This window comes from Diabrotica undecimpunctata, chromosome 1 (assembly GCF_040954645.1).
Source record: "Diabrotica undecimpunctata isolate CICGRU chromosome 1, icDiaUnde3, whole genome shotgun sequence".
Taxonomy (NCBI): domain Eukaryota; kingdom Metazoa; phylum Arthropoda; class Insecta; order Coleoptera; family Chrysomelidae; genus Diabrotica; species Diabrotica undecimpunctata.
The window spans coordinates 40,619,755-40,763,933 of NC_092803.1; the positions used below are offsets into that span (position 1 = coordinate 40,619,755).

The 144,179-nt window shown below is 33.0% G+C and overlaps 3 protein-coding genes and 1 non-coding gene across 4 annotated transcripts; 2 read left to right on the top strand and 2 right to left on the bottom strand.

The window, feature by feature from the left end:
• The first annotated feature begins 635 nt into the window (after positions 1-635).
• On the top strand, positions 636-1,007 carry LOC140441387 (uncharacterized). The gene is made up of 2 exons (XM_072532122.1): positions 636-717; positions 769-1,007. The coding sequence occupies exons 1-2, from the start codon at positions 636-638 to the stop codon at positions 1,005-1,007; spliced, it is 321 nt and encodes a 106-aa protein (XP_072388223.1).
• A 13,982-nt stretch (positions 1,008-14,989) lies between these two features.
• Positions 14,990-16,097, top strand: Bug22 (cilia- and flagella-associated protein 20). Its single transcript, XM_072528364.1, has 2 exons — positions 14,990-15,346; positions 15,563-16,097. Exons 1-2 carry the CDS (start codon positions 15,071-15,073, stop codon positions 15,884-15,886), a joined length of 600 nt encoding a protein of 199 aa, XP_072384465.1. The 5' UTR covers positions 14,990-15,070; the 3' UTR covers positions 15,887-16,097.
• A 10,433-nt stretch (positions 16,098-26,530) lies between these two features.
• LOC140448368 (lysosome membrane protein 2-like) lies at positions 26,531-111,691 on the bottom strand. Its single transcript, XM_072541458.1, has 6 exons — positions 111,533-111,691; positions 34,620-34,711; positions 34,397-34,557; positions 34,147-34,294; positions 31,086-31,286; positions 26,531-29,686 (listed from the first exon to the last, which is right to left on the bottom strand). Exons 1-6 carry the CDS (start codon positions 111,561-111,563, stop codon positions 28,715-28,717), a joined length of 1,605 nt encoding a protein of 534 aa, XP_072397559.1. The 5' UTR covers positions 111,564-111,691; the 3' UTR covers positions 26,531-28,714.
• LOC140432947 (U6 spliceosomal RNA) lies at positions 75,657-75,760 on the bottom strand. The gene has a single exon (XR_011949853.1). It is a non-coding gene; the product is annotated as a U6 spliceosomal RNA (small nuclear RNA).
• Positions 111,692-144,179: the final 32,488 nt, after the last annotated feature.

Sequence of the window (144,179 nt, forward strand, 5' to 3'; positions counted from 1 at the left end):
TCTAAGCCTAAGCAATATTTTTTTGCAGGTGTTCTAAATACTCGATTTGTTGTAAATCAAAACCAGCCCTTTATCATTTTTGACCAAAAAGTTCTTCTTCCTGGACTTCTACCTTTTTTTTAATTTTCGTTATGCTTTGTTGCAGCGAAATGAGCCTTTCTGGTAGCGATGCCCCTTCTAAAACCCAGCTCATTGTTATTTATTTTAGATCCAACTTTGGCAAATATTTTATTAAAAAAAATACGAGTAACTTAATAGAAACTTTTCGAAAATGGCTTACTAAAGCAATAGGTTGATAATCTGAATACTTACACATTTGGTTTTGGGTAATGTTACGAATATACAGAGAGCAACTTTTTTTGGGCGTATTTCCTAATGATTCTCATAAAAAAATGGTTTTTTGATGTATTTCTGTTTTAACAGCGAATTAGCTGTGGTTTAACTTCCTAATTTCAGAGTAGTGATATTATCCTTGATTATTGTAAATTACTTTTGAGTTTTTACTTCAATGAATTTTTTTGTTAGTATTTAGTATTAGCATTTAGTATTATTTGTCCAATGCTACAAAAACTATAAATCTGCACGGTGCTACCAATAAGATACATATCAGGAGAGGTATTCGACAGGGAGATACTATGTCGCCTAAGTTGTTCATTACTGTACTTGAACATGCTTTGAAGTCACTGGAATGGGAAAGTAAAGGAATAAATATTGATGGTGAGATGCTTAGTCATCTACAATTCGCAGATGACATTGTTCTGATTTCAGATGACCTAAAGGCTGCCAGTGATATGTTGAATGAACTCGGCGATGCAGCACGTAAAGTAGGTCTATATATTAACTACCAAAAGACAAAAATGATGACTAATTTAGTTCCGAGCCATCCTTTAAGGGTAGAAGACGTCGAAATTGAAATTGTTGACAGCTACATATACCTTGGACATACGGTAAAAATTAGCAGAGATAATCAAACTGCTGAGCTGCTAAGAAGAATAACACTGGAATGAGCAGTATATGGAAGACTGCGTGACATTTTTAAAGGTGATATATCCATCAGCTTAAAAAGAAGAGCCTTTAATCAGTGTGTCCTGCCTGTCCTTACATATGGCATAGAGACACTTACTCTAACAAGGACATCTACACGAAAACTACAAGTGACGCAACGTAGAATGGAAAGATCATTGTTAGGCATAACGTTGCGAGATAGGGTAAGAAACGAAGAAATCCGTAGAAAAAGTGGTGTAGAAGACATTATAAAACACATAGCCAACATTAAATGGAGGTGGGCAGGACACGTCGCTAGAATGAAGGATAATAGGTGGACCAAAAAATCTTGAAGTGGAGACCGAAAGCGGATAGACGAAACCCGGGAAGACCACCCACAAGATGGACTGACGACATAAAGAGGATTTGTACCAACTGGATTGCAGCAACGCAAGATCTGAATGGAGGTTTTTCGAGAAGGCCTATGTTCAGCAGTGGACGACTATGAGCTGATGATGATGATTATTTGTCCAATACCTTATTCGTAAATTAACTGGTCAATTTAATCTTTCCACCCCCTTTTTTGTACATAATATCCTTATAAATTGATATAAGGTTGAATGCTCGAATAAATGAACTTTGATCAAATGAAAGGCAGATATCGAGCACAGTTTATTTATTAAATCTTGCCCAAGTACTTTCGCTTCCTAGAGCATCTTCAGGGGCATCTGAAATAAGCCAAGAAACGTTTTTTTAACTGAAGAAAATTAATTAATTTCGATAAAAACCTCGAAGTTAATGGTTGATAAAAGTTTTTTATGTGATATATCGTTTTAGACTTACTTCGTCAATTTTGGCCTATCCAACAATCTGTTGAGAATGACACAAAGACAAACAGTTTAAAATTTAAAAAAAATTTTAAAACGGCGAAGCTACATAATGGTTGGCATCAGGAAAGAGAATGATTCTGAAAAAAACATCTTTTCTACGTACGTCGTAGAAAAAAATGTTTTAAATTAAAAATGTAGCTAAGATAATTTTAAACAAAAATGTCTTTTATCACCTTTTATGTAGAATGAACCGTTCTCTCAGAAACAACGCTTGAAGCGACCGTCGATTTTGAATGTCAGATACGCGCGCGAAATCAATGTTCAATAAAATATAAAATATCTTTTGATCCAAGTATCTTATCGAAAAAAATCAAGATACGTTTTAAAGGTAAAGAGTTTAGCTTTCATATGCAATTTTTGTATTTTGCCGCAAGTAAACTTAGATTTTACAAAGGTGTTAAATAAATAAACGTGGCGCGATTTTTACCATTTTTTATTTTTCTCATGAGATCAAACAATATATCTTTTATTGACTGGCCACTATAAATTTTAGATTACTAGAGCCTAATCCTCAAAACCTATACCATGAAATTTTAGTTTTGAGTTTTGGCAACAAATGTGACGCTCTTGAAATATGCATAAAAAACGCTGAATTTAAACTTTTACATAACAAACAATCTAAAACGTTTAAAACTTTTTTTCTTTAATAAAACTAGTACGATTTTCAAAGGAACCAAACTACTGCTATAAACTAAACTCAAAATCGTTTTCTTACAGGCATTTCCCGTGACGTGCGATCGATTGAAATGTTAAACATTAAATTCTGCGTTTTTTATTCATATTACAAATGTCTCATATTTGTTGCCACAACATATTATTGAATTTTCATGTCATAGGTTTTAAAGATTAATCTCTAAAAATAGTAATTTTACTATGACTGGTCAATGAAAGTGATCAATTTTATTGATCTTACGAGAATCTTAAAAAATGGCAAAAATCGCGCCACGTTTATTTATTTAATACCTTTATAAAAACTGAGTTCATTCGCGGCAAAATACAAAAACTGCATACGAAAGCTGCACCCTTTGATTTTAAATTGCATCTTGATTTTTTGGATAGGACACTGAGCAAAAGATATCGAATTTTTACCGTAAAGCTGATATAAATTTTATTGAACATTGATTTCACAGACGTAACTGACATTCAAAATCGACGGTCGCTTCAAGCGTTGTTTCTGAAAGAACGGTTCATTCTACATAAAAAGTGATAATAAACATTTTTGTTTAAAATTATTTCAGCTAAATTTTTTATTTAAAATATTTTTTTCAACGGCGTACAGATTCTTGGTATATCGATGTTTTTTCGCTTTTACCCCCCTACGAGGGGGGTTTTAGGGATAAGCACAGGCGTAAAAGTGGTAAATTTTTTTGTATCTATTTTGGGTTCCCAAAATTAACTTTTTGACGACTGGGCTATATGTAGAGTAAAAAAGATGGTGTTTTTAAAAGTGAACTGTAGATGCATGTGGGAATAAAAGTTTATTCCGAGTATCGTTCAAAAGCCTCTAGTAAGAAGCTTTGAATTTGTGGTTCACCTAATTCGCTATCGAAGAGAGGTCTCCCGATTTCTTGCTGCTTTGTATAGATGTCGCTGCTAGCGTACCAGGCATGTTAGTTTTATTATAAGGGCCAAATATTAGACTGCATTTCATTTCAATTTGAACTTCCATAAGTGTTCCTGATGAGGGTTGATATAAGTCGAAACACGTGTAGAACAATGGTGGAATTTGCGTCTACCTCGTGTTCTTCTTCTAGTGGGCGGAGTCCAAGTTTATCTTTTTAGGCATCCATTTTCAGGCATTCTTTGAGGGTATCCATACCAATTTAGTTTTTTGGCTTCTATAGTGTCTATTACGTCTAGGTCAATTTCCATTTCTCTCCTAATATCTACGTTTCTCACCCTATCAAGTCTAGTGAGTCGGCAACATCGTCTCCAATAGTCCATTTTAATGGCCTTAATTTTTTATTTGTTTCTTTGATTTATTTCGCAGAGTTCGGCGTCGTACAACCCAATACTTTCTATTATTGTTATATAAATAAATTATTTATTTATTTTCTTTTGTTATTTTATTATTCCACAATAGTCCGTGTAGCTGTCCAGTGGCTAATCTTGCGTGGCCAATCCTGGAATGTATTTTTTCGTTGCCCCCTGCTTTTGATATTATTTGGGCTCCCAAGTATTTGAAGGTTTCAGTTGGTTTCAAAAGGTTTAGTTGCAGAAAAAAAAACCAATATCGAAAAAGTCTAGGTATATTAATTTATAGAGAGAGAGGCGTAGTTTTTTCTTTAATTGTTTTGGATAAATAATATTCGATTTGTAGTGATTAGTAGTGTTTAACATACAACAAAATTTGTTGAAATGCCAAAAATAACGACAATATCTTTAAGTACAATTAAAAAAAATTAGGTTATCACAAAATACGCTAGTAATAAGAAAAAACAAAATAAATACAAAGTATGGCGTCCACCCTAGTTTTTACGGGTCTACATCTGTCGTTCATATACAAAATAAGAATATCGATATCGAAACGAAACGGCGTATATATGTTACCCATATGTGAAATAATTCTTCATTGAAGCATATCCCATACATTTTTGATGAGATTTAGGTGGAAGGATGTGCTGGTCAAGGCAACACGTATCAATACCTTAGTTAGCAAGTAAGTATGACCCTAGGCGTGCGACATGTAGACGAGCATTATCATCCATGTGGTGGAAGTTTTGACTAACAGCTCCAAGAAACGGATGAACGACACGCTCAAAAATGGTGTCGAGGTATAGCTGAGCTGTAGGGAAGCTGACTGGAAAAACAAAGTCCGTTCTGTCACCGATTATTATTCCACGTCATACCATTACTGTACCACCTCTGTATGTGTAAGCTTTCTGGACATGTCTTAAGCGTTCTACATTTTCAGATCGTCTCCACACTTTAACTCGACGAAAATCTGGATGAAGTCCAAATCTAGATTCGTCGGGGAATAAAACCGTAGCCAAATTATTTGCATTCCAGTTTTGATATTTCTAACACCACTCTAATCTTCCAGCGTGATTGCCACTGGCGATAGGTGGTGGACATATTAATGGTTTTATACTGTGGAGATTGTCTTTATAGAGATGATTTCTTACAGTATCATGGCCTATGGTTACCTATCGAGCCCTCTATTTAATTCAGGTGCTGTGATTGTGGGTTGTCTTCTAGCAGTTAACAGTAAAAATCGGTCTTTGTAGCAGCAGTTGTAACACTCTCACGTCCTAGATGACGCTCGGCTGGACTTTTATTGTCACAAAAACGCCGCCACAATCGAGTTGTAACAATTTGGGAGACTCCCACGCGCTCATTTACATAGGTTTGCAGCATGCCATCTTTATGGTAACACCGCACTTCGCTATGTGTTATTCGTTATGCGCCATATTCGACCCCTTAAGCAAATACCCGAATAGCAAATACGTATATCCGTCCAGTTGTCGGTTTTTTGACATACTTCAAAGTTCAGGAATAAGCTGAATATATGTGTCGACTGTCCACACTTCGCTCTCACCAGTGGCTGTCTCGCTGTTTAACTTAACCTAAATTTATTGTAATTGTGGATATTCTTAAACCATTATATCGACAAATGTTTATATACAACTATCGCATCTATTACGCTTTGATTTGTGCTGTACCTACTGTGAAATGGAGTGGACAAATGAACAGGAAATGAAATTTCTAGATTTAAATAAAAATAAGTTACAGCGACCATCAATATGTCCACGTCCATTTTGGTTCTGCCAAACACACATAACGCAAATGTTTGGCATGTTTGGTCTGCCGGTACAAGTGTGGAGCAGCATATGTCATATTTGCTGACTAATAACAAATATTTAGGCGAATACAACGAAGCCGCAAAACAAATATTAGGTAGCGAAGTGTGATGCCGCCATAGAGAAGGCATATATCTCAATTTATCTCATCCAAAGTTAAATGACGTCGTTCCGTGTTAAAAAACGATATTTTCAATGCATTAAATAAACAAGAACTTATTTTATAGTATTGTATAATATTGTGTTAAAATGAAAAATCAAAATATTTAAACCGAACCGAGATATCTAAAGTTAAACTATAAACTTTTTTCTTCTTTATTTACCTGTTCGTTCCCTCTAATCAAAAAATTTTATTTGGAGAAGTTGTACAGATTTCTGTTACAAATATTTTCGTAGCACATTTGCCCGGTTGCCAGCGAGTTATGGGGTTATCTAAAATTTAAAACTAATGTACAGTTTATCTGAACAAAGCTGAACATTTTATCGCAAATTCAGATCGGCTTTTTATCTAATAAATGTACCAGCGATGCTATGTTTTCTGTACTGCATTAGGTCTATTAAGTACTAAACAATAATCTTTATACTGCTCCTGTTTTTTGTGACTACGCTAAAGCTTTTGATTGTGTAAATCACGATATTTTGATAAAAAACTACATTTCTACGAAATTCGAGATATTTCTTTGAATTGGTTTCAATCTTACTCGCGGAATAGGAAACATTTTTCTTTTTGCTGAGGATACGTCTTACCTGGAGGAACTCTAATATTGCAACTCTTCATGCAATTATAACATCTGATGTACTTAAAATAAAAACCTGGTCCGACTCTAATTTAATCTCTTTTAACGTGGATAAGACAGTAGCATTATCCTACAAAGGAGCTCTTCAACCCTTGCTTCTTAATAACAGCCAGATCAGTATCGTTGATTCTGTAAAATTTCTTGGTATTTTTATAGACAGCAACCTTAAATGGTCCCTTCATATCGATTTTGTTAAGTAATAAACTAGCCTCAGCCTGCTATGCAATGAGATCTGTTTCGAAGGAAATCAATTGAGCATCCTCCAAAGGAACATATTTTTCTTTTTTCGAGTTTTATCTTCGATATGGCCTTCCTTTTTGGGGTTCTAGTACAGTTGTCTAATCTGATGTTATTTTTAAATTACAAAAAAGGACAATACGGTATCTTTTTGGTCTCAGTAGAATAACACATTGCAGAAGCTACTTCAAAAATCACGGAATTTTAACTCTTCCCTCTTCATATATTCTAGAAACTGTTTGCTAGAAGGTGTGCGTAAACACCTACACGTTTTTCAGCAAGACCTAATCATGACTACTCCACCAGAAATTCAAGTTTTGATGTGTATTTACGGATCCCGTCCACTGAATTTGTAAAGAAATCCATATTATATTCGGTAAAAAAATTATACAACCATCTCCCTTTGCAACTTAAATCTACAACTTCTTTCCTTAAGTTCCGCAAATTGACTAAAGCCTATCTATCTGAAAGACCATATTATTCAGTGGAAGAGTTTCTTAATGAATATCTAAGAAACTATAGTACGTTTGGGTACAAGCAACTAAAGTATTTTTGTATATATTTGGGTATCATATGCAGCAACTTAAGCTTATGGCGCGTTTACACGTATCCAGTAACTGGCGCCAGTGGCACTGGAACGACAGTGCTGGCATAGTAGTGGCATGGTGTAAACACTTTTTTGTTCCAGTCCAGCGCTGTCTGCCAGCGCTGTCTCGAATAGAAGGCTGGTCTATTTTTCATGCCAGTGGCCCTCGTCCGCGTCCCCTCTAGCCCCGTGCCAGTGGATATAGACACGTGTAAACACAGTGTTCTAGTCGCTGTCGTCTCTTTGTTCAGTGGCAGTGTTTGTATTTTTTAAATACTTAATATGACCCGAAAACTAAGCGAAGCAGATACGTTAAAGTTTGTGCAACTTTATCGAGAACAACAATGTTTATGGGATATTCGATGTGAAACATATAAAAACAAACAAATACGCTCATCAGCAATACAAGAAATTCAAGAAGGAATGGATATCGAAGGATTGACTATGGAAGAAGTGAAGGCTAAAATTAAGAGCATTAGAAGTACATATTACTTGGAGGTAAATAAGATTAAGAAATCAACAAGGTCTGGTGCTGGAGGAAACGTATATGTCCCCAAGGTGAAATGGTTTGACGAATTAAATTCATTCATCAGGAATGTGGTAAGGCGAATAACTACGGTAAGTATTTATGATATTTACAACAATTAACCTTTTCTATATCTGGTGATTTACGAAATGGATTTTAATCTTTTTTAATTTGTATATAATTTTTGTGTAAACTACAAGTATGCAATATGTGTAGACATTTATTGATTAATAAATTATAGTCTAATTTGTTTAAACAATTTTTAAAAAAATCATTTTTTCCCAAAAATCCATGTTTTAATCATACTGTCATTACTAATCGTAGAAAAAGTTAAGGAATACTTTAATAAATAAATTATCTTCAATAAATAATTATCTAATAAAAATATAATTGATTTATTAAAGTGTCCTTTAACTTTTTCTATGCCCATTAATGATACTATGATTTAAAAAAAAATATTTTAAGTGGCCGTTGTTGACAAGTGTTACTGTAAATAACAACTTTTAAAATCCATTCCGTAAAAAATTATATAAGTTATAGTATCTAGTAAGTAGCTACTTTTATTATTTCTTTTTCATTTATTGCAAACAGTAAATCAAAATCAAAATAGTCCGCTCTAATATTTATTTTTTACCAAAAATTAACAATAACTATTCATATTATGACGTTAACCTTAATGTATGCTTCTAATTTGCCAAGGAACCCTTCCGGAATTTACAAAAAAATTCTTGTAACTTTCCCTGCGTTCTCTGGCAGTATTGGATGAATGGTTGCTACCTTGATTTTCAATACCATGTAAGGACTGAATTTCGTTTCTCCATGAACCTGCCAGAAAATTTCCATCTTCATCTTCCCTATCTACACAAGTTGGAGTGAGATAAGACTTTGATTTCTTGCGTAGCCAATTATGGAGTGCACAAGCAGCACAAACGATAGCATCTACTGTGTCCAATTTAGTAGGTATGGGCTTCTTAATTATCCGGAATCTGCTGAATGTTTAAAAAATTACGACACTTAGACCTTGTTGGAAATTAATACAAGGTACGAATTGTTAAACAAGTGAGAAGAATTGAGCTGACTAAGTAGTTTTACATAGCGTGATCCAGTTTAACACATGGAATACGTGACAAAAAGAATCTAAGGTAGGAGTTGGGATACATAAAAAAAAACAAGCAGAAGTTGGTCAAACAGTCAGTAAGAACTCGGCGCCTGAGGGTGGCCCACGCGAGAGGCGCGGCGAGTGAGCGCGCTGCTGTAACTCGACGGGACAGTGTGACGTACAAGTGTCGGCAACTGGAGATTCGAAGGTTCGCAATCTCAAATCCCGGTAGACTGGAGGCGTATTCCCTAGCTAGAGCCTAGATACGCGGAGGTAACTAAGATCTATATACTAACCCCAGGTATATCTAATGATAAGGTAATTGTCTGACCTTTAATTCCTTGCTTGTCTCTTCTCGTCTCCCTTCGCGCCTGATCGAACATTTTTGGTCTTAACCGATATTCTGTAGTGTACAGTCTAGTTAATACATTGTAAACCCGAAATTTGTTTTTGTTATTCCTAGCCGTTACAGGTCAAGACTAGAAGAGATACACATTTCGCTTATGCAGTGCTCCGGCTTCTAACGTAAGCCGATAGCCTCTCACTCTTTGCAGGACCTGAGACCGAGAAGTCCTTAATTCTCTTCCTTTCCAAAAAATTTCTCTACCCTCTTGTAAATCCGCGAGGGCGAAACCAGTCAGTCCAGACTAGTGGAGCCAGTAAGCCTTGCCCCGCTCGCAGGGATAAGTATCCCCTAAGAATTGTAGAGGCCTTGATAAGGATATTGAGACAGACGTCGTCTACCATGGTGATAGCCTTTATCAGAGGGAGACAATTCATTAGAGGGGTTTATTAGATTTAATTACAGCTTCAATCCTAAATTATCACGCTTAACCCCCCCCCCCCCCCCCAATCTATTAGAATGGTGTCTTCACCCCCAATATATTTATAAATATTATTACAATAGTAAATTATTTATTATTACAATATACGAGCGAAGAAGTTAAATGCTAATTAAAATTCGCAGTTTTCTGAATGTATGCAACAATATCCAAAATCGATGCAGCAACTTCCAAATACTTAATTTGAATGGGATCCTATATCTTTGAGAAATTATCCACCACGCTTCCCGCCAGTTGCAAGTTGTGCACTGCCAGAAGGTAGTCCATCCAGTACTCCAACTTCATCGACTTTTACTTCCCACTGCAAGGATGACTGCTGCAGTGTTCCATCACCTATTGAAAGCTTTGACCAAGCAGAAGACGCTAGTGGTCTCATTAAAATAGCTTATAATATTGCCAATTGTAAATAAAATTAATCAATACTTTACCTTAATATATTGTTTTAATGCTGCATAAATTCCCCTGCACACTTTGGGTATAAATTTTGAGATAGTAGGTTTGGGCACACGGTATAAGTGACTCAGGCTTCGGTGACATTCCAGTAGCTAAATAAGTCAATGTTACTTCAAGTTTTATTTTTGCAGGTAATGCCTCTCTCATCACGGTATCTTGATACTGAATAGAACTTTCTATTAGAGAAAGTAGTTGGTCAAAATTTTCTGACGTAAGTTGTAACGCCAACCTGTACTCAGTGGGATCCTCTACTCTTAGTTGTTTTAACAAGAAAGACTAAGCTCCTATTATAGATCTATCACTGATCCATTTTCTTACCCACAATCGTTTTTCCTTTACCACTTCTTCTTCCAACATATTAATCAGCTCCTCCCTTAATAGGACGAACATTTTCTTAACACATTTTCTTTTCAACAACTGCTTTTGCTGTAGCTCCATTTTTACAAAAGTAACACGACACGACACTGGCAAATGATAACAAACGACTGACTTCACATAGTAGGAACAGACGTGACAGTGAGACTGGCGCCAGCTACTGGATACGTGTAAACTTACCTGTCCAGCGCTGTCCTAGTCAAGCACTGGAATGCCAGTGAGACTGGCGCCAGTTACTGGATACGTGTAAACCTGCCTTTATTCGTAAACTAGTTCGTAAGGTTTTATTATGCAATTTGCAATTTAGTTAAATTTTACAATGGATTGTATATTTCAATACCTTTTATTTTGTGATATTGACGATTTATATACTTTTAGTAAATTTTAATAGTTATTGTTATTTTTTTTACTTTTTGTAAGCTTTGTCCATAAAAAATTGTACAATTTCAAATCAGTGGCAATAAAGCATATTTCTATTCAATTCTATTATACATTTGGGGCGTTTGCCGCTTGTCTATAATACATATATATATACCTATATATATATATATATATATATATATATATATATATATATATATATATATATATATATATATATATATATATATATAATATTATAATTATAATATTTTGAATATGTTGATATTAGTAAACATAAGTATATATATATATATATATATATATATATATATATATATATATATATACTTATGTTTACTAATATCAACATATTCAAAATATTTATATTACCCCAAATTAATATCTAAAACTTTCCTTATCTAAACTTCAAATCTACGAAATCTTTCATTAAACTTTAAAGGCTTGATAGGATTAGGTTAGTCAAAAATAAATCAAAAATATTACTACCTTAACTTACGTAATGAAGTATAATTAGTTTTCAAACTGTCTCACACACGAAAACTCAGAGATCTGGGGGAAAGTCTAAGACAGCTGACGTCAAATACAAGAAATTAAGTTAAATATTTTAATCCAAGAAGAAGTTTGCTGTTTTAGGATCATTGATTCGACGAATAAGATTATACCTAAAAATTAATTATAATGTATTTCTAAATGTTTCACATAATATAAAAAGGGGTCAAAACTACTAATCATGTAGTAAATCATAGGCGAGGAGCACTAAAATTTTACTTATTACTAGGCGGGTTTAAACGTGAGTTATTTTTTAAACTTGCAACTATACGGGATAAATATGTATTGCAGGAATTAAATAATAGGACTGTTGGTGCTGCCAGAAAACAGCAAGCATTCCAAGGCAGATTTGAATAGAAGTATTGTAGCATTTTCATTTCACCCCGTATATAAAAACACCGAAAAAGATTTTTAATCTTTTTGTGGGTCTAAGATTGATTTTAATCTTTTTGCGGGTCTAAGCAAGAAGAACTTCCAGATCCTGATCAAAATCAAATACCAAAAGTTCAAAATGTAGGCTCAGAAGACATCCCAGATACCACAACAGAGGAATTAAAAGCAGCTCTCTCGGAGATGAAAAACAATAAATCACCTGGAGAAGATGGGATAGTCATTGAACAAATCAAAGAAGGAGGAGAAACGTTAGTAAATGTGTTGAAAAAGATGTTTAATACTTGTTTGACGAGAGTCGTAACCCCCTCCCAGTGGCATAATGCAATAATAACCATAATGCACAAAAAAGGTGACATTTCAGACCTAAAGAACTACAGATCTATTAGTTCTCTCCCATATATACAAACTGTTCATGAAGGTAATAACAAAACGGCTTGTGAACAAACTGGATTTGTCACCAGTCACCCACCTTCTGAACAGGCTGGGTTTCGCTCCAGATACGGAACAAATGATCATCTACAAGTTATAAAAACGCTAATAGAAAAGTGTACAGAGTATAACAAGCCTATCTTTCTTATATTTGTAGATTATGAAAAGGCGTTTGATACTATAGATCATCATAAAATGCTTCGAGCATTGACTACCGAGCAACTGCCGCATTGACTACCGATATATCGCATTGATTAAAAGTATTTACGAAACTGGTACAGCTTGTGTCCGCCTTCATGAAGATACCAAGAAATTTCGAATAGAACGGGGAATTAGACATGGTGATACTATCTCCCCTAAATTGTTTACAGCTGTTCTTGAATATATGTTCAAGCAAATGGAACGAGGGGATAACATGGGAATTAATATAAATGGGGAAGATCTGAACCACCTAAGATTTGCCGATGACATCGTTTTAATATCTCATAGTTGATAAATCTGATAGTTGAATATCTGATAGTTGAATATCTGATAGTTGAGAGTTGATAAAGCTACAAAAATGCTGCACACGCTCTATAAAGTGTCAAAAACAATTGGTCTTAAAATTAACACCTCAAAGACAAAATTTAGTCATAGCATCAATCAAGTAATAGCTTACAAGTATCTAGGGCATGAGATTCGCTTAGGCCGAGATAATCAGATAACTGAAATACAAAGAAGGATAGGTCTCACATGGGCTGCCTTTGGTAGATTGAATAACATTTTCAAGTCTGTTATCCCAGTTTGTTTAAAAAGAAAGGTTTTTAACCAGTGCGTTTTACCGGTTCTTACATATGGTGCAGAAACACTGACTCTGACAAAAAGAACAATAGAAAAAATAAGAGTTACACAACGCGCTATGGAAAGATCAATATTAGGTATTACCATCAGAGATAAAGTACCAAACCTAGAAATAAGAAGAAGAACAGGAGTCACAGATGCAGTGGAAAAAATAGCCATGGCTAAATGGGCTTGGGCCGGACATGTTGCCAGATTAACGGATGATAGATGGACCAGAAAGATTCTGGAATGGCGACCAAGGCAAGAGGCATATCGAAGCAGAGGACGACCGCCGACTAGATGGACGGATGATATCAAACACATCACCACGAACTGGATGCAAGAAGCACAAGATAGGAATAGGTGGAAAATTTTACGGGAGGCCTACGTTCAGCAGTGGACAAATATAGGCTAATTGATGATGAAGATTGATAATATAAACATTTTTGGTCTGTTTATAATAACACAAATTGTTTTTTATTTTGATCTTGGTTGCGCTAGATATTTACACTGGAAGTTTATGAATCTTTCCACTTAGGTTGGTGGGAAAGTGTATGTTGACAAGAGAATGATTTTGGGTGATGAGATCACTGCTCGATAGATCTCCTAGCAGAGCAGTCGATTTCATTGTTTGAGTCCGGAGTTTTTGTCATCTAAAATTCGTTAGTGTAGCAGTTAGCTAGAACGAATTGATTATTAATTATTGTTACTAATACTTTATAATTATGTACTGCTAATAAAATTGGTGTTGATATTGGACTTACCATTACTTTGTGTGGTTCTTTACATATTTTATTGTTTAAATTCTGGATTACGGATCATTCTAGTAGTATATTGTTAAGATTAGCTCCTCTTCCGCATTTCAATAAGGATTATCTGGTATATCTATCTATTTTGTTTAGGTGTTGAAAGCTAGGCGTATCCTGGTCTCATTGTAATTAAAGTTGCAGTATGTGTTCTATTTATTAATAGGTATTTTCTAGAACCATAGTTTTCTTTTAAAATCTTGTAGTTTTGCATAGCACCCTTCTTATTGTTGATGTACGTTTCTAAATGTTTAAAAATTTTCATTTTTCGATTTTTGTTATATTGTTTGTATATATTCCTGATATCAACTACTATCTAGGATACGTCCCATAGTTGCTATAGAGTATAGTTATAGTGCATCTACCGCTTCAGTTCCTATTATGCACATGTCATTGTCTTCATGCCAGGGTATTATCATGATTATTGTCTTTTACTTCTATGATGAATCTTTTTGTCAATTTGCAAGTTTTATTACTCCATTATAATATTTTAGATTGAATACCCAAGAATACCTACTGCAAGAATATTATATGCATCAAATTTTGAACCAAATACCCAATTCAATTTACCCAATCTTACCTTTACTAAGATACAAATGATTAACGTAAAGTCTCTTAATACATATTAAATGGTTTTCTAGTATAATGTTATTAAATATTAGCTCTATTCGCCATTTAAATTTATAAAAGAAAAATTAAAATTTATACATAAAATATACATACATTTATATTACAATAATTAAACACAAAACCTTTAAGTTCGGCAACCAGAACTTCATAATCATTGGTTAAAATCGATCATATAGGTATATCGAAATTTGTGGAACTAATCGAAAACATTTTTATTTTAAAATTAAAATTGGATGATAATTTATCGCAATGTTTTTAAAATTATTAGTTTTAATAATACTGTATTTTATACATTTTGTGTAAATTACAATTATTGTCTCAAAGTAAATTCTTAGTTTTCTACTAAAAATTAATCGAAATACTTCTGTCAAATGTAGGCAACACATCAAACACATACTTTGTTTGAACGTATCTAACCTCAAATATCGTTTGTTGACATGTTGTACAAGATGATTTAAATCTTTCGTAAAAATGTTCAAAAACACTTTTCAAAGTGGGTTCCTCTCCATTCTATACAGCATAGGAAGCAAACCGCTCCAGATCTGGGACAAGAAATATAAAAATGGTCACATTAAACGAATCACGGACGAAGATATACAGTCTTTGGTACTAGAATTAATAGGATGCAATGTTAGTACCACGTACATTACGTGCCCTGCAGATCCTAAGAAGACTTTAGGTATAAAGTTGCCTTATCTAGTAATGATAGTGAAAAATTTGAAAAAGTATTTTACTTTTGAAGTCCAGGTAAGTAGAGTTTATTGATTAAACTAAATGTATTGATCAAACAAATTAAGTACGATAATGCAATAATAATTGAGTGCAAACACGCAAACGATGTTTAACACTGTGAAATACTAGATATGGTTGTTAAACTTCTATAAGTGATTTATGTCCATTGTTAAACAAACACTCTTGTTTGTATTTCAAGACCTGTGATCTACATCATTCTTTTTGTTTTAGATATTAGATGATAAAAATGTAAGGAGAAGGTTCAGAGCCAGTAACTACCAATCAACTACAAGAGTAAAACCTTTCATATGCACTATGCCTATGAGGCTAGATGAAGGATGGAATCAAATCCAGTTTAATGTGGCTGACTTCACAAGAAGAGCTTACGGAACAAACTATGTGGAGACTCTCAGAGTACAAGTCCATGCAAACTGTAGGATAAGACGGGTATACTTTTCTGATAGACTGTATTCAGAAGATGAGTTGCCTGCTGAGTTCAAGCTGTTTTTACCTATACAGAATAAACCTAAAGCACCTCAAACTATTAGAGCTTAAATGGTCTCCTGGAAATTAAGAAGTTTTTCTTAATGATCTCATGTTTCAATGATCCAAACAAAATATATTTGTGTTTTTTTTTTGGTTATTTTTATTTTTTAAGTGGGGAGAAGATGTAAATTTTGTTTTCTATCCTGTTGATGATAGGATTAAAAATGAACATGTACAAGTTCATATTCATAATAAAGGAGATGTCATTGTATGGATGCAACATTTTGCTGTTTTTTTTTTTTAATTTTAAGGGCTTTTGTTTTAGTTTTACTCATAATTTAACTTAATTGAGATCATTAACCCGTCTCAGTTTTTATTACATCTGATAGCAGGAGATTTAGTATTTTTTATTGACTATTACTATATCTGACTTAAACCTTTTTTTAATTACTGTTATTCTCGTAAACACCATTATTTTCTCATATTGTTAAGTGATTTTTGTTCCTTTAACAAAACTTGAGATCATATATATATAGGGGGCTAAACACTTATTTACATAAAATAATATCAAAAGCATTGATTGTCACATGAATTTTGTATTTTGCACAGGTCAATTGATTTTTGTGGTATGATTCATTGCTGTTACATTTTATAGCAATTCAATAAATTATTAATAAAACTGCTTTTAATTTATTAGTTATTTGGTAAACTATACAGCATGATAATTAAGATAACTTTGGGAAGAAGTAAAAAACTGTAACCAATTTTTGGACAGATACTTTTATTATCCTATCTTTTAGCTTTTGTTCTATCACTAAATGGGCAGAATCCACTTTCATTTGTTTATGGCCAGACTCAAGAAATTTCTGTTCTATTGTTATATTATGATTTATTGCTAAATTCAGTAGGGCATTGGCCATAACACAATTGCGATTTTGATATAGTCGGTTCGCTATTCAGTAATTTTTTTTTAAGTTTGTTACTTTTTTACAGACTAGAAGTGGCTGGAAATTACTACAACCAAGCACACGAAGTGTACTAATTCTTCTTTTTTCAATGAAAGAAGTCTGTAATAAAAGTTTATTTAAGCTGTTAATACTGTGAGCTAGGAACTTTTGTGTTGTAGGTTTCCAGCTATGAATCTGTCAAAATATGCCAGAGTTGAGCGAATGGACCTTAGCTACAGCCATCAGTAAAAATTGTAATGGTCTCCCCATCCTCATTCCCTTTCTTAGCAATTTGGGGAAGAATGTGGGTTTCCAAAAACGATACCCAAATACTCACAAATTCTTCGGCATTTAGACAACCTGCGGCTTCATTCCAAAGATAACAAAATACATTACTATTTATTAGATTGTAGAAGCACAGACTGTGCACTTGTAGTTTTGTTCTATAATAAAGTGTTCTGTCGTTTGATTTTGGAGCCATCAACACTGCTTGTAAATCAACTGTAAACACATACTTTCCCATCTTTTTGTCCTTTTCTTCTGTGGCTTTTGTTTTTCTTTGAATGTGTGCTTTATATTCATCTTCCGAAATACTTCCATTCTTGAAACAGATACATTTTTCACAATCATCCTTTTTTGGTTGGTACAAGGCCAAATTCTCGTTTTCAAAGGCATTGGAAAAAGTGGCTATTGACATCGGTTCACTTTTTTTTTTTAATTTGCACCACTCGTTAACATAGAACTTGTAGAGAGATTGTTTTGATTTCCATTCTGCTTATAGGTATTTCCTTTGGGTGCTCTACTCTGCAGTAGTGTGATGAACTATCCATCTCCCGATTCCCAGTATATTCAAAAACATGGTTCTAGACATTCTAAGATTCTGGTCGTTGACCTTTAAAAAATATTGCAGCGTTTGTCCCCTTTTTGCCTCCTCAGATTTTTTTCGATTTCTTGCCCTTTTGAGAGCTAGAGAAACAACATGACTGTTTATAAATGTCTTTTTTTTTCAGGCCATTTTCCAAAATGCTTCAAATATCGTTTGTCTTGTTCTGTCAAGAACAGTCATTTTATAGTACCTGTCTCTTTTTTGCATTGACATCTCGGTTTCATAGCACGAGGTTCCCTTGGTTCTTTATAGTTCAATTTTCCTTCTTTTTTTTTCTCTTGCCTAAATATCCTTTGCCTGTTTTCTGTAATCGTTTATTTTTTTGTGCAAATCAAGTTGATTCCTGCACTTGAAAATGTTTTTTTTTTTTTCTTTTCTTACTCTTTGGTGGGTATTCAATTTGACTTGAATTTGACTACTTGAATCTGTATCAGAGTAATTGACAATCTTGTAGCTCCTGCTGGTGTCACTTTCAGAGATATCGGAATAAGGGATTTCAACACTGTGTGGCAGCTGGACATTGCTATCATCAATATCATTGTAATTATTATTATAAGAGGTGCTACAAATTTGGTTATCATCGTGAGTTTTTGGTTCAATGGGCAATGGCTGTAATTCATAATAAAGCGTACCCTGATTCTCACCTAGATCATTGGATGTATTTAGATCAAGAAAAAGAGGTTTTTCAGTATCAGATAACATATCAATAACCTCAAGTTGAACATTCTCAACTGTTACTAAACTGTTTTTTTTTATGTGTGTCTGTGTGTGTGTTTGGTGAGTTGGCTTGGAAACTAGTCCTTTAGCCACAGAATTGTAATGTAAGATATTAGTTTTTAAATAATGTAACCAACTTTAAATGAAAAGTTACATATTAGTTCGTATACTTCTCTACTATCTAAGGAGAGTAAATGGGTGATGTTTATGGGAGTCTGAATTTTAAGTTCTGATAGTTTTGAATACAGCTGATCTGTTTCATACCTATGTTTATCGCACTTAAAAAGAATATGGTTGATGTCACATTGTGATATATTATCGCATGAGCATACCCCAGAAGGGATAATATTTAACTTAGCCAAGTGAGCTGGGAATGCACCGTGATTAGTTTTCAGTCGAGTAATTGTGGCTGTCAACTTCTTTGGCATTGCATATTTAAAAATATAGTCATTATCTTGTGGTAGGGTAGGGTGGATAGTATAATATTGATTATTTGAATTCGTTGCTATGTTTTTCCATTTTTCTTTCCAATTTATAAAAATTTTGTTATAATAATGTTGTAAGTCCTCCAATGTAAATATGGGAATATAGAGTCCAACATGGGTCGCATCTTTAGCAAGCTGATCAACCAGTTCATTTCCCTCGATACCTATATGACTTTTAACCCAAATAACTGTAATATCTTTACTATATATTTTATTTTTAATAGCACAAATAATATTATTTCTTTTATGTTGAGTCATATCTGAGTTTAATCCTTTAATGACCGATAATGAATCTGATAATATTATTGCTTTATTTAAATTGTGAATCTAGCCAATCTAATGCTTTTTCGATAGCTACCGCTTCAGCAGTATATATTGAACAATGTGATGGAAGTTTAATTTTCAAAGATTCGCTTTTATGTGGAATGTAAACTGCGCAACCTGTGGCACCATCCTCTTTTTTGGAACCATCGGTATACATTATTACGTGATCATTATAGTCACTCAATATGGATCTAAGTAAGACAAAGTTTATTTGTGGGAATTCTGTGTACTTTGGTATAATGACTTTTGGTTTATTTAATGTTATCTGAAAATTAGCTTTATATAGGTATTGGTAATCTTTTTTCTTTGCCATAGATATTAGGATACTCATTAGTTTCTAAGAAAGCATCAGCAAGTGGAGGAGAATTTTTTATGCGCCAGTATTTATTTGAGAGGTTTTCAATAGATAACTCATACAGTTGACTAAGTAGATTATTATTATTTAATCTTAGCTTCAGGATATGTTTAATTGCCATAATTTCTCGACGATTTTGAAGAGGTATTTCATTACTTTCAGCAAGTAGTACAGGGCAAGGAGTAGACTTCATGGTACCCAAGCATATTCTTAGACATTTAAACTGAATGCGGTCTACAGTTAATAAGTGTGTGTTACTGGCGGCACCATACAGAATGCAACCATAGTCTACAATAGATCGCACGTAGGCTCTGTAAAACATCAATGCAACTTTGGGGTCAGCACCCCATCTTCGATTAGTAACACATTTAAGAATATTAATACCTTTTTCACACCTACTTTTTATATATTCCACATGTTTTGACCATAAGAGTTTGGGATCAAGAAGAATGCCAAGATATTTGTATTCTTTGACAATAGGTTCTACCAATAATTATTAATGATGGCAGCTCTTGTTTCACAACTTCCGATTGATCATTCAAATTTTTTTGTTCGTTGATTTTTTCACGCTCTGCCAATATATCAAACATTTTTTGAACTCGCCGCATCTGCAATTAAAAATAAACAGGTATTAGGGACTCATTGAAATAAGGGAACCGAGTAATAAGGCATACTCTTAGACAAGGGCATACCATATAAAAGTTGGGTTGAAAAATTGATGCTTGAAATTAAAGTTGCATAATTGGTCTGAACACTGTATTTTATTGACGTTTGTATGCAAAACTTTAGCTCTACAAATCAACAAATTAAGCGTAATTGACATGCTTTATTTATTTTTAAATATACAATGATATATAATTAACCTTTTAAACAATGTTTTGGATGTGTTAAAAATAGTACTTTATAATAATTTTCAAGCATTTGAGCAGAACTTAACCCAACTTTTAGGTCTTCCAAAGTAATATTAACAAAATACCTGACAGATTTTATGAGAATTAATTTCAATCCACAATAATATCACACTATTAAAATTTATTAGTATAAAAATAACTTACCTGGTAAGTATTACTTTACTAAGTGTAACTTTCAAAAATAATAAATATCACTGGATACTCTCGACAAAAATTTGCGCAGTAGCAAGTCTAGACATGAAAAATGGTGTGACGCCGAGGACTTAGCAGTATTTACCTTTATAGGTAAATGGTTTTCGTATCCGGTAATAGATGGTATTTCTGGCATAATTAGGAGTTGGGTGGTTAAGCAGCTCATCGAAAAAGGCAAAATAGCTTTCTAACCATGCAAAAATATTATTTTACATTAAAAGTGGACTTAGCAGGTTAACACTTTATTGTGACGATATTCTAATTATAGTAATAATATTAATAAAAGCTTTATTGTTCAACAGGTATTAATTTATACGACAATTTTGCATTAATTTTAAACTTAATTTAAATTCCATTTACATTAATTAAAGAAAAGCTTTACCAGTCATCAAATATCTAAATGAATCTTAGCCATTGTGATGAGCTGATTTAGACTACAGTTGAATATATCACAATAATTTACCAAATAATTATAATTTTCACATATAACATATCATCATCATTCTCTTTGCCTTTATCCCTATCAGGGGTCGGCTTCCCTAAATTCATTTTTATAAGTTTCTGTCCTGGGTCATATCAATTTTAATACCCTTTACCGACATGTTGTGCCTAAGCATCTCCCTCCAGGTCTTTTTTGGTCTTCCTCTCCTACTACGTCCAGGAACCTGCATCTCAGCAATTCTTCTCAACGTTGAACTTGATCAAAGTATCCTAACCTGTGCTCTCTCATCTTGGCAACAACTGAAGCCATCCTTAGACTTCCCTAATATCATCATCAACCTGTATGCGTCCACTGGTGGACATAGATCTCCCTCAGCTCTTTTCATCTGTCTTGTGCGGCTTGCATCCAGTTATGCTAACACGTTTCAGTTCGTCAGTCCATCTAGTTAGTGGGCGTCCTTTGCTCCGTATTGGTTCTTGCCTTGGTCTCCACTCTAATATACGTTTTGTCCATAGGTTGTCTGATAATCTGGCGACATGTCCTACACAATTCAATTTTAACGACGCATTTTTTTCGATTCAGAGAGCCACTAAACATCTGGTGCTCCATAGCCATCTGAGTCACGCGAATCTTATTAACTACCTTTTTTGTGAGTGTTAATGTTTCTGCTCCATAAGTGAGTACAGGTAACACACATTGGTCAAAAATTTTCCTTTTGAGGCATATGGGTAGATCCGATTTAAATACATAGTTTAATTTACCAAACGCTGCCCAGGCTAATCTTTTGCCATGTGGGGGCTCACATGTCTGGTTATCTCTGCCCAACCGAATTTCATGTCCTAAGTACTTATAAGATGTAGTCTGCACAATATCCCTTCCATCAACAGCAATATTTCGATTTAGCACAAGATTAGTTATTACTTGCGTCTTGTTCATATTAATCTTAAGTCCGACCTCCAAAGAAGCATGATATAATTTTTCAAACATTATTATTGCATCATCCATACGATCGGCTATAAGGACGATGCCATCTGCAAATCTCAAATGACTGAGCTTCTCTCCATTTATGTTAATATCATGCTCGTTAAGATGTGCCTTCTTACAATTGTGTTCTAAAAGCGTCGTGAGTAGCTTTGAGAGACTGTGTCAGATAGTCTTACGCTAGCTGTGGCATTTTGGTAGATATATTTAATTATATTAGTGTAGCGATGGTCTATTCGTCATTCTGTCAATGCTTTTAACATTTTCTGATGGCTTATAGTATCGAATGCTTTCTCGTAGTCGACAAATATCAGTGCCAATAGTTTGTTGTATTCTGCAGACTTCTCTATTAGGTTCTTTATCACTTTAGTCTAGTAATGGTCGTTAGTGCTGTATCCCGATCTAAGTCCAGCTTGTTCTCTAGGCTGATAGAAGTCTAATTTAGCGTCCAGTCTTTTTTGATAATTTTTGTGAAAAGTTTATATGTGTGAAAGCAAACTGATAGGAAGGTAGTTTTTTAAATCTGTTGCTGTCTCCTTGCTTGTGTAATAAAGTAGTGACTTCATTACTCCATTGCGAAGGAGTTTTTCCTTGGTAGATGCATTCGGTAAAAAGCTTGGCCAAAGCCTGGATAATTTCATTTTCTCCTAGTTTGATCGCTTCGATCACTACTCCGTCATCGCCAGAGGTTTTGTTATTTTTCATTTCTAAAAGTGCCGTTTTCATTTCGTATGGAGTTATTTCTGGCATTAATTCTGATTCCTGGTTTGTGATTTTGGGCAGGGGCTGAACCTTCCTTTCGTCGATGCTTTCATACATTTTGAGATAAAGGATTCGAAAACCTCAAGGATTTTGGTTCCATCAGTAGTAATGTTTCCATCTTTGTTGTTTATTTTGTACATCTTTTTCTTGCCCCTGTTGTTCGTATTCCGCCTGAAACTTTTGTTTTCTTGAATTATTTTAGTTATTTCTCTTGTATTGTTTTCTTTTACGTCTTTTCGGATTGACAGGTGGATATCTTTATTTAATTTCTTCATTGTTGTGTAGTTGGAGCCGTATTTTTTGTCAGCTGTCTTCTTTTACTTATTACCTCTATATTTTGGCTAAATTTTTCTTTACTGGTCACAACGTTCGTGCAGCACTCCTTTTCCGTATATTTTAGAGCTCTCATTATGCCATCATTTGCTTGATCTACATCTTTTTTTCGTCTTGCAAGTCTTGTATATGTCTGGTTAGTGTATCTTCATACATGTCGTTGTTTTCTGGAGGAATCCATTTCTTTTTTCTTGTTTTTAGGATCATCTTTTTTCTTTCCAATTTGACATTTAATAGTATCTTAGCTCGGATTAATTTGTGGACACTTCCTATTGAAAATTTGTTAAGTACTTCGATTAAATATATGGCCCTATCTCCGCAATGTTATTTTCTTAACGTGGGACGCTCTATAGGCCAGGAACCCTACTGTACCTAAGGATCCCTATGGGCCAATATATTGTTGCCTATATCCCGCCGCTAGGAAGCACGTACTTTATTCGGGATACTCACAGATAATACATATGGGGGAGTTTAACATCAGATTTGTTCTGGCTTGTGTAGTTCTGAACGTGGAAACATTTCTAACGGGATAAGCAGGTATATTAAAATGTATTTCACATAATGACGGTATTAGATTTTTGTTTTGATGCAGGGCAGCGACAACCGCTTTTTTTTAATGTATTTGTTTAAGAATATCGGGGCAGTCAATTGAATTATGTAACAATTTAAATAAAAATGTTAGTGAAGCAGAATTTCGACTCCTTTCTAATAAAACCATGTCTAAACTAGTAGATAACTCTGTATTTCTGACACCTCTTTCTGGGCATATACCGTTAATCTTAAATTACAAGTATTTTAAAAAATTACGGTGCACCTTTTTAATCAACTAAATATGAGCTATATAAAAAGGAGACCAAATTATAGGGGCATATTCTAGCTTATAACGTACATAAGAGAAATATAGCAATTTGATAGTTTTTATGTAAGTAATATTTCTAACTATTAAGCTTCAGAAAATGTTGCATATATATGTTCAATAAATGAAAGTTTACAGTCAAAAATTATCTTTAATTTTATTTACATGTTCCAGTTCGCTATCATTAATAGGATAAACCTCGTTTGTAGTATGTATTATGTTTCCTAGAGTAACTTACAACTAAATAATATAGATGCATATATGCACCTATATTCCTTGTTTAAACTTTATATTTATTTGCATTAAGACTTAAATAGTTTTCCTTACACCATTCAGATCATTCTGTGTAGTGTAACATCATCAGTTAATATCATTGATATTAATTACTGAGTAAATTTTTGTATCATCTGCAAATTATGCAAAGACAATGAGATGTTCTTCATTTTGAGTCTTCTCTACAACTGTTAACTCGTCAGATTCGTTTTCTGATGCAACATTGGATATTGTGTTTCGTTTTTGAAAGTATGGTATTAAAAAATTTAGCTCATCTTCGTATTTCCATTTTTCTTTCTTCGAAGACTTCTTCTTAGTTAAAAAAAAATATTTAAAATCCTTTATAAAAGGTATATAATTAAAACACTCAATCGGGCTATGTCACAAAACGTTTTCGGAATCTATATTCCATCGTCAGTGTGTCTAGGTGTACCTACATGTTTTGAGCCACTAAATATTTGGGTAAAAACCCGTTAAATGTTATTAGTTTAAGGTTACATTTTTCGATCTTATATGTTAATATGTTAAAGTTACCAGTGGAATTGATAACATGGCAACCTAAGACTCTAAATGAGATTGCTGGTCCTGAGACAAAGTGTCTACGAGGACTTGTTGATAGCAACTGATAGTTAATGGAGATTATGTTATCGCCGATGTTGTTTCTTAGTTTTATCTGAAGCTCGTGGATATTTAGGGGTTGGAATGTGTTGAGGAGTACTGTTTTGTCTGATGAATAGTCTTTTAAGTGGCCTGTTCGTTTAATTTTAAAATTTTATTTAGATGTTTTTGTTGTCAAATATTTGGTGGGTGTTCTATAATGTATTTGTAAGGGTTATATTGGGTCTTGTTGGGTTGTTTTGTGTGTTTGTGTTTCGTTTTTTGTGTTTTGGTTGTAAGGTTAGAGGTGAAAATTCAGTAGGTATTGTTTCTGTCGCAGGTTCATGTCTATTAAGTTTATGTAAAGCCAATTTGATACCAGCAATGTACCATGAGTTTTATAACTCCCTGCGGCCTGCTAGTGAAGACATTCTACCAGAGTGCTCTACAGATCAAGAAACTTGTTCCGAATATGAATAATAGCAGTGTATTGTACTGGGCAATTTGTCGTTAATTATTATTATAATTAGTGTCACAATGTCATATATAACAAAAATTTTTATTAAAAATCCTTTACAAAAGGTATATAATTAAAAAAAAACCAATCGGGCTTCGGAATCCATATTCCATCATCAGTGCACTAGGTGGGTATACATGTATTGAGCCACTAAATATCTGGGTAAAAACCCGTTAAAAGTTGTTTTTTAAATTTAGTTTAAATTAAATTAAAATATTATGATGTTAAAGTTACCAGTGGATTTGGTAACATGGCGACGTATGACTCCACGTGAAGTTGCTGGTCCTGAGACGATGTATCTACGAGGACTTGATGAAAGCAACTGAGTTTTCGTTGGGAGGGTCGATTACATCTCGAATTGTAATACCAGTAGGTACTTTTAGAATAGTCTGTCTATGATTTTATGATCTAAATTAACTCTGAAATATTTGAAGATTATGCTAAGAGTATTTCAAAGAGCTTATTAGGTCTGTATGAATTATCATTAGTGTTTAAACTTTCAAATCCATTTATCTCAAAAGTTACAATTTTGACTTAGTGTCTTTTGGTCGTAAGCCCACGATATAGAACTTCTTTATATTTTGAAAGATTTCTGTAGATTTCCGCCAGAAGTGGAGATTTTTTCTTAAACCAATACTTTTAGTCAAATCTAAGATAGATAAATTGTGTATACCTTTGATAAAAAATAATGTGGTTTTCTGCTAATGATGAAGAGCTACATATATCTGTTGGTATAGGTACTGACTCCGCAAATTAAATGGACGTTCAACTGCTTCAATTTCCATTACGTCAATTGGTGTAGATTTAAGATAGGTACCCAAGGCACAGTAGTAGACATTTATTTTCCTGTACTTCAATTTTTTTTAAAGTGTGTTTCCGTACAAGTGACGGCTACAATAAAAAATTGGTCGTATCATAGATCGATAAAACATTAAACTAATGTTGGGATCTGCACCACAGTTTGTTTTAGAGAAAGCTCTAAGGATATTCATAGAATTTTCGTTTTTTTAATCCTTCTGGAATTTTATGTATTCTAAACCTTACTTGTTCAATACTGTTACTTATTGGTCATTTCAGGTCATCCTGTATTTAAAAAACTACCATTGCTTTTTGGTTTGTGTGGAAAAAAATCAAGTATATTATTAACATTTATTCGTAATCCACAACATTTTTACAAATGACACATATAAAACCATAAATATAATTACATTCTATTTCTATCACATTTTTGTACAAAATATGTCCAGTCAAACTCAGCTGACACTCACAAAACAAAATTGTGAGTCTAATTTTCCATTGAACGAAGAAGCATAATTGAAACATTGAAAAATGCTGGATCTAAAATATTTAAATATAGTAATGTAATTTATTTCGTTTTTATTTATAACTAACAATGTCTAAATTATAATACTGCTTCTTCTGTGCATACATATTGTACAACATTCAATAGTTTCGTCAATTGGGCTTGCCTTGAATACCTTAAGTACTTGATACATCACAAGATAGAACAAAAATTAAAAGTATTTCCTTATTGTTAAAAATACACCTTTTTGGTCTAGTCTATGTACAAAAGCTAATACTAATGGACGTAGTGACACGAAGGCAATTTTAGGCTTTCCTAATTGTTCTAAATACGTTAATATAAAAGGACAAACATTTTACCTGTTACCATAGACACTGAATAAATAAAAATCAGAATGCCTACTCTCACATGCTGCCTTTGAAGTGTGTAAGCCCGCGATCGCCATATTTTAAACGGAAGCATAGACTCGGATTGAGAAATTCATGACAAGCTACGACAAAACTGTAATTTAAATTTTTAGAGATTAATAATTTAGTAAATTTGAAATAATTTAATCTATACTTCAACTAAAAGTACGAATAAAATAGTGTTTATGTCTATGGTTGCCGTAAATAAATTAAACCGGGTTAATTTTTCTATGCACACAAAATAAAATTTCACTGAACAGCATCGGTTCCGTTTAAAACATGGCTGATTCCGTCTACGCGAACGAGATGCGCGTACTTATCTTGACAAGTAGAGTAGGCATTCTGATTGTTTATTATTCTGTGCCATAGACATGTTTATAATTCAAAATTCAAGATAGACTGACTGCTGCAATACAGTCACGTCCCCTCAGTTCGGGGGAGAAAACTGACGAAAATCATTCCTTGTATCTCTGTCGAATGGGCGGGGTTTATCGACCACATGACCTTCTCATTGGTTATTTAGATCACGTGGTCGATAAACCTGACAAATTAGAAAGAGATGCAGGAACTGCTTTGCGTTAGTTTTCTCTGTCGCACTGGGAGAACGGACACTGAGATTTTTAGGTTATGAACTTGTAACTGTCAATTCAATATCCAGCAATATTCCAACCGTGGCTTAACAAATCAAAATTGAATGTCCTTTTTATTAAGTATGTATCAGTCAGTCTCTGGTGCGTTTTTAACGTTTAGATTTTGGTAAAGAACATTTTATGAAAATATTGATTGTTTACTGGATGGAAACCTTATGAGTTTATTTCTAGTAATTATACAATTGTAATTGTTTTTATAGGATAACTTATTATAAAAAATCTTTGGTAACAATTGGTTTAAAAAATGAATTTTATTTTACATTTTGGTTAATTTTTATAGAAATCAATTAATATACCAAAATCTCTAAGATGTCGCCTCTGATTGATTCAAGATCAATTAAGAAGCAGTTACTGGATGATGCTATAGAAGAGGATGAATCTTATTATATTCTCATTATTCATTACAGCACTATCCGAGTAACGTAATAATGATTGTCCGAGTTCCAACTTTGGATTTCAACAGATAGTTTAAAAATTTCTGAAATATATGCAATATCAACACAACAGGTATATATAAAACGTTCTGTTCAAATTTAATATGGTAGCTATTTTCCTTGCGATTATTCATAGCGTGATACTAGATCTTTGACAGTTTAGTATATATGTTTTGTTGTGGTTCAATAAAACCACCACCGCAATTTAAAAGGTGTAAAAAGATCATAAATATCCATGCGGGAAAGGAACATGGTGTTTTTTAAGTAATCTAGATCTAATGCTACTATATGCAACAATATTAGGTCGCATTTACATTCCGTTTAACAATATATTGAAGCTCAAGGACAATTTTATATTTTACTTTTTGCACTAATAAGTAGGTACCAAAGAGCAAAAGTGTTCCGAGTCTTGCCATTATTTCGTACCTTCTATCCACGGCAGCGGTACTATTTTCACTTAAATTCTATACTGCACTGGCATTGTACTTTTCAGGTCCGAATTTTAAACAATATCACAAAATATGATCATTTACTTATCCGAAAATCTTTTTCTTTAAAATACTGAGCAGGAATAGTGATAAGAGGTATTGGCGAGTACTCAGAGGCGATGCTTAATGATCTGGGAATTGTAGTCTTCGTGAAGAATAATGTAAGAAGAGCTGCTCCAGAAATGAATGCTAGTCCTAATATCCCCAATAGATAAACAACTACCTTTTGAAATATGGGTACTACGTCTACTACTACTCTTAGCAGAAAGTCCACTAGGGGCGGTAGTGAATCACAGGAGAGTTCGACCCACAGTATAGGAAGTGTAAGGCCGTTAAAAGGTCTAGTCTTGCTGTTAAACTTTGTTTCTCTAACTCCCAGGTTGATTTGGATTCTCAAAGCTGATTCATCCAGAGGAATGCCAAGTTCAGGCTGCATTTTAGCTATACTGCTGTGTTTTTCATCGGAGGGGTTCATACCATTAACACTTTCCACTATCTCTCTAGGAGAATTGAGAAAGTGGGGCTGTGAAAGCACTATAGGAATGTCGTAGTAACAAGGACCTATATTTTGCAACCCTTTTCCAGGACAATCCCCTTTAAAGCAAAAACATTCATTATCCTTATTTTCTTCTGGGCTAGCAAACATATTATTCGGCATTTTATAGTTGAAAGATCTAAATCCTTGCTTCGTGTATCCTTCTTCGACAAACTGCAATGATACAGGTCTGCAGAAAGCTTTTCTGAACAGAGTGATGCTTTTTTTTGTCATCGGTCTAGGATAAAAGGTTCCATCGAAAGCACCTTCGACTAATTGACAACGCTTGGTCGATGAAATTGCTTCGTCACTACCATCGTATCCCCACTCTGGCAAGCCCTGTTTCCCGTTCCAGTTGATGATGTGGTAGTCCGCAAGAGTTTCGTTTTGAGTAAGTATATTGGGGTAGCGTGTTTTCCTTCTATCCGGATACAGAGCGATAGTGACGTTATTGCCGTTATCTCTGGATAGAAGCTAGAAAAGATAAAAGAACATTAAAACTTAGTGCAATGAATTACATTAAAATTTGTTGATTTTTAAATATTATATTAAAGCATTAAATATAAAATAATTTTAAGCAACAACGTTTACGTCATATCATGCCATGATACGCCAGAACGCTAAGTTAGTGATCGTCGGTCCAATTTCGAAAGTGCAGAAATAGTGAAGAAGTAAAGAAAAAACATAAAGATCAATTCTTAATTTTACGGTACCTACATCAGATTAATTAAAAAAAAATTTATTGATATAATATACTGCGAAAGGATAGGAGTAGAGACGAGTGGTAGAGGAGTAGGCTGCTCGGCGGCAACCTGTTAAACGTGCGAGGTCGGGACCTTATTCCTACCTGAGTTCACTTGTTCGCCCGTATTTGGGAGGCACTACGGGTCGGGTGTTCGTGTACCAACACAGGCATTACGGGGAGGGTGGAACCTCACGCCGCGCAGCCAGCGTGCCACCCTCAAATGGTGTTCACGTAGGAGCAATGAATTCGCTTACGGTCATTTGCCGAAAGGCCAAGAGTACCATGGTCACGCTGTTCTCTCTTCGTGAAAGAGGGTTGACACGAAATGTACTTCATGGCTCTTCAGCAAGTGAAAGATTTCCGCAAATGGGAAAAGGAATTAACCTTAAAAGGTTTAAGTTCCCAAGTGTTCCCTGTTTACAACTGCTAAGGAAAACTGTAAAACAATACGATTTAAAGACAAAAACAAAACAAAAAAAGTAAACAGTAATTATTTACTATTCAAACAACACTATTGGAGCCTATTCCACGTGTAATTCAATATGAATATCACTAATCTATAGTGTTCCAAAATAGACCATTTCTATGTATACCGAAGATTGAAATTCTTACAAATAAAAGAAATAGATAGTTACATAAATTAGTTAAAAGGTCTCACCACGAGTACTGCTATATTCCTTTCTTACAAATATGGATAACTTCCTTGACCACCTTCCATTCTTTCATTCATTTCCATATTTAAATTGTTCAACATTATCAACTGTTATTAACTGTCAATACATAGAACTAAATATGTATGTTCATTAGTGAAGCCTCAAACAGGTCTAATAGCTATTCAACTATTTATACATAGCCGTACAGACATTTAACATATTTAATCGTTAATCCTTTTAGAATGTAACACAAACTCTTTGTAATCTACAAATATGCATAAACAAACTTCTAAGAGATAAACAATAAAAAACAGGATAAGGTATAGAAACATATTTAAAAGTAGGCACCCTACATAAAGGAACAAATGAATAAAAGATGGAAGTTAAGTAGCAAATGGAAATAGGTTTAAGGACTAGAGATTTGATAAAAAAATACTAAAGAAAAATAAAGTAATTAATGATTGTGTATACATACCCTTTCGAAAATTCCAAATGTTCCAAAATCGATCCAACTTGGCACGAACTGATTTGCTATGGAAACCAGCTTGTCAGAATATCCCCAAAGATATTCGTGGATGGTTAGATTAATGAAAGATTCAGCGCCTAATGTTGCACTCAGTGTTGAGAAGCCAATGTTCGTAATGACTGAAGAATCGGCAAGAAAGCTCTGAATACCCTAAAAATATATTTATAGTTAGTAATACAAAATAAATATATAATACAAATTACTAATAACAATTTACTAGGTTTACTTCTTAAGTTATTACAAAAAGTGAAAAATAAACGAACAATTTCGAAACGAAATATTTTATTGATTTGAGAAACATATAGTCATAATGGATGTATAGTATAAACCATATTTGAATATATGAACAATAAAAAAGCTGCAGAGATATGCTGGCACTTTCTGCCACTTACGACTCCTCTACCTTTTTAATATGTGCTTAAAGAGATAAGAAATTCCAAACCCATGGCTAGCAGTGAAGGTTATCTATTTATTTATTAGAAGTGCAGCATAAGAAACACTTTTGTGTCTCTTATGCTGCACTCTTATTTCCAGAGTATGGAAAGAATACTTGGAGAAACTTTGCCACGACCTTAGAACAATACAAGAACCCACCATTCAAAAAAATTCAGGTCCCGAAATCCTATCAGAAGAAATAATGAAGGATGGAAAGGTACCGGGACTTGATGAAATTCCTGCAGAACTGCTGAAGCTATTAGATGAAGAACAAATAAAAATAATAACTGAAATATTTAATGAAATATACAAGGCGGGAAAAATACCAGTAGAAGAGGTTTGGACAGAAAGAAGAAATCTTAGCTGAGAAATTCGAGAGAATGGTTTCAAATACCAGAAGCTGCGAACATAATACATGCGGCACAAAACAGAGAAACCTATCGTTTGATGGTCGCCAACCTTCGGTAGAAGACGGCACATAAAGAAGAAGAGTTCGTACTATTGTCCAAAATACCAGGAGCAAAGGTTTGTGAAGACTATAGGACCATAACCCTAATGAGCCATCTGCTGAAGCTGTTTTTAAAAGTCATCCACAAAAGAATTTACCGGAAATGCGAGGAACAAATTGCGCCCAATCAGTTTGGATTTGTGAACGCCGTTGGTACAAGGGAAGCTTTATTTAGCGTGCAGGTATTACAGGACTACAAGAAGGCTTTCGATAGAGTCAGGCGTGAATAAATGATGGAAGTGCTGAAGAGGACAGGGATTGACGGAAGAGACCTAAAAATAATTGCTAACCTGTATTCGAATCAATCAGCGGTGCTCCGAATAGATGGAGAGTATACAGATCAGGTCAAAATCTTAAGAGGTGAAACACAGGGGTACATAATTTCACCACTGATATTTAATCTGTACTCGGAGCACATTTTTAAAGAGGCTCTAAAAGATATTGATGAAGGCATCTGAATAAATGGAGTCAAGCTCAATAACCTGCGGTATACAGATGGTACAATAGTATTTTCCAATACCATAGAAGGGCTGTAAAACCTAATGAACAAAATAAAGAAAACAAGTAAAACGTATGGACTGGATATAAACACGAACAAAACCAAGCTAATGATAATCAGCAAGCAAAACATAACTGGAGCAAATCTGTATGTGAGCCAAATGAGAATTGAGCGTGTCTTACAATACAACTACTTAGGAACTATTATCAATGAGTCGTGGGACAATACCCAAGAGATTAAATGTCGCATCGGAAAGACAAAAAGTGCATTATTTACTATGAGCTCTGTGTTTAAGAGCCATGACCTCACCCTAGAAACAAAAGGCTCCTTAAATGTTACTTGTAATCAGTGCTTTTGTACGGAGTAGAAACGTTGACATTAAAGGCGGAAACTCTATCAAAACTTCAGGCTTTTGAACTATGTTTCAGAACCATGTTTCATGTGACAGGCACCCTAAGCAGAATAAGAGATACAAGAAACTAACTGCATTTGGAATATACACAAAGATTTCAAACAGATTAAACTTTCTGGTCGAAGTTCTTAAACAAGAAGAAAAAAATGGATTTAGAAACCCCCATGCAGTAATAATATTTTTGTCTAAACGACTCATCGATAAATACGAGGAATTTCACCTAGACAACAAAATAAGTAAATATGTTTTTTGGACAACTAATCATAATACACAAAGAAAATGAAAAATGTAAAAATTTAAATAACACCCAGGCTTTTTTGGGTAGTATTTAGTAAATTATGTTATATTCTTAAAAACAAGAAATTTATGTAGAAGTAAAACGGAAAAAGAGGTCGGCCCCCAACGAGATGGACAGATGACATAAAAAGAGTGACTACAAATTGAAGTCAGATGGCGCAAAATCGGACTAAGTGGAAAAGCATGCGAGAGGCCTATGTTCAGCAGTGGACATTAGAGGCTAGTTGATGATGATGATGATGAAGACGGAAAGATAAAGAGCTATTGGAATTAGCGTCAGGAAACACAACGGGCAAAACAGGCGGTATTGGATTCCTAATCAACAAGAAATGGATAAGAAGAGTAGTAGAAATAACTATTATCTCGGATAGAGTAACTAGCTTAACCTTACAACTATCAAAGAGATAGTTGTAAGGAGAGATACAAATATACGTTTCAACGATTACTCATATTGACGATGAAATAGAGGAACAGCTAAAGCATTAAATAACAATAAAAGTCACTTCAAGTGTTTAATTGGAGACTTTAATTCCAAAATGGGAAAGAGAAATGGTAAGAAACAAGTCATGGGAAACTATGGAGTCGGTGAGAGAAATGAAAGGGGAGAACGACTGGTTCGGTTTGCACACTACCAAAACATGCCTATTGTAACCATTGTAGCCAGTGTAACAAATAAATTTCAAACAGGCAGCGACCACAGATTAATTAGAGTAAAAATTATCCTATATATTTATATATATATATATATATATATATATATATATATATATATATATATATATATGTATATATACGGAAATGTGGAAGGGTGACTACAATGAGCTAATTTTTACATAAATAATAATATATTTTTACTTACAATCAACGGAATATTAGGAACCAAAAGTGTATCCACTGAGGCATTTCCTATAGAACATTCTGAATAAGAAGTCATCTTTCTTAATGGATTAAAAGTTATCGTTCCATCTTCTTCATTAAAAGAAGCATTTTCGTGAGTAAGGTGTTCTCTAAAAGAAAATAAAATGTATTGGAAAATGCCTCGCATTTATTGGGTTATAAATAAATGTGAATGGATTTATTTAGGAAAATAAATGTTCATAATTTGTTACCTATAACAGTAAGGTCCAACTTGTGTAAGATTCAGTTTCTCTTCGCCTCGCAGAAATTGCTCTGGGTTAGTTACGTTGAAAATGTAGAATTTTAGAGTTGGCGCGTATGGGGGTGCCTGCCATAAACCATATAAAAAGTTTCCTGGTTCTATCTTTGACATCTGAAAGGGAAGGTACATATTTTAATATAAAAAAAGTCAATCTGGCGTTATAGTTTCCTTACCTTGTTAACGATTAGTTGTAGAGGATTGTATAAATATATGAGACATGAACTGCAAACCATTATAACACCCACCAACGCCAGGGTTAATATTTCTGAAACAAAAAACAACTAGTAAGTGTCTGTAAAATCAGGCAGAACTGCTGAATAAATTTGATCTTTGGTAATACATGCAACATTTTATTACCAAATACATAATTAGTTAATTGAACTCGAACCCAAAAATTTTGTCTTGTCTCGAAATTCTCGATATGTTATATGTTTGCCACAAATTCCATATTACATTAGGATTTAATTAAAAAATATACAGGGTGAATATTAATGACTGCTCACTACTTTTCATACCTCTTAGCATGAATGGTAAATATCTACTGGACCTGTAAAGATTAATCGATCTATTAGATCAGGCCTGCCAAGGTCATGTACGTTTCGGCTCGATTTTGGAGGCAATGCTTATCGCTGTGCCACTACTGCTGAACGCTTAGCGGCCGAGCCGACGATCGTGCGGTCTCATTTCAAAGAAGACAAATGTCCAACTGATGAAAATGTGCTCTTGGCTTTTCAAGCAGCAAGGGATACTTAATTAAATATTATAACAAAACCAATTGAATTTATTGTGTTGTTTTGCTGTTAGATAGTAGACCTAAATTAGAAACATTTAATTGGATTAATTGGGGAAAAGTGGCTTTGCCAATCATTGGAAAAAGTAAAAAAAAATTATAAAGGAAATTACTTTGAATTATCTAATGAAGACAGATCAGCACATTTGAATAATGTTACTTCTAATTCCGATCCACATACTATGGATATAAACTCATTATATGAGAATAATTCGGATAATAACAATGGGCGTAAAGAACTTATTGAATATTTGAATTCTAAGAAAGCAAATAAAGGTGAGAATATTTTAGAACATCTCGTCTCGTCTTGACACTTAATACAAAAGACTTGTCTCGATCTTGTCCCGAATTCGAGTCGAGACGAGACGGGATTCTAAAAGAGATCTGGAAACGATAATAATTAATAAATTGTTTTCGTTTATGGCTATGGCACCCTTGTACGCTTACTACTGAGTTGGAAAACATTCTGGGGACGTTTGTTAGCTTGGTGTTGGAATTCATATTTAGCTATCCGTTACCTGAAGAGACCAAAACGAGTTCTAAATAAATTAATAGTCTGTTACCAAATAAATAGGTGCTGTTACCAAATTAAAACACAAAATCTGGCAAATTGCGGTTACATAAACGGTCCCCTACCACATGTACAGTCATATTTGAGTTATTTTATTATTTATTATTTATTTTTGGCTGAAAAAAAAACAACAAAAAAATTTCCATCGTCAGATCTTAGGGTTGCTTATTGGGAAGAGTACCAGCATTATCTAGTAGAAAAGGTGCCTTTTGTGTCAACTTTTTTTCTGCGTATAAGACTTTACTTACAAGAAGATGTAACTTACATTGTGACATAATTTATCCCAGTATTATAATAGTAAACTGGAAGATTATGAAGTTTATGTTTTTCAAAATGTGAGGATTTTTTGGATTGTCAGTCACAATCAGTTTAAGTCTATGACTGCTAGACGCTAGACGAAAACGCTGTTTCGTCAGAGTTATAAATTTGAGACAGTTGTAGATTATTTTCTGTATTTTTAGTCTCCAGTTCATAGAAATATTTCACCATTGCTTCTTCGTTGGCACTGAGCAGTTAACCTTGAATGGTAAGCTCACTAATCCCGTGACATTTTTTAAATCGGTGTAACAAACCACTAAATATATTGAAAGGTTCTTTGATTTGCAAGTGTTTGTGAAAAATCTCCGCTTGCTTACATACATTGGCTCAGAACTTTGTAGCCTCTCTGACCTTTTTGCTGAAACCACTTGGAACAGACATTGGGCGAGAAGAAACAATGCCAGATGAATGGAAAGAAGGGGTTATTGTACCAATACACAAAAAAGGAAACAAAAAACAATGTACTAACTACCGGAGAATAACACTCCTAAACACCACCTACAAAATCCTTGCAAACATCCTGCTAGAAAGAACCAAAACATACACAGAAGGAATCGTTGGAGATTATCAATGCGGATTTAGACCGGGCCGCTCTACCATTGACCAGATATTCACAATAAAACAGATAATGGAAAAATGCTGGGAGTTTGATCGTGAGCTTCATCAGATGTTCATAGATTTTGAACAAGCATTTGATAGAGTATGCAGGGCCAGACTGTGGACAGCGATGCAGGAACTTGGCTTTCCAAAAAAACTAGTCAGGTTGATACGGATGTGTATGGAACGGTTACGATGTAAGGTGAGAGTTGGACAACAATACTCGGAGACATTTGAAATAAACAATGGACTAAAACAGGGAGATGCACTTTCACCACAACTCTTCAACTTAGCTTTGGAACACATAATCAGAAGTGCAAGAATTGAAAAACCGAACTCCAAACTTACTACTGGCATTTGCAGACGATATCGATCTAATAGGAAAGACACGATTAAGGATGAAGGAGACTTTCGTGAGGTTCGAGAAGCAAGCAGAGAAAATGGGGCTCCAAATCAACGAAAATAAGACGAAATATATGTATATAAGCCGCAATAATCAAAGCAGAGACAGAATCGGTCAGAACATCACCATCGATGACTTTAACTTTGAGCGCGTTAGAGAATTCAAGTATCTTGGAACAACAATAACTAAAGACAATAACGGATCGCAAGAAATAAACAACAGGATCCAGGCCGGCAACAGATGTCTTTTGCCCTCCAAAACCTTATAAAATCGAAACAATTAATAAGACGTACGAAGATACAGGTCTATAAAACAATCATACGACCCGTTGTGATGTAAGGAAGCGAAACGGGGACGATAACAAAGGCAAACGAAGAGAGACTATGTGTTTGGGAAAGAAAAATCCTAAGGAAGATCTTTGGCCCTGTGCTGGATAAAGCATCAGGACAATATAGGATAAGAACTAACAAAGAGCTCGAAGAACTTTACCCAGACGCCAACATCATAAAAGAAATAAAGTCCAGAAGACTCCAAAACAGGACACCTCAGAAGACAGAAGACTCTGACGAACGAACAGTAAGACTGGTGTGGGAGGAAGTCCCAACTGGAAGGAGACCACGTGGACGCCCTCGTCTCCGGTGGCGAGATAATATAGCAGGAGACCTAAGCACTATGGGCGTGGAGAATTGGATGGAGGTTGCTCAAGACAGAAAACAGTGGATGCAGTCGAGTCGGCTAAAACTCACGAAGGGTTGTAACGCCACGGAGTAAAGTAAACTTGGAAAGTGCTTCATCGAGTTTTTGAAAGAATGTAAACGACATATTGCAGAAAATCATCAATAATCATATCATTGATAACAGATGAGAGAACAGTGATTATTAATTCAACAACTGATTTGTTGTTTGACTGTATCTAAATACTTAGTTTTTTAAATATAACTAATTTTTACATTTAATTTTTAAATTTAGACTTAATGCAGAAAATACTTTTAAATGTAATAAAGTATGCCACCAAAATGTTGAATTAAATCTACATATTTGTTAATTTTTCAATAAAAGAAGCTAAACATTTTAGCGATGGGTACATTCCTATTGTAAACATTGTCCTCCTTACAACGACTCTGGTGAAGAGTCGTAAATAATATTAATTGAATTTATACTATAAATTATGAAATGTTTCGTTTGATTCATTTCTAAGAAGTAGTATTTTATTCCAAAGGCTACAAGAACATTAGTATATAATTGACCTACAACAAATATTTGTTTTCCTTGAAGAATTTTCACCGTCAACTGACGTGAAATAAACAATCCTTATCGTTCTTCGGAAATTTATTAGTTAAATGTACAATGTCACTGTAATATGTTCACTTGAGTACAATTACAAAGTCCAAGAACTAAAAAATTTAACACGAATACAATTAATAAAATTAGAGGAGATTTAACTGAATAAATACTTCTATTACAACTTGTATATATACCAAATTAAGACGATATTAATTTCAAACAAATACCTCTGTTACTTCGAATAAGTTAAGCTATTACTAAAATGATTTTTTATCCAAATAATGTTTAAAATATATCGTGCAGAATACTTTAAAATTCGCTTCTGCTAATGAACATGTTATATTTCTATTCTTATTTATCCTTTGTATACAAAAAACAATAGATTGGAACGAAAAGGGCATCAATGTAGATGGAAAATTTTTAAATAACCTTAAATTTGCAGATGATATCGTTCTTATTGCAGACAGCTTTGATCAAGTCTTAAAATAAATTTTTCAAAAACATAATTTATGACAAATTTAGTCCACAACAAAAACATCTCAATAGAAGACAAAGATATTAAGCCAGTTGACTCCTATAAATATTTGGGCCATGAGATCAGAATAAGCCTGTGTTTTTTTCACATACATATCCAAATAAGATAAATATGTCTTAACATAACACAGCCTATAATATGATACAACATAAAATTATCAATAAAGTTAGTTTAAAAAAACATAAAAAAAGTAAACATTTTATTTATATTTAAAATTATTCTAAAAATAGCTAAGAAATATGATCTACTGATTTTGAGCATTTTTTATTTCAACTAACGCTCGAAACCGTATTTAAATGAATTTTAATTAAATTGCTAATTAATATTTTTACTAAAAATTACAAGAAGTATTTGCATTTTTAAACTTAAATAAAAAAGTATCCATATATTAAACAACCGCGACATCTAATAATAAAACTATATAAATCACGATGATTTGTTGACATATGTATTGGTAAAAAATACACGATTTTTTAATTATAATAAATATATCAATACTGTTTCTAAAAATATAAAATTTTAAAAGGGTAATTTTATAATTTTGTAATAACTCTTACAGAAAAAAAAATTACTAGAATGAGGAAGTGTTAAATCTTTTAGTATCTTAAAACAATATTTTGCTATAAATCTCATGATGGTCGTATCTGGTACACCGAAGATGAGCAAGAGATAAAATATTCGTATTTGATTGTCTATGTTATCTTTTGCCGAAATATTTTCAGTTGTCTAACAAAAAAATTACTCTTTTAAATTTTTGTATAAGGTATATTTATATCTATATCTAATGGTTCTTTCATATTGTAAGATAAGTGTTATGGATTATAGTATTCTTTAAATAACAATTTAATTAAATTCAACGTTTTATTTATTTTTTTTTTTCGGTCGCATCCAAGTCGAAGACGTCTTACACCTACAGTATGAAAGAAACATACCAATCAATACACACAAAGAAACATCTACTTCCATAATCCAATACAGGCAAAGATAAATGGAAAACTAACTATACCAGTACAAGGCGGAGTCAGAAAGGGTGACTCGTTAAATCCACTTCTCTTTAATATAATAATGGGCGAAATAATACAAGCAGTACGTAAAGATCGTGGTTACAAAATGTGAAACAAATAAATCCAATTGATATGCTCTGCAGACGACTCCGCATTAATCGCCAAGACAGAAGACGAGCTCCAAAGATTAACACACATCTTCAATACAACAGCCAAGAAATACAATATGATAATATCAGCAGAAAAAAACCAATGAATGACAACATCTAAATACTTATTATGATGTAAAATCGAAATTGATGGGAAAATAATAAAGCAGGAAGCAAGGTTTATATATCTGGGAATAGATATAACTAGTTACGAAGATGTTGAAAGAGAAGTGCGACAACAAAGCTTAAAAGCGAGTAAAGCTCTTAATGGGATCTCTTAGTGACACAGTCTGGAAGAACAAACACCTAAGACAAGGCACAAAAACGAGAATCTATAAAGCAGCAATTACACCTATATTAATATACACGGTGGAGATAAGACCTGACACATCTAAATCGAGGTGACTACTAGAAATAACAGAGATGAAAATACTCCGACGAATATCAGGGAAAAGTCTGTTGGATAGAGAGAGAAGCGAAAACATAAGAAGAGCATGCAATATAGAAGACATAAATGGATGGGTAACAAAACGGAAACAGGAGTGGGAACAAGTCACCAAAAAAGAAAGAGGAAGAAAAAGATTTTAAAAGATCTCATTTTAATTTTTAATCTAGGATAATAGCATAATCTAGGTATATAAGTAAAACATAGGATCTTATAGGCATTTATAGGTTATTTGTGTATTAGCCAATAACATTTAATGTCATTTGTCAAAATAAATGATTTCTTTAACTTAATAACAAAAACTCTCAAAAAATGTTTATATTTTTGAAATTGTATACTAATTTGAAATATAAAATCACAAAACAGTGTGGCTCGATTGTAAGTAAATAATGAAATTCATTTAGAATCATTAGTTTGAATTTAAGATGTTAATATTAAATAATATTGAATTTTATTCGTTAAGTTAAGGAAATATTAAGTGAAAGGATACTTCAGCTCTCCGCATTGCTGAACAACTGTAAATTGCGTACATTTGGTGCAACTCAAAGATTGTAAATTATTATAAATTTTTTTATTAAAATATACTTATTTCCTCGAGTTTAAGCAAAACGAAAAAAGTAAATAGACATAAGTTTGTTAAACGTCACTTTATGTTTAAATGAACTACCACTGTAACAGTAATTCGTATAAAACATTTTGTATAAGAGTATAATGTATATGGAAAAATAAAACCGTTGCTTCAACTATTTCCCTTATAATTTCATCATATTTTCTCACCTAGTATATCCTCTTAGGACTTTAAATAATTATTTCACAACTAAAATTAGCCAAATCAATTCAGTCGTTCTTGATTTATTTTAATATATTTGCAACTCCCCTTGTACAACACGCCATCTCAACTAAACACAGTATCGATTTCACTAATGCCAAAATACTTTGTAAACAACAAAGTTATCATAAGCGATCCCTCCTTGAATGGGCCAAATTCTAAAAGATCCAACTTTCCTAAATAAAAGAACCGAGATCGACAACTTGGGCCAGATATATCACTCTCTCATCCTACAGAACAAAAATAAGAACCACCATACAGGACAAATAAGAACCATCATATCCCTTATTCTTTTTTTAAAGTACGAGACATGTTTTTTAAGTAAGTACCGTTTTGCGATTCCGCCGCCGCAGCGCTACGGTCGGCGTTCCGCGCATGAGCGCTGGTTACCTACATCTCTTGTCTACGCACTGACGCCATTACAGTCTGATTCTTCATTGTATACTTATTTACTCCAGTGTTTAAGATGCCTCCAACAATTGTGAGTCACGCTGATTGTGAAGTACGGGCTGTTATACGATTTCTTAGTGCTAAAGTGCGTAACACCGATATTCATCTTGAGATCGTTGAAGTTTACGGACAAAACATTATGAGTGATGGAATGGTAAGGAAATGGGTGAGAGCATTTAAAGATGGCCGCACAAATGTGCATGATGAAGAACGGAGTGGGCGTCCTTCGGTCGTTAATGAAAATTTGGTGCAGAAAGTGGACGAAAAGGTGAGAGAAAACAGACGCTTTACAATTTCATCATTGTCCGACTGCTTTCCTCAGTATTCTCGTAGTGTTTTGTATCGCATTGTTACCGAGAACTTGAATTACCGGAAATTGTGTTCACGTTGGGTTCCAAAAATGTTGACGGATTTGCACAAAACCCAACGTTTAGGCAGTGCATTGACTTTCCTTGAGCGGTACCACAGTGAAGGTGAAGATTTTTTAGACCAAATTGTTACTGGTGACGAAACGTGAGTGGCCTACGTCACAGCAGAATCGAAACAACAATCCATGGAATGGCGACATTCATCATCACCCAAAAGGGTGAAGTTTAAGCAAACAATTTCTGCCCGGAAAATCATGTGCACAGTTTTTTGGGACAGAAAAGGAGTATTGCTAGTGGAGTTTCTGCTTCGTAATGAGACAATCAATGCAGCGTCTCATTGTGAGACATTGAAAAATGTGCGTCGTGCAGGCCAGAACAAAAGACGTGGCAAGTTGAGTAAGGGTATCGTTTTGCTGCATGACAATGCCCGTCCACATGTGGCTAATCAGACCAAAGATCTCATCAAATCATTTAAATGGGAAACTGTAGATCATCCTCCATACAGCCCTGATCTGGCGCCCAGCGACTACCATTTGTTCCAGCACTTGAAGAAACACCTGGGCGGTCAGCGTCTTGAAGACGATAAGTCAAAACATTTGTGATGCAGTGGTTAACAAGTCAGGCGGCAGAATTTTATCAGGAGGGTATTCAAAAACTGCTGCCACGTTATGACAAGTGAATCAATATTCACGGAAATTATGTAGAAAAGTAGATTAAGGTACAGGCTTTCATGTAAAAATAAAATTATTGCCATATCTTTGCACGTCTTTTTTTAATTCCAAAACGGTACTTACTTAAAAAACACGCCTCGTAGTACCTAGTTCAAATTGTTCCATTCTCCATCGAACAAAATAAAACTTTCATTTTTTACTTGTATTCCTACATCATTACTTTTTGTAGAGAACTGAGAATGTCTTAAAGAATAAAAAAAACGAAACGTATTCTATTAAACTAATGAATTAGTTGACGTCTTTCATTTATTAATAATTGACCTATCAAACTTCTGCAGTTCACCTGTTGAATATATTTTAAATTTAATTAACGGTCGTACTCCCATCCGTATTCCCATTCTTCCAGCTGTGTTAAAAATAGTAAATTTGACAGACACAAAAAATAAAAGCAATCTAAGATAAAATTTACGATTTTCTATTCTGTATTAAATCACCTAAACCAGATTATATTTTAAAAGCAACAACTGTGACTTCCAACTAATTATCTAAAAAGACAATTCCAAAAATAACTTGTTTGGGAAGTAAGCTGACCATAATAACAATTTTTAAATCAGAATTTGATAATTTACATTAATTAAACATAGAGATAATATCTTAATCAAACAGACACATAAGTTTGTAGCAGCTAGTGAGAATAAAAATAAACATTTTTATTTCTGCTCCAAATGTCGTGTTATATCTTTTTGGAACGGATAAAATCGAATTTTGGTATTTTGTATTTGTTCAACAGACTGGAACGATGTTGTAATAAAATAAACATAACCTTAAACTTAGTTGTTACTTAAGTTTTAGTTTTTTAGTCGTTTTATATGAAACTTGGCTGTATATCTAAAGAGGTCACAGGAAAATACAGAACAAAATAGTTCATTGATAGGCTATGTCCCTCTCTATCTATTTTTTATATTATGATTCGTGATTAGGTAGTTCTTATCTTCATGTGCAGTACCCATGTGCTCACTGTTTTGTTTTTTGTTTTGTAGCTTTATATCGGAAATGTAAGAGACCCAAATATATTACTTCGTTTTTTTATCAGACGGTTATGTAAATATATATGGAATAATAATATTAGAGTGAATGCCTGAAGAGGCGATAAACGTTTTGTGATTTTATATACCAGTACTGAAGACTCGATTAGTCTATTGCCAATGTTTTTCCAAGTGTTCTTCTTCGATAAAGTATTATTAAGCAGACAGACACCTCCCTTCGAACATAACAGAATAATTCAACATATCAATTAGGATTTAGTCAACAGCATTTTAAGATCAAACAAGTGCATCGAATTGTGATGTGATTTCATCATCACCTTGAAGTATCCAGGTATCCACTACTTTTTCACGTTTTCTTGGCGGTTCTCCATGCACGTCTTCTTCATTCGTTTAATTGGTCTCTTCTTTAGTTAGCAGTTAATGATTATGAAGTTCAACATTTTTATCTGAGTCTGCGGCAATTTCATTTATGTTGATGTTTTCAATTTCTTCATCATGCTCCTCCCTGTCAGACAAATCGCAGAGATTAGGGATATTAGGAACAATACACTTTTTTTAAATAAAAGAAAGTAGTTCATAATTGAAAGGGAGGGAGTTGATAATACCACATTGCAGGAATAGAGTGGTTTAAAGAAGACACGCATTATAAAATAGCTCCTTTCCTAACTCTATCGGGAATTAAAATAGCTAACAATATTTTCATTAAATGTTTATTTGTTAATTACAAACTTAATCACATAACTCCTCAAGCGGTTCCCTAACCCGAGATTTGATAAACACCGTGATATGCAGATCATATAGTAAAGTACTAAACAACGTATATGTAGGTTAAAAAATACTAAACTTGCGTCTGGGGACAGCAAATGCGGAGTCATAATTACAAGCGTTTATATAGCCGATGCCAACCGGAGTTTTGAACACGCATTCGATGTTTTTAAAATTTGGACGCCTTGAACGAAAATTCAACAATGTTTAGAATTTTTGGCACGTAAAACAAGATTCAATATGTTCGGACATATCGATATTTATTATTTTTTTTTTTGTTCAAATTTTTGAATATTGTAAATGAGTATATTTTTATTAATTTATGAATATACCTAAAGGTTAAAGATGTATAAGAAAGATTATTATATCTGAAATAACTTTTTCAAAATTAGGACGATGATTATAAGATTTATGTCTAAATAGAGTAACCGGGCGCGATCACAGAATAATAAACAATCAGAATGCCCACTCTGCTTGAAAAATAAGTACGCGCATCTCGTTCGCGCAGACGGAATCAGCCATGTTTTAGTCGGAACCAGTGCTGTTCAGTGACATTTTATCTTGTGTGCATAGAAAAATTAACCAGCTTTAATTTATTTACGGCAACTATAGACACTATTTCATTCGTACTTTTAATTGAAGAATAGATTAAATTATTTCAAATGTACTAAATTATTAATCTCTAAAAATTTAAATTCTGTCGTAGCTTGTCACAAATTTCTCAATTTGAGCCTGTTTTCGTTTAAAATATGGCGATCGCTTGCTGACAAACTTCAAAGGCGGCATCTGAGAGTGGGCATTCTGATTGGTAGTTATTCTGAAGCGCGATGCTGAATTTTAGAAAATTTCACAGCCATAATTGAATTTATTTTTTGCGTGTTTGTTTTTAAATTGTCTCAATATATTCTTTTTTAAAGAAAAGGAAACGTTACAAACTTTGCAACAATATTTAGTCATTTTTACGTCTTTAAATAAAATTAAATTTTGAAAATATAGATACAACCTAATATTATATTATATAATAAAATGGTTGATTTTACCGAAAGTACAAGCTGAGTATAGCCGCAAATGTCAACCAAGAATTAAAATATTTAGGTTTGGCAGTGTTGGGATGTTTTTAGAATGCATCTGTTGTATGGTTCAAATATAAAGAGAGAAAGCTTTTAAAAAGTACATATCGATTATACTATTTTATGATTTCTGCAATTCTTAATTTACATGAAACAATAACGAGTAAATATTTGTCTTTCTCGAGATTAATTGCAAACATCTGTTGCAATCTGGCAACTGCTGATTTGACGATCGCCAAATCTATTCCCTAATCTATCAAAGGGTAATTGCCAAAAAAAATTCTAATAATTAACTGCAATTAATCTCTAAAGAAACAAACATTTACTCATTCTTGTTTTATATAAATCAAAAATTGCAGAATTCATAACATAATATAAACAAAATGTACTTTTCTAAAGCTTTATCTTTTTATATTTGAAGCATACAGCATCTACATTATAAAAACTTGCCAACACTGCTAAACCGAAATTTTTTGTTCCATGTTTGACATTTGCGGCTATAATCAGCTTGTACTTTCGGTAAACTCAACTGATAAAATAATATAATTAATGACAAATTATTTATATAAAATCGCAGATAAACGTCGCCGTTTTAAAGCAAGTTGATTTCAGAACTAAGCATTCTTAGAAACATACGAGTAGTCTGGAAAATTAATCTTCACTGATTATAACATGACACTTTTTGCATCGAAATCAGCTATAAACGCTTGTAGTCGTAGCTCCGCATTGGCTGTCCCGAGACTCCCACAGTAGTTTTCCCCACAGTAGCCTACGTATTATTCGAAGACATTATAAATGATAGCAGATGAATAAATAACCATGAAATGGTTTTGAGTCTCAGTGATAAGGAAGATAGGTGGAGGGGCCGTAAAGCTCCAAAAAACTGTTCTCTAATTATTCCATTTCTGGTTATTTCCACAAAACAGGGGAGAAACTAAACAAGCACCTAAATATCTTTCTTAAACATAGGATAGATAAACTTTTACAATGTTGTACTTACTCCGAAACTGTGAGTAAAATTTTAACACACATAAACTTCATTCGTTTTACAAATTCCCATCTGTCAACAAACGCACGTGAAAGCCAAACAGGGTCGTACTGAGATATATTATATGATTTTTAAAAATATTTACTTTTGAAACTATTAGTGTAAGAATTTCTTGAAATTTAGTCACTGTGAACAAAATTTAATGTTGCATTGAAGGAAAATGTGCTAAAATAAAATATTCATTAACTGAGAGATACATAACAAAGTAAACATTTTGAATAAAAAAGCAACACGCTACAATTTGAATTTAAACAGACTGGCAAGATTGGATCTGTAACATGAGAATCCGTCTGGCTTAAGGCAAAAAATTATATTTAATAACCTCTTGACGAATGAGAGGGCGAATATCAACAAGTGCTCATGTTTACAGATGGGAATTTGCTAAATGAATATACTTTAGTAAAAATTTAACGTTATAATTTTTCTTCTTCTTGTACTATGTGCTATATTATACTCTTGTGTTTCTAGTGCCTATCCGTTTCGGATGTTGGCGACCACCATGACAATCTGTATTTTGCAAACTACTGCTCTGAAAAGATTTGTGGTTATTTTGTGGAACCAGGTGCGTAGATTTCAGCCAGGAAATCCTTTGCCTTCCTGGTCCACGTTTTCCTTCTACTTTTTCTTGTAGAATTAATTGCAGCAACCCTTATCTTTCGCTTTTCCTCATAATGTGACCGAGCTATTCAATTTTGGCTGTTTTTTATTGTGGTTAATAACTCTTATCCTTTTTGAATTCTTAATAAAACGTTCCGGTTAGTAACGTGGTCGGTATAGGATATTTGCAGTTTTCGACGAAAAAGCCACATTTCGATAGCTTCAATTATCTTGCAGGTAGCGTCTGTAAGAGTCCACGACTCAACTTCTTACAACAGTATAGGAAAGATATGACATCTTAGTAACCTGATTTTTATGGGTGCTGGTAAATCATGGCATTTGAATAGCTTAGCCATTTTTGAAATGCAGATCTGGATTTCTCTATCCTATATTTTATTTCTAAGCAATGCTCCCAATTTTCATTGACGTTTGTACCAAGGTAGGTGTGTTATTACTCTTTATATTGGGTGACCATTCACACTGATTCATTCAATTTGCTGTTCCTTCTCAGAGATCATCAGACATTTTGTTTTCTTAATGTTCAGTGAAAGTCCATATCTCTGACTCACTTCTGTGATTCTATTCATTAACTCCGGGAGAGCTTCATAACTGTCAGCGAATACCACCGTGGCATCCGCATATCGAATGTTATTGATACATTCTCCGTTAATTCGAATTCCGGCGTCATTCTCTACTGCTTCTTGATTGAAAGATTTCCTCAGAGTATACGATAGACAGCAAGAGTGATAGTATACATCTCTTTCTGACCCCAAATTTAATTTTGATATCATCAGATTCTACTGCCCCTGTACAGATAGACGATGTTTGATTCCAGTAAAGATTGCTAATAATCCTTAGATCATAGGTGTTTATTCGAAAATTTGTTAATATCTCCATCAGCTTGTCGTGTTTTACTATATCGGGCGCTTTATGGTAATCAATGAAGCATGCATAAATATCGCAATTTACATCTCTATTGATGATTTTTCCTTCGGATGATAGACTTTGACTTGACATGCTCTTGGTATTACTCTGTTTAAATATATAAAATTGAATATTTTTGTTAGTCATTGAGTTCCGTCGGGGTTAAATAGCTTTATGAGTTCAGCTTATGCATTGTCAGGTGTAGGAGCTTTACTGTCTTTGTTATGATATTGTTTTTCACTTCATCTGATGTGATTGGTAAGTGGTCATTACATATGTATGTAGGACCGAGGTTGCTCGGACCTATTATCATCAAAGAGTTCTTGTATGTATTTGGTCCATATGCATATTTCTTGTTTATTATCAGTGATGATGTTCCCCTGTTGATCTGTCAGTTTGCTAGCTCTGTTTTAAAGACCAGCTGCTTTTTTTACCTTTCTAGGCATATTAAATGTATCGTGTTTTTGTTCCAAAAACTCGATCTCTTCACACCGTGTTTTTAACCAATTTTCTTTGGCCTATCGTATTTTGGTTCTTATTTGTCTCAGAATATTTTTGTACATTCTTTTGTTATTCTTCTTTCTTCTATGAGTTACAGTATATTGTCATTCATCTAACCTTGCTCCTTTTCTTTCTATTTTCTATTAGATGTTCTTCTCTGATCTTGTTAAAGGTTTCACATATATTCTGGAGTGATTCTTTTGGATCATAATATGTTTGCTGCATGTTACTTAGCTTTTCTGAAGGAATCCGTGTGACTGTCTCCTTTATTTCCTTATCTTTTAGTCTTCTCATATCACATGTTTTGTTACTATTCTTTTTTGTAGCTTTTTTAAATCTAAACGGCACCAGGGTAACTTTTAACTGATAGGCATCCATTACGGAATCTCTTATTATGTAATCAATTACAATAATCAGTTATTGATTACATATAATCAATTATATGTAATCAGTTATAATTTTACTCTAGAGTAAAACTTTACCGGAGTAAAAATTTAACATTACTCCGGGCTGTACAAATGGATGTAGGGAACATTTTATTGTATGGTAATTATTGTACTTATTCGTTACAACTCTTTTTAGGAAGAGTTCCAATCACTGCAGAAAGATTGACTTTAGCTCTGGGACGAGTAATATACTCTTCGAGTAGTCTCGTTTTGGAGAACGTTGGATCACAACGAACCATATCCTGAAACTCTTCAGCAGTTAATATAGCTATAAGATAATTACCAGCAATATATTTAATATTTTATTGGAAAATATGCAAAGACGTTGCTATTTATTTATTGAAAGTTGACGAGGATACATTAAAAATTAAGTAAACTATTGACTGCTTTTTTTTAAAAATAGTTTTTTCTGTCTAATAAAATATTTGTTTAATTTTATTTAATTATTTAATTCAACGAGGTAATTGACTAAAACCTTAGATTAATTACAGTTGCGTTTCTATTATCTACACATTTTTTGTATTATTCAAATTGAAAAATCTTGTAGTACATTACGAAGGTTAACATAAAGTCACGTAAAAGCAATAAACATATTTCAATTCCCAATCAAGCCAAAGCATACCTTTGGCTTGCTATAAAAATTAATTTTTCTGTCGAATCATTCTGTCAATCAACAATTTCGAGGAAATTGATGAGCAGAATGGCTTCCGAGGTGAAAGGCCCTTATCGACAATATATTCCAAAGTAGACAAACGACTGAAAACTGTAGACAGGAATCTAAGTGCTCACCTTATTTATGTTGCATTGCAATGCATTTACATCTATAGAAACAAAAGAGCATTAATAAAAGTCGGCATAGAAGCATAATCCATCTTCATAATAAATAAATAAAACAGAGTTGTGCTTATTCCCGAGTCTATTTCATATACATTTTGACGGTGACTCTTGTCTTGTCATTAGTAGTTTTTATTACTGCTATAAGAGACGTCATTTTAATATTTAATATTATAATCTGCGTTCGAATGAGCTGCTCTTATATTTTCCCTTAAAACATGTTTTCAATAGTGTCAGAGTGTTAGACACACTCCCGGTCGGTTCCATTGCGTATTTGCACTTCTGGCGAGTTCATCAGCTTTTTTATTGCCATATATTCCCTGATAACCAGTGTCACTCATACCAGTGATATGTTGCGCTAGTCTATCGAGTTATTCTGAGCATTACCACAAAACTAGTCTAGAGTCTACATAATAACCTCCTAAGAGTCCCCGTAGTCATTTGACATTTGTAGTGGTCTTCTATTTAGTTTTGATATTTCGGTTCGTTTGAAACGTGTTTATAAACCTGTAGTTCACATAACTTTTTTATGGAGATTAAAGTTATGTTGATAATGCATCGTTATGCATAATCAATTTTAAAAATATTTTCTCTTTAGGTACATAAAATTTACAATATAAATAAAACTAAATAATTTAATAAATGTTCTCGATTTGGCAATAAACCAACAAATAATACGAACATTAGTTTTGTATTTATTATGCATTGTCAAGCTTTTAGACATGGTTAACAGTGTATGTATAGCAATAAAAAAACTAGTTAACGGTGATTTAGTAATAATTTAATTGATCTTTTCTTTCATATTTTCATTACAGTACAGTTTTAAGTAAGCCGTTACATAAATAATTTATTGATTCTCATAAATAAATAAAATTATCATATATTACTAAGCGGAAGATCATTAACGATCAAAGTAACAATATTTTTTATTAATGTTCTTCTAATCTACAACACTTTACCTACTTACCTTGACCAAAATTGTTAACTTTCCTTGAATAATGACCATCGTCGATCTCTAGTATGAACTAGAGAAGGCAGTGCAAGATTTGGCGATTTATTTTTAATGCAAATTCTATCTCATTAGTGCATTTTTCTTTACAGGACGAAGGTTTTGTGTGCTGTATGATATTCGTACTGGACTACCCTGAATGTCTAAACATATAACTAGAGATCTTTTTTTTGTCTCAACTTTATTACAATCTGTTCTTAGCATAGGAACAATAAGTAAACGTTTTTGACGAATATTGTTACGGACATGTAGGAAGTTTCTCCAGCGAGAAAAGGTAGTTCATTCAGGTATACTACTATTGAACATATTACTATCTAACTAAATCTGTTACTCAAGTTTGTTGGTTTGAATCGTTTTAAGCGACGCACTTCACCTTTAGTTTCTTGTAGCTCACACACTAGCACATTACTATGATCACTGGCTTTATGTTTGTGTTTGGTCACTGAAACGTTTTATTTCTGTTTTTACAGATGATATTTTCAAGTCTCTCTTAAAATTTTTCGCAGCAATATCTATATATTGATGTGTGAATGTACTTACTGTCGTTGAGTGTATTCCTGGAAAATCCATGGTATATAGTAGATAAAGCACATGTCCAAGAACACTGCCTTGGGGTAAGTCAGTGCATTCCTCTTGGTAGGAAGTATTTGTTAGTTAGCTAAGAATCCAGCACACCTATAATCTATGCGGTAGATGTTTTTTGATTTTATAGAGCAGGCCAGTGTGCAAGACCTTATCAAAAGCCTGACTGGAGTATCCAGAAAGGCTGCGGAACAGTATCGCCTACTTTTTAGATCGTTGTTGACTTGTTTTACAAATCTACGTACCTGTTGAGATAGTGTTATGTATACGACGGAAACTAAACTGGACAAAAGGATTAAACGTTTTCTAGGATAAGTTGAAGACTTTTTAACAACAATTTCTCAAATATTTGGGATATAATTGGCAAGAGACTGAGTGGCTTATATGATGTAATTTCGTCAGGTTTCTTCCTTGACTTGGTGCTGGTGACAGCACCATTATGACTTCCACATAATATCTGCAGAATACAACTCATACCCTTACTGAGTAGTTTTTGTAAGACTTCCCCTAATAAGGACTTAGGCAAGAGATTTTTTGGGGTCAATTTCTTCCATGATGGTAGATTTCAATTCTCTGTGTGTAAATGTCTCTTGTGGCTTGCCAGAGTGAGTATTCATTGTTAATTGATGGACAATTGTTCGAGGCAGTTTTGTATGTCTTGATTGATAAACATTTGTATAAATTTTTTAATTTTTTTTGCAGCTTTATTGAATTTGTTCTTATTACTCTGTTTTTTTCTTTTTTCTGCGATTTTTTGTTTTTCTATATCTGGGCAGTATTCTTTGTAAGTTAATGGAGTACTTTGTAGCGTAGCCAATCACGCATATTTTTTTACAATCTTTGTAAGTTCTATTAGAGCATTCTCCACCTCAGTTGGTGATTTTAATGATACCTGTAGGTTTGTTATCATATTAATTCTTTCCATCTTTTATTATGGTTGCACAGTCCTGGAGGTATGGACATTTATCGTATGTTCGTATATCTAGTTAAGATAACTGAACTATGATCAGATGTCTTACTTCACATTGAACTGTTTAGAAAAGAAAGCAAAATAATAAATTTTACTAATGTCGTGTGTCGGTCGATGAAAGAAATGTTGACACCAGGAACATTTCTCTGATAATAACGTTGTTAAATTGCTTTTTGACTGGAATAAGAATTTTAACCGAAATGTCTGATGAAGCATATGGAAAAACTCAATTAGAGCGGGAACGAAGTCAAGAGTAGAGGTCGTTGTATTTGTATGAGCGTTTTAGTAAAAATTTTTGTTATTTTCGCATTAAATTTTACAATAAATTTTATGTCTATCTGAACATCTACCTAAGAACCAAACCTTTAAAACTAAGTAACTTAAAGTTACTTAGTTTTAAAGGTTTGGCGACGTGAATAACATGGTGTTCGCCAAAAGGAAGTTTTTAGGTTCACAAGCCAGTGAAACTGGAAACATAAAAGTGTTTTAATTAAAGAGTTTTTTGACAGCGGAAACCTGGAAGCGAATAGACAATTTTTTGAAATCCGTGGGTGCTGCATTTTACCAAATTGTTTTCGATTGGTTTTGTAAAGAGTGTGTCTAAAAATATTCCCGTTTCTGGTAAAGTTATTTAAGAACAGGCATTAGAAGTTGCAAGGGAACTAATTAGAAAGCGACACAATATTTTCTTCAAATCTATATGGGCGAAGCAGCTGCTATAGATTTATTAGTTGTTTCCGACTAAAAAAAACTGCTCATTTTAATGAAAGAATACTCTCCTTAAGACATTTTTACATTACTTAACAAAGACATTACTCAACAATATTTATACCCTAAAAGGAGAAAAATGCAATGGAGGTAAGGCTTCTAAAGATAGAATCACAATTCTATTTTGCACCAATATAATAGGAAACAAAGAAAGGCAACTGGTAATCGGAAAAAGTAAAAATCTTCGTTGTTTCAAAGGTTTAAATGTAGAAAAATTATTTATCGAATGGTACAGCAATAAGAAGTCGTGGATGACAAGGGAAATCCTGACAGACTTGCTAAATGAATTTTATAGAAGAATGCAGAGAGAAAATCGAAAAGTTCTCTTGTTCCTAGGCAATGCTGCGTCTAATCTACAACTACAATGTGTGTTATGTAACGTTAAACTAATATTTCTATCGCCAAACACTACATCAGAGTGCCAACTCCTGGATCAAGGGATTATAAAATGTTCTATAATATATTACAGATATTTTTAAAACATTTTTATATTTTTTGTCTGTGCACAACGCATGCATGTAACTTTACCTTCTAACCCTTCATATTATGCTCCAGGTGTGCTTTCAGCTCACACAAGTTCAACCTGCCTGAGCTCTCTTTTTGCCAAATACAACAAACCACATCTGAAGAAGTAATCTCAACTGTTGAAGAATTTTCTTCCTCTCTTTTCTTCCATTTTATCCGGAACGACTACTGTCCGTTCTAGGGAGAGTTCACTGTATATAAAAAAATTCAGAGGTTTTCTACTATTTTTACCGTCATATCCTGGACTATATGTATATTATCTTATATCACACTGTTTATTTTCAAAGATTTCGCTTGGTTTTGTTGTCCGAAGCTTCTAATTTTCCATACTTAGCGCCAGAATATATATGTACATATATAGCAGTTTATAATATGGTGACAAAATTGGAAACCATCTAAAATTTTCTCTCACATTTAAAAGCAAATATAAATAGCAGTAATAGTTTAAAAACAAACTGTGTGGTAAAGTTATTGTTTCATGCTAAAGGTTCAACTTCCATAGAAAAAGATTATTTTAGAGTAATTATTTAAATAATCTTTTAGTTTATTATTCCAAAAACAAGTTTTTCGATACATTCATTAAAAATTTGTATTTTATTAACATAATCCGTTATGAATCATGTCACGTATTTGTTGTGCATTTCCTTTTTTATTTTAAACAACCTTTCTTCAATGATAATCACCGGCGTCAAGTAGAAAATTATTGTGTTCAGTTAAAAATGTACATGATTTGTTTAGGAAAACCACAAGATGTAATATCTATGAAAACTGAAGGTAACTGCGGGTATAAAATATGTAGTTTGAAGGAAGGGAAAAATTCTTAGAATTATAAATGCGTAAACCATCCAATAATAAGTTTTTGTAAACTTTCGTTTCTTAGTTGATTGTTACGATTATTTTACTTTTCATTGCCCTACGAAACAACTCTTAATTTTATCTGCCAATATGTTATCCGCATATCGTCTTATTATTTAATTATTAATACATTTACCGATTATTTCTATGCCATCTGCTGTGTTCACTAAAGCATTAACTTGGTATTCCTACTTGGGACATTATTTTGCTCACTATACTGCCCTGCTAAGTAAAAACTGGCAATATTAGACTTTTGAGAAAAAAGCAATATTTGTAGTTAATACCGTGTAGGCCTCATTTAAAAAGCAGACTTGCTTTTTTGCATATACGTAGTTAATTAGGATTACATTTTTTTCGTTTACCAGCAATAACTTAAACTAGTCCAAGTTTGATATTTGATAGATAGGGCTTTTTAACTAAGTATTAATAATGTATTGGTTATTTAGAATTATTATATTTTCAGATAGGACTTTTCAGTTTAAATATGAATGACAATTAAAATTTTACTTAGTGCATTTACTAATTAAATGAGTTTAATAAGAAAAAAGGCATAACTTTTTTTTTACCACAAAAGTAATTACATTAAAGAAATAAAAAATAAATCAAATTACAAATTATCCTTAACGACGGATTCTGACACTGGCACATTAAAACACTATCCTATTGGTGGACCACTATCACCACTAGGTAATATTGGGCGGAGCTTATTTAGCAAAGTTTCTTTTCTCTTTATGTCAATCCCTCGAGCCCTAGTATGCATATGCGGTTTGGGTATGTCTGCTTTTTTACTATAAGGAAATTAAGATTTATAAAATCGTCTAAAAAACTTAGGCTTTTACTTAAAGTCTTAATAAGAAATAAGAACTATATCTCATAAATATGGCCTTGGTGACAAGTGATTAATTTTATGCTTTGAGCTATGATCTTTTCATGCATAAAAATGTTCTGTTTCCATAGGTAATATCTGCACTTTTCCAGAATTTGAATTCTGGACACAAGATCTAACGTCATTAAAGTCTAATACTTTACCCTTTTTTGTTAGTCCCTTTTCTACCTAATGATGAAAACTATCAGATGCCATAAAAGTGTGTCCAGCTTCAAAAAATTTTAGAGTCCAATTTTGTAACTGAACTTCAGGACTATACAATATAATTAGAAAGGAAAGAATTGCCAGTTTTTGTTTGCGATGCACAGTTATCTAACTAGAATGTTATATTTTTTTCATCTCTGTGATGTAAAATAAATTTGTAAAAAGTCGAAATGATGTCTTTCTTTTTCTGCCTAATAATGCGAGGAACCAATATTACCTCTTTGAACATCTCTGCCCGAGGTAACATGATCACCTTTTGTAAATTAACAGAAATATACATTGCGTGAGAGAGGTTGTGGATACAGTCACATCATTTTGATATTTTTTCCGTGCTAAGTCATATAAAAGTTTATGCTTCTTCCGTGTTTGACAGGAGTCACAGTCTGCATTTTTCATTAACTTCATTATGTTTTGTCTCAGATTTATGTAGGTTGTATGTTTCACATTCAAAACACTCTTAATGACCCAGCTTTGCAAATGATATATTCATATCACTAACATTTTTACGATAAACTTCTTAACTGACTTTCATATCTGGATACATTTCCTTGACGTGCTTGTGCGTTTGTGTAATAGAAATATCACTGGACATTGGACAAATACAGCCTATTTGGTGAGTGTCTCGGCGATAATGTGCTATTGTCGGATTGAATAACTGTACGTGTTGTTTAATACGAACAGTACCAATTTTCCATTTACATGGATGACGTCCTCTTTTATCAGGAACAGGTATTATGGTCGTACCTGCTGGAGTATTTCGAATAGTTTTTAAAATTCGGTTATTGTTAACATCAAATCCCAGAATAGAAAGGAGAAAAAGTTTTGCAAACATTAACTTCATCACCAGCGCCATTTCATTTTTTTGATAACTACTTCACATCTTTGTCTCTCCTGAAAGAATTTAAGTTCAGAAACATGAAAGGTACAGGTACCATAAGAGTAAATAGAATTTCAGAATGTCCCCTACAAACAATAAAAGAGATGAAAAAACTGAAGAGAGGTGCTTTTGAATATTCCATGCTAGATGATGATAGTATAATATGTAATTGGAATGATAATAGTGTCGTTACTTTTGCATCGAACGTGTCTTCAGTTGTCCTCTAAATAAAGTAAAAACGATTTTCATAATCCGAGAAGAAGCATATATACATAAATCAACCTAAGCCCATACAGCTGTACAACGAAAACATGGGTGGAGTTGACAGAAGCGACCAGAATATTGCTCAGTATCGAACAACTGTACGAGGAAAAAAGTGGTATTTTCCTTTGATATCCTATTGTGTCGATATGGCAGTTCAGAATTCATACCACTTAAAAAACAGGATGGCGGAAAAACTTGACCAGTTAGCATTCCGAAGGGCTATTGCAGTTGAGCTGTTAGAAACGCACAAGCGAACCACCAAAAGGGGACCTTCAAAAGCGCCAAGCAATCAACGGGAACACTCACGTTATGATAGGTTGGATCATTTAGTAACCTATCAAGAACAGCAACGAAGATGCGCACACTGCCACAAAAAGGCAAATTTTATTTGTCATAAGTGTAATGTTGTCCTTCATCCTAAAGAATGCTTTTCTAATTATCACACTCAATGAATATAAATTGTACTTGCTAATAAATAAATATTTTTGTAAAAAAAATTTTTTTCATTAAAAGTAACTTATAGTCCTACTGTCCTTTTAAAAGAACACCAAATTGTGGCCAATCTGGAGGTCGGATATTTTTTTGTTTATTTTTCCCTGACTTTTGAAGCCTTTTTAATCACTACTCAATGTATACATTCAGGTTTAAACAAAAAAAAAGTTTTAGGACTAAATAGGTTTTAAGTGGTTGCTTAATAAAAGGCAAAGTTTCTTCTGCAATATCGATGTCCACATCATATTAATATTATTGGAAAAGTGTTTGTTTAATTGATATAATTTATCCTCACCGGGTTGAGTGTTGTTCTGAATGTTGCATTCTTTTTTTGCCTTTAATACGTATTTCTTCTCGAAAGTGTTTATTATGCAATGCTAATGCAACTCATTTTTTTTGAAGAAAAACAAAAATTTACTGACTACTCAATTATTATTTATATTTTTTTACTTAACACAGCGAATCAAAAAGTACAGTAGTTACACTTACTAGAATTACCAAACAAGCCTGCTTGCTGCAAGCGCCACAAAATACCAATTAAAACAACAAAAATTATTACATACTATTACATGTACATCCAATTATCTATCAAATATCTATATGAAACACGAACGGGTATTCACATGACTTCACAGTAATTCCCCTAGTCATAAGTTTCGTATAAGTCAACATTAATTTCACCAGTTAAATGATTTCAACTTTTCAACACGACTTACTTAGCCACAAAGTCCTATCTTCACAATTTGATGCAGACATGACGCTTTAACTAAGTAGTCAGCATATAGGATGATTATTTAAGCACAACGGGGCTGTTAGTTGTAAAAAGGACAAACAAATTTATAATTTTGTACGATTTAAGGTGGCAGAAAGGACAAACGTCTAATATTAGTGGAATATAACCTTATCGAGAAAAAACGAAAATTCTAGATCGGCCGTTTTTACTAAGCAGGCAGTATATGGGTTCTTCACTGCTTCTCATCGCATTATTTTCTATTACATAATTGTTTACGCTAATTGTATATAAAAACGAGAGTGCGCCAGTGTGGCTCATATGTTTTTTAACTATCCCCGCCTTTTGAGGGACTATTAAGTATATTAAAACAGTCACCAAACAAAGCATTCATTCAAATTCGAGTTTAAATTTTCAAACGTACATACATAATACGCATACATAAATATAACCTTTTTATTTTTCTTTCAACCCCTGTTAATTTTTAAGTTAATTTATAGTCAATAAAAAACGTTTAAATCCAAAAATATTTAGGAGTGTAGTGATTAGGTAAAACCCCACTTGTTCTAACACATCTATAGTGCTACATAACATACACAAACACATCATAATAATTGGTCCTATACAAGCGAATATTAACCTGTCTGTCTATGATAGACAGCCGCTTTGTTGAAGAAATCTACAGAGGCCGACATATCCAACAATAAATTAGCCCATTCCATACCCTGCTTGATTTAACAGTGTGAAACTTGATACTTGAAATTTGGTAAACACTCTTTAACTTCCATACAATTTTTGGGAAAAGACTTTTAGTTCCTTCTCATTTTACAGGCAATAAATTACACTACTTTATGAGGGATTCCATTTTCTTATTTGACAGTCTCAATTACCAATTAGTTTCGAGTATTTCTTTACAATAAAGCTTATTTTCAATTTATTTTAGACATTCACTAATCTCGAATGAATACATTAAATTTAATAATTGAGTTTTAATTTCATACTTTTCGTCTTTTGAATATTTACTAACAATTTTAATTCTTCTTCTTCTTCTTTAACTCTTAATCTTCTTTCAACAGCCTTAGGAAGATTCTCTGCAACTTATCTTTTTAAGTATCAATATACGTATAAGAATTCTTAGAGGTTACGTCTTTAGTGTCCTTCTCTATGGAGTAGAAAGCTGGAGTCTTACAGAAGATGCCATAAAACGATTAGAGGCATTTGAAATGTGGTCCGACGTATGTTGAGGGTCTCATATATATATATATATATATATATATATATATATATATATATATATATATATATATATATATATATATATATATATATATATACACCACACAAATAACATAACTATTCTCCAGAGGCTAAGAAAAGACATAGAAATTATTAACACCATAAAAAACACAAAATTGGCTTACTTCGGCCACATCAAGCGTAATGATAAATACCGACTTCTACAGTTGATTCTACAAGGCAAGATTAAGGGTAAGAGAGGTCCTGGACGTAAACGTCCAGGGCCTTGAAATAATAGTAGTACTACGATATCCTTGAAGCAACTCCCCTCAAATCTCGCAGATAAATGAAATGCATGCCAAAACGCTAATTCAGAGCCGTTCCTAGTATGGGAGGTAACACCAATTTTATCCTTCTAATAAATATTTTGGAGCACATTTTGTAATTGTATGTTCTGTCTCATTATATTTTGTACACATTCTTGGGCAACTGTTGTAAATGCTGTTTTTTTGTCACTTTCATTTATTTTGTATCTTATTTTATTAACCAATGTTTGGTTTAGTCTTTCACTGATACTGTTTGAAAATGCTGCATCAACAGCAGTAAATATCATTTTAGCTTGATTGTTCCGTGGAAAATATTAAATTCTTTATAATTTATGCCAGGATATTGATCAGTCACAACAGTTTTAATTATTTTTATAAGGTCGTTAGAATTTTGTATTTTCGATGCCAAAATATAAGGGTATCTTGGGAAATGGTCTACTAAAAGGTGTAAATATTTTTTTGTTGATAGAGATTCTCCAAAACCACAAACAATTTCCAATGGATAAGTCACTGGTCCTAACTGTGAAATTAAGCCCCATTTAAATTTTCTTTTTGATTTGTTTTTTATGCAGATTTCATTATTATTACACATTTTTTAACGTTAGTAGTTTTATTTTGACTGTGTAAAATTATGTTATTTTATTTAACAACTGATAAAATACATTTGTCTTTTCTTTTTGATTTTTTATAATGTATGTCATTCTTGAACCTGTATTTATTCGTAGTATTTTGTAGATTAATATTTGGGAGTTGATTATTTTTTATATCTTTAAAATTGATTAAGTTTACCACTTTTAATATTTCGTCTGTATTTTCGTGAGATTCTAGAACTAGATTTCTGCTTAAACACTTTGCATTTTGGTTATATTTTCCTGGATTATATTTTTAAAATTATATTGAGATAAGTAGAATATCAAGTCTTCCAATTCTTCATCAGTTCTAGCTTTTATGTTTAAATTTTCCAAAGGTTTGTGATTCCAAAGTCTCCAAAGATTTGACTCAAGTATTTTACAGAGTTTTTGCGAAAATGCGTTTAAAAAATTTTAGTTTGAATCTTTAATTTTCTATTGCCTCTAATAACTTTCATAAATGCATTATATGTTCATCAAAGCTTTTGAAAAAAACTTTTTGCTTATAATCTAAGTACAAATGGCAAAACTAATATTTGAATTTATCGTGAAGGCATTAGCGAATGATAATAAAACAAATAGCATCACCATAACCTTAATTAAGATCAAGACAAATAAAATATTTATAATGCTAATTGTTGTGTAAAATATTTCCAATAATGAAAAAATACAGGTCACAGCAGCTTAAAGTTTGCATTTCTACTGATTTTCAATATCTACTCAGAATATATTCTCTCTACTACCATTATTGAGAGGAATAGTTCCGAAATCTCTTTTAATAATAGAAAGTAAAAAATTCAAATTATATGCTGCTCAAGATAGAAATCGATGAAAGGAGTTGGGAGAGACTATGTCCAAAAATGGATGAAAGAAGCACACAGGGGTAATTCTAATGTCGGTATACATTTATTACAAAATTACAAAAGATATAAAAGTTCCACAAGAAAATAACTTTAGAATAATATCTGTCGTTGTATTTATAATAATCTTCTATCTAATATTATTTTAATTTAACGACTAAACCAAACAAAAAGAATGTTTAATAATTTGAAACGTATTAAACGATGCATTACGAAATTTATTTAAGATCTGTGATTTATGAATTACTGTAAAAATAGGTCTTAGTAGCAAATGATAATCATTATCAATGGCTACCAGGCCATCAAACATTCCGTTACCGCATCTATTGGTGTAATGATAGATTTGACAAACGCATAATTATATCTTTGTAAACAATAATATCCTAACAATTTCGTGCTTGCTTGGAAATTTTTGTATTTATTAAGTTATTATACACTGTGTCCCACAATAAATACTTATCTATTTGTGATGTTTTTAAACTATTGTTTAAATTATTTGCTTGCATGATCTTGCTACCACAAGTATATATTTAACTGTTTGTGTTTTTTCTTTATTGATTATTTTACATTTTCATTTTTTATCTTCAAAAAGTCGTATTTACTTGTCTGGCTATGGATTTACAAGACACAGAAGTACGGGGAATATTGAACTCTTATTAAGTGTATTTTTATGTAAAAAATAAGTTATAAAATAAAAATAAATTTCAAGTTGTTTTTTCATTTAATTTTAACATTTTCTTAAACTTAATTGAAATATAACTCATGCAATGTTTAAATGATTAAATATGTCTTTGTGTCTGCCTAATTCCATTAATAACTACTACAAGAGGGCTTGTCCCATTATCTTTCTATAATATATTTTCATTATTCCATTATTATATATTATTCGTTTCTATGTCAATATCCAAAATCTTAATATTTATTTAAATAGTAAGGGGGACCTTCTCTCGTCGGTCGTATCTTTTACAGTTGTTTTTTAAAAATAAAAGGAGTAAGGATCTATATACTTTACCGAGTACACAAGAGAGAAAACCAAACACCAGAGAGAAATCACTTCAAAAAAACAACAACAATGCACAATGAAGACAGTTCGTAGCTTAAAAACACTCGTGGACACTCGCCAATTACAACGTGGGCCCGTTGCCTTAAAGAGGACAAGCTCTATATTATTATATTGTTTCACATTTTATCTATTTTCAATGTCATTGTATAGATATTGCACTAATTTTGATATTTGTTTCAGGGCTACCTACAAAAAAACCAAAAAAAATACACAAAAAACGGCCTCAGCCACCAAAAAAACTTAAAAAACAGTAACAAAAACCGGCACAAGCCAACAAAAACCCCAAAAACCAGGGCACGTAGGGCCCAACCCCTTGAGCACCAAGTCGCCGAACTGAGCTTGGCTCAGAACGGAGACTTGAGGCCCAAGTAAGCAGTTTTAGTTGGCGTATAAGCCACATTAAGATAACAGTAATATAGCGACAATGCGCTGTCCTTAGTTTTGCATTCGGTTAGGAAACGGTGTTGGGGTTTTATTACCCAGGACCTCTACATGAAGAGCATTTGGCTGATAGTTGTGCCCCTATCGCGCATCAGAGTGCTATAGGGAAATAGATAAAAGAGGGAAAAGAGAAAGGGATGGTCTGGAGCATTGCAGCGCGGTAAAGTGACTCCCGTTTTTTACTCGAGTTAATACACCTCGCTCCAATGAATTGTTACATCCGAACGTAATTCTTAGGAGTGAACATTTCTCACAGGTTGGGTTTAATAATTGCTTGCTTGCTTGCTATTTCATCAAGTATCTGTTAGTGAAATCCTCAATAACACTTACTCTTGTTATTTTAATCTTCGCGATGCTCACAACCTGCACGTTGAAAGTTTTGGTACCATATTACTATTCAGCAACAGAAAAAGTAAAAAGAGAAAACCTGATTTTACTGGGTAGTCATTATTTACAAAATACTTTTGTTACTTTGAAAACTAAACCGGAGTTCCTGGATTCCCCAAAGAAAGAATGGATTAAATGTAAGTTACTACCCCAAACATCTCAAGATATATCGTGATTGTACTGGACAATGCAATTTATCAAAGTAAAAAAAAATTGCTTTAATGATTTAAAAGATATCATATCATGGGACATCAAAACTTAGCAGTCATCTTATTACTATATATCTTCAATGCTGAACATATAATTATCTTAAATTTTGGAATTACACGAAATAATACTTCGCATCTCTAAATGCTTCCGTACTCATAATATAAATGATACTTAAAAAAATATGTTATTAATTTTGTAGAAGACGGTGACATTGACTCTACAAAAAATTACTTTATAAAAATATGTAAATCAGTTTTGTATGTAAAATTTACAAAGAACAGAATACTTTTCAACATGGAGAACAAACAGAATTCCAAAAAAGCACTGATACTGTTTAATAATTAAACAATATTAAATTTTACATTTCGCCTGAAGCGACCATTGATTTTGCATGCCAGTTACGCGCGCGAAATCAATTGTCAATAAAATTTGTATCAGCTCGACGGTAAAAATTCGATATTTTTTTATTCAGATGACCTATCGTCAGAGAAGATGCGTTCTAAAGGTAAAGAGTTAAACTTTCGTATACAGTTTTTATATTTTTCCGCAAATAAACTCAGATATTATACAGGTGTTAAATAAATAAACGTGGCGCGATTTTTGCCATTTTTTATGATTCTCACGAGATCAATACAATCTATCCCTTTCATTGACTGATCACTATGAAGTTTCGATTACTAGAGCCTAACCTTTAAAACCTATAGCATGAAATTTTAATTTTGAGTTTTGGCAACAAATGTGAGGCATTTGAAATATGCTTAAAAAACGTTGCATTTAAACTTTCACACAAACGATCTAAAATATTTAAAACTTTTTTTTTTCAATTACACTAGTATGTTTTTCAAAAGAACAAAACTTCTGTAATAAATTACACCTAAAATCGTCTTCTTAAATGCATTTCCCGTGACGTGAAATCATTTGTAATATAAAACATTAAATTCTGCGTTTTTTATTCATATTTCAAATGGCTCATATTTGTTATCACTACTTTAAATTGAAATTTCATGTTATAAGTTTTAAAGATTGATCTCTAAAAATGGAAATTTTACTAAAACTGGTCAATGAAGTGATCAATTTTATTGATATTAAGAGAATCGTAGAAAATGGCAAAAATTGCGCTACGTTAATTTATTTAACACCTTTATAAAAACTGGGTTTATTCTCGACAAAATACAAAAACTGCGTACGAAAGCTGCACTCTTTGCCTTTAAAACATATCTTGATTTTTGTCAATAGGACATTTGGATCCAAAGATATCGAATTTTTACCGTCGAGCTGATACAAAGTTTATTGAACATTGATTTCGCGCAAGTAACAGACATGCAAAATCGACGGTCGCTTCAAGCGTTGTTTCTAGGCGAACGGTTCATTCTACACAAAAAATGCTCTCATGCACGGCTCATTCTACACAAAAAATGCTTCTTGTTTAAAATTATCTCAGCTACATTTTTTATTTGAAACATTTTGTCTACGGTGTACAAATTCTTGGTAAACCGATTTTTTTGTGTTTTTACCCCCCTGCGAATGGGGTTTTATGAAGAAGCCCAGGGGGAAAAGTGGTAAACTTTTTGCTTTTTTTTGGGAGTCCCAAAATTAATATTCTCTGCAAAATTCAGCTTATTCGTATGATTTTTAGGGATCAACTCTCTGACGACTGGACTATACGGGAAAAACGTATTGTTGGAGGAAGAGGTATAGCAATAAACGCAAAAAGTTAAAAAACATAGATTTGAACAAAAAAAACCTAATTAGATTTGAACCTAAAGAAAACTAAGTTCATAATTATTACAAAGCGAAAGACATGCTAGTCATAGTAAAAATACAGATATAAAGGGTTAACAGCTAGAAATATATAGGAACTTGGATAAATAAGAACAAAAAGCAACTTGTGAAGATGCAAAGGATCCTTACTAATCGTGATCTTAATATAAAATTGAGGACGAGAGTGGTAAAATGTTACATTTATCTACTGTAGAGAAATCCTCAAAATATAGTGGATTCAGACAGGTACTAATGTCTAATGTAAGCTGAGACGATGATAAAAAGAATGCGAAATCATTAAAATAATTAAAGTGAGAAAACTGCAATATCTGGGTCATCATACTAGGGTAAAAAATACGAAATGCTAAGACATATGCAAGGACAGATCAAAGGTAAAAGGAGCCTTGTCCGAAGGAGGATTTCCTGTCTAAGAAACCCTCGAGAATGGTATAATTGTAGACCAGTAGACCTCTTCGGAGCAGCTGGAAAAAGCAATGTGTATTGTATATGTACTTTAAGGAGATCACTAGGATACAATATAAATAGTAGTGGTAACTAATAACAGTTGGTTGTACTGTGACGATATAAAAATGTCATTGATGATGTGCAATGTATTTTAAAGGTTATAATGTGTTAACTACATATATGTTGTGTTAAATATTATGTATTAAATATAATAACAAATAATCTTTCAAAATATAATAAAACTTTAAAATAAAAACACAGGATAGAATAACGAACTGTGCAATTTAAGAGACTGATATGACTACGTCCAATCAATTGTTTAAAGCAACTATATGCAAAAGAAAAAATTCACAAATCACAATTGGAAATAGTTGAACAAACATCCCATGCATTCACCTTGTGGTGTTTAAAAATTAAAATAAGAGAACATAAAACGAGACACGCGGTTTTTTATAATATTAATTTTTATAAGACAGCTAGTATACCAGTTCTAATGAGAAATTGATTTAGGACACGAGGATAACAACATTGCAAGCAGTTTTAGTTATTTTTATCTTTGATTTTAAATAACAGTCAACGATAAATCGAATCTTGTGATACAAATACTAAACACTAATAAAAGGAACACTTTAATTTATAAAACTCAAATACTTATTATGTATTACGTTCTTAGAATATCTAGAAATAATAGAAATAAATAAAGTAGTGAATTACTAAAACTTATAATGATTATTTGTATAATAATGTGCCCAGGATTAAATTCCATTATTATTATTAGTGATCCAGAAAAAAAAACAAATTTACTATTTACAATCCCAAAACGCTTTTGTCAATAAATATTCAACAAATTCATATGAACTGATTTGGTAAGGTTAATTTAATAATATTATGTTGGCAAAAATAACATCGTTTTCCTCGTTAGTCCTTCTGCTTTCATCTGCCGTATCATCTTTATTTACTTATATTGTTGTGATAAAAATGGTGCAACGGAAAAAATTTCTTCCACTTCTCCATCGTTCTACTGTAAACTGGATACTGGAGCCAATTAGATTTTTAGCAAAGGTACCGTTTAAAAAGCTGGTTAAGATGACATTCTGAATTGGCCCAGCAAAAAAGTATTTTCTTTGAACAACCCAGTTGTTTTTATCTTTTTAGCTGTAGGTTTACTGTTGGGGAGGGTATACGCGTGGAAGAGCTTGAGTAAGTTCCGGAACAGGGTAGGCTTATTAGTGATAGTTTAGTAATTATAGACGAAAAATATGTTCATAAGCTTCGTGACGCAGAAGGTACAGTAATATCTTCTTCTTCTTCTTCTTCCTCTTTATAAGAACTTATGCTTGTTCATTGACGAATTGATATCTCTATGGAAGGTTATCACCCCATATTTTGCGCGGTCATCCGATACTTCTTCTGCCGATTGGTGACTTATCTCTTGCTATTTTGACGACACGGGTCTCCCCCATTCTACTTATGTGGTTATTCCAATTTTTTTTCTATGTAGTGTCCTATTATTTGTACACTGTACGTTACATTTTCGTCTAATGTCTTCAGTTTTCTTTCGATCTTTCAGTGTATTTCCTGTAATTCTTCTCAGTACTCCCATCTCTACCGCTTCCAGTAGCCTTTGTGTTATGGCTGTGTCGGGTCTTGTTTCTGAGGCATATGGCATTATTGGTCTTACACTGGCTTTATAAATTATTGATGGTATCTCAGTTTTAATGTGTCTGTTTCACCATAAAGTGTTATTAAGGCATCCTGCCAATCTATTTGGTTTTTGTACTTCTCTCACTTCTTTGTCTAGGTCTCCATAGCTGGACAGTGTTATTCTAAGGTATTTTATTTTCATTACTTGTTCAATACTGATGCCATCAATTTCTACTTTTTATACGGTTGGTTCTTTGCTGATTACTATTATTTTAGTTTTCTGAGATAGTCATAATAAATTATTTTACTCTTATGTTAAATCTGTGGACTAGTCTTTGCAGACTGTCTTCATCTTGGGTCATCAATATTGCTTCGTCTGCCTAACAGAATATTTTTATTTCTTTGTTTTCCATTCTTTATCCTCTTCCCTTTTTAACGCTTTTAATGACTTCATCCATGACTAAATTGAAGAGCATAGGGCTCAATGAGTCCCCTGTCTTATTTCGCTGACTATTTCTATAGGTTCTGTAAGTTGTCCATCTATTTTGACTTTCATTTTGTTGTTTTGGTAGATGTTTTCGATAGTTTTTATAATAGTTAGGGGAACTTCTCTATTATACAGAAGATGGATTACACTACACCTTTGAGTCTTACTCTGTCAAATGCTTTCTTTTTAAGTCAATCAGACACAGAAATGCTGGTCGAATAAATTCTAGTGATTTCTCAGTAATTTGCTTTATAACAAATATTGCACCTGTACACGATCTTCCACTAAGAAAGCCCTGTTGTTCATCTGCTAAACTTATCCTCTGCCTCTGATTCATTAGTTCTTATAAAATTTTAGTTGGTTTAGGGTAGTATATCAGGTATTATATACCGTAATATCAGATGAAGAAAAATAATCCAAATAGGAGAGATTTCAACAGCGAGCTATACAAAAAACAAGCTAGCACCAAAAATGACGTAACAAGTATTTCACAAAAACTTTTTACATTGATGCTGGAATATATTTATGTTGACGGTGATATAATACAAACTGTCTTTGTTCTACGACTGACGCAAATACATAAAACAAATCTAATATTAACAACAGCACATATTACCTACTAAGAAGAATAACCGGCCAAATTATTTTTGATAGGAAAAAAGTGAAAACTATAGAAAGTAGTAGGTACACAATAAATCCAGTTAAATATGTAAAACAGAATGGAATAAACATATTGATTATATGACGCAAAACAGAATAACAAGAATATTTCGAGACAAAACAACAATAGGAGGAAAAAGCATTGGCTGACCTAAAAAACTCTGATGGAACTGTTTAGAATATACCAAAGGTTGATCACGAACTTTGTTTATTAGTAACCATGAAGAAGTTATTAAGTTCAGCATAAGATTATGATGATTTGGGTTGTTAGACTAATGTGGGGTGAAACTTCTTCGTATAGTGTTATCTTTATTGGAAATACCACAATATGTTTGTTGTTTCTGTTCTTAGAACAACGATTAAAAATAACACAAACTATAATATACTACATATATAATTTAAGAAAAGTATTTCCGCTAGAGTCGACCAAAATATTTGTATCGAGGGCATTTACCTTTTATCCGAAACTTGTTATCCTTTCCTTTCAAAGAATATACACTTCTTACACCTCAAGGATATACGCTGTGTGTTATAATATAAAAATTATTAACCACACCAGATCTGCATAAAATTACTGGGTTACTGGTGTGTGAAAACGGTGTCTAAAATTAATTGAAGTGTGACGTTCAGATCTAACTGACACTTAAGAAATATTTAATTAATTTGTCACGTTTCTCTAACAGTATATTTTGGTAATAAAAAATTATTTATTTGGAGGTATTTCAATATTAACAACTTTTTTTATTTCGAATTAACGTGTCTCTACATCTTTGGTCATTAACACGGGAGCAAAGGTTTACAATAGTACCTACAGAGTTATGATACAGTATTAACGATATTAAAGAATAACAGTATTATGTAAATTATATTTTCAGAAACAATTGTGTAGTCCATTAGACTCTTGAGTCGGCTTGAACAGTTCAGAAGTCCTTTTAAACTGTCGTTTATATATATATATATATATATATATATATATATATATATATATATATATATATATATATATATATATATATATATATATATATATATATATAAGCGGGGATCCTACAGCTTCTGCCGCTTCCCGCATTTCGATCGCCATCTTTTTCTATCTCTCCAGGTGTCTTCATTAATGGCTCTGTCTTTCATGGTTTCCATAACACCTTGTATCCAAGACTAGGCTGGTCTTCCTCGTTTCCTTCTATTACTTGGATTGTATTCCATAGCTCTTTTTGGCCATCTGTTGTCGTCCATCCTCTGTACGTGTCCATACCATATTAACTGTCTAGTTTCTATTCTTTCAGAAGTTGTATGTACTCTATCTGTTTTTCTTCTAATTTCAGAATTAGGTATACGTTCTACTCTTGATATACGGCAAGCTCTTCTTAGGTAGTCCATTTCAACCGTGTCAACTTTTTTCTTTCCTTTTGCTGTCATTTGCCAACATTCTGCTCCATATGTAAGAATTGGCTCTACAATTACTTTGTAGATAGTCATTTTAGTTTTCATAGTAGCTTTGTTGGACCAAAGTATCGAATTCAGAATTTGAACACTCTTCCTGCCTTGTTGCACTTTATAGTCTATATCTCGTTCCGTTGTTCCTTTACTGCAGATAATACTTCCCAAATATTTGTATTCGTAGCACCTTTTCATTTGTCTAATTTCCAAATCCGGGTCTTCGTCTTCACTGCCTATTCGCATATATTCTGTTTTAGACATATTCATACTCATCCCCCATTTTTCGTATTCATCTTTGAGCTTTCTAAGCATATAATCTGCATCTTCTTCACAGCTTGCAATTAGTACTTGATCATCTGCAAAGAACAGCGTTGTCAGATAATGGTTGTTAAGCTTCAACCCCATTCCCGCACATTTTTGTCTCCACTGGTGCAGTGCTTCTTGGATATATATTTTGAATAGGGTGGGGGAAAGACAACATCCTTGTCTCAAGCCTTTCGTTACTGTAAATACCCTTGAGAAAGTATTTCCTGTTTTTACAGTGCTTTGAGGACATTTATAGATGTTCAGTATTGCTTTTAGATATGTTTTACTAAGGTCCGTTTTCGTCAAGACACTAAATAAGAGTTTTAAAGGAACTGTATCATAAGCCTTCTCCAGATCTATAAATACCAGATGCGTAGGGAGGTTTCGAGCTGTTCGTTTTTCAATTACTTGTTGAAGGGTAAATGTGTTGTCCACGCACGATCTTCCTGCTCTGAAGCCGCTTTGTTCTTCAATTTCTTTATACTCCTCTTCTATTCTTCTTTTCAATATACGACCATATAACCTTCCCAGCGAGCTAGTTACGCTAATGCCTCTATAATTTCCGCATTCTTTTCTGTCTCCCTTTTTATAAATGGGGCTAATGTGGGCCAAATTCCAATCGTCTGGAATCGTTTGGCCTTCAATTAAGCATTTATTAAAAATATTCACTAAGCTTTCCAAAAGAGCATCCGGTCCATGTTTCACCAACTCGATGGGAATGTCTCCAGGCCCGGGTGTTTTTTTATTTTTCATTTGTTTCAATTCTTTTTTCAGTTCTTCTTTGTTTATCTTATGCACCTCTGAGTTTTCTGTCATTGAGATATGGTCAGGTCTTTCCATAAATTCGTGCCTACTTTCTGTTAATAGCGTTTCGTAATATTTTTCCCACTTTTTATTTTGAATCAGGTTTATATTTCCCTCATCTTTTCTTTCTTTTCTAATACTTTTTATGAATTTCCAAGCTTGTGTCACTTTGGTTCCTCCTAAGCATCGGTCCATCTCTTTGCATTTCTCTTCCCACATTTCGTTTTTTCTTTTAGTGACTTCCTTCTTTGCTTCCCTGTTGAGTCTGCTGTAAATTCTGCGGTCTTCTGAGTCTTTCGTGGATAGCCATGTTTGATAAGCTTTTTTTTTGTCTTTAATTAATTTTCCTACTTCTTCGTTCCACCACTCAGGATTTTTTCTTTTGTCAGCTTCTTCGTACCCCAATGCCTCTTTGGCCGCCTGATGAATGCAATTTTTTATATCTTGATATTCTTTTTCGGCTGTTTCTCTTCGAGTTAAGTGAGTTAGTTTTGAGGCTAGTCTAAGTTTGTAGAGGAATTGTACTGATTCGTGTTTGAGGCTATCAATATTATATCTTATCTTTGTGGAAGCTACTACCTTCTCCTGTTCAATTTTGTTCTTGTTTATTTTCCTGTAGTGTATGGTTATTTTTGCGATCACCATATAGTGGTCAGATCCGCATTCGGCACCACGATACACCCTTACGTCATTTGTTTGGAGCCTTTTGTTTTCTGGTTGGATGAGATAGTCGATTATAGATTTTATCTTTTTCTTTGGTTGTTCCCAGGTAAATTTATGTATATCTTTGTGCTGATAAAATCCATTCATTATTTTAAGCTGTAATGTTTCACAAAGATCGATGAGTCGCTCTCCGTTGTTGTTTATTTTGTCTTCACCATATCTTCCTACCACATTGTCTTGTAATTTTTTGCCTACCAGAGCATTGAAATCTCCTAATAGGCATATTTGGTGTCGTTTATACTGTCGTTTATATTGTTGGAAATAAGAATGACCTGTTAGTGTTGGCATTCTGTGAGGACGTGCTTGACGGTAATAGGAATCTCGTTGCAGTGGGAGCATAACTGTTGATCTTTAGAGGAAATAAGATCAAACGTATGTGTCCTATCCTTAATCTTCGTATTGCTATCTTCTCTTTTCTGTTCAGAGATGCTAGGGATAAATAGCTGTTAACATTAGGTTGTATTTCTCTGAGCTTTGTGTCTTTGGTGATCCAAAGTTCCTGCCACTTGTCTTAAAAATTTCTTTTGAATTTTGATTTTATATCTTCTTGGAGCTGTATGTTGTAGACGGGTAAGTTGGATGTAGATGCTTCTTTTGCACTTTATTTTGCAGCGCTGTCAGCCATCTCATTTCCTTTGGATGTCGATATGAGAAGGCACCCATATCATTGTTATTGAAGTCCCTCGAGCAGTGTGGAGATGGATCGATTCTAGTATTTTTTGCACTATGTGATGTTGATTGTAAATATTTTTTAATTAATGAATTGCAGATAACTAACGCTACACTTTGATGATTGTCAAAAGGGAACTCAAGAGCGTTTGAAAAGCTAATGAGTTCTCCTGAAAACACGCTACATTCGTTGGATATTCGGTATTGTCCTAATAATGTATCAACTGTAGTGACAGAACAGCCAACTCCATCTGCGTTTCGGAATGTATCGGTATAAAGCACCTTATCGTAGTGAGATGTATTCACAAGATCCTTGAAAGCTTGTCGAAATATGATATTATTTATTGTTGCTTATTAAATTTACAAAGGGAAGTGTTTATAAAAGGAGGTGGTCTAGAACATGGCGGGGATTCCTATTTTATAGATGCAAGTGTTTGAAATAATTTTGTATCTTCGCACAAGAGTTGTAGGATCTGTGGGATTGAAAATATACATCTGGGTGAGTTTACGATTCCAGGTCTTGGCGAAGTCAGAAGATTAAATACAGGATTAGTCGGATTCGATGAAATTCTGCTAGCATAAGATAGGAGTAGTTGCTGCCTCCGAAAGTAAAGGGGGAGTTCATGAGATTCACAATAGAGACTTTCAGCCGGACTGGATCGAAATGCTTTAAAGCAAATTAAGAGAGCAGTGTTGTGAACATAGTTTAAATTGTAATAAATTGTTGGATGCGGACACGTACACTATACCACCATAGTCTAATTTGGATCGGATTATAATACCTTGCTATATTTTAAGTAGTACACGTTCATCGGCACCCCATTGATGGTGGCACAATGTCTTTACCAAATTCATTCTGCTTAAACCTTTTATTTTATCGATATGACGACGCCAGGTGAGTTTGTTATCGACAGTTAGTCCTAAAAACTTGTAATGATCAATTAACTCTAAATTTACTCCATTTAGTATTATCTTTTGTATTTCTGCGCTGTTATATCTCCTAGTTAATTTAAATATTTTCAATTTATTGAAAGAGAACCTGAAGCCAGTTTTCTCGAACCATTTAGTAAGGGAATTTTGTAATAAAGATGAGGTTGCGGCTGTGGATTTTCCTTGGCAGTATACACTAAGGTCTTTATATATATAAATAGTCTTGGTCTCTAAAAGGTCTTTATATAATATATATAAAGACCTCTATACCAGCCAAAGACCACAAGAAAATTTACCGACACGAGTAAAGACTCTCATAAATCAGGGATCGGAAATACTTTTACCCATTACTGTGTCAGAAGTAACATCAGCTTTAAAGGAAATGAAGAACCATCGATCGCCTGGTGACGATGGACTCGTTATTGAGGCAATAAAAGCAGGAGGAGAAATTCTATTAAAATCAGTAAGCGAACTGTTTAATAAATGCTTACATGCGGGTACGATTCCTAAAGACTGGAACAATGCAGTGATAGTCTTGTTACACAAAATAGGTGATATTACTAAATTAGAAAATTATAGACCCATCAGCCTCTTGACACATATGTATAAACTCTTTATGAAAATCTTAACAAAGAGACTAACACCTAAACTTGATTTCTATCAGCCCAAAGAACAGGCAGGCTTTAGGAGAGGATATGGCACAAATGACCATTTGCACACTATAAAGATCTTCGCATCGAGTACAACATACCACTGGTTCTTGCATTTGTCGATTACGAGAAGGCTTTTGATACTGTAGAGTTTGAAACCGTACTGGAAGCCCTAAATCAAAGCCGAATAGATTACAGGTACACGTCACTAATCAAAAACATCTACGAGAACGCTACATCAAGTATACGACTACACGAAGACACAGAAAAATTCAGCTTAGGTCGAGGAGTAAGACAAGGAGACAATATTTCACCAAAATTGTTCACGGCAGCTCTAGAGTCAATATTTAAGAACACCCAATGGCAAGATATGGGCATCAATATAGATGGAGAAAGATTAAATCATTTGAGGTTTGCAGATGATGTATTAATCGCAGATAACTTACAGGATACAGTTTCTATGCTACATTCGCTTAAAAGTCTGTCTGAAAGAGCAGGATTAAAGATAAACTTTGAGAAAACTAAACTTATGACAAATCTCGTAATGAGTGGAAATATAACTATCGACAATAATACCATACAACAAACAGACACTTACAAATATCTGGGACACGAGATCAAAATAAACAGAGACAATCAAACAAATGAAATACAAAGGCGAATAGGCCTGACATGGGCAGCATTTGGCAAACTAAGCCATATTCTAAAAAGTTCAATTCCCATGTGTCTCAAGCGAAAAGTTTATAACCAATGTGTTTTGCCTGTACAAACTTATAGAGCAGAGACTTTAACACTCACGCAGAAATCTGCGAATAAACTAAGAGTCACACAACGAGCCATGGGACGTGCAATGCTGAATGTGAGCCTCCGAGACCACATAACAAACCGACAAATCAGGCAAAGATCAGGAGTTCAAGAAATCATCGAAAGAACCACGAGACTTAAGTGGAACTGGGCAGGACACTTAGTCAGAACACAAGATGGACGATGGACAAGACGAATTATGGAATGGAGGCCCAGAAATTATAAAAGAAGCCGAGGACGACCACCGACTAGATGGACCGACGACATAAAAAGAGTAGCGGGAAACTGGCTACAAGCGGCCCAGTGTAGAGAACACTGGAAAGAACTGAGGGAGGCCTATGTCCAGCAGTGGACGGGACTGGCTGATTGATGATGATACACTAAGGTCGTCTGCGTGTAGGGCAAATTTAACTGGATATTTTATATGAGAGTAAATATCATTGATAGCTAGTAAAAAGAGGGTAGAACTTAAAGTAGAACCTTGGGGTACACCATTTTCAGTGACATAGTTGTCGGATAATACTCCGTTAACTGTGATTCTGAAATTTCTATTGTTTAAAAAGTTGTTTATAAAGCATAATATGTTGCCCATAAGATTATTTTCTACCAGTTTTTTTAAGGATAACCGACTTACACGTTGTATCGAAAGCACATTCTATATCAAACATTAGTGCGATTACATCTTACTTGGAGGCCATAGCATTTCCTATATCTGTTTGCAGGATCACTAAATTATCAGTGGTGCTTTGATTTGGTCTAAAACCTGATTGAGCAGAGTTCAGGATATTGTTTTTCTCTAGATACCACACTAATCGCTTGTTGATTATTTTTTCCAATAATTTGCAAAGCGTACATGTTAGGGAGATTGGCCTAAACGAGTTTGGAGAGTTGGGAAGATAGCTGCTTTTAAAAATGTGGAACGCTTCACGATTTTACGTGTCATCCTTGCGCAGGGGCCATGCTAATATTCTCTGTATCGTTCCAATTTTAGTATATGTATCGCCGAAGCGACTACAATATTAAGAACTGTTAAGTTTTAAAATGTGTAACTCATAGGAGAGCGGTGAACTTAGAAGTGCTTTAGTTTTTGATAAACTCATAACTCTCTGGCTACCGGTTAAATTTGGATTGGTAATAAATCTCGGCTCGGTTTAAATATTTCGATTTCTAATTTTAACATTATATACTATGGACATTTTCGTAAACAATAAAGTATATATAAAATCTTAATTTTTACTTTATATAAAATGGCGATTTTTTCAAAAAAATCGAAAATTTTAAATCCCCCTTTTAACCAATTTTAGATTGAAAAATTGATTAAAATAAAAAATATTATCTAAAAGTTTTCTGGAAAGTTTCAGATTTCGAAACTAAATCATTAAAAAGTTATAATTTTAACTAGGTGCGCGAGTAGCGCGCAACCTCGTTTAATCATATTATGTACGTATAATACGGGCAAGGAAAATGATTTCTTTTTGGTGAGAAACTTATAATCCTTCGATAGTCAAATAAATTTGTTTAGAATTACGATAGTTTGACAATTTTTCGTTAATAATTTACTTATTTGATAAGAGTGTTAGTAATGTAATTTAATTGTTAATTATTATCTTTCGCAAATACCGCTGTTAAAATAATTTTTAAAATAGTTTACGTGATTTATTATAGATAATAGTTTTGCTTTATTATTACCATAATATATTAACATTAGAACAAAATAATTAAAAGAAATTATATTACATTAATTCATTCTCTGAAAAATTGTTAGTTGATTGGGAATCGTTTAAATTTTCTTCTTGAAAGTGACTTTTATTGCAACATGATTCAGAGCATGTAGATACATCTCTCTCTTGTCGTTTCTCCATTACTGAGGATCGTGATTTTTTCAATATTCTTAACAATTTTTCTTCATTGGTCTCTATCTTCATCCTCAACCTATCTACATTACCAAATACCTCAGGAACAAGCGGGGATGTAAAGGGTAAAGGTATACGGGACAAATCCTTAACCTGAGATAACTCATTGATAAGTCTAGGAAATTTCAAGTACCTATGATTATATGCTTCGTTGACTACCAAAAGGCATTTAATTGTGTAAGCTGGATAATTATGTGATCCATTTTAATAGAAATGGGCACACCATTACACCTGGTGACACTTATTAAAAATCTGTACCAGTCCAATATAGCAACAGTACAACTAGATCAGATGATCAGAAGTTCTTAAACAAATTCAAGACCGAGAGAGATGTTAGACAAGGATGCGTGTTGTCATCTGACTTATTCAACATTTATGGTGAACATGTCATGAGGATGGCTTTAGATGGATGGGCCGTTGGAGTAAAAGTGGCTGGTAGAAAAATTTCCAATTTAAGATTTGCTGATGACAGTACACTTATAACAGCAAATGAGCAAGAAATGTTTAATCTCCTGCGAAGAGTTAAATACTAAAGCAATAAAGTTAGTCTGAAAATCAATAAAGCTAAGACAAAAATAATGGTGGTCGACAGATTACACACTATTCAACTGACTAACAGGTTACAGGGATACAAGATAGTGGACAGTTTTGTCTATCTCGGGTCTAGAATAACTAACGATGGTAACTGTAAAGCAGAAGTTCGGAGACGTATTGGTATGGCAAAAAATGCGATGAATTGCCTAACTAAAGTTTGGAAAGACAGATCTATCTCTCAAAATATGAAGATAAGACTGGTGAATGCCCTTGTATTACCAATATATCTATACGTGGCAGAGACTTGGACTCCTCGCGGACGCCAGCGCCAAAAAATTGATGCCTTTGAGATGTGGTACCTTGGACAGCTCGTAGGACAAACGTTTCCATTCAAAACCAACTCGAGATTAAAAAAAGGCTGTCTACAATATGTTTGCAATGTATTTTGCAATTTTTCGGTCACGTGGTTCGCAGAGGTGACGATAGTTTGGAGAGAATAATTGTTTCTGGAAACATTCTGGGGAGAAAATCAAGAGGACGATCACCAATTAGATGGTCCGATAAAATTAAGAATTCAGCTGGAAACTCATTCTACGAAGCTCCCCGAGCAGCTTAAGATAGAGACAAATGGAGTGGTTACATCACAGCAGTCTAATTCGGAATCAATGCATGGCAAATATTACTTGTACAAAAGACAAATGTACAAAAATAGTTTTGTTAATACTCCATAGCCGAATTTCCTTCGAAAAAATTTGGATATAACTTATAGTCTTGTGGAATCCATCCATACTTAGTTACTTCATATAAAGAAATTTCTGGTAAAATAGCCTCACTCCACTTATTGATTTAGTAATTTAATTTAATGTTTGTATTTTGAGAACGATTTCCGAAGTGGAAATTGAAACGTCAATAAACTTATTGATTTGCCACATAGACCTTAAAATATTTTGTTTTAATGCCGATTTCAAGGAGGCGATTTATCCATAGATGTATTTTTTCAATAGCTAAATGTTTCTTAAGTGAGTTTACACTGTATCTAGGTATCTGCTTTCGATTTTTTCCAAGGGTGATATGCTGGAGCTAGGAAACAACTAAACAATTTATAGGTATAACCCCTTCTGTTAACAAATTATTTTCAATTAAAATAAACTTAATGTTGTATTATGTCTATTTATACCGTGTAAAGACAGAACTTAATCAATGATGCATTAACTAAGTTGTTTTTGTCAGAGAATGTAGGTACTGAAATATATCGTCGTTAATTCAGCAATTCAGTAATTTTGTCAGTACAAAACCATATTCTTCGAATTTTGGAGATTTTAAGAATCAAAGAAAAAAGGTCAATCTTCCAGAAAGGAGAGCAATACAGAAAATGAAAGAAAATTTTTAAAACAAAGATATAAGAGAAACGTATTAAGTATCTACGCAATTTAAGAGAAAGATAAAACCCCGAAAAAATCTAAGCAGAAATCAAGAACGGCAGATAACCAGCGATCCTAGAGAAATAAAAGCAGTCTGGAAATCGCATTTCTAAACTCTTTTAGGAACAAGACCCAAGAAATTAAAGAGTATATGAACACGTAGCATATTAAGGAAGGCACAAATATATTAAGGAAAGATGGAAAGGCTAAACAAGCAATACGAGCACAAAGGAGTATCTGCTTCCATATGATTACATAAATCTATATTGGCGATTTTAGATTGGTTCAATAATTATCCGAATATTGCTTTACAAAGAGGTAATCATCGAGCAACATTCTTTTCTATGTTAAAACTCTCTAAGTCATAGGTCATAGTCATCTTTTTGGAGGTTCACCGCCTGCCTATCAGGACAACTTTGCTTCATTCAAATCGGTTTCTTATATAAAATAAATTAATTCGTACCATATTTTGAAAAATTTTCGCGGTATATAAATTGCACTCAATTTATTTTATAATCTTACTATTCTATGATTTATTGCCTTATCTATGTAATTGTAACATAATTGACATACCTTTGTCTCCTTATTGAAACTGTAGGTAAAAATAAACAAAAAGTACACATGAAACATAGAATATCAATTACACAAAAAGCTTTTTTGAAATGATCCTACACAACAATTCATTACTCACTAAGGCGTTCATAATTACGCCATTAAATTATCCATTACTGAATAATCAAATTATTTTACTCTAACAACTATCAATTCAATTTTTTAAGAGGTTTGCAATTAGTTTGTTGCTATTTTTGTGTATTGAATTTTATACCCGAACGGATGATTTACTAGATCCATTAAGAAACAAATAACGCCAAAGTTTACTTAAATAATATATTGCGCAAATAGAACACAAACAATGATATAATGTAATCATGATTCACAATTATAATGGTTTGTCTAATGTAGCAAAATAATATATACGGTATCATGATCCCAATATTATGCTATGGCAGGTTTTTGGCCTTAAACCTAGACTACAAATGTTGTTCGAAAGAAGGTCGTTTAGTAAATCCTAATAAAATGACACTTGTTTTATCTACTAACAGGAAAAAATTAACAATTTAATACCTCACAATGAGTGGAGTAGCACTATTCTTATCGGAAGAAGTTAAGTATCTCGGAGCTCTCCTTAATAGGAAATTTGCGATCTCAGAAGTATCAACTCTGAAGCTGTTTGTACTTGGACTTTTTTCGGTCTTTTTGGTCAAAACATGGTGTCTGTTGCGCTGGTATTATCAAACAAAACATCAAAACAAAAAATAAGAGATTTCCTCGTATAGGAATTATGGATTCCATGAGGTGTTGCCCCACTGCAGCCGGTTGTTTGGTTCGATAAATTCGTAAATAAAATGTAATTCGATAAATTAATGTTTGGCACAACAAATCACGAATAACTCACAAACAGTTATATATAGGAAATGCTTAATAAATAAAAAAGTATCATAATATAACATTTCATTGCAATACTAAAATATAGGGTGTCCTATTTAAGAAAACTCATAAAATATTCATTCCGAGTTTCGACCCACCCTATATATCAAAATTAAATATTTCGCTGTGTTATTAATTTTCGACAATAGTAAAGACTACATTAAAATTATTTTGAACATAAATATATTTTTTGATATCAAATCTGATACAATTCTACTGGGTGTTAATTGTGCTACACAATTAATAAAAAACGTAATAAATTATCTTTTAAATGACTTTATATAATGCTGCCAAACCTTATTAGCAGGGTTAAATAAAGAAATTAAAAGAGCATGTAGGAATGATAAAAATAAACATATAAAATAAATGAAGAATGCGAAGAACTAGAGAGACATGCAAACCCTTATGAATCCCATGAGCTATATAACAAAGTCCGATATCTATCCAGGGAATTTAAACCAATCACACAAACAATAATGGATCAAAACCAACATATTACAAATGACGATAAAGGGATTGCGGAGGTATGGAGAAAATATTGTCAAAGTCTATATGCAGATGATCCCCAGAATGCAAATTACGACGAGTTCACTGCAGAGAGAGAACCAAACATTCTAAAGTCAGAGGTAGAAAAAGCAATCAAAAAGTTAAAAAATAGAAAATTTCCTAGCGCAGACCAGATCACCGCAGAAGTTTAAAAAAAAAAACTGTAGATGTTGGAGTAAATGTTATGCGTATGATCTGCAAAAAGATTTGGGAAACCGGAGAGTGGCCCAACGACTGGACAACATCCACTTTCATCCTTATATTCAAAAAAGGAACTCCGCTAGATTGCAGCAACTACAGAACGGTAACCCTAATATCCCATACAAGCAAGGTTCTACTTCATGTAATACATGAAAGACTAAAAGCTTTTTTATTGCCCCAGATATCAGAAGAACAAGCGAGATTTGTCCCAGGAAAAGGCACAAGAGAACACATCCTTAATGTCAGACAGCTAATCGAAAAAACGAGTGAATACAATACTCCTATGCTTATGTGCTTTGTGGATTAAACAAAGGCTTTCGATAAATTCAAATGGCAGCAGATATACTACGGATGGAAGGGTGGAATATCAGTAGGTCAAAAATCAGTAAATTGAGATATGCTGATGACACTTTAATAATCGCGGCAAATCAAGAAGAAATAGAAAACATAATGAGATGTCTGGAGGAGAAAAGCAAAACATATGGACTAAAGCTAAATAGGAGTAAGACAAAGATCATGATAGTAGATAGAGCTCGGAATAATCTTCAACACATTAAAGAAATTGGGGGCTTTGAAGTAGTAAATAGGTTCATATACCTGGGGTCCCTAATAACAAATGACGGAGGGTGTGACAGAGAGATACGTAGAAGGTTGACTATTGCTAGAACAGCTATGATGAAACTGGTAACAATTTGGAAATATTCTAGCATAACAATACACACAAAACTAAGGCTGGTAAGGACACTCATTTTTCCCATAGCCACATATGCATCCGAAACGTGGACCTTAAAGAAAGCGGATAAAAATAAACTAGACGCTTTTGAAATGTGGGTATACCGCCGCATATTAAGAATATCCTGGATTGATCATCGCACTAACGTATCGATATTAGAACAACTTAAAGTAAAGGATAGATTACTTAAACAAATACAACAGAGATATTTGCAGTATTTTGGACACATTGTTAGAAGAACGGTTGCGATGGAAAAACTGATAGTCGAGGGTAGAGTTGAAGGAAAGAGACCTAGGGGAAGATCTCCAAACCGTTGGGTAGATCAAACAAAAATATTGATTAACCAAGGTTACATAAAGCCGAAAAACTAGCCTAGGACAGGATAGGATGGAGGGAAATCGTGAAAAAACTGTAAAGGCCTGATGGTGTCACTACATCTCAAAAGGGATTAGGACTGAAGAGGTGGAGCCAAACCTTATATTAAAAAAAAACGATTACATCAAGAAGAGTCCAACAATGTAAAAATATACAGGGGATTCTATTAAAAAAAGATAAGTTTGTACCAACCCCGTTAATATGGGTAATCTTATATATTAAGAGTATGGTCATATGTGTGCTCCAACTTTTTCTTAAATTTTTTTTGGTATCTCTTAATACAAATGAATAATAACGAACCAACCATGTATATAAAGAACCATGTTTATCTCAGTATATCCGCCTACAGCGTCTTTGGTGGACAGCCCATGTGTTGGAGATAGAAATATACAGGTCTTCAAAAACACTGTTGAATGCAATAATGCAAAGGAAGAGACCTATTGGAAGATCGAGAAAGCGATGGGATGATGATGTGTGAATGTAACTTGATTTAACTTTAACATCGAATGTGCCGCTGGTAAACAGTCAAAAAACTCCGTGTGAAAGACTTTATTTTGAATTAACACAATAAAATATAATACATGAATATATGACGGTTGGCGTCCGTCCCGCTAATGTATATAATATTATGTTTCACCGGTGTTGTATCGTGTGTGATGTCGCCTTGAGACCCCTTTTGTGAATCTTCATAATATTCGCATACTATGACACATATGCAGACACTTCTATGTTGCCGCATCGGAAAAAATGCATGAAATCGACTTAAAACATATGATGGCGTGAACAATGTGGATGAGGACGTAAGAAATCTGCTTGGCAGTCTATCGTGCAAGAGAATGGCTGCAGACCGTAATGGATGGGGAAGTTTGCTAAGGGAGGCCAGGGCTTGAATTGGGCTGTAGACCCATAGGATGGATGGATGGAAGATATCTTCGACTTGGTTTGAGATAACTTTATTTATTTCCATACGCTGCTAGATATCACCTGGATATTTAAATATTGTTGATCAAACGTCAACTCCTTATCTTATTCTACAAAACCTACACGTTTTTCTCGTTGACATGTTTGCTAAAGAAAAACTTAAATGCATGAATTCTTAAATTTTTTCAAACTTGCATTGAAACTCATATAAATAATATTTCTTAAGCATTAAACAAACAAAAGGTATGATATTTGCACGGTTTAAAGGTGTGAATTTTCGCAAAATTCATAATTTTATTTGATGTCATCTAAAAATACCCGGATGGAATTCTATCGATTTACGCAAATATTTGGATGCTGCTGTTAGCACGATAAAATAAAGAAAGCCTTTGTATATATATAATTGCACTTCTTGGTATTGGTTCTGATAAACAAGACGTTAGTGATGTTATTAGACCTTTGAAGTTTCCCAACCGCCACGTGGAATATAAATAATGAGTGTGCGATATTTTAATATAGTCAATGTTTTACGGTTATCAGAAATTAAATAGAAATAGTATGTAAGTGTTTTGTATATCGTCGTTAGGAATGAAATACTTCCAATGTGCAGATTTCTGGTAATTCAGAGTTCAAACCATTCTGTATCGCTATGAATGGTTTTACAGTCTAGAAAAATATCCAATGTGCGTACCGATTCCTAACTTCACTAATGTCTACAAATGCATTACTCCAATGTAACATATTATTAATTTTTGGCTTGAAATAAATTATCATCATCATCATCTTGGTGCTACAACCTTTAGCTTTGGTCTACTCCGTCTTCTCATTCCCACGGGTTGCGCTGTTAGAATCTTTTTTATCATGTTTGACTCAGGGGCCCGAGCTACATGTCCTGCCCACCGCAGGCGGTTTGGCTTAATTATAGTGGTAATATCTTTACCACCAAACGTATGCTTGTAGATATTCTGCAGTTCAAAGTTATATCTACGCCTCCATATTCCGTTGTCACAGACCGCTCCGAATTGAAATAAATTAAATTTGCATAAAAGACACATTGTAGCTATTATCTATTCTAATATCTGCATATTGGAGATATTCCTAACTTTCATCTGTCAAATTCCTAACCTCAAATTTTCTCAAAGAAGCAATTTACCAGTGCAAAATGAGTGTTTTTAAGACAAGCCACTTTTTTATATTCGTAAATTATATCCATTTTTTCTTTGATAGAGAGGCGTTTTATTTTTCCCGCCATACTCGTTAGTCCCAACACAACATAATACCAGTAAAAAAAGATTATTAAGCGCCAATCAGAAAAAAAAAATAATAAGCAGTAGGCACTGTAGTAGTAGCAAACAAACACATAAAAGTTTAAAATTGAACTGAATGTTAAAAGCTAGTTTTAAAAACTTGAAAAGTCAATTTTATGCATACCCCCACCATTAAGGAATTTGTATCCTATGTATATTTCTTAAGAATAGTCAAATTTTATGGCCCTTTATTGAGGATATTTTTTAACTGACGGGTACTAGAAAACTCCGATTATATTTAAGAAAGTTACAATCACACTATTCAGACTAAAGGGTGGCCAATTTCTAAGTCCCAAAAATATTTCTATCGAATTACTAAACACACCTAATACATAATTTTAAGAAAGTCGAAAGAGGAGAACTGATTTTGTTCTGAGGCTGTAAGTATGAGCTCTCGTAGAGTCCTTGCAGGACATTCTGAGTGGAAAAGATCAGTAATGTCCAATCTTGAGCTATAACACATACTATAATTTCCAGGAAATGAATCGTACAGGGAATCTAAACATTAAACAAAAAGAGTTCGCTCAGAAAAACACTCAGAAATAAAAAGCTCTTTTAAGTCCACAAATAAAAACATAAGAAGAATGAATAGAGACGAGACCTCGCTTGCGGATCCTGTCTCTGTCTATAGGTCTAAAGGATCCGAATCAAAGTCCTACAGGCGAACATTCAGTACAATAAAGCACCTTCCATAGCTTCATGTTGCTTTAAGAAGATTTAATGTTGCATTGACATATATGAGTCCTGGGTATACCATCTGTCTAAGTCTAGTCCCGAGGACTTGTACCAGTGTAGAATAGCCGACGGCCCTAGAAAAAGAAAAGGCATAAGAAAAGATACCCATTATTACTATTATTATCGAGGTCTGAGTGTAAATAGTAAAATAAGCCAAATGTCAGAAAAGTCTTTATTGATAAAATAAAACGAATCATCGATCATAGAATCGGGGAATACGACACTTTTCTGTGAACAAAGTTGTGAGAAGTGTTAAAAAACCTAAAAATTGAAGGACACCTGTTACAGAATATTATACATGAAAATGTATAGCAATAACACGCTACCAATAAAACGAATACTTTCACTAATTTTGCAGCATGGCCTCTTTCATAGTATGTATAAGCTTTACTTAAAAATTGCAAAACAAATCCAGTTAAATGGAAATCCATATAAATTAGAACAGAATGGGTAACAATGGTAGAATTAGTTTCGAGCTCCATTCAGAAGCGTGGACTCTTAATCCAGATCTAAAAGGAAGGCTCTTAACGGTAGAATGGCTGAGAAGATAGAAAGATAGAAATAATAGGTAAGTAAAGACAAATCAATAACTTGAATTAAATAGAAGAAACAGAAGTGGACCGAATAGAAAAACGATCCTTGAAATGGTTTGGACATTTTTATTAAAATGCCTGCCGGACGATGGCCTATAACAAGGATGTTTTACATTGACGATTATATATATTAACACAGACCGAGCTTACTCGATATGTCTCCCTCTAGGGCATTGAAAATCCTGACTCTCTCTCTGTCCCCACCAAAAAGAGACCGTGCTATACTTACTTAATATAGGGCAGAGACACAACGAACAACGAAAAAGAAAAGATAGTGTCGTCACTTGGCTCTACAGACAGACTGCTCAGTCTATGTTAATATATACATCTACGGTATTTCAGTGGTGACCACCCGGAAAACAAATATCAGGCAGTGGAAATATCAGAAGAGCGATGAATGAAAGCAATCTACAAGGACTAGAACAAAATTTTACTATACACATCTGTGTAGTTTTCGTCACGGTTGTGATGTAATTATCACATCTTCATCATCTTTTATGCTGTTTATAAATGTATCATGGTTAAAAAAACATTTTCTGTCATTTTTATACTGTTTAGAATAACATTTTAAAAGAAAACTTATTTTTAAAGTAATATCCAGAATGATTTTAATGCTACCTCAGAACAGAAACTTTAGCAGGGCATTGCAATTATACATAGTATTGAATCGACAGATATTCTGATGACAGTAGGATGTTGAATTTAAATGTTTTCGGTAGTTACTTTAGACACTACAAATACATAAAAAAAGAAAAAATAATACGTTTAGTACTCAAATAATAATAATAACCAACATCAATACATTTTTTGTTAGATTTTATTGTTTAAATCAGTGATTCCCAACCTGGGGGCAATCGCCCCCCGGGGGGCGGTTTGAGATATTCAGGGGGGCGATAGAGCGAAGGGGGCGATATGGGGGCGACAGAGAAAAGGGGGCGATAAGGGGGGCGTTTAGCATCCGGAAAACGAGAAATGGGTAATTAAGAAAAATAAGAAAAGAGAACAAAAATACAATACTTTCGATCGGATATCGATAGGATAATAAAAAGTAAATATATATATATATATGTATATATATATATATGTATATATATATATATATATATATATATATATATATATATATATATATATATATATATATACATTATAACGAATTCTGCATTCTCCTTTGATCGAGCTTTCATATTGTGCGATCATCCGCACAAAAGAGAATGAGAGAGAAGTGGAATAAGAATGATGAGAAGTACGTTTGTCGGTTGTCGTCACTTCAAATGTGGACTCTTTCGTTCCCTAGTTTTGTAGTGTGGTATATAAAGTTGTTTTGTTTCAACTGATAGTCATTGTGTTCAGTGAATTGTTATTTTAATAAAGATACTGTGATTTATTTGTGAAACTGTTAAGTCATCGGACATAACCACTTATCTTATCGAACACGAGGCGTCACAATATTAGAATCATTATCAGTCACAATGTTAGAATTCGGACAGAGACGACGACGCGTGGCAATATAATTATTTATTGAGAATTGCGAGATAGTGTTTTTATTCTTTACTCTTTTGTTTTGCTCTCAAAATGTCAGCACCTAAAAAAAAAGTGCTGGCAGTACTCAACGGAGAATTTGAAATATGGATTCATTGAATTGCCAGGAAATAAGAATCTACCATTGTGTCTCATTTGTGCAAAATCTTTGTCAAACGAAGCCGTGAAGCCGTCTCGGCTTATGGATCACTTGAAGAGGACGGTGAAGATGTTCTCTGCAACAAATTGAAAAGCAGAGACTTTACTGTGCAACTTGACGAGAGTACCCTGAGAGCACAGCTTTGCTGCTGTCATATGTCCGATTCATTGACGACAATGGAGAAATGGCCGAGGAAATGCTGTTTGTTAGAAGTCTGATTACTGATACAAAAGGATCTTTCATATTTGAGGTCGTTAAGAGATTTTTTGAGGAAAAAGAGGTTCCCTTATTAAATATGATCACCTGTGCTACTGACGGTGCAGCAGCAATGACAGGACGCCATCGGGGATTTATTTCACATCTGAAACAAGCAGTACCTGGAATTTTGTGTGTTCACTGCGTCATTCACAGAGAGCATTTGGCTGCCAAGAATTTGAGTGGGAGGTTACACGATTCTCTTCGACTTGTCATAGATGCGGTAAATAAAATTAAAGCAAAACCAAAGAATGATCGAATATTTCGTACACTTTGTGAAGAAAATGATGTGATATTTAATACATTACTACTACATACGGAAGTCCGCTGGCTTTCTAAAGGCAATTGCTTAAGGCGGTTCTTCAGTCTCATCGATACTGTTATTGAATTTCTTAATACTACTGACCCCACACTGAGTACATAACTACAAGAGAAGCGAAATGACATCGCTTATTTATCAGATTTTTTTCAAAAATTAAATGAAATGAACCTGCAACTACAGGGGAAGAACATAAATATGGCCAAATCGAAGGGAGTAGTCGGAGCATTAATTGAAAAACTATCTATTTTTGAAGAAAATATGCAGAGAAGAGATCTGACCAAATTCCCCAACTTGAAATCTTCTTGTGGTGATTCTGAGGATCTTCAAACATACTGACTCCACCTTCAAACACTGAAAGAAGATCTGCAGTCCCGATTCCAAGATTTGACTAGTCTGAAAGTGCCAACTTGGTTTATCAATCCTTTCATCGTGGAAGTTTCAACGGTATGTCCTTCTCTTCAAGAAAACTTGATTGATTTGAGACAAGATATTGAAATTGAAAGTTTGTTTCGGGAGTGTGGGTATGAAAGATTTTGGCCGCGGATAAAAGAAGTGTATCCAATCTTGTGGAATGCAATCAAATTATTATTATTGGCATTCCCCACAACATATCTAGTGGAGAAAGGTTTTAGTTCTGTGTGTATATTGAAAAACAGACAAAGAAATAGGCTCGACATAATAGAAAGAGGGGATTTGAGGTTGTTATTAAACAACATTGAGCCAGACATAAAGAGATTATGTGAGGGACACCAGGCCCAAGGAAGCCATTAACAATTCTTTTACACACATATAACCATTTATCATTTTACGAAATGTAAAAATAAATAAATATGGATACTTACCTTTTGTATAGACTCATTATTTGTTTCAATTTAATTGGGTGGAGGAGAGGGGGCGATTGTAGTATTCATAACTGGTGAAACTTGTCTAAGGGGGCGATCATGGGAAAAAGGTTGGGAACCACTGGTTTAAATGATAAAAGTTATATTTTTTAACTGGCGTAGCGGATATTATTGATGTATTCACCGTTCTCACTCGGATTCCCATGTCTAGGTTTGTGAGGGCTTCATTAAAAATCTCTTCAGATTATATATTGAAAAGAGTCGGCGATAGCACACATCCTTGCCTTACTCCTCGCATGATCTTCACTTGGTCGGTCAGCTGGTCTTCGACCTTGACTTGAGCACGCTGGTTCCAGTATAAATTCATGATGATCCGAATGTCCTTCTCATCTAATCCTACTCTTTGTAGTGCGGTGACCATCTTCTGGTGCTGACAACGGTCAAATGCTTTGGCGTAGTCAATAAAACAAATATAGACATCACAACTGACATCGCGGCATCTCTGAAGTAGGACTTGTAAGGTGAAAAGTGCTTCACATGTACCCATGGAATTGCGGAATCCGAATTGCATTTCACCGACATTTCTGATCACCGACCAAAATTAATATTTTCTGCAAAATTCAGCTTGTTCTTATGATTTTTAGAGGTCAACTCTCTGACAACTGTACTACTTATGAATAAGATCAAGACAGGATTAGAAAAGGAATTGCACCGCATCTTTTAAAAAAATATGGAGTTAAATCGAAAAATTGCCTGGGCCAAAGAGAGCTTTTGCGTACAATAGCGCCTTAGAAAGACGTTACTTGATGGTTTGCCAACAAAACTACGAAAGTATATGTGAAAGTTACTAAATTCCACTTCCGATAAATGTTTTGACAAATTTCAATAAATTACAGAAAAACTTAGTTTTTATTTCAGTATGAGCTCAAGGGGTCGTTAACGATCCACTCTCAGATTAATAAACAAAATGTTTTTAAACGTTCTTACATTATTTTTTACATAATAATTTTGTAGCACAAAATATTAATTGAATAGTTTCAATAATAGTTCATAGTTAACCCATATAGAATACTAAATTGATAAAGCTTCTAATAAACTAAATTTTATTTGTAGTAAAATATTAAGTTAAACTATAAATCCTTCATTTATACTCCTAACTGCTGACACAAAACCCATAAACAACTTCAAAGAAATTTGAAGAAAGTCAATGAAGCATTTATTTCCAACAAGTGCAAAGTATTTTTTGAAACATGATATTTACCGAAACATTTTATATAGCGGCAATACATTGTACATTCTACGTGTGTGGGATATAAAAATACCATAGAGTATTATGACTGGAATTGAAGCAACATTTAAAAGTTAATTTTTATTGCAGTGATTTATAAATCATAAATGCAATAATTGCAATATTTATAAAGTAACTAAAGAACATTACAAAGATAACTTGATATTGCATGTGAGAAAATATGTTATGAATGAAAGTCATTAGTTAATGAATATAAAAGTAAATTAACATAAAAAATTAAAATTAATACTGAGTGTTAATCTTTGTATATGGGTATATTTTATAAAAACCCTTAAAAGGGCCACATTAAAAACACGAACGTTTTCGGAACAACAGTTCCATCATCAGGTTAAAAATACGGGTTACCATGCCTGAGCTACCAAAATATTTGGGTAAAAACCCTTTAAAATATATTATGTTACCAAAGATTGTACATGGTGTTGTTAATATTATTTGATGTTTAATATTTTAATTAAATTTTACTTCAGGTAACATACACCCATGCTTTAAGTGAGTTCCAGTGTCCGGAGAGTCAACCTCTTCAAACGGACTTCAAACTCTTTTGTCCGTACTCTGCGTTTGAGCTCACCCCTTAGGTGCTCGATGGCATTCATATCCGTACTCAGTGTAGGCCAGTTAATTGTTGTTATATTGGTTTTGGCCAGGTAATCTTTCGTAATCCTCGCTGTATGACATCAATTATTATCATACATTAGCATGAAACCGTCGTATGTAGCTGGCATTGGTGAATATCCATAATGTAACGATCCGCTGTCAAACTCCCTCCGCGACGATCAGAGGGCGCGAAGAAAGCTCTGTTTTTCTTTCTAAAGATATACCACCCCAAAACATACATGAACCATCTCTATAGCTTACAGTTTCCAAACAGTGCACCGGGTCTCTGATACACACGTCGTCTTCTGTCATTGTTATACAAGCATATTAAACTCTCATCCTCATCAGATATTAAAACTCTGCTCCATTGGCCAAGGTCAACATTGACGTGTTCTCGGGCAAACTGAAGCCGAGCTTGTTTCTGACGTGCATTCAATTTGGGCACTATGTTAGCTCGTCTCGGAGACAAAGTGGCAGCCCTAATCTTCTCCTAACTGTCCACTGGAGTGGCGGTGACACCTCGTCAATTTCTCGAGGATTGTTGAAGCTCAACTCCTGGCGCGTGCCGATTGCGCAAACTATTCCCAACAAAATGCAAATTTGCTTAATAGCTTGTCTTTAATATGAAATAACTTCGTTAATAATTTTCTTTGTAAAATAAATTTTGAATTAAATTTAAAGAAATACGAGCACTGGTTTCCTTTACACTCTGTATACTAAAGTTTGAATGTGATGAGCTTGGTACTGTTGTACTCAAAAAATATGGGCTTTTAATTTTTTAAATAAAAATATGTCCTTTCTATTCAAAAAAATTATCCATGACGTCACATCTGCTAAGGTAGTGGGGTAAAAGTTTTTTTTTCTAAAAAGGTTAAGAATTAAAAATAAAAATCGACCTGTCAGAACTTTAACTCTGAAAATAATTAAGGCATGAGATAATGGACGACCGTTTCCACACTTTATGAATGCACTGCATATAAATTAATTTAAAAGAAATATCAGCGACATGTTTAAATAAATAGAAAAATAAAAGAAAGTCACACTCAACTCCTAAAACAGCTAAATTTTTGCGTAATATTTGTTGTTTTTTCTTCTGCAACAATAATCTTCATCTAAAATGAATTACAAAATCTCAGTTTATTACGTCGTCCTAAGGCTAGATGCAAATTTGATAAATCTCCAACCTTACGTCGTGCGCTTTGTGACAATGAACCCAGATTCAAGAACAAGGTAAACCAAAAGCATCAATATTACTTTCTTGATAAAAAGCGAGTTGCAAAAAAGGGGCCGAAGCAAGTAATTTTTGAAGTAAGGTCAATCTTATTGTACTCACATTTTTCTCATTTGGCTTATTAGAGTAACTTTCCACAAATTGATCTTGATTCTTGATCTTCATTTGTGTTCGAGAGAATCGGTCGTTTAGTTTAATGAAGAAGGTCAAGTTGAAAATATGCGGTTTAACACAATACGTGATCTTAATATTCATGTATTTGTGCTAGTAAAAGATTAATAATTGATTAATTAAATAATATTTATGTGAAATTTATTTTAGTGTGTCAATGATTGCACGTACTTCAAAACAGTAAATAATTGTATCATTTTTTATCAAAATTTTATAAAAATAGTAAATATCTACATGATGAAGATATCTCTGGAGGATATATCGATATCTAGACAAATTAAAAATATCTTAAATTAAAAAAAAATAATAATACATAGTGTGATAACTATCGCGGAAGCTCAGTCACTAATACAATTGGACGAATTTTTGGAAAACTATTTTAAAAATATTGGGAAGTTTCAACGGGATTTACTTTATTTATTTTAAATTTTCCATGAAATTGAAATCAAGCTTTTTCATTAAAACCACTAATAAATCAATAGTTTAAAGTTTATTCTAGTATTCGAAGTATCAAAGGATCCAACAGGACGTATATGTGACTGGAGGAAAAAAATATAGCAGTCATGGGCATCGGTAGCGGTGTACAAGGAGGTGCAATTGCAACCGTTATCCCGAAAGAAAGTACATGGCTATACATGTAGAGTTCTATATTTTATATTGGTAAATAGTATGTAAGGTGCAGATGCACCTCCCTGAAAATAATGCTTAAGGCACCCATAATGGCAGTAGTGGGTCATAGAATGCTCGGATTCCGGACTCTGAAGAGGAATAAGAATATCTCTCTCTCTCTTGTCGTTTCCTCATTGCTGAGGATCGTGATTTCCTACAATGCGGGCTGTCAATTCTCTCCATCTCTTGCGATTTTGGGCTGCTCTCATGGACTCGAAAAACGTCTCTCCAGTGGCTTTCTGTACTTGATCTGACCATCGGATAGGTGAGCGTCCTCTGCCTCTACGTCCTTCTACGTTTCCGCACACAATTAGTCTTTCTAAGTTGTCATTGTCTCTTCTCGCAATGTGGCCAAAAAAGCTCAGCTCAAAGTTTAGCTCTTCGAGAATCGACTGATTGGATCTGTGCTCCGTCCACGAGACGCGTAGCATTCGTCTCCAGCACCACATTTCGAATGCGTCAATCCTTTTCCTATCCTTCCAATATAACAATATCCCTCCAATAAGAATATAACAAGAAGAAAAGGAAGACGGAATTTATGTGTTCTAGATATTCTAGACTTTTAAACTTTCTAGATTCTAAGACTATATATATACATCGGTTTAGAACGTCTTTCGACGTTGTCCGATACCTAAACACCATCTCTTCCTATCTTCGTAGTCGTTTGTTGTTAAATTTTCTTTGTTGTTAAATTTGGGATTCTAAGACTATCCCGTCAACAAAAGAAAAGGGCCAAGAATACGAGAATTAGAAGAAGACCTATTAATCTAATTTGAATAGGCTTCTTTCTTAGACCGTAAGAAACATCTGAACTGTTTCCAGATTCTTGAACTTTTTGTCCAAGAAATTAAAAAGACAAAAAAGAAGAGAGTAGTAAGTATCAATCAATCAATACATCAATCAATAATGCCGTTTTATGTCTCATTAAAAATACAATACAAAAATACAGAATACAATACAGTATTCTCTTTTAGCGACATTTGTTCTCCTTGGCACATGTTATCAGGAAGAGAGTAGTAAGTAAGAAGAATGGAGAGATCTACTGACCCCAAACTTAACATTATTGTTTTTTACATATCAAGAGAAAAAAATTTAACACTAGTTAAGAAATTTTTTGGAAGAAAAAGAAAAAAATTATAATATGACAAACTAAAGATCTTCTTCCTTGCACCAATAGGAACCTATTCAGTATTTATCAAATTTTATGACTTTAGGAGATTTTCTTTAAACAAAAGAAAACGAAAAAAAAACATGACAAAAAGAAGAAAACCTATTGTCCCAAAATAAATAAGGTTCTCACTAAGTGAAACCTAAATACCCCATTTCAGAACTCAAGAACTTTTCTTTCAACGGTTACTGCACAACAGACAGATAGGTAGTCGGATCGTTATCGACAAGACCTCAATAAAGACTTGTTGGATCCTTAATAATTATTACTTAATAATTTATAAAACCATCTTAACAGAGAAAAAGAAGAATCTTTTAGAAATGAAAGAGATTATAACAAATAAATAGGCACTTTATTCTTATAATTAAATTACCAACGATTTGCGCAATTTTTGCCAAATGTATGCAACTTTACCGATATTACCAAAATTACCGTACTACTAAATGCTTTTATATACAAAGCATTGTCCAACAAGGCTTCATGTCTCCATTGCTCTTCAACTTGTACTCTGAATCAATATTCACACACGTACTAGATGAGAGCAAAATTGGTATAAAAATAAACGGTAAATATATTAACAATATTAATATCAGGTGTGCTTTCGATACTATTCTGATAGCAAACAGATTAAATGATTTACAAAATATACTATAATATATACTATAGAAGATTAAGATGTAGTCATCGCAAATTTCTAGTAATCCAGTGCACCAGAAAAAGAAGCATAAAAAAATGTACAGTTTATATTAAAAAAAAACACGACCTACAAAACGATATTTCGTTTTTTATAATCAAGAACAGCAAGAGGCCTTCATTTTAAAAACTAATTTATTACCGTATCAAATCGGTAGGTATTTTTAATATGAATAATTCTAACTATATAATAATAAATAAAATCTCGATATCCCTTGTTGGCATACGTGCTTAACGGATTTTTTTTTAAATAAGTGTGACAACATCTTGAACGTATCTGTATCTCTGACGCTGATGTAAATGGTTTTCTGCAAGAGGTTCGTCGACAGTTTTCGACAAGAAATGGTAAAAAATATTCTAGGCTTACAATTAATTTGACTTGACCTGCAATTTAATAAGAAATGCTGTGTAATTGCAAAATATTTGGCTACTGTTTGTTAGCTTCATCAGGAGTGCACTAAAATTATTATTAAAAACAATTAATACACAGAACATACTCACAAACAAATAAAAATTTCACAGAGTGGAATCATTAAAATGCAAACCAGCACATCAAAGAACTTAAAAATTACACTAAAATAATTACTAATACGATTTTTAAAATACATTAACTTTTTTTGCTTAGATATTAAAGCTTAAATAAAATTATATAGAGAGGTAACCTTATGTCATTATTGGCGTTACTATAAAATGTTTAAAATACTAAAATATATATTATTACTAATATTACTAGTGTCTGTTTTAATATTAATGGCATTCCTAGTTCGATATGACATATCTCGAGAAACAATACATTTTTGTAGGTAATTGGTTAATGACTGCAATATTTTCACGTTATCATAATCAAACTGGTGACCTGGTTTTATAAAGTGTTCGACAACAGTTCGTTATTTCTTCAGTTGAAGTCACTTTTGTGTTGTGTGATTCGCTGTTTCAACCACTGACTGGCTTGTCCAATATAACATCCCTGGCAACCTAAATACTTTAATTGATATAATTACGTTACTCTTATACATCACTGGTGTCAGATATTTAATTTTAGAGAATAGGTTTTGCATTTAAGGTTACTGTATTTGCAAATACGAAATAAACAAAATAGTGGGAAAGTACGAGGAAGAAATAGTCAATAAAAATCAACTAAAATAATTGAATTTTGTAAACAACATGATCCTCCTGTTATAAATGGATTTTAGCAACACAGATGGATCAATAAATGCATATAGGTTTATAACCATTATCTTGTAGCACATTACAGCAACTGGGTGGGTGTCAGTTTACTGTATAACTTTTTTTAAATTTGTTTGCTCTTTCATCAATCTGTATTAAAATTGAATGTTAATTTTTGGAAATCCAATTGTATGTTCTTTTTATCACATTCTGCGACCTTAGTGTAACCTTTTCCCGTGGAAACCTCATCTTAAACCAGCTTTTCATTTTTTCTTGGTATGCTTTTTATGTATGTGCTCTGACCACATAAGAGTCATCGGGATTTAATCTTCTGGATAACATAATTAAAAAATTCTTTTATTTCTCTATTGTTTCGTATTCTATATCGGTTTGTAGCTGAGAGGAAGTTTTTCTTCATTTGCTTTAGTCATTGTCCAGACTTGCGTACAGACAGTGGTGTAGAGTATAAATTCTACTATCTATTTCTTCAGTGATAACATTATCAGCCGTAATTATTAGTTCAAGATATTTGAAACGTTTAACGGTTTCGAAATTATAGGTGTTGACCCAATTGGTTGTCTAATTCTCTCATATAGCTGTAGTCTACCCAAAATCTGGAATTGATTGAATTCGATTTGACACAAGACAAAAAAAAAGTTTAAAAAGTGTTAACAAAGGATGCCGTAGACAGAGAATACATCAGACACAACAAGATAAAACTACCCTACCAAGTTGCTGGCCTTAGCCGTCTCCCTGATGAATACATGGACATTCTGGAGGCAACTCCAGGGACAGGGAGGGATTGGTTTTCTGTGGTTTCCCAATCCCATTGCACAATTATATCTGTCCTTAGGGAGGCTGCAGCCACAGCTGCCCTCAACGCGATATCAATTCGTATTCAATAATTTGTACATTTAAAATGAGTCATATATATTAAAAATAATTTCTGACAAGAACCGTTTTAGCACCAACCCATTCACCTCTGACTACCCTGGAAGCTACCTGCTCCACAGGAATCAACATCAACTGAGCCATAACCTAACCACCAGAGAGACACAATGACCTCAGAGCTAATACCCACAAAACGAACCACATCCTGAAAACGTGACAGACACCTAAAACAGGACACACACATACATACCCACCAAAAGGAAGTAATCCAATCAGAGAAAGACACATCAACGAAGTACTTAGTAGAATTGCCCAAGACACAAAACAAAAACTATCTGTCGTAAAAACAGTAGACGTAACAGATTTATGTACATTCTCAAATCAAAGAAGAAAAGCAGCAGACAGACAGCAAAACTAGTTGGTATTATAAAACGTTTTATATTTTGACCATTCATAAAAGCGGTTATAATTGCAGATTTATACAATAGCTTTTACCAATTAACCTGTGTCTCTTTTTCCATACTGTTATAAATATCGATTTGAATAATTAGCATATAAAGTTAAAATGGAAATCACAGTAATTGGACTAATGTGATTTGTTGATTTTTGGTTACTTTAACTATCTTTCGAACACAGTTTTATATCGTAACATGATTCAATTTAACATATTTGATGAGTTAATAATAAGGAGTAATTATTAGAGAGTGTTATTCGCAAATACAAATATGTCAAACAGTCTACATGAAACTACAAGAACTTCATACACTAGTCAAAAAAAAAAACGAAGACCTGCGAGGTGGGCAAATGGTAGAAAAGACGAAGATGTACCTTACCTACGTATTTAGCAAATTCAGAACATTGTTGCCAAGTCCTTGTTATAATTGCTTTATTTACATTAAGAATAACATTTCTGTTTACTTATTATTGTTTGCTATTGCTATGGACTTTTAACTTAAAAAGTACATTGAAAAAACAAAATTTCAAAAAGATGACGTTGACTTTTAAATAGTTGACTGGCAAAATAATAAAACTATAACAAATCATGAATAGAATTAAACAGGTTAAAATTAATGGTATTTTAATTTTACAGATTCAAATATTTGAAACAAGTATCCAAATAATTGCCTGGATTATACTATATTTACACTAATTCTAGTATTTTCCAATAAACAAGCTGTAACTCGTAGTGATAAACCATTCTTTGCAAATTAGTCACTTCGGTTTTATAGGTGTTAATATTTTTCTGACTTAATTAATGCAATTACTCGATACCTTTAAAATCCCTGTAATAAAGTATTGCCGCCTCGTCTGTAAACCATTTCCAGACGATTTCGGAAGTAACCATTTATATTGCTATTTTATTCGTAAATCTTTGCAAAGGATATTACAAATGTTAGGTAAGGAAACGCAGGTACAAATATTAAATGCTTAGCTTTTAAAACGTTATAAATTACTTCCGCCTTCAATGATTTCGAACTTGCCATTTTCGCATACTTTCCATACTTATCTCACGTTCTAACACTGCGCAAAAGTAGCCAACAAATCATATGAATGTAACTGCTCTTTGAATTTAGAGAAAATGAAGCTTTCCCTACTTTTTCGATTTTGCTACTGCGCAGTCATTCGCACCTACTCGCGTCTCTTCATTAGTTTGGGCTAGTATACATATATAATTTGAGTGTTTTTCTTTATTATATCCTGTCAATATTAAGACAACATTTTGGAATCTTCAAATCTAGCTTGAACGTGGTAGTTTGTTTATGGGGAAACCTTCTGTTATTGACTAAGGGAATTATAACTTCACGTATAGAATTTCTAAAAGAGATCCAGCAATACCAACAATATGCTTAATTGAGCAAAATCCATGATCTTTGGAGAATGGATTTCTTTGTAGTCATATGAAATTTAAAATCATAAATAATAAATACAGTATACTCCCTCTATAACGAACACGGTTATTACGAGGTTTCGCTTATAACGAGATACATTAGATGTCCTGTGAAATTTCTATTGAACTATAACCGTCTATAGCGAGGCAAATTTGATTATAACGAGAGAAAATAAGATCCAAAAACGTGTTTTTTACGTTTTTAGTCCGGTCGTGGCTATAAATAAATACCTTTTCAAACAGCTCCTCAATAAACTTAACTGCAGCCCGCAATAAACTTCTTTACAATGAATAAATACAACTGTTTCACATCTTTAGAAAATATATGATAGAATGATACTGGACCATTTAAAGCAGTTAAAAATGACAGAGTTCTTAAAATTGCAGAAGCAATAGTTTATGTTATCCTTAAAAATACGATTTATACATTATGTAGTTGGAAAAAAATATAAGTACAGCTTTTTTGTTTTAACGTATATATTGATAATAAAAGTAAACAACTCTTTTATGTTTAAATATATTTCATTGACAATAAAAAATGGCTTCACCATAGGAAGTTAATGGTTTAGAAAACTACAGATTCATATGTATGCACAGTATTATGATTGTCTGATATAACGAGATCGGCTTATAACGAGGTAATTAGTCTGTCATTTCAGTTCTCGTTATAGAGAGAGTCTACTGTATATAGCTGAAAGTTATATACTTAACATAGACTAATACACTATTTTATTTAGAGCAGAAATATATGACAAGCATTTAAATTAAGAAAATATATATTTATGGAAAAATTGTAAATATCTTGCAATATTTACCTTACACAAGTAAAAGTTTAGCCGCAAAGTACTCGGTGAGAAAAATAAAACAGATAGACCAGGCACAATATAGAAAAGTGTATCGCAGAAAATCCGAAAAGCCTATAAGTTGTACCATCAAGATAATTAAGGCGTTATCTTGGCATGGAAAATCTAATTCCTTAAAAAAAGATTAGCAGAGAAGTGTGAAAATAACTGGACCAAATTGACATAATGAATTTGTTTTTGGATATTATGACGTTATGACAAAAAAATATAGATGATAAGTTTAGCAGATGAACAACATGGTTTTCGAAGTGGAAGATCGTGTACAAGTGCAATATTTGCTATAAAGAAAATTACTGAGATATCACTAGAGTTTAATAGACCAGCATTTCTATGTCGGATTGACTTAAAGAAAGCGTTTGACAGAGTAAGACTCAAAGATGTAATCACTCTTCTGTATAATAGATAAGTTCCCATAAATATTATAAAAGCTATCGAAAACATCTACCAAAACAACAAAATGGAAGTCAGAATAGGTGGAGAACCTGTAGAAATAGGCAGCGGAATATAACAAGGGGACTCTTTGAGCCCTCTGCTCTTCAATTTATTGATGGATGAAATCATCAAAAGCGTTAACTAAGGAAGAGGATATAGAATGGGAAACAAGGAAATAAAAATACTCTGTTACACAGACGACGCAATATTGATAGTCCAAGCTGAAGATAGTCTGCAAAGAATAGTCCACAGATTTAACATAAGAGCAAAATAATTTAATATGATAATCTCTTCTCAGAAAACTAAAACAATAGTAATCAGCAAAGAACCAATCAGATGTAAAATAGAATTTGATGGCATCAGTATTGAATAAGTAATGGAAATAAAATGGACCTGGACAAAGAAGTGAGAGATCAAGTACAAAAAGCAAATAGACTGGTAGGATGGATGCCTTATTAACACTATATGGCGAAACAGACACATTAACACTGAGATGAAGTCAACAATTTATAAAGCCAGTGTAAGATCAATAATGACACAGGCCTCAGAAACAAGACCTGACAGAGCCACAACGCAAAGGCTACTGGAAACGGCAGAGATGAGAGTACTGAGAAGACTTACAGGAAATACGCTGAGAGATCGAAAGAGAAGTTAAGACGTTAGAAGAAAATGGAACGTACAGTACAGTGTATAAATGAATGGACACAAAATAGAAAAAAAGAATGGAATAACCACATAAGCAGAATGGGGGAGACCCGTGTCGTCAAAATAGCAAGAGATAAGTCACCAATCGGCAAAAGAAGTATTGGAGGACCGAGTAAAAGATGAAGTGACAACCTTTCATAGAGGTATTAATCTACCAATGAACAAGCACAATTGCTTATAAAGAGGAAGAAGAAAAAGAAGATGATAAAAAATCATATGATGTAAAAGAAAGTGCGTTTCTCTTGAAATATACAAGTTAATAAAGTAAATCAAAAACAAAATATTATTTTAAAAATATGGAGAATGGTTTATTTAGAAACATTTAGAATGTTTAGAAAAAAAAACCCTCTTGGATTAAAAAATCATAGATTCTTTTGATTAAAATGGTATTTAATATTTAGGTTTTTAAAAGTTAACGAGCTTTGTGTTAAAAATATTTTATATCTTTTTTTTCTCTTCGTATCCGTATTACTTCTTTAGGTTTGATACTATGAATGTTTGGCTGCCCTATCATTAGCTGTCTTTAGATCAAGGTAAGTGCATGTCCAAGTCAAGTCTGTGTAGACCATTAGATGTTAGGGATTTTGCATTTCACCGCAGTCGTACTTGTCATCTTCTGTAGAGTCTCATTTCTTAAGTTTGATCTACATATTGACGTACCGCTTCTGAATATATTTAGAGAGTAGACTACACCACATCCATGTGGTGTAAGGTAATTGATGGCTTTCTTTTGGTGTTAAAGTACAAGCAACCGACTCATCTTTCGAAAGCTTTAAGCGACTTAATTTCGATCGCATATATGGTACTCATAAAGCTCCAATGAGATTTCAATCTTAATGAGCACTTTCGCTAGCCAAACATGGGATTGCATGCGTCACTCTCTTGCTTTTCCTTCTCGGCCACAAAAATAACTCCCCTTCTGATGTTTGGAAAAGCAATTTCGATCAACAGATATAAGTTATGAAGTGGAGTAAATTTCAAGCACGCGGATATTAAACGTCTGGTTTATATCGTGATCAACATGTCAAATATATGTGGAGCGATTTCAAAGTGGCGCTGAATATGCTGCTGCAGAGAAGCACAAACCTAAATCTGACGTAGTTTGCACAATTATTTGAGCTCCCCAACTTGTTCCAGTAAACTTACGTATGGTTATTTCTTGAGGAAACCTTTGCCTTTGTGTCGTCGTAGTGACTTTTAAATGTGAGAATGCGTTCCAATTTTACCCCAAGTATTTTGGTTCTGAATAGTTCTCTAATATTTCTTGTCATCATATTATGTTCAGTTTTTTCTGGATTAATGGTTGTTGTTTGGCAAATTTTTCCTATGGTACATAATTATATTTATTCCAGCGTAGCCAACAATTTGGTTTTTACAAACATACCGGAAAAATATCACAACAATAATGCTGTTTTAAAAAATACTTCCTGTATATTTTTTCTAAATAATGTACTTAAATAAAAATAAATCCGTTAAATATAAACCGTAGCATTATTCTTTGGAATAGAAAGGTTTTGAAAAAAAATATTTTATGATAATACTTTTATTACAAAATCCATTACCTGAAAGAAATTACTTATTTTTATTATTCCTGTTTTATTAAACTAGACATATAAATGATTTATAAAATTAGATAGCCTATACACGTTTGCATAACTTCTAATGATTTTTCATTAGTAGTTGCGTTCTTTGGCCTGCAAATCTTAACGCGATTTTTAGTTGAATTTACTTCACAACAGTAGTTTTAACAATTAGGTTACGATTTGGATACTCATAAATAATTAATTTCGTCGTAACATTAGGTACTTACAAGTTATTGCTTGTAAAGTATCGCCTATTAAAGATTGTTGTTCTAAATATCGTTATTCTAGAAGTGCAACATTGAATCTGTCTGTCGCAATTACAGACAAAACGTCAGAAAGAAATGACGCCAGGCTGCGGTCTATAAATTCCAAAAACTATGTACCATTCAAGAATAGAAAATAAATAACTACAAGAAGTTTTTGTTTAGATTTTAGATGGAAACAATAAAAAAAACAAAAATAGAATCAACTTTTTGCGAAAAACAGAAAGAAAGAGTGTATTTATACGTTCCTTTGAGCGGTTTTAAATTTTCCTGGAATTCAATTCCTAGAAACATTGAAAAAAAGTGTGTCTCTACCATAAAACACATAATATTCTAACATTTCTACGAAAAATAAGACTACGAACAAATAGAAGAAATACAATACTGAAATTGTCAAATATATTAAAATATATACAATGTATACAATATATTAAAATTATGTCTAAAAATCCAAATATATAGAACTAATGTCATTTAAAAAGGTGATGTAATGTTCAAGGTATTATTTCCGTAGTTTTTTGTATATTATATAAACTATGTATGTATAAAACTAATATTTTAAACGTGGAGAAATATTAATAAGAAAAGAAGCTAACGTATTGGAGACGTAATGCTAATAACAGAAAGAAATTCATGATTAACGTTAGTAAAGCAAGAAAACATCGCTAAACGTGAGCCCTAAACAGTACAAAGATTTTAGCAGATAACAGTTTTGGTATAATTTTTAAATATTTTTTTCTTCCAGCTAAACAGTTATCGACATGTGTAAAAGTAAAAGATTTTTAATATTTATAGACATACGTATAAAAAATATAAATTGAATAAATACTAGGTGGCTCTTTTGTACTATTGAATAATAGAAACGTTGACAGTCCAGGCGAGATCTGTAGAAAAGATAGTGGACATTTTCCAAAGCAAAGAAGTCAATTTTTTTGCTGTAATCACTTCAGGATATACCTTGTATAAATAATCACAATATGTGTCACTTAAAAACCTTGTCCTTAATTTTCTATTTACCAAAATCTGGACAAAATCGAAAATTTTTGCTTTTTGCGCCCATAACTCGAGAGATATTGCCCCTGCAAAAAAAAACTATAAAAGGTAAAAAGTTTTGTCCTTCAATTTTACATAATATCTGATTTAGCTAGAGATTAAAAATGTTATGTTTATTGTTTAAAAAATAGCAATAATTGGAAAAAAATGTGCAAAAAATTGAGTTTTTTCTTTAAATTTTTTCGAGCTCTTAAATATAACTTACAGATTTCATATTTCGATTAAAAAACTTTATAATACGGGTAAAACTTGTCCTAAATTTCGTTAGGGTTGGTTTAATAGTTCCTGCATAATAATTTTGAAATCCGGGGTGCGCAAAAAATTGCAAATTTGCAAAATTATGTTGTGCCCAAAATAAGCACTTTAAATAGTCAAACATTTATTTACATATAAAAAAAGATTAAAGCTTTAAAAGGCACTTTGAAAAATTGAAATCGGTCAACTGCGAAAGCCTAGGGTAGTTATAGATAATTTTTTGGCGACTTATAAACAAATAAAATATCTTGGCGAGTTTTATATGTATCAATTTCAAAATTTGTAACGCTTATAGAACTTTGAAAAACGCTTCTTTAAAAAAACAATGCATTCGGTTTATTCGTTGACGAGATATCCAAGCAACACTTTGACTGCCTCCATAGTGAAAAAAAGTAGATCCTTCCATCCGTAAATATTTTTTCCGCTTTATACACACAAAATTAAAAACTAAGCATATATGTTCACGGTTCTTTAAAAAGAAAACGTTAGTACAGTTAGAGATGAGAATCACCATATGATTCATGTGGTCTTTTTATCTTATATCGTCTATTACAATTATACGCCTATTACCACAAGATAAAAGTAATTTTCTGGAAAAATGCAATTTCGCTATAAATGAATATAGCGTGCATCACGTTATGCTTCTCATGCCAGTGAAAGTATTAAAGTTGGCAAGTAGTCCAGTCGTCAGATATTTGACCGCTTAAAAATTATACGAACAAGCTGAATTTTGCTGAGAATGTCAATTTTGGGACCCCAAAAATATGCAGAACAGTTTACCAGTCTTCAATTTACCAAGGAATATTTCAAATAAAAAACATATCTGAGATAAAAAAAATGTTTATAAGCACTCTTTGTGTAAAATAAACCGTTCTTTTAGAAACAACGCTTGAAGCGACAGACCATATTTGAATATATAAAAAAATGTGTATCAACTCGACGGTAAAAATTCGATATCTTTTGATCAGAGTATCTTATTAATAAGAATCAAAATGCATTTTAAAGGGGAAGAGTACAGCTTTCGAATTCAGTTTTTTTAAATAAAGTCAGCTTCCATAAATCTGTTTAACAAATAAACGTTAAACGATTTTTGCAATTTTTTATGATTCTCACAAGATCAATAAAATTTATCACTTTCATTAGCCGGTCGTAGTGGAATTTCTATTGCTAGAGCCCAAAATCTATAACATGAAATTTCGATTTTGAATTTTGGGATCAAATATGGGGCATTTCAATTATTCAGCAAATATGAAAAATTCAGAATTTAAACTTTTACATTACAAACGATTGCCCATCACGGGAAATGCATTCACGAAGACGTTATTGGGTGGAATTTGTAGTTTGTAGTATCTAAAAACGTACTGGTGTAATTGAAAAAAGCAATTTAAATGTTTTAGATCGTTTGGAATGTGAAAGTTTAAATTCAGCGTTTTTTTTTGGCATATTCCAAATGCCTCACATTTTTTATCGAAACCAAAAACCGAAATTGTATGCTATTTGTTATGAAGTGTAGGCTATAACAATGGATATTCTATAGTGACCGATCAATAAAAGTGAAAAATTTTATTGATCTCATGAGAATCATAAAAATGGCAAAAATCGCGAAACGTTTATTTATCTAGCACCTTTATAAAAGCTGATTTTATTTGTGACAACATACAAAAGTTGCATACGAAGTCTGCACTCTTCGCCTTTAAAACGCATTTTGATTTTTGTCGACAGGACACTCTGATCAAAAGATCGAATTTTAACCATCTATAACCAATTCCAAAACCTTTTAACCATCTCGTTTGTGTTTGGGTTAGCTATACCGTGTTTTTTTCTTTCTGATAGGAACCTATATATAGTTGACTCCCCTACGCCAGTCATGTTGGCACAACTTTCGACTATGTTGCGAACAGTGTTTGTGGGATTCTGAGAAACCAGAGCATCGTGAACATTTAGGACAATAGTCTTCTCTCTTGGTAAATAGACAGACTTACTGACTATACGCAACAGTACCGGTGTAAAACTTGATGATGTTGATGTTGAAGCCATCACAAACAATCCAACAAAACGAGCCGGCATCTTTATACCCATTATATTATTAAAAATCTGAAAAATTCCATCCTAATTATCTTGCAACGAATAGTACCTTCGGATATAATTTCCAGGTTTTCTAGTAAAGTAATTAAACGCGAAGATTAGTATTGAAATATCCAAAGAGATAAGGTATTCTTATTTACAAAATTGTTAATGGTTAAATTCTTATTTTTATTAATATAATATAATAACCAACATTAGCTGTGAAAGTTTTAATTGTTTTTTGCTAAATATATTAATATTAAAACATTATATTATTATTTAATGAATAAACACCTCAGGAACGCCAATGATGATACAAATTTAACGACCGTTTTATGACTTTGAGGCGCATTTCGTGCTCTCAACAATTTGTGAACGGAGAATAGTTGATACAAATTTTATTTAAAATTAAATTTGCGCGCGTAAATTATTTTTAAATCGCCGGTCACTTCAAGCGTTATTTCTGAGAAAACGGTTAATTCTACAGAAAAAGTGATAATGAAAATTTTTGTTTAAAATTGTCTCAGCTATACTTTTTTTATTTAAAACAATTTTTTCTACCTCATACAAATTCTTGGGAGATCGATTTTTTGCGTATTAAGTAGAAGCTGAGGGGTAAAAGTGGTAAAACTTTTTTGCATAATGCGCGATGTCCTAAAACTAGCATTCTCAGTAGAATTCAGCTTGTTCGTACGATTTTTAGAGCTTCAGTGGCTTTTTGGTCTCTGAAGACAGGAATAATGAATTTACTGCCAAACTATAAGTGATAGGGTTCTAATTTTTAAGCAAATACCCTTGTCTTGTTAAGTACCTTTTATATAAAAATTTTTTCGTGATGCGTCTCGTGACAACATGCATAAAAAAATCGTTTACGCGTAAAAAGTAGCATGGGAGGAATGGTGGGGTAAGTCCCTTGGCGTACTGAGCAAGAGCAAAATCAAATTGGCGATTTCAAAATCAGAAGTACTTAGTAAACATTTCTAAATTTTTAAAATAATTTACCTATTAAAATTAATTTATTTCAGCAGTTTTATAGTAATTATTATTTTAATAATTAAATTTTGAAAATTACTTATACTGTATATATTATTCTGGTTTAATCACCTAATATGTCTTTAAACTATTTTTTTAGTTGGGCAGGTAGATTCTATCTTGTGTATCTTCTGAGTTATTGTTTTTTCAAAATCTTAATTTTGTATCTCAGTGTCTTCATCGTCGATTTGGATATTTATGATTTATTCTTCCCTTTTTCATCTAAAATTCCATATCTCGTTCAACCTCTTCTATTTGTATTTAGCTCAATATTTTTACATGTCGACTGTTACAAGTGCAGATAATAATATTTGAGCCCATGCTTGACTAACTGCAGGTTTTTGTGCAATCTTTTTTGCATTTGCAATTAATATTTCTGTGGTCGCAGGGTAAAAGGTCTTAAGTCAAGTTTTGGCCATTTTGAGTTTAATGGACCAACGGATAGGTGACTATCTATATTTGTGGGTAAAAAAACCTGAGTCCTACATAACGATTCATTTCTCCAATATAATTGGAGGAAATAATAACATAAGTCAAATATTGTTTGTTTGTTTTTGGGTAAAACAACCTTAGTGACATAAGAACTTATTCGCTTATGACATTTTGAGCAAAAGTTCCTATGTCAGTTTAGGAAGCTATACCCAGTTATAAAAATTGCTGTGGCAACCTTGAATTAACATCACATAAGAATCAAGTTTCTTACTGTGATTCACAGTTTATGTTTTAGAAGCCTTTTTATCACTGTGTTACTATGTTATAGAAGTTTGTATTTTATCTAAGCTAGTTTATTACGAAATGGATAGTTTTTTATGAGGAAAAAAACTAGCCCTAATGGGTTTATCTAAACAATATAGCTGTAAGTATTACATATACTCGTAATTATTATTACTATGTAAAATGCTAGTGAGGTTATGATTTATATTTTATTAGTTTACAAAAATTGCAACGTTTTTATATGTAAATTATTTTAAATTAACTGCTAATAAACTTATCATTTGTTTTGGTTTCATACAAATAGAATTGGTTTTCATTTTGACATATTTGTTTTATTTATCAGATAAAAACCAGGCAACCACATGCACACCAGCCAAAAGTAACAAGTACATTTGGTGATGATATACAGAGTGCCTCAAAAGATAAATGTAAGTGAAAACTGAGTTTAACAAACGTATTTTACTAGCTGCACTTTGTTTTTTCGTGTTTTCTTTTAATAACTCTTCATATTTTTTCAGGACAAATTGTAAATGAGTTTGAGGATCCTTTTCATAATAGTGATGATGAAGACAAAGACCCAGATGACATAACTGAGACCACAGGAAAGAAAAGATAAAATCATCAATCATATAAATTCGTTCCCAAGACATGAAAGCCATTACAGCAGAAACCATTTTAAAAAAAGTATCTTCCATCTCATTTAAATATTTCTGTAATGTATTTACTTTACAGAGAATCAGTGACGGACCACCCAGTATTCTACAATGTGTATATGTAGAAATATTTTTAAGGAAATGAATTTAAGTTTCAAAGTGCCCCATAATGATACATGCAACACGTGCGATACATTCAAGCTAAAAGTGAAATTATGTAAAGATGAAGTAGAAAAACAAGATCTTTTAATTGAATGGAACAGACATAAAACTGTCGCTGACAAACATGTTTAAGCAAAATCAAAGGATAAAGCTGACGTTATAAAAAACCCTTCAATTAAAATGGTAACCTTTAATTTGCAACAAGTCTTACAAACTCCTTATCTACGTTCATCTATAATGTTTTATAAACGTCAACTGACCGTATATAATTTAACAGTCCATGAAGGTGACACAGGAGTAGCTTGGAATTTTATGTGGAATGAAACAATCGCTGGACGAGGTGGTACCCAGATTGGTACTTGCGTGTACAGATATTTTCCCAACTTTCACCAGATATAACTCATTTAATCATGTATTCTGATACATGTACACGTCAAAACAGAAATTCACATATAGCTGCTATGTGTTTTTCAGCGTTACAAAACTCTTATATTTTGTAGTCTATAGATCACAAATTTATGATAAGTGGACATTCACATATGGAATTTGACACAGTGCATGCAAATATAGAAAAGAATAAAAAAAAACATCCATGGATATTCATCATCCATGTGACTGGTCTCAGTTAATCCGATCAATGGGACCGAAATATATTGTGGTAGATATGGATCAACCAGATTTCCTAGAATTTAAGCAACTATATGTCAAAGAATTGCAATTAAAAACAAAAGATGACGAGAATAATAAATTTGTGTGGCATGGTATCCAATGGATGCGATTTTTGAAAGAAAAAAATATGTGTACTCTGTTGTATAAAACGTCTATAGAATTAGATGTGCCTTTTAAAAAAATATCTTTTCTAAGAAGAGGACAAAATATTCCAGATTTAAGGCCTGCAACTCAGTATACTGAGTGTTTACCTATAAGTAAAGGGAAAAAGGCAAACTTAATCAGCATTTTACATTTAATAAATCCAGTGTTCCATGACTATTATAAAAACCTAAAAATCCCTGGATCTAGAACGAAGGATAACGTCACCTCTGATGATGAGTAATATTTCTTTTTTTAAGATTTTTCTCTTAATAACGAATCAAAAAATGTTTAGTTTGTCTGATTTTATTAAATATTTACTATAATACATTTCTTATTTATTTTTAATACGTAATATAATAATTAATGACTACAGATGCCATTTTTTTCATAATACATGTATTGAGATATCGGTGGTCCAAAAACTTAAGTCATATAACCCATTGTAGCATAATTACATAAGTCATTTTTTTATGAATTTAAAATAATTTTGATCTAGTTAGCTATGTAACTCCTAGATAAACAATATCGATTTTAAAACGATTTTTAAGTTATGATTCTGGAAAAATGTCAAAATATTTTAAGCTCGTATTTCTCGATACAATGATTTCTGACTTAAGAACTTTTAGCCTTTTTACTAATGAATCGGGCAGTAAAGCCTGTCATTTTAAGTAAGCTCCCACCCCCATTATGTAGCATTCATTGTATTTCCAACACACTTCTGTAGTTGGAAATATAGTCGAAATAAGTGTTGCTAAGCTGCTGATTGAGTGGGTGGCAGCACGGGCAGTTGGTAGTTCTAATTTGGTTTTTTAAAACACAATTTATCTAACGTTAAGTCGCATTTTGAGTATTGTTTTGCATTGTACAATACGGAAATAATTTTGCTACCGATGCATTTTATTTCTCACTTTTATGGGATTTTTCTCCTAAAAAATACTTGCTTCTTAACAGACTGTTATTTGTTGACAATAATTTTACACTCTTCCTTTTTCAAATGCGATTATTGAATGGCATAAAATTGTTTATTATAATTATAAAATTATAATAGATATTTGAAAATATCAAATTTGAAATTCTTTTCGTAGACATTGAATAAAAAAAAAGGTCGAAATCGGGTGACAGGAAGCTGAGAAAATGCAATTTGTGCTCGACATGCCGAGGGGTTTACCCCACCCTACCTGCTGTGTAACTTTTATGCAAAAACGATTTTTTTTTCTTTTTTATGCATTGTGTCACGAGGCGCATCACTCAAAATCTTTTATAAAAAAATTACTTGACAAGACAAGGCTATTTGTTTAAAAACTAGCCACCTATCATTTATAGTTAGGCGGCAACTGCATGACAAATTTAATTTTCGATATCTCGATAACGAATAAACTAAATGTATTGTTATTTTGAAGAAGCGTCTTTCAAAGTTCTGTAAGTGTACAAATTTTGAAATTGATAGGTATAAAACTCATCAAATTATTTTATTTATTTATAAACCAAAAAATTGTTTATAACTTAAAAAATCTCCCTAAGCTCTCCTAGCTTGAACCTTTCTTTATATATTAAAAAATGTTCGACTATCGAAAGTGCTTTTTTTGGGCCCACCATAATTTTGAAAATTTGCCCTTTTTGTTAAAGACCCTGGACAAAATTTTTATGTAAAAACTGTTAAAGCGATCCTAACGAAATTTAGCTAACGGTTCAGTTGTGTTATAAAGTTTTTCTAGGCGGTTGTTAGTTGTGTTTAAGGATTAAAAAAATTTAAAGGAAAAACTAAATTTTTGCTCTTTTTTTTCAATTATTGCTATTTTTTAAACAATAAACAATAAATTGTTAATTTCTAGCTAGTCAAATATTATGAAAAATTAAAAAACTAAACTATTACCTTTTATATATTTTTTTTTTGGGATCAATATCTCTCGAGTGGCGAAAATATGGGTGCAAAAACCAAAAATTTTCGATTTTATTAATTAGAAAATTAAGGATAAGGTTTACGACTGATGCATCTCGTGGTTAGTGATACATGGTACATCCTGAAGGGATTCCAGTAAAAAGTAGACTCTCATGTCCAATTCAATACAGATCCCGCGTAACTATACTAAATAAATTAATTCCCTTAATTAAGAATGTCTCTGCACCCTAAGATACACAACGTTCTAGCAGCTTTGCGAAAAATGCGACTAGGAGAAAGAAACACCGACAATCTGTAATATCTTGCGATTTGTACAATACATATGGCCTTTTTACTAAAATTATGTGTGAAAATTCAAAAACATGTAAGTCTTTTACTGTTAAAACTCATGTTTTAACTTATAAGTTCATAGGTTTAGTCTACGATATTGAGAGAAATGAGAAATGGTACGCTCAAAAAGGAGGATAACCGATTGAAGAATGATACTAACTCTAAGAGATAAAAAACTATGGAAACGTGGATAAATAGGAAAAACTCATAAACCGGCGCCAAATCACAAGTAAATAAATAAAGGAAATTTTCCATATTTTTTTAATAAAGTTTACTCGCAAATTAGGCTTTTCAAATGTCCAAATTGTACTTACTTTTATTGAAAGTGTACTTAATCTCCCTCATCTTGAACTATCCACGCACTGCAGTCCAAAAAGCCGGAATGTCACTGACACTTACTTTAAACAAAATTATTTCCTCAACGCGAGCACAATATCCGCTTTTTTGAGAAATAAATGCATTCGAAGCTTTTCAATGGTTTTAAACCACGCGCGAAGATAAGAAGAAGGTGCTAGTGGGGGAAACCCGATATCAACGTCACTCAGTAAGATGCTTAGTATGTGACAATATTGTTTCTTATGCGCTGTTTATCGTAATAGACGATTGGCGTGGGAAATTACGTATACGAGGGAAGCAGAAATTGTAAACAGTTGGAAGGAAATATTTTTAAAATAAATTGTACTGAATATTATAATTAATATTAAATTTATATCATATAAAAGTGGGTACTAGTGTAATAAGCCGGAACGATGTCTAGGGAGATGAAATTTATATCAATGAATTCTGGTTCACTTACTAATGATTGTGAAATGAGTTTTATTCGGTGGAAAACGTTCTTTTTTATGTAATTTCCATTTAAAATATGCCCGATTTTTAAAAGCCACCGCCATTATTTACCATGAAACAACAAGAAATGACAGGAATGACAACTGTTTCTTATGGTCAAGAGGGGTAATTTTAACCAGTGTTGCCATAGTTATTCAAAATTATGTTTTCTAATGAAAAATAAAAATTTACCTAAAACGTAAAGTTTATAAATTATTACCTACTTTTAACTGAAAATTATAGCTTTTTTACAAGGGTCAGGTTAGATTTGGTTACGTTACTTTACGTTTATTATCATGTTTTCTTATGAAATATCAAAATTCTGATTTTTAATTATATTATAACATTTTATTCTTATTACTGCTTTTTTTACCAGTGTTAGGTTCGATTTGGTTTATTGGTTTACATTTTTAATAATAAAATAAGACTATGGTTAACGGGTACTCGTTTTGCACGTGGTTATTAAGAATGTATCCACCTGTTTTAATTAGGGTAAGTAATTTTCATGAAATTTTTAGATCTTTTAAATGTTAAAACTGGCAACAATGTCAAAAGTAGGTACATAAAATTTAACTTCTTGCGCATGGCCGCCATATTGTTTTGAAATATTAAAAATCTTGATTATGTTAAACAATTTTACCCATTTTTTCATAATTTAGCAGTAAAAAACAGTAATTTTTAATATGTTTTAGTTACGTTTTTTTTATTAATACATAATGTATAACTTTTCTTTGCTTTTTATGTAATTTTTTTTTATTTATAATACTTTTAGTTATTTTTTCTGTATTTTTTGATCATTTGGGCACTTTTACTAGTTTGAAACAAAGAAAACATTAAAATTTAAGGTTTTTTTTTCACTTTTTCGGCTAAGTCCACAAAAAATTTGGCATTTTTGAGGCGTTTCGGTTTACTAAATAATTACCTAAAATTTGTTCAATATGTGGATTACAGCGATCTAAACAAATACAATGGTACTATGGTTTGTTTTTTAACCAGGAGTAGTAAACTAAAAAGACAGATTCACACGTAATCAAGTAATCAGTATCGGACAACAGCACACGTCGATTCTAACCTAACTTTGTTTATGTTTGAATAATAATTTTTTACAATTCACTTCACTGACTAATCAGAATAAAAAAATGTTGGATTGTTATGAAGAAGTTGAAGAACTTTTAGAGTTTATTTATCACATTGTAGAACAAAATCGTCCGGAACGTATACAAAAGCGATATATTCGTGGTAAAATTATATTTAAAATCCTATGGAATTTTACAATATTTCATCAGACCATTAACATAAACAACAAATATTGTATGCTACTTTATAGTAATATAACCAGTATTTATGGGATTGCCCTTTGTTCAAATATACAGGTATAGACTTTTGTTCATAGGTACATATTGTTTAGGACATCTTGGTCATCACTGTTCCAGTCTTTTTATATTCCTTAATTGTTCTGTAAATAGTTAAATTCGCAACATCTTAAATTACATTACAAGCACATTACTTTAGTAAGTCTTCATTTTATAATCTATTTCTAATGAGTGTAGAGTAATAAAATCTCATGAAGTATTCAAAAGCGCTACAGGGTAATCCGTCAATAATCCGTCAATAAATTCCGTCCGCATTGCAAAATTCTGTCGTTTCATAAAGAGCAGGTAGGTATCACCCTGTTTTAAGGATTAGTCCATTGTTATCGACAGATAAACACTGAGCCAGAGGCGCGCTAGTGGGTTAATTGACAAAAGAATATGCATTCTTAAAAATCATATTAAAGGAAATAAAAATGTAATACAGCAGAACAGTGTTATTAAAAAAATATAAAATGTAACAATAAAATATATACGAACCAAAATCGGGAAATACTCACAAACACACACGAATGAACTTTACATATTGAAACACTTGTGGGGAGTTTAAATCAATTTATTCACAAAAACTACAAAAACTTTACTGGATACGTTATTACAATTCTACATCACTATAGTCTTCATCCGAAGAACTGTCATCATCCCCTGGTGTTATAATTATAGGGTCAACCACCTGATCGACCAAGTTGTCCAGTTCCCACATTTTATCTTCCTCTTTTAAAACATGCTGGATTGCTTTTTGCCAGTTTTCTGATGTGATTTCCATAATGGCTTGATCAAACAATACCTTGACATCTTTCATTTTAAATGTGGTATTGTGCCTTGCAACATATCCTTTAACTTGTGCCCATATAAGTTCTATGGGATTTAATTCGCAATGATATGGCGGTAGGCGTAGCACAGTTACTTTATACTTTTCTGCTACATCTTCTACGGCATATTTTATGAAGCGAGATTTATGTTGTTTTACTACGGCTAGTAGTTCCTTCTTTATTGAATTCGTCTCAAACTGAATACCTTTATTTGACAGCCAGTTAATAATTTCTTGCTTTCTCCAAGCTGAAGTTGGTACCTTCTCTATGCGCCTTGAATGGTAGCTTGCATTATCCATAACCACGACCGAATCAGCTGGAAGAAATTTTAACATTTCCCCGAAGTAGTCTTCGAAGACATCCGAATTCATGTCCTCATGATAATCTCCCGTCCGACACGACTCAAAGCTTAACAAACCTTCTTTTAAAAATCCTTCTTCGCTTCCAATGTGAGCAATTATAAGCCTCTTCCCTTTTCCCGAAGGCACTTTAATACCCGTCGAAAGGCCTTCTATGAAAGCTTAGCAAGCACTTGTTACATTTTTATCTTGCCACATTTTTTGGACTATATAACCTTCGTTTATCCACGTCTCATCAAGATAAAAAATTTTCTTGTGCTCTCTGCGGTACTGTTTTATAGTTCTCAAATATTTTCGTCTCCAGCAAATGATTTCATCACTTTCCAGTAATAGTGCCTTTCGATTGTGCTTTTCCCAGGAAAAATTCATACTTTTTAAAGTTTTCCATAAAAGTTTTCTGGATATCAAAGGAATATCGTTATCTTGGCTTATCTCCGTATTTTGTCAAGCGTGGGTATTTCCTTTTTAAAATAAAACGAATGAACTTTTCTTCGAATGTCACGTTTGGTGTCTTCACCTAAGATTTTTATTGGTCTTCCTGATTTTCTCTTGCATGGACTTAACTGGCCTGATATAATTCTTTCTCGCAATAATTTAAAAATCGTGGACTGTCCAATTCCAGTCATTCGGGCACATCGCTCAACACTTTCTTGCACAGACAAACTAGGGTGATCGTGTTTTATGCAATCATATACATTTAAAATTATAACTTTTTCACTAACAGATAGCGGAGAATTTTTTACACCTCTTTTCTTTGGAGTAAATGTCGCCATTTTATAACTTTTTCACTATTTCTATATCACAATATTACTGTACGTTTAATTGGTGTAGCAACAATTACTAACTCGAATGTCGAATGTCGAATGATAATAATAAAATAAAAGAGGGATTATAATGAAAGTGTAAGTAAAACCTCATTACGCGTTATTAGTCTTCATGTTGATTTATTTTAGTTCTTAGTAATATTAGGAGGTGCGTCATACCCTTATCAGTTTCTTCTAATGCTTTTATTCGTTCAGTAAGGAAGTGAATTTGTTTTTATAAATAAAAATGTAATTAGCTTTAATGACCATATAATGGAATACGAGTTTGAAGAATAAGTTAATCGAAAAATTAAATAAAATTGGTTATCACAAAATATCCAAAATATGATATTTTGAGGTACATCAATTTTTGACGACGAAGTTGACATCCGTCCATTTGCCTACGCCCATGACGACACCGAAATTCAGGCAAATTTTATGACACTTCATGATTTATTACTCTACACTCATTTGAAACCAATTATAACAATAACTATTCTGCAAAACTAACCTGTTGCCTGTTTTATTTTTGCTACCATTGCTGTTATTTTCATTCCAGGATTATCATTTTTTATTTGTTTTGTTTATAATGCATTGTTTTTTATTTGATGATAAATGACCCAAATCTGTTTGGTTGTTCTTCAAAAAAAGTTGTTTTTCTCACATTAGGTATCCTTTTTTAGTTCTTACTTTTCATTATTTCATCCATAATCAGGTTGAACAATAGGGGACTCAGGGAATCTACCTATCTTATCCCATTGCCAGCTTCAATAGGGTCGGTTAGTTCTTCTTCTACTTTTACTTTTATTGTGTTGTTTTGGTAGATATTTTTGATCGTTTTGATTATTCCTAGAGGCATCTCTCATGTGTACATTAAGTGGATAAGGTCTTTTAATTTGACCCGGTCAAATGTCTTCTTAAGTTTCACGAAACATAGATATGCCGGTTTGTTGTATTCTAATGGTTTCTCTTGCACTTGCCTCATTATAAATATAGCGTCGGTGCATGCTCTTCCCAACCTAAAACCTCGTTGTTCTTCTGCTAGTGTTATACTTTCATTCAGTTTATTTATTATCACTTTGGTTTCTATTTTAGTGTTGTATTTAATATCCTAATATATTTTAATGCTAAAGTCGGTCGACGAAAAACAGGAAATATAGTAGGAAATTTTGGGTTAGGTAAAAGAAACTAAAGAGGAGACAGACTAGTCCAGTACTGTCAGGAGAAAGAATTAGTCATAACAAATACATACTACGACCTACCCTTACGAAGATTATACACATGGACTTCTCCAAAAGATAACACCAACAATATAATCAAAAACCAAATAGATTTTATAACGATTAACAAAAGGTTTCGTAATGGAGTACAAAGTGCAAAAACCTATCCAAGCGCAGATGCAGATACGGACCATAATTTATTACTAGCAAACGTCAACATTTAACTCAGAAAACCGGAGAAAAAAGTTAAAACCACCAAAATAAACATCAAAAACCTAAAAGACGACAACTGCCAACAGCAACTAAACGCAGAGATAAATAAATTAACTGAAGGACGCATAGAATGGGCAGATATGAAAAAAGCCATACTAAAAGGGGGAAAGGAGGTCTTAGGCGAAGAAGAGAAAACCACTAAAAAAGCCTGGATGACACCGGAAATAGTTGAGCTAATAACTAAAAAAAGAAAATACAAAAATAAAGATGAAAATAAATATAAAACCATCAAGAATAAAACCAAATATGAAATCAGAAAGGCAAAGGAGGAATGGATGAACAAAGAATGACAGGAATTGGAAGAACTCAGCAACAAACATGACACCTCAAACTTACATAAAAAAATGAAAGAACTTACAGGCAACACCAGACAAAGAAGAACACTCATAACAAGAGATAGTATCTACTATCTACTATCTACTCCAAAGTAGATAGTTTTTAGAAAATTTGTTGACTTTGGAAATCATATCCAAGTACCATCGGTCTGAACTGACCTGTATAGAAGTAGAACAGTCTACATTCAAAGCATTCACGCAAGTAACTGCACGAGATGGTGTGTCAGGCACTAGATGATCTTTTCCTCTCCGGTGTGTGACTTTAAAGTCAAATGCCTACAAACAGAGAGCCCAACGAGCAATTTTGCCTATGGGGTCTTTAATGGAAAACAATCATTTTAAACTAAACTGGTCTGTAGTAACCACTAATTTAGAATCTTCTAGGTAAGGCCTTAGTTTCTCTACGGCAAATAGAACGACTATATCTTTTCGTATATTATTTACACATTTCAATCACGTGATAAACCTAATAAATCCATCTGTCGCCAAATTTCTAACAAGCAAAGTAATTAGTTAAATAATGATCAAAGTAAAAGTTCAGTATTATTAGTTTTTTTTTATTAGTATCCTTGATTTTTGGAATTTTTACATTGTCATTGCCATGAACATACAAAGAATTTGGTCAGCTATAATGCGGATTTGTATAAATATTCTTTCTTGAATAAAACACAAAAACAACTACAAAAAAAACTATATAAAGTTTAGTGTTACACTTTAAATAATTAAAATGAGGAAAATATATAAAAACCACGCCTCTGCTATTAACTGTTTTTAAACAATGTTTGTTTACAAACACATAACAAAAAAATTGTTTTAGCTTATATAATATATGACAACTAAAATTTACGTTCATAGTAAACTGTGATTTATCACTCCAATAAAATCTGAAAAAACACTTGTAGTCAATAGTTATAAATAAATACACATTTGGAGTCACATTTAAAGCTTTATCATCATCATCGTTGCCTTTCAATCCCTTCGCATTATGTATCATGTTTTCGCAATTATCGTATTTTAAGGTTAGTTATCTTTCTCTCTGTTTTGGATACAGTCTATTGTGGGGTCTGGGTTGATTTCGTGATATTTCGTCCTGTTTTTTACATTTCTTTCCATTGTTATGTTTTTATATTTTTTATGACTTTTTCCATGTCATATTAACCATCTTGTTCTCGGTGTCCTTTGGCTTCTTCGTTGAGTTCGTCTCATAAGTATTTTGATTATTTTTTTTGCGATCATTTGATGATATTATGTTCTATCTATTACAAGCATTGTTATATTAATACTCTCACTATATTTTCGTTAGCCAACTCTTTTTATGAGTCTTCGTTTCTTTTTAATCTTCTTTCTCCATATGGGTGATATCAGTTTCTCAGATAACTGGCCATATCAGTGTTTTGTATATCTGTTTTTCTGTTTTTGTTTATTTTTTTATTTTAAGCATCTTTCTATTTCTTCCGAAGGCTTGATGCCTCTTTACAATTCTTTCTTAAATTTCTTCTTTTCTAGTTGTTTCCAAGCCCATTTCTACTTAGTTGAATGTCGTTACTTTTTCAGGTTTAAAGTAGTCAGTCTTTAGGTAACACTCTTTGATTTTTTTTTTTGTTTTTTACATACTTCTATTCTAACTATTTTATTATGAATACTAGATTTAAATACCACGTAAGTGACTTGGATTTACTGGAGATATCCAGGGCGATATGCGGAACAGATCATCCTCATCTCAACAACTAAAGCGCCCAACAAATGGAGAGATACAAAGAGGATATAACTAAGAAAGATGATATAACTTCTACAAGAAGTGCAAAAAAGTATGCCCTTTATTGGTAAGGGTTTCTCTCTCTTGTGGCTTCCCCATTACTGAAGATCGTGATTTCTTCCAATATTTCAAACAATTTTTCTCCATTGGTCTCTATCTTCAGCTATTTTGAGAGCTTCTCAGAGTAAGTTTCCAGCTGAATCCTTAATTTGGTCGTACCATCTAGTTGGTGATCGACCTCTTGATCTCTTGAGGTCTTTCCAAACTTTAGTTAGTAGTTAGGTCTCGAACTTCTGCTTCACAGTTACCATCGTTATTTATACTATACCCGAGATAGACAAAACTGTCCACTATTTGGTATTCCTGTAACATGTTAGTTAGTTGTATAGTGTGGAATCTGTCGACCACCATTATTTTTGTCTTAGCTTTATTTGATTTCAGTATGTACGCTTACCCTTTGTTAAGGGTACATTACAAGAAATGTGGAAGACTATTAAATATTGTGTAACAACACCAATTAATCGCCCAAAGGTAAATCCTGTAAAACAGAAACACTAGATAACAGGTAAATCTTAAAATAATTCAGAATAGAAGAAAACTTTGTCAAAGTGGTGTACATGGTGAAAGACAAAAGCTAGTTTAAGAGACCTCACAACAATCAGCCAAGAGATCTATGTAGAAAAATAAACTACATAATAAAAGACTTTATAGCCAGAACTTGGGCCATTGAAGACCACACAGGAATCCTGAGAACCAACAGAGAAGATATAGCAGAGACATGAATATTATATTGCCGGGATCTATATAAATATTATCAATGCTAGGAACTTGTTCACCAAACCCCTAAAGAAATCGAAGAAGAACCTATTATACTCGAGAATGAAATAAGACTGGCGGTCAGCAAACTCAAATTTAACAAAGCACCAAGTCCACATATGATAACAGCAGAAATGCTCAAGCCACAGAAGAAACTTAAATAAAATTGCTTCACTTGCTCTGTAACAAAAATCTGCCTTTCCAAGAGATGGTCTAACGTTTCGACAAATTTATAATATCTGGAATACACAAAAAAGGCAGCTTTTATAAATAATACAATTACAGACCCATCTCTCTTATCTCACATGCCAGAAAAATAATGCTACACATAATCAATGGGAGAGTGAAAACTTTTCTACAAATAGAAGTATCCCAAGAGCAAACTGGATTTACCAAAGGTAGAGGTACGCGAGAACACCTTCTGAACATAAGACAAATACCAGAAAAATCTAGGAAGTTACATATCGCTCTATACACTTGTTTTATAGATTATCGCAAAGCGTTCGACATGGTCACATGGCAAAGCTTACGGTAGATACTAAAAGAAGAAGGCGTACCACAACACTGTATTTCGCTTATATGTGAATTATACAATATATGGACAAGTATGAGGCGTATAGAAGCCTTTGAGATGTGGGTTTTTCGAAGGATGCTGAAGATCTCTTGGACAGAGCACGTGACCAACCACGAGGTGCTAAGAATAATGGGTACTGAGAGAGAACTCCTAAATATTGTAAAAAACAGAAAAACGAGTTATTTAGGACATATTTACAGAGGAGAAAAATACAACTTCCTACGACTTATAATGGAATGGAAAGTGGAAGGAAGAAGAGGTCCAGGAAGAAGAAAATTCTTCTGGTTGAAGAATGTAAGAGACTGGACAGGTATGGACATACATATATTATATTATATTATACAGATATTAAGAACAGCTCAAGATAGAGAGCAATTTGCTGTAGTTATAGCCAACCTTCAGTAATGGAGAAGGTACCTTAAGAAGAAGAAGTGAACTATACGAACACACCACCGGAACAGTTAAAATTCCTGGCACACTCTCAAATGAGTTCCATCCAGAACAATGTGTCAGACAAGGATGTATACTGTCTCCACAATTATTTAATATATGGGGAGTATATAATGAGAAGAAGAAAAAATTATATAAAAATCTAAATAAAGCAAGAAAAAATTTAAACCAAGGATCGGACTATGTAAGGATAAGGAGGGGCATATACTCAATACAAAAGAAGAAGTATCGGAAAGGTGGTTGGAACACTATAAAGAACTACTTACTATCGAAGTTGAAGATCCAAATTAACCACCCCCAGCAGCAAGCAACAATACACTATTGGAGCCTCCATCAATTCAAGAAGTACTGGATGCAATAAAACATCTAAAAAATAATAAATCTCCAGGAAGTGATGGTATACCCGCGGAACTTATTAAATGTGGAGATGCTACTCTGACTAATCATATATATATAAAATCATACTGAGAGCCTGGAATAAGGAACAAATCCCAGAAGACTGGTGTATTGGGATCGTTTGCCCGCTACACAAAAAGGGTGATCAAATGTAGTGTAGAAACTATAGGGGAATAACCCTCCTTAATACAGCATAGAAAATATTTTCGAGTATTTTATATGGTCGCCTGAGTGCATATTCAGAGGAGAGGTTATAATTGATTTCCTTTTCGACGGAATGCGAAAATTGATAACTCTTTTTTGAATTCTTGGATTAATTCTTTTCAGGAGCTTAAGAAAAGTGAACTCGTCCATTCGAAGAAAGTTTTTAAAACTTTGAAGGTATATCTACCCAGATAACAATATAAACTTGATTCAGACTTGCAACAATTTTGATACATCAAAAAAGATTTGCTTCAAATTTGCCATGTCACCTGTACACACTTGCAGCAAGTTTAAATAAAACTTGCTAGTTACAATGCGACAAACTTGCTTGATGTTTATTTTTATAAAGAATATACAATGTTGATATAACAAACTTACAACAGATTTGGTTTGATATAGTAGTAGACACAGTTTTGTTACGGTAATTTTGCAATATTTTTGTTACATTGAGGATCTTATAATTTTCTTCCACAATGCTTTAAGGGTGATTGTCCTTAAAACCGTGAATGTAGGTAGTGAAGAGAAGAATATTCGTCGGCTGACAAGTAAAACTCACTAAGTGCCATTTTAAAAGAACAGAGATATTCAAGTTTTAAAGCATATTTTATCGTAAAAAATCCATTTTTGGGCCAATTTTATAACAGAAGGTAAATATTTTGAGAAACAAGTTTAGGCTACATTATGTTATAGAATTTTTATTAAAATATTGTGTATTTTTAAAGTTTTGGATAAAAATGTAGTTAGTGAATTTTACCTGCCGTAAAATTGACCAAAAACCCATATAAATAATAAAAACATATTCTATTGTAAAAAATCTATTTTCGAGCCAATGTTTTAACAAAAGGCAATTACTTTTAGAAAGAAGTTTAGGCTATATTATGTTATAAGATTTTCATTAAAATATTGTGCATTTTTGAAGTTATTGAGAAAAATGTAGTTACTGAATTTTACCTGCCGTAACATTGTCTATAAACTCATATAAATAATAAAAGTTTATTCTACTGTAAAAAATCAATTTTTGAACCAATGTTATAACAGAAGGAAATTATTTTGAGAAACAAGTTTACGCTATAATATGTTATAGAATGTTTATTAAAATATCGTGTATTTTTTAAGTTTTTGAGAAAGAATGTAGTTCGTGAATTTTACCTGCCGTCTAAAAACCCATATAAATAAAAAAAAAATATAGTTTTACTTTTATTATTTTATTTAACACAAACATTTATATTCAATGCAAAATAAATAAAAAACTATCTTTTATCATTCATCTTCCTCATCATAATTTGGCTGTGGCAAGCGGTCATCTTTAAGTGACTTTTTTGTTGGCAAATTCTTATACCACGAAACCACTTCCTCTGGAATATGCCCTGAATTTGCTAGTTTTATTAAGTCGGCCTTTTTCTGTTCAGAAATAGGTAGTAAATTATTATACGCTGGTTTCAACTCAATACTAGTGGTTCTAGTACGTCCCTTACCAGCGACATTGATCCTTTTGTAATCAGATGTATGGTCGTATCTGTAAAACATTGTATCAGGGTATCCTTTTTCAAATTTTATGCTATTTATCTTAAGCCATGACACAAGTTCGCCGGTTTCATCTTTGTTGCGGTTTTTAATACAATTCGAAGCTAAATCATTAAGATCATAAAAGTCTATAAATTTCAGCAAATTTACTTCATAAGCCCCGTTTTTATTTTTATTTCCCTTTGGACTTCTGGCACTTTTAAAAATGTCGACCCAGTCATTCATTGTAAATGCCGATTTGTATTTTTTGGCCGACTCTATGGCAGAATGCATCGAGTCACATTCCATATGCGAGTGACCACACCATCGAGCAAAAAGACAAAAGAGGGAATGTAAAGGTAGTGGGGGCAAAAATATTGTTAGACAGGAAGTGCCATCTTGAGAGGCCAAATTAAACAAGAAAAGAGAGTCTTTCCTTGTTTAAGAAATCAAATTTAGTTGGGTTATGTTATTATTTGTACCAACTGTCACATGAAATATTATTTATATTGAAGTTTTTTAACAATTGTTTCACATTTTAGACTGTTATCGTTAATATTTAATTAAAATTTTCTCGTCTAAGACACATTCTGAAAACTATTTTATAGCTACTGTTAATAAGGGTCGGAAAATTTAAATTTGGCGCATTCGCATTTCCGGATATGTCCGCCATCAGAGGCCACTTTTTTGGTCGCCTTTTCATAACGATTAGATTCCCTCTTTTGTCTTTTTGCTCGATGGACCAGACTCTAAATTTTTCGTGAATAATAGAATAAAGAGACCCCAGAATATGGCAGCTGCAATACACTTTGTAAGTCGAATGAACACATTATAAATGATGGATCATTTTTACATTTTAACTTGTCGTTTTCTTTTGCTTCATTACACTGGCTTTTCCGAATTAGATGGAATGTATACTCCGATTCTAAATTTTTCTTATCACTAACAGATGTCTGGTTATATTTAGAGCAAGTCGCACACAGATCTTTTTTAGGTTTAAAAAAAGAGTAATTATAATGATTGCAAAAAATGCGGCGGTATGTTTTTTCCCTTACTCCCTCTATATTGTTGTCCTTGCAGAAATCGTCTTTATAAAGATTATACATTTTCGAAATTGATAATGTACTGTCTAAATATAATTTTTTAGAAGATTTTCGTACATAATGGGATTCCATTACAGGAAAACTATCAATATGTTTTTTGACCATGTTTAAGTCTTTTTCACTAGTTTTGTTTCCTGGTGCTTTTTTTCCTCTCTTATCCTCTCCAGAAAAGCAGCCAACAGAACTGGCATTTTTTATCGCTGTGTTGACAGGACCATTCGAAATACACAAGGTTTTCTGAAAAAATTGAGCACAAACCCTATGTCCACCATTATCATTTTTCAAATAATATGTCTTTGATAAGTTACGAGCATTGTGATTATTACTCAGTCACTGTTCGGCGTTTCGGTTGATTTACTTGAACAAATTTTAAAATATAATCCTTTTGCCTATTATAATTTTGAAAACCCCAATATGCTTTACATATTTTAAGTCTATCTTCTTCAGTAAAAAAAGTAGTACATTTAAATTTACAATTTGTACAGTCTAGGTATATCTTTTGGGATTTTATCTGGACATATTTTCTTTTTGTTTCTATAAGGTAGACATTGAGATCTTTGAGACTTCGTTATATTTGATTTCCATCCACTAGTATTACTTTTTCTTTTTCTAGTTAATTGTTTTTCTTTATTTTCAATTTCATAATCAGAAAAATCGCTGATATCAAAATCTTGTGTATGTGAAACAGTTAATTTGAGATCATCGTCAGAATTTATTGAAAAATCATCATCTGTGTCAAAGCTATAATCCACGAGTGAAAGATTATTCCCCTTGTCCTAAAAAATCAACAAAAATAAGTATCCAAGAGGAATAATGATTTCATAATAAAAACTTACATTACTGTCGTTTATGTGCTCAGATTGTGATTTCTCGGGTTGAGGATGTATAATTAAATTAGTATTATCTGAACAAGCCTTCATTCTTTCAAATACAACAGATTTGGCAATCTAAAAATTAAATTTAAACTCAAAAACATAATCGAAACTCTAATAATAGATAATACAATTTACACGTTAAGTTTTACTTACATTATTTTGAATATCCTGGTTTTTTTGGTCTTGACACACAAGATTCAACATTTTCATACCTCTTGAAGACATTGTGAAAGATTTTAAACAGAGGTTTAAACAAATTTTCACTTATTACAGCAATTATTATAATTTTATAACAGTAAATATCATTAAATTACTAACCGCGTCGTGAAACTGTCAGTAACTGAAGTAACATAACCTACAAAATTGCTGACGTTTGCGTGCAACCGTCGGCAAGAAAAACTGCAAATTGAAAATTGCACTAACTGCAATCACGACTTTTACCTGCCGGGATTTTGTAAAATTTTTCAAATAATGAATTATTTCGAATTAAAAGTCGGTGTACAGACGATATTGTAGATCGTGACTTTTTCCAGGCAAAGATATTAAACTATTAATTCATTTGGTGACAAAATCTCAATTTCGATCATTTTTGTAGTTAGTGAGTTTTACTTGTCAGATGACATGTACATTTTCACGTAAAATATTCGTGAATACAATCTGTAAAATATAATTAAAATACAATTTCTATTCATAACTATTTATTATTTGCCATATATTTATACACGTCACTTAATTTAATCTAAAATCGTGGCTAGAGCTTCTTTGCCTTAACTTTGTTTTTCAGCTCTGAAACAAAAAAGTGTTATTGTTATAAATTTATTATAACGTTTTAAGGCTCTATAACGTTAGTAAATATAAGGATAAATAAGTGTTCAATTTTCCACCACCTGAGTCCCGAGGAATGTCATATTGAGGGTGGTTTTTACGGGTGATCATCAGTTTTTTATTAATAATACCGTAACTTGTGGTTTTAGAGAAAAATGTTTAATGCAAAAGTTGTGGAGAATATAGAAATCTTCTACTTTTATATCGATATTTCTTTAAATAACCTCAAAATTTTAGAAAAAAATACAAAAACACGCTTTTCAGCGTGTCACAGTCTGATCCACTTTTCAACCTTCAACTTCCAGCATCTTTCCTTCTTACCTTTGCCGTTGGTACAGCTGTCTTTCTCTCTCTTCGTTTTTCTTAATCGCTGCACGGATATAGTTGTGTATACTAGTCCAACCTGCTTTATTTTCAATCATTCTCTCAATCATTTCTCTCACTGTAACAAAATTCAAACCTGTCTCTCTTTACATTCTGTTCCTTTTTATTATTCATCTGTTGCACTCTAACATCGTATGTGTCACAGTATCCGAGTGTTCGCAGTATAGGCATTTATCTGTGTCAGCCTTTCCGAACCTAGAGAGGTGGTAGGCCCTAAAACAACCGTGTCCTGTGAGTACCTGTGTCAGGAAATAATCCAGTCGCTTGTGGCCACAGTCTACTGTGCCACATCCTCCGTGTTATTCCATTCTTCTTGCCATCTTTCAATTGACCTTTCCTTTCCTGTCTTCTCTCGGCCATAGTAAGGTTTGGACATCTTCTTTCATAGAGCTCTTCTCTTTCCACCGCCAAAATATGCAACGGAACACATCCAGTGATGGTCCACAAGGCTGCCGCAGACACAGTCCTGTAGACGCATGCCACTCGTAACAGACTTGTTCTGTCCACTCGTGTCATGAGCCTCCTATAGGCCGTTATCTCTACCGCCCCTCTCCAGACTGGTGCCGCCTAAGATATATAAAACGTGAATAACAATAGATATATGGACCACTTTTAAATAGTATGTAAATATACGAGAGTCTTTTCGCAAACCGCAAAACCGCAATTTCACCAAAAAGGAATAGTAATCAAAAAAAGAATACAATATTCAATTTTACAACTAAAACAATTTTGTTAATGCTTCTTTATTTTGTTTCAATGTAAGTTTGTAAGTCTGTGATGTAAGCTTCACCTTCATATGTACACAAAATGGCTGCTTCGTCCACTGCTTTGGTCACTTTGCAACTTGCAGCAGATGGCGCGCATGATTTCCAGCAATGCTGCGACAAACTTGAAACAATAATCTTTTCATCTTTAACTTGACAATATTGCAGTAATATTGTCGCAAACTTGCCTCATCATATTTAACGCAACAATTATTTAGAAGTAAACAAAAATCAAACTTGACTCAAGTTTGCATGATATCTGGGTAGTATCCAAGAACTCTTGTGGTAACTTCAAATTTACCAGTTCTGCATTCAACCGAGGTTTGACTCAGTATTTTCAACATTTACGATTCGAGGACTTACATGGCCAAGATGTCAAGCTACTTTTACTTATTTTAAAAATCTGGTATGGTACATTACAGACCAACTAGACCCAAGTAAAAAAGATCAAAAGCAGAATTGAAGCAGCTCGCACAATGTTTCAAAAAATAAAGTCATTCTTCTGTAACCACAACTTAACACGTTAAGCAACGGACCATCATGATATAAGTTTTCTGTCAGACCGGAACATTTTTTTAATAATTTTAAAATAATAAAATTATTTCTATTCTAAAATAAAAAAAAAATACATTTTTTTAAGTAAAAAACAGCATGTACCAACATGGTACGTACGGTCTATTTATAATTATTTTTGTAATTTGTTTTAATGTGTACCATGTGTGCCATATTGGCTCACACCAGGAAGATAATCAAATACCTTCTCCCTAAGATATTTTAAGTTTAAAAATACAAAAACAATTTATTTTTTCAAAGAACATGTATGAATATTCACAAAACACTTAACACACACATATATATATATATATATATATATATATATATATATATATATATATATATGCTGTAGTAACGGCACATGCCGGACAAAAAGTGTACACCCTTTTGGCATTCTTCATCGCTGATGTTCTTCCTTCACGGTTTGAAAAGTTCTTATAACATACTCAACACCTTCCCCTTTTCTCTTTCTCGTCCAACGTATGCAGAGTTCTTAAAGTGTTTTCAGAAGTTGTTTGTGGCATTAAAAGACTTTTAAAAATCTGTTTACAGAACTCAGTAATTGAGAGATGTTTGCCGGTAACAGATTTGTAGAGAACTAAGGAGGTCACAATTACGGTATTTGTTAGTAATTTCACAGCCAATTTACCTCACAGCCTCAATTGGAAGTGTACCAGTTACATTACCACCAGTACACCAGTCACATTACGTCCTTCGCCATGAATTGGTTGAGTAACCCGTAAACCACTTCGGTAGGATGAGAGAAGGGTGATTTTGCAGTTTTGTTTTCGTTCTTGCCACTTTATATTTCTACGTTATACATGTAATGGGTATTGAAATCCGCCAAAATTTGTATTTTTAAGCCATATTTAGCTGGCTTATTTGGAATGTACATTCTGAAGCCACATCGTCCCTTGAATGGAACTAACAGTTCATCAATAGTAAAAAAATATCCAGGTGTGTAGTTGTTGGTACAATTTTGTGCAAATCGTTGAAGTATAATAATTATTGGGGCCAATTTAGAGTCTCTTCTTCTCTCAGTTCTTGTCATAGCATCATCAAATCGGAGATACGACATTAAAAAGGAAAATCTTGCTGGAGTCATTGTACATCGAAATAGATCTCGGCCTGTTCCATCAGTTGCCCACATTGAACGTAAATCCTCGTGTCCAGATTTAAATACTTCTTGCATGTACAGCAAACCAATAAACGCTTCCATTTCTGCAATATCAACGGGATGTATAAAAGCACTACCGAATAACTTTCTGGAATTTTTATTGCGTTTGAATGTCCCGTATTTCTGTTTGATAACTTCAATTCTTTCGTTGGTCCGAAGCACTATTTCTTCCAATATATCTGGAGTAATCCGAAATTTCCAAGTTCCTATAATACTGTCAGGAGTATTAGCGCGAATGGCACCTTTTAAACCAGACTGAACTCTCAAAAGATTCTCTTTGGGAGCTTTAGTTCTTTTTGGAGGAATTTTCGACCATTTTGTTTTGTCTTTTCCATAATAGTCATTTCTTTGGTTTTCCTTATCCATTGCATCTTTATTTTCAGATTGGTCGGTCTCTTCACTAGATAAAGTTTGCATCTGCTCTTCATCTGATAGATCCCAGTCGATATCACTTACCGAATCATGATCACTAAAAATTTCTTGATCGCTATCGCTTTGATCGCTGCCATTGGCCATTTGGATGATATTGGTTCCTCCTTCTATCTCCTCAGCACTCACTAAAACATTTTTTGAAGACGATGCCGACGTTGACGCAACATTTTCCGGATCGTCAATCCAAAAATCCTCACTTTGAAATAAGGCATCAATGTCGTCGACGGTAAGAGGTTTATTTCGAGCCATTTTAAACTGAAAAGAAGAAAATACATATTATACTACTTAAAGAAAACGACAAAAAACAATGTCAAATAATATAAATTAGAATAGACTAAATTAACCTGATATAAAATAATATTTACCTTATACACAATAATTATGTAAATATAACGTAATTGCTATAAGTGGTTCTAATACACCCAGCTACGTCTATAAAAGTAGCTTCTTCTCATGGCGCCTTCTCCTTTCGAAGGTTGGCGCTCCAAATGGCAATTGTAGTTTTGGAAACTGCTGCGCGAAAGATTTCTGCGGATGAGCGGTCGAACCATCTCTTCAGGTCTTTCAGCCACGAGTTCTGGCGTCTTCCTACTGATCTTTTGCCCTGTACTTTTCCTTCCAGTATAACTTGAAGTAATTCGTATGTTTCGCCTCTCAACACATGACCCAAGTATTGCATTTTTCTCTCTTTGATTATTCTTAGTAATTCGTTTTGTTTACATATGCGACGAAGTACCTCAACATTAGTAACTCTTTGTACCCATGGAATTCTCAGCATTCGTCTGTATATATACATCTCAAAGGCATCTATTCTATTTTCTATTTCAGAGTCCATTGTCCAACTGTCACAGCCATACAGTAAGACAGAAAAAACGTAACATCTGATCATTCAGATTCTAAGCTGCAGACTAAGGTCTGATCTGGTAAAAAATGTTTTCATGCTCATGAATGCTTTCCTTGCTTGTTCGATTCTTGATAGGATTTCTTTTTTTGGATTACACTGACTATTGATATTTGCTCCCAAATATTTTTTGGAATTTACCTGTTCTATTATTTGACCCTTGGAATACACATGTACGTTTATTGATGTCTTTGAAAATACTAAAGTTTTAGTTTTGGAAACGTTTAGATGTAAACCGAACATTTCGCTGTGGTGAACTATCGCATTTATTATATTTTGTAGTTCTTGTGCATTGCTTGCTATTAAGACGGTATCATCAGCATATCTGATGTTGTCTATGCTGATTCCGTTAATCTTAATTTTGCCTTGGACCTCGTCTAATGTTTCTCTGAATATACACTCCGAATATAAATTAAACAGTAGCGGTGATAAGACGCAACCCTGTCTCACTTCTCGTTGGATTTGTACATCTTTGGATGTTGTGTGCTCTATTTCAATTGTTGCCGTTTGGTGCCAGTATAGTTCTGAGATAATTCGCAAGTCTTGTTGGTCAACTCCAGTTGTTCTCAGAATTTCTATCATCTTTTGATGGTTAACGCAGTCAAATGCTTTTCGATAGTCAATAAAACATGCATATACATCTACATTCATGTCTCTGCATCGTTGCGTTAACACATTTAAAGCAAAAAGAGCCTCTCGTGTTCCCAATCCGTTTCGAAATCCCAATTTAGTGTCACTAATCTGGAACTCGCACTTCTTGTAAATTCGTGTATGGATGATTCTGAGAAAAGTTTTAAGGACATGAGACATCAAGCTTAATATTCGATAATCATCGCATTGTAAGGAATTCGATTTTTTTGGTAATGCTACGAATGTTGATAAAAGTCGCTAGTTCCAAACAAATATTATGCACTCTTCACTATCATATTTCAGACTAAATCACAGATCACGAGGTGGAATAAATAAGCAGAGAATAGACGGAGCCGCAGCCAAAAATTACTTAAGGTGGGGAGAGTGCGTGGTTGCCGGGAGCTCTCTGGGTTCGACGGACCCAGATTATAGTAGCTAAGGGTTAAGATAGGTTCTTTGCCCTATTGATGATTAATATTCAGATATTCTTACTATTCTGTATCGCACCATTCTTTTATTACGTTTGTGACACTTTTTTTAACCATGTATTAACCCGATCTATTTTGCACTGTCGTCTAATGTTTTCTCTTATTTCGTTATCATAAAAAGTTTTGCTCGTAATTCTATTTAATATTTTCATGTTTTTTGTTCGCATTATTTGTCTTGTTCACTTCTTGACTCTGCAGTCTACATCATGATAAGACTTATCGTTGTCTTCTATACTATATTTTTGTGTATTATGTCATGTAGGCGCCCTGCAACATCTGCTAACAGATATTTAAAATGCTATTGCTGTTGCTATTGTATATCCAAACTTTTTCCTTGTTTGTTAAAACGATTTAAGAGCCTTCATATCGTCTTCGGTCTCCACTACCAAGACAATATTGTTTGTATTACTTATACCATTTGTACATAGTATTTTCACTTTCACATTTTCCATTTTACATCCTTTTAAACTGCGTATTTTTATTATTACCTCGTCCATAATGACATTAAATAATAATTGGCTCAGTGAATCTCCTTGTCCAATATCATTGTATACTCTAATTGGTTTTATAAATTCGCCATTTATTCGCGCTTTAATTGTGTTTTCTTTATAAACGTATTTGATGGGTATAGTCAAGTTTTGTTTTATATATATATATATATATATATATATATATATATATTTATATATATATATATATATATATATATATATATATATATATATATATATATATATATATATATATATATATATATATATATATAAGTGCACTTGTAAGTGAATGGGATGTTTTCGGTCAATTTGAAGATAAAAAAGACAAGAGTTGTGCTATTTTATCTATTTATATAAGACGTTTCGCCCACTGTTCAATGAGCATCATCAGTTTATCTAAAAGAGTGTTATTAGCGATAGTTTGTTGTTATGATAGTCCCATGTTTGATATTTTGTGCTGTCAAAAGCATTCTTAAAATCTTCAAAATCTGTATATATCAATTTTCTTTGATTTTATTTGTCTTATATTACTCTTTAAGTTGGTTAAACCCACTAAATACAAAACAATATATGGTTTTTTTATATGTTTACTATAAACCGGCCATTTTATAGCAATTGTTGCAAACAATTAAGTAACGATGTCTCGTTAGCAAATAATATGATTGAAAGAAAGAAGAATTAAATATATTTTTTAGCCTTGGAAACTATTTATTACATCATTGTCTTCAGGACAGCTCTAATACAACCTGATTAAATTAATTTGACAAAAACGAAAAGAAAAATGTGCTTAATTTCAATACGAATAACGTAACAGCGAGACTACCGGTTCTAGGGGACCGTTTATATTAATAATTAGGCAATCGTTAGTGGACCCTCACTAAAAAATAGTTATTTATTACTATTTTATTGGTATATTCAATCATTAATCACGTTGACAGAAATATAAAATGACGTAAATGTCGTAGGGTTCAATTGAAACATTAAGAAAGCTTTAACTGTTAAATTTTTATAAAAGAATGAACATAGGATCGCGGTAGGTACTGAAAAATATTTGTACAGCCTATTAGGGATGAAAAACATTTATCACTTTAAATGAATAATTATTCTCCAGAATAAAGTGTAAATTAGTTTTTTTATTTTTTAAGTACACGGGGATACCTTCGGTATATTGCTGCAGGGAAATAAGCAAAATTTAACCGTGTTCAGATACGAAAATTTCTCTGAACCTCTCAAAATCAAGCCTAATTTTGATAAGAATATCAATTTTGGGACCCCATAAAATTCCCCCTCGAAATGGGGGAAAACGGATAAATTTTATTGATCTCATGAGAATTATAAAAAATTGCAAAAATTACGCAACGTTTATTTATGTAGCACGTTTATAAAAAGTGACTTCATTTACGACAAAATACAAACATTGCATACAAAAGCTACAGTCTTCACTTTAACGCATTTTGATTTTTGTCAATGGGACACTTTGATTAAAAGAAGAATTTTTACTGTCGAGTTCATACAAATTTTATTTAATCCTTAATGGACGGACGGTACTTTAAAGTACCATTTATTTAAAAATTTGTCTAAAATATGTCTTTATATTTACCTTGATTTTTTCCTTTAGGTATTTTAACCCCTTGCCGCATAGTAGGTCATATATGGCACAATACTTAGTTTTATACCTAACCGTTAGAAAATCGAATCCTATTTTAAAATATTTATGCATCACATCTCTATATATATATGATTTCAGGTACAATTAGACCAACACCCAACTATTGGCTTCTTATCCTGAGTCACATTCCACCGCCTAAACTACGAAGAAGTCACTCCCTTCTCAGAGAATATCGAAAAATCCAGTCTAACCATCAACTACCCATCCACCATAATAGGCGTGATATCGAAATGAACAGACTGCGCTCCAGATATCCTGTCATGTTAAGGGCCACCTCCTTACATCAGGAACATTTCGACCTCACCAACGCTTGGAGAAGACAATGGGAGCGCGACTCACCACAGGAAGCACAGCAAATGGCCTGTATCGAACAGAAACCGCCAGGCTTTGAACTGACCCGGAGTACATGGACAACGCTAAACAGAATAAGAACAAGAAGCGGTAGATGTGCTGACAGCTTACATAAATGGGGAAAAGCCCTTACTCCGGAGTGTGACTGTGGTGCGCAACGACAGACCGTCCGTCACATTGTTGAAGAATGCCCCCGAAGGCGGTTCCCTGGAGTTTTTGACGAGTTCCTGAATGCGACCGAAAATGTTTTAGACTATATTAATGCATTAGATGTTCGTTTGTAATACTCCATGTATTGTTTTTTAAATATGTGTTCTTATTGTATGCCATACGATAAATAAATAAATAAAACATCTCTATATAGAGCACATATTTCGTATAACTGGTAATAAAGCCCCATCTCAATGCAGCAAAGTGAACTTTTATGAAAGATAGACCTTCAAGAAAGAATTTCTGTAAGTGTTTTCACGTATTTCTTTATATTTTGGTATTTTTTATCAAAAATATGCTTGTGTCATATATATCACAATATGCACTGTCGTGCAAAACTCTCATATATGGCACAATAGGCGTACTGCACTAGGTATTATTATTATTTTTTTTATTTTAGATAATGGATCCAAAAAAGTTTTCTGGTGAAACTCGTATGGTAATGGAAATACCAGATGGTAGTGAAGACGAAGGGCTATCAGATGATGATATTTGCAATATTTTCTTGCCCCAGAGTCTGACTGTGAAGATGATATAATAGATAATAATGAATCAGATATTATTATCCCAGAAACGGATTTAGAAACCAGTTCGGATAGCGAAGATGATATTTATTTGCACGAATTACGACATAATATAATAAAGAATAGAAGTAAAAACCATCCAACTTGGAAATAAGGAAATTTGGTAACATCAGATGATGATATAAGATTTCTCGGTTCTACTGACCTGAGTGACCTATCACCTGAGTTGCAACAAGCGAATTCCCCTTACGCATTATTTAATTTTTTTTTAACAAATGAGATGATCAAAGATATAGTTTATCAAATTACATTCAGTGGAAAAAAGACCCTAAAAACCTTTAAAACTTTCTAAAAATAAACTAAAACAGTTCTTAGGAACCTGTATTTATATGTCAATGGTGTAATTACCAAACGCTAGAAGTTATTGAAACTCCTGGCTGAATCATCGATTGATCTCAGATGTTGTGTCATGCAATAGATGGGAAGAAATAAAACGTTTTTTTACATTTTGCGAACAATAACGATGCTATTTCTGCCGGTAATCCTGGTCATGATGAACTTTTTAAAATCCGACCGCTACTAAATAAACTAAGGAATCAGTTACTCAAAGTTCCGAAAGAGGAATTTTTAGCCCTAGATAAGCAGATAACAAAGGCGCGTTCATCTATAAAACAATATAATCCGCAAAAACCCTGCAAATGTGGATATAAGGCGTTTCTTCTTAGTGGTGTTAGCCGATTTTCCTACGATTATGAAATTTTTGCAGGAAGCCAAACTAATGTTGTCCCCGAGATGATTTTCCTGATTTAGGGGTAAGTTCAAATGTGGTTCTTTTGCTAACACAAACAGTACCAAGACACAAATCACAAAATATTCTTTGATAATTGGTTCAACAGCGTCCGATTGCAAATTTATCTAGGGAAACGGGTATGTACCACTAGGAACAGTTAGGATAAACAGAGTGCCAAACAGTAATATGCCAAAAGAGGCCGAAAAGATTAAAGATTAAAAAGATTAAAAAAGATCGACCGAGGAGCTATGGTTTAGAACGTCGCCACAATTGATTTTACCAAAATATCTGTTGTTACATGATATGACAACAAATTAGTAAACATTTTATCAACATATGCTGGGAGTATGCCAACAGTTGAAGTTGAACGGTTTTCGAAAAAGGATGAGACATCTATAATGGTTCCATGTCCAAAATCTATAACGATCTGGGAGTAGATCTAATGGATTCAATGTTGGGATATTATAGGATCAAACTCAGATCCAAAAAATGATACATGCGTATATTTTCCATATTATTGATTTGATGACTGTCAATGAGTGGATTCTTTGGAGAAGAAGTGATAATGAGCCTAATAATTTAGCTATGGCAGATTTCAAAATGGCAGTAGCAGAGTGTTATGGCAGTACGAGATGGATATGGTCATCTTCCATTATGGTGTACTGAAAGGCAAAGATGCAAATATCCCTGTGGTTCAAAAATCTTCATAAAATGCGAGAAGTGTAATATATTTCTTTGCTTAAACAAAGATAGAAATTGTTTTTACAACTTTCACACTGAATAATTATTATAATTAGAAATTAATAGACGTCATTTTTTTTATTAATTTTACTCGTTAAATCTTGTTTTAATGCATAGTGTGCCATATATGACACACAAAAAAAAAATAAAAAAATCATGCAGTAAGGGGTTAAAGTACAGTTTACAGAATAATATATGTTAATTTCAATTAACCGACAACACTGTTTTAGCGCGAAAACAAAAACGATATTAGTGCATAACCTGTGCATAACCTAACTTGCGTTGCAATAACAGCGTTGTGATTTGTTATCTCTGTAACACGTGTGCCAATAAATTAAAAATTACCATCAAATTTCAGTATACCGGGTTATAATATACCGGGAAGTAATTTACTATTGATCATAAATTTGTTTCGTGTCTATCGCTTCTTGTTATATTCTAACCCCTTTTTTCTTTTAGATAGGAAAAAGGATAGATAGACTGGACCAGCAAAAAAACCTTTAAGTGATGCGGAATTATTAAATATTGTTGATAATTTTTTATTTGAACATATACCGGATGATCTCAGTTTCCAAACTGACGAAGAATCGGATAATAATGATGAGGTGTCTTTCCGATCAGTATGGATATATTGTGAAATTTATCAGAGAAAACATAGCAAAGTTAATAAAAAATATAAAGACTTTTGACTAGGAGTTCGTGCAGTCCTACACCTTACCGAAGAAGAATAGGGAAAGCAAAGAATTATTTTCTTTATTAATTATTTTACCCCCATAGTATTGTTAGAGAGAAGTTAACAAGTGAACAACTCCAGCTGTGGAACAAGTAGACCTATATAAAAAGTTTCTTCCTATTAATTTGAGAACTGAGAAATTCACGCAGCTCGGAGCTTTTTTCATTATAGGATTTCGTCGATGGATATTGGAGTGTGGAAATAAAAGAACAACAAAGTTGTTCACTTTGTCAGTGATTACCACGGTTTTGAGAAAATAACATCCCAAAAGGACTCAAAAAGATGGTTCTAAGGCCGATATTGTCGCTCCTTTGATTGTAAAATATTACAACAAATTCATGGGGGGTGTTGACCATGCTGATCGTTTGAGAACTGTTTATAGACTAGATAAACGCTGTAAGAAATGGTGGCAGACTATTTTGGAGATTGATAGACATATCATTCGTCAATGCTGATATAATATTTTGCGATATACGAGAGAAGAAATCTCTTTTAGATTTCCAAAGAGGAGTTGCTACTGGCCTGATGGCTCACAAACTCTATTAAAACAAAGAAGAGAGAATGGTGATCTCGACCCCGAAAAACAAAGAAGAGGAACAAATTATTCAGTCCCAACCGGTGCACGCTTTTCAAATAGAGGCTCCAACTGGGTAAATATGCAACAGTTCAATCATATCCTCATTCAACGTCATCTACCTGCAAAGTTTTTCTATATTCGAATAAAAGAATTGTTTCAATATATAACATAGTGTTAAATTTCGATGTATTTTTTTACAAATAAATCGGTGAAAATCTCCATATTTTTCATTACGCACGTAATACCTCACTACCTACACTAAATAACTCTACTACTACTCTACTAAGGTGTTTTGGTGTAAAATTTTGAAAAAAATTACACTCCTTTTTGAATGTACCTTTTAAGAGATTTCGTCACAAAAATTTAAATTTTTGTGTTGTTTTTATGATCCGGCAAGGAAAGATTAAAATTGATTTCGAGTGCGTAACTGCCATTCAAAGTCACCAGTCGCTTCCAGCACTGTTTCTGATAGAACGGTTCGTTCTACATAAAAAGTGCTAGTAAAGTAAACCGATTTTTTCCGTTTCTTTTTTCCGCCAACGAGTGGCGTTTTAGGGAGGACCCGGGATGTAAGAGTGGTAAACTTGTTTGCATATTTTTTGGGGTACCAAAGTGGAACTTCTTAGTAAAGTTCAGCTTTTTCGTATGATTTTTAGAGGTCAGTGGCGTTTTCATCTCTGACGACTAAAGTACTGGCGGTTTTTTATTTTTTCTCTGTATTAGCCTTCGGGTAGTGGCGCTATAGTTTCTTACAAGTTATACAAGTGATATGCTCTAAACACATAAATGCATTGCATTTGTAGGAGGAAAAACTAGTTTTTCTTCCAGCCGCAGTAGATGCACTTTCCGGCGGTAATGGCATTTCTTCATTTTCCGGTGCATCACTTCAAGTTACTTCCATAAGTCTTAGCTTCAGCGTCCTCGGAAGATTGCTAAGAGCTGCTCTCCTTTTCAAATGTTGATGAACCAATGCGTTTGCTAAATCTCTTAACAAATGTCGTCGCCGTATATTTGGGTCTCTGGGTTTAATTTATATATCACCTGAGTATTGATTCCTGCAACATTTAATAATGTGTAGAATATCAGCGTCTAGATAACCAGTTATCCATTGTCAAATTAACGCGTAAACCAGAAATGTGTTTTTTTAAGCGTATTTTTGATACTCAAATATCTTGAGTCCTTATTTATTAGGTTTTGAAGGAATGTACTGACGGAACGAACATTTGCCTCTGAAAGCAGGAAGCATCTCATCAATGGTAACAAATGCTGAATGATTATAACCATTTTGACAAGCTTGTCAATTTTTGATCGCTCTGCCCGTGTTTTCTTATGATCAGACCTAATGCAACGAAGAAGAAATCGGAACCTTTGTAGAATCATCGTAAAATAAAAAAATTCTATACCATAACCATCTCTCCTCCAAACATCTTCTACGCTGATACGATTACAGTGACCTAGCCCAGATAAATACAAGAGTCCTATAAAAACACGGATTTCCATTTCATCAGTGAGATTAGCATTTTGCTCTCGCGAATAGTTTTCTTGAATGAAGGTTATGTATTCATTTGTATTTTCCACAATGATACCAATTATCTTGCCATTCAAGAAATAATTCCAAATCTCGACAGCATCCTTTAAATTTTTAGTACATTTGTAGGCCCTGGTAAGCGAATTATTATGTTATCCTGTCTTTGTTGTAGTGGTTCTTGGCTTTGGAAGATGCTTCATTCAGTGAGTTGTACGGTTCTTACCTAAAACAATAAAAATTTAGCACGACTTGCTAATACATATTCTAGTTTTTTAACATACCTATATAGAAAAGACGGGCAGACTGACGAACCGCAACTGTTTCATCTGCATTCGATATCTCCTGTTCTGATTTACTGTCGTGATTTATAACTTCCTTAATGTCTTGTTCCTCTTCCCCTGATTCATCTTCCCATCCCATTGATTCAATATCACTATTATCTAGTCCTACTTCTTCTAAAAGTTTCTGCAAGTAAGCTTGCCCGTGCTCGTAATCCCCATTGCTCAAATCTAACAATCTTTTAATTAGAATTAGAGAAATGTACAAATATCTAAGAGCTTCTTCTTCTTGATATGCCTATCCGTTACGAATGTTGGCGATCATCATGGCAATCTTTATCTTATCTGCAGCAGCGCGGAAAAGCTGCACAGATATTGTATTGAACCATATTCTGAGGTTCTTTAATCAAGATGTTCTTCTTCTTCCTGGACCTCCTTTTTCCAAATATTTTTCCTTGCAGGATGGCTTGAAGGAGAGGATATCTGGATTCATTTCGCATAATATGTTCGAAGAATTGTAACTTTCGAGTTTTGATGGTGGTCAGTACCTCTCGGTTCTTATTCATTCTTCTGAGGACCTCCCCATTTGTGACTCGGACAGTCCACGGGATCTTAAGTATTCTCCGATATAGCCACATCTCAAATGCTTCCAGTTTTCTGCTTATATCTTCATTCAAGGTCCACGATTCAACACCAAAAAAGGACAGAGAAGACGTAGCATCGCAGCATTCTTACTTTTGTATCAAGAGTGTGACTCTTAAAAGCTTACCTCAGAATATTTTGTAACGATATTAGTGGCGCCAGTCTGGGACACCCGAAAGCTCGTTTTCTACTATTACTACTACTAAGGATTTCCACAGTTTTCACTGTCTTCCTTCACTCAACCGTTTTCTCCAATTTTCCCTGTCATTCCAGTCTCCATCTCGCAGGGTTCTTTTCTCCATAGCCTCGTCGATTTCATCTCTGAATGACCTTCGGGGTCTTCCTCTCTTTCTTCTTCCAATCGGGCTCCATTCTGTGATTTTGTTTATCCAGCGTCCTCTGTCCGCTCTTCTGACGTGGCCGTACCAGGATAGTCTCTTCTCCTCTATATAGTCGATTATGTCTGATTGCACTCCCATTCTCCGCTTAATCTCTGCGTTTTCAATTCTGTCTCTTTTTGTAAGTCTACAGCTTCTCCTCAGGAACTCCATTTCTACTGCTCTTATTCTACCTCTATTTCTCTTGTTTATTGTCCAGTTTTCGGACCCATATGTCAGGATACTTCTTGTCAGGGTGTTATATATTCTCTTTTTTGTCTTTATCGTAATGTTCTTATCCCACAACACTGAGTTTAGTTGTCTTATACAGTTTCTTGTTTGTCTCAGTCTGTTGTTTTTATCTTCTTCTGTTGTTCCCTGGCTCGATATTATGGTTCCTAAATACTTGAATTTATCTGTTCCATTTATTTGTCTTCCCTCGTCTATCTCTAGGTTTCTCATATCCTTGTTTTCTGTTGTTAGGTATTCGGTTTTCTCTAAGTTTATTTCCATTCCGTTGTTTTTATATTCTTCTTCTAGTTTTCTGGTTTTCTCGTTTTCTATACCACACTATCACACTGTAATGGTCACATGACGACTAACTGTCAGTCACAACGGTCCATGAAGGTACTGAAACGTTCGATTCCTTACAATAACCTGTTTAATACCAACATAAAAAAAAACAGTCTACCCGATCTCTAATACGGTGGCGTCACTACCCAAAGGTTAAAATGCTGAGGCGAGCGTCACGGGAGTATCGCCCCAACACGGCGTTACGAAAGTAGCGTCACAAAATAGTGATCTTTACATCAATTTACTACTCTCCATCAATTCGTTTCTAGTCATCAAACTTTATTCTAAGCAGGTTTAAATTAAGAACTGCATAAGAAATAACCAACAAAATACTGACATTAAGTGAAAGTAAAAAATCAAAAACATAAAAGATGGTTACTAGAATTCGATCCGTAACGATTCTCGAACGGTCAAAAGTTAAAAGTCATCATAAATGTCATCCAATTGTAATAACAATATTGGATTTTTTATTCCAGACTCTTTTCATTTTAAAATAATTTCATATAAATAAAATGTCGGATTTTTACAATTATCAGTTCGACTATTGGATTCACAACCAACAGTTGGAAGAGTTCATTTGCGCCACGAGAGAAGTCCGTAATACCATATGTGAACGGTTTTAATTTTATTAAAATCTATAAAAAATAAGTAAGAGATCAAGTACAAAAAGCAAATAGACTGGCAGGATGCCTTAATAACACTATATGACAAAACAGACACATTAACACTGAGATGAAGTCAAGAATTTATAAAGCCAGTGTAAGACCAATAATGACATATGCCTCAGAAATAAGACCCGACACAGCCACAACGCAAAGGCTACTGGAAACGGCAGAGATGAGAGTACTGAGAAAAATTACAGGAAATACGCTGAGAGATCGAAAGAGAAGTGAAGACAGAAGAAAATGTAACGTACAGTGTATAAATGAATGGACACAAAATAGAAAAAAAGAATGGAATAAACACATAAGCAGAATGGAGGAGACCCGCGTCGTCAAAATAGCAAGATATAAGTCACCAATCGGCAGAAGAAGTATCGGACAACCACGCAAAAGATGGAGTGACAACCTTCCATAGAGGCATTAATCCGCCAGTGAACAAGCAGAATTGCTTATAAAGAGGAAGAAGAAGAAGATAAAAAATGCATAAAAAAACAATAAATACATACTGTTTTTTATTCGAATTGTTAAAACCCGAGTCAGGCATTTTTTCAAAAATTCACAGTATTTCAAAAACTGCATTCACAGCTTTAAATTTATAAAAGTCGCAAGATCTCCCGTTCTAATCAACGGAAATTGATGTTTTTGTAGGATACTTCGTTGCATATATTGGAAAAAAGCAATTATATAATTTGTGAATTGTTTATTTAACTGAGTAATTTGTTTAAAAAATTTAAAATAAATATTTATGTGCAAAATTTTACTTTCCTCTTGTTATTATTTGTAGAAAAGTTTAATAAATAATAGGTAACTTAAATATTTATGTATATGTATGTTAATTTTTCGCGATTAATGCTTATTATTTTTACAATTACTGTTCGTGAATCAAAAATATTACAAATATATTTTAAGCAAATTAATTATCATAAACTTTGTATAATTATACACAAAACCTAATTTATTCTATTGTTAATTAAAATTAGGACAAAGTTTAAAATAATTAATTAATTTAAAATATATTTTTAATGTTTTTTGAATCAAGAAAAGTATTTGTCAAAATAATAAGCGTAATTCAAGCAAAATTAACACGTATACATTTGATTTTCATTACAATAAATTTATTTATATTATTATTATTAATTTTTTTAGTTTATTGTAAAAAGATATTATAGTTAATAAGTTTATTGTTAAAAGATATTATTTATAACTATAATGCATAAACATTTAAGTTACCATCATTTCATAACCTATGCTACCAATATAATAGTAAGAGAAAAGTAAAATTTGGCAAAAGATATTGATTTTAAATTGTTTAAACAAATTACTGGGTTTATAAAAAATCACTAAATGCATTATTTTAATATTTGCAACGAGATACCACAAATTAAAAGTAACATCAATTTTCGTTGATTAGAATGAAAGGCATGTTCAATTTGAACTTACGAATTCAATTTTTGAAATATGTAGTAAAATCGAGAGAGTGCAAATAGCTTCAATTTTAAACGCATCATCTTTGATGCATCATGGCGCAATTTTTTTTGTCAAAACTTTAACGTTTAGTCTTGTAAACGGTGCTTTTTAAATTTATTAATCTTTATAAACAAAGCTCAGGTGAATTTTTGAGACAAAAAGGGTTTACTCATTTCCATTTGTTGACATTTGATTTTTAATTCAAAATCACAGTACTTTTATAAACCTATTTTACAATATTTAGCATAAAAAATTTAATCGTTAAGTGATTTAATTTGATAACACAAGCCTTTCTCTTTATTTAAAGTAGGACGTATTGAAATATATATATATATATATATATATATATATATATATATATACAGGGTGTCCCGGAAAATAGATAGTGCGTTCCTTAACGATATGCAGCATTTAAAACAAAAAAGTCTTATAACATTTTTTTATGAAGTTAACCGTTTTCAAAAACAAAATTATTAATTTTAATCCATTTGATTATTGTTCGCAGAAAAGGAAATACAGCTGGCAACGTTGCGTTCCTTGTTATTCTTCGTTAATTACTGTAAATCAGCTATCATGAATCATCGATCGTTAGGCATAATATGTATTGATACTGATAACAGTGATAGAGAAAAAGCATGTATTTGTTTTTATTAAATATTTAATAATTAAAGTTTGAATACTGTTTTTACTTACATGGAAAATTATTATTACAATAAATGTTCGAAATGGCCACCATTTGCACAGATACACGCGTTTATTCGACGAATCCAATTATTCTTAATATTATAAGTATGTAAATTATGTCTGATTATTTCAGCAGTATCAAAAATTCGTTGTCGCAATTGAGCTTCTGTTTTAATTTCATCCTGGTTGTCGTATACTAATGATTTTAGATGTCCCCAAAAATCAAAGTCCACAACATTGCATTCTGGTGTTCTGGGTGGCCACAGAACGTGTTTATTTCTACCGATCTAACGACGAGGAAAAGTGATGTCGAGGAAATCTTTAATATGTCTCGTAAAATGTGCTGGATCCCCGTCATGAAGAAACCACATTTCAGAGCGTATTTGTAACGGAACGTCTTCAAGAAGTATCGGTAGAACATGCTGCAAAAAATTTAAATAGGATTCTCCATTCAATTTTCTCTGTGAAGTTCGTACCGTCCAATCAGACGATTACTAATAATCCCAGCCCATAAATTTATACTAAATTGTTTTTGAAAATTTGTCCTACATATAGCATACGGATTTTCACCACTCCACACATGACAATTGTGAAAATTAAACACACCATTTCTCATAAAACAAGCTTCATCTGCACACAACACTTTGCACGGAAATTCGGGTTCTCTGGCGATTTTGTTTTGAAACCATCTACAAAATCTTAATCTTCGAGGTAAATCGCCTTGGTGTAAAGCTTGCACTCGTTGGTAATGGTAAGGATGTAACAGTCGTTCCGTAAATGTCTTGTGAACAATGTATTTTGAAATGCCAACCATTCTAGCCACAGATCGAG

Bases quoted from the DNA above. Each gene is read 5' to 3' on its own strand.
- LOC140441387 (XM_072532122.1), top strand. From the start codon at position 636: ATGTCGCCTAAGTTGTTCATTACTGTACTTGAACATGCTTTGAAGTCA. The intron at 718-768 runs GTGAGATGCTTA...TTCTGATTTCAG, and splicing joins TAAAGGAATAAATATTGATG to ATGACCTAAAGGCTGCCAGT.
- Bug22 (XM_072528364.1), top strand. From the start codon at position 15,071: ATGTTCAAAAACACTTTTCAAAGTGGGTTCCTCTCCATTCTATACAGC. The intron at 15,347-15,562 runs GTAAGTAGAGTT...TTTTTGTTTTAG, and splicing joins ATTTTACTTTTGAAGTCCAG to ATATTAGATGATAAAAATGT.
- LOC140448368 (XM_072541458.1), bottom strand. From the start codon at position 111,563: ATGAGGGAGATTAAGTACACTTTCAATAAAA. The intron at 34,558-34,619 runs GTAAGGAAACTA...CTTCCCTTTCAG, and splicing joins TACAACTAATCGTTAACAAG to ATGTCAAAGATAGAACCAGG. The intron at 31,287-34,146 runs GTAAGTAAAAAT...ATATATTTTTAG, and splicing joins TTCCTAATATTCCGTTGATT to GGTATTCAGAGCTTTCTTGC.